The following is a 144,179-nucleotide window of genomic DNA, read 5'->3' on the forward strand; positions in this document are numbered from 1 at the left end:
ATGAGGAAAAAAGTCAATCTCCAAAGTTTACATACTCTATGATTCCATTTATATGACATTATTGAAATGACAACATTATAGAAATGGAAAAGAGATTTGTGGTTGCCAGAGGTTACCGACAGTGGGGTGGGCTGGGCTGGGGTGGAGGGGATGGGGAAAGTAGGCGGTATAGTTATAAAAGGGAAGGAAGAGGGATCCTTGTATAGACGAAACTTCTGGATGTTGTCGTAGTGGATACACACACCTACATAGGTGATAAAAATGTTTAGAACTAAATACACACACATACACACACACACAAATGAGTACAAGTAAAACAGGAGAGATCTGAGTAAGATTAACAGATTGTATCAATGTCAATATCTTGGCTGTGATATGATACAATATGCCACTATTGGAAGAAACTGGGCAAGGGATCTCTCTGTATTATTTCTTACACCTGCATGTGAATTTACAATAACTTCAATCAATTTTTTAATTTAAAAAAGGCAAAGGATTGACATAGACATTTTCTTAAAGATATGCAAGTAACTGCTAAGCACGTGAAAAGATGCTCAATATCATTAGTCACCAGGGACATGCATACTGACAAAATGACAAAACCACAGTGAGATATCGTTTTTTTTTACTCACTAGAATGGTTATACTTTTTTTTAAAAGGCAGGCAATAACAATTATTGGTGAAGATGTGGAGAAGTTGCAACCTCCTACACTGCTAGTGGAAATGTAAAATGGTGCAGCCACTTTGGAAAATAATATTTTCTCAAAAAGTAAAACACAGACCTAGCATATGATCCAACAATTCCACTTCTAGCTATCTACCCAAAAGAAATGAAACGTCCACACAAAGACTTGTCAACACTGTTTACAGCAACATTATTCATAGTAGCCGTAAAGTGGAAACAATCCAAATGTCCATGAACTGATGAATGGAAAACAAAATGCTGTTTATACATACAATGGAATACTAACTGGCAATAAAAAGGAACGAAGTACTAATACATGCTACAGAGTGGAAGAACATGATGTTCCGTGAGGCAAGCCAGACGCAAGAGACCACATGGCATATAATTCTATGTATATAAAATGTCAAGAAAAGGCAAATGTATAGAGACAGAGACTAGATCAGTGGCGGCCTAAGGCTGAGAGTAGAAATGGAGAATGAGTGCTAATGGGCAAGAGTTTTCCTTTTAGGGCCATGGAAATGTTCTAAAATTAGATTGTGATAATTGAGGGCCCAACTCTATCAATACACTAAAATTCTTTGAATTGTATATTTCAAAGAGGTGAATGTTGTGCTATGTAAATTCTATCTTAGTAAGACTGTAAAAATAGAAACGAAAAAATTAAGGTAATAAAAAGGTATGCTTGCAGAACATATTTTATCAGTTGGTTAGCGCGATTTAAAAGTGGAGACACGTGGCATGTGGATCTCCGTTTGTGTTGGGGACGGTCCGTCTGCCATTGTCACTAGTGGGTTCGCAGAGAGAGTGCTGCGCTCACATGAGGAACCGGGCTCTGAGAAGTGGGTGACTGGCTGGCTAGAGGGTCAGGCCCAGGAGAGTGGGGAAAATGCACAGAAGTTCAGGAAAGTTCTAATTGCGCTGCTGTAGGCCGCACTGTGCCACTGCAGGATGCTTGGGGCTGTCACTCACCCAGGGGTTCTGCTAGTCACTGCCCGGCTGAAAGCATAGACTCTAAGCTGAGAACATATTACAATTAATTTACTTCCACACCAGGCCAACCACTGTCTTGAATCCTCTCCTAACCCAGTGCCATGGTTTGGATGTGTCCCCTCTAAAGTTCAAGTATTGAAATTTAACAGGTAGTGTGATGGGCTAAGAGGTCACCACGGCCATGAGGGCTCCTCCCTCATGAATGGGATTGGGTGCCTGCATAAAAGGACATGACGGGAGAATTCCTTCCTTCCTCTTGCCCTTTCGTCCCTTCTGGCTGCCTTCAAGGCACCATCCAGGAAGAGACCAGACTGTCACTAGACAATGAACCTGCCAGCGCCTTGATCTCGGACTTCCCAGCTTCCGAAACTGTGAGAAATAAATTTCTGTTCTTTATAAATTACCTGGTCTGTAGTAGTTTGTTATAGCAGCACGAAATGGACTAAGTCCCCCAGATTCCCACTTGCCTCGTCAGTGACACTCACGGTCAATAGTGTCACTCCAGCCACTGCTGGGACTGATGCTTTCTGCTAGGATCAGATTTCCCTGCCCTGCTGTGCTAACTCCTAGAACTTGACTCGGAGTTTCATAAATCATGGACCTTTATGTCTATCCTAATCGATTCCTGGAGTAAAATTAAAGAACAATATGTTTAAAGTAAAAAACAAAGTTACTTGGTCACAATGTTGATATAATTTAGCATCTTATGGCCAAAAATCTTGAAATATAAGCAATTATATACGGTTTTCTAATATCCATACTAATGTTATAACATAGTGGAAGTTGGGGAATGGTTCCATGGTTCTGAATATAGTCAGAACAGTCCAAGCACTGTATTTCCAGAAAGGTAAATAAATGCCTCTATGTTTTCTCATGCATTAATTAAGAGCTAAGTGCTTTCATAAATCTCTGTTTGGTGGCCCAAGGAGCTAAGTGATTACCATCTGGATTTGATGAGTCAGACTCTAAATATTAAACATCCCTGCAGGCCATGTCTGAGGCTCAGATCTGCCCTTTGTGGCGTTCTGGCTACAGACTCTAACGGGCTGGGAGGCGCAGGTCCCCCTGCCAGCCCTCCTCTTTCAGGGACCATCCTACGCAGAGACAGGAGGCTGCCTCTGCCCTCAGAGGAAAGTCGGGAGATGTGCAGAAGCATGTGCTGTGGGGAGACTGTCCCAGAGGCTCGAGTCTCCAGGGCTGTGGGAAAGCCACCTGGCTGCATCGTCTCCATTTCCCCTCAGATTCCTTCTCCATCTTCCCCTGTCCCTCTGTCCGTCCGGAGGCAGACCCTTGCCCTCTGGCTGCACTTGGACCTAGCTGATCGGAGAAACTGGCAAGAAAGGGGAGGCGAGGAGGGGAGGGAATGCGGCATTTACTCCCCACCTCTTCCGGGTCGGGCCCCAGGGCAGGCAGTAGCGTGTTCCTCTACCCAGGCCACAGTTCCTGTACGGGGACCTTTCCTACAAAGGCTGGTCTTGCCCTGTGGGTAGCCACGCCCTTGTCTTGCTGCTTCTGGGCTGGGAGAGTGTCAGCTTCTCCTAAGCCTGCCTACTCCTTTGTGAATAGCCCCTCACACAGCTCCCTTCCACCAGCCCCTCTGTGCGGGCCCTCTGTTCCCCTCGAGAGCCCAGCAGTTGCCAGGAGCGACCACCGGAGAGTGCAATTGGAAGCTCTGGTAAAGGGTTTACCATTTCCCCTTCCCCTGCTCTGGATTGTTTTGATATTTGAAAATGAGTGGATGTTACTTTGGTGATTAAGGACAACACACACACACACACACACACACACACGCTCTATCTCTCAAAAAAAAAAGCAAACCTAAAGTAAATAAAGAATATTACACACCATGTAGGATATGTACCTATTTCTTGTCATTATGGGAAAAAGTTCAGACTAAGATACAGTAGATTAATTCCACGTGATGCAAAGATTTGATTGTGTTTGTGCTTGTGTTACATTAATTTAAAAAAAATCTGGTTTTTGGTCCTTAAATATGGAATTCCTCCTCAAGTATGGACTCATGAGTGAAAAGAAAACTTTAAAATACATGTGGGAAGCAAAGAATTCAAGATTGCATTAAAATGATACAACATTTTACTATTTACTGTAAAAAAATTATTCTAAAAAGATGCATTTGCTAGGGATTTGGTGAAGCATCAACATTCAGGTGTGGCTAAATGATATATTCTTCCAGAAACCATGTCTGTTTAAAATATATGCTTATTTTGAAAGTGATGTGGCAACATTTTCTCAAGTTAATGTTCTTTCTTCTCATAATTTTAAAACATAATGTTAAATCTGTGTCTTTACATGACTAAGCCTTTTTTAAAAAAATTATCTTAATGCATATCTGCAGTAAAAAAAAATATTTGACTTTATATATGAGAGTATTATTAAATACTCATTCTCTAACAAAAAATTAGAAGCAACCTAAATGTTCATTAGTAGTCAAATGGCCAAATAAAATATATCCCACAATGGAATGCTGTGTAGCAGTTAATGTCTCTCAAAACACATGTTGGCCGAGCGAGGTGGTTCATGCCTGTAATCCTAGCACTCTGAGAGGCTGAGGCGGGAGGATCGCTCAAGATCAGGAGTTCGAGACCAGCCTGAGCAAGAGTAAGACCCTGTCTCTACTAAAAATATAAGGAAATTAATTGGTCAACTAAAAATATAGAGAAAAAATTAGCCGGGCATGGTGGCGCATGCCTGTAGTCCCAGCTCCTCAGGAGGCTGAGGCAGAAGGATCGCTTGAGCCCAGGAGATTGAGGTTGCTGTGAGCGAGGCTGACGCCACGGCACTCACTCTAGCCTGGGCAACAGAGTGAGACTCTGTCTCAAAAAAAAAAAAAAAAAATACACATGTTGAATGAAAACAGCATATTCCATAATGGCATAATGTGAAAATTTATGCAAAACAAAATCTACAAATAATAAGTATTTTACTTTTGGTTTTTAAACAGACACTAAATAGTATTGATTAGGAGCCAGGCGCTACTCTAAGCACCTGACAGGTGTTCATTCATTGAATTTTCAGAGCAGCCTTGTCAGGAAGGCCGTAATGTTACAGATTTCCTGCGGGTGGGGACACTGAGGCTCAGAGAGGGGAAATTACTTGCCTAAGACCACACAGCTTATAGAATGAGGCACTTGCATGCAAACCAATGGGCAGACTCTGTAGTCTCTGCTTCTAATTGTGCATGGCCGCTGTGGTTCTGGGAAAGCTGGATGTTGATCCTAGGATTTAGGGGATGCCTAAGAAAAAGGCTGCCATGGTTAGCCCACCATGGTTAGCCATGGTTAGTAGTAGGACAGTGGGCAAAACTGCTACGTTCTGGAGGACATATTGCCATCCGTGCTAGATTTCCATTTGTGTAGTCAGGAACCATGGAAGGCTCTGGGAGCCTAGATTTCTGTTCTCTTCCTGAAGGCGTGCACCGTGCTGGAAAGAACACCAGACTTGCAGTCATAACATTGAGGCTGTGTCCTGGCTCCACCACTTAAAGGCTGGTGATGTTGGAAAAGTCACCCTGACTCGGGGACATAGTTGACCGAACATATCTTCCCCCAACCCACTAAACCTACAGTAGAGATGAGGAATAAATCCTTCCCTATCAGACAGGGGAGCATGTTTCTGTTGTTGTCGTTACGGTTGTTCTTCGTCCATTTTGAATAGAAGTCTTCCATTATCACTCACCACACGCGTGTTTAGTGAGTGTCCAGCTTAGCCGGAAAAAGGGAGTGACCGTGTATATGGGAGATACAAGACCCACATACCTGAAATAAAAACAAAAATTAAAGATGATGATATGGCCTTCCTTAATTGTGGGAAGAGAGTATCATCACTTTGAAATTTCAGAATGGAATAGAAGTGAGGACTAAAGTACCCAGAGAAAGTTTTAAGACAAATAGGAACATTTGCTGGGTGCTGTGGTCTGAATGTTTGTGTTCCCCCCAAATTCTCAGGTTGAAATCCTAGCCCCACCCAAGGTGATAGTATTGGGATGTAAGGCCTCTGGGGGGTGATTAGGTCACGAGGGCAGAGCTCTCATGGACGGGAGGGCCTTGTAAAAGAGGCCCAGAGGTGGCCGGGCGCAGTGGCTCACGCCTGTAATCCTAGCTCTTGGGAGGCCGAGGCGGGCGGATTGCTCAAGGTCAGGAGTTCAAAACCAGCCTGAGCAAGAGCGAGACCCCGTCTCTACTATAAATAGAAAGAAATTAATTGGCCAACTGATATATATATAAAAAAATTAGCCGGGCATGGTGGCGCATGCCTGTAGTCCCAGCTACTCGGGAGGCTGAGGCAGAAGGATCACTCGAGCCCAGGAGTTTGAGGTTGCTGTGAGCTAGGCTGACGCCACGGCACTCACTCTAGCCTGGACAACAAAGCGAGACTCTGTCTCAAAAAAAAAGAGGCCCAGAGGAGACCCCCACCCCGTCTGTCGTGTGACGATACACGAGGAGCCTTCCTGATCCACGAACCAGACACCGAACCTGCCAGCACCTCCATCTTGGGCTTCCCAGCCGCCGCAACTGTGAGGAAGCAATTTCTGTTGTTTCTAAGCCGCCCAGGCTATGGTGTTCTGTTACAGCGCCTGACCTAAGACGCTGGGCCCTAAACGCTGTGGGTAGCAGCGTGGAAAGGGCCGGGTACTTTGCAGGAAGGAAATGCAGGAGGCAGGAGGCAGCCTGCAGCGGCAGCCTCCACACGGGCACCTGGCAATTTACAGTCTTAGCTACTGTGTTCTGGAGCACAACTCAAGACCAGGAATTCCATTTGGTATATACTGCAGAAGGCCTTGGAAGCCAGGGAGGAGAATTTGGATGAATAAATAAGTGTCTTATCCACTGGGGACACAAGGTGCCCTGCGACTACAAAATGGTCTTTGCGGAAAGTCAGTCCACGAGACAGACAAGGACAGGAGAGTCTCTGGTACGTGTCACTGTAAAAGGAATGGGCTCCGAAGAGACCTTTGGATTACAAGTGGGAAGAGGAGAGAAACCCACTCGAGACAGTGGCCACAACAGCCAAAACAAACATTGTTGCGCACGTTCATTGTTGCACACGTTCGTCCATCACAAAACCCTCAAGCCAGCATCTCTCCTACTGGAATGAGCAGAAACAAGTTGCCGTCCATGCTCAGAGAATGGCCCCAACCTTCACCCAATATGAATCTTCCCGCGGAGGGCAGAACTGATTTGATTAATTCAAAAATTTCTAAATGCTCATTCATTACAGAAATATTCTACACTTTTGTAATCATTTTGTCTGGTCCCACTCAGTTGGATCTGAAGGCCCATTTATGACATGCATTTAATTCTGAGGACCTTAGACTCTGGTCTGCACTTGGTTGGAGGCGGGGCTGGCTGCTCCCTGGCGGCCCAGTGAACCTGAACTGACCCTTTCGTTCCTGCTAGTTCCCCAACAGGGAGAAACGCCTTTCACAAATTCCTTCATTTCATTAGTATTTTCCTACCTTCTCAATTTCCGTTTTTGCTCTGCATTTTGCTTTCTGGGTTCAGTTTTTCCTCAGCGAAAATACTTTCTTCTCACCCTTCAAGAGGGAATTCTTAAGTATGATTCCAAAATTAAACCAAAAAAGGCACAAATTGATCAAATCTAACATCAGGAATATAGATTGCGTTGTCCTGAATCAAGACAGTTCTTTGATTCGCTTCCTGTGAAGCAGATCCAATCCCTATTCTAGGAGCGTAGGGTCTATTTAGAGGAGCAAAATAAAATGTTCTAGACATTTGTAGCAGGTCTCTGTCTCAGTATGATTTTTCTTGCACACTGAGATGTGTAAGAAATGCAGCCTCATTTCCCTTTAACGCACTTATTTCATCTTTCAAGCCACTGCCGTTCCATCAGAGCGGTGGAAGTGAAATCTCATTCTGCCCTTTGTCTAAGGTTATGTCTAGGTTTTGGATGGCAGATGAGGGGTCATACCAAGGTGTCCAGGAGTCAAAGAAAGTCCACCAGGTCTCACTGTCATCTGTCCACACAGACATCAGCTTACACATGCCCTGTCCTGCCTGGCCCTTAGTCTTTGGTCTGCACCAGTCATCGCAGGGACGTTCCCTTTCAATCCACTTGCTCCTTCTAGTTTTCAGGCTCTTCCCCTACCACTCCTGGGTCCCGTGTGGGTGCCCAAGAATCCTTCTGCTGTTCCCATGATATGCTGAGGTGCAGGAAACTCTTTGCCACCAAGACCCACTCCACGGCCATTTCTTCTCTGGTGACCTTCCTGGGGTACCAGGAGGGTAGGGCGCACACATTCTCGCTGACACACAGACTTGGCTGTGGTTTTGCTGCTGCCCCAATCCCTGACCGGAGAAGCAGGTGCAGGGCTGTCCTTCCTGGAACCCACCCGCATCGGTGCTCTCACAGCTCTCTGTCACTTTCATCCTACTCTTATTAAGGAAAAACTGGTTCTTGTATTTTTTTAATTGCTATAGGGGAATATCAAATTGCAATGCTTCTCAGATTCCATTCATGCATTTAAAAGAGAAATACAATTGCTCTATTGTAATCAATAGATCAGTTTTGTAATACTCTAGAAATCAAATCCTATGGAACTATCTAAACTTATGATAAAAAAAGAAATTAGAGGTATCAAGTTAATCATCTTCAAGAGGCTAAACAGTTTTCCAAAATATTTTTAAAGGTTGTTTGACCAAAATGTTTGAAGACTGACTACTCTACAAACCAAAAGAAATGGTTCATTCTGAGTGGAAGTTAAAGAAGACTTGTTTTTGAGACGGGCCTTGAAAAGTGAGCTGGACATCGCAGTCTGGACATCGCTGGGCAGAGCAGGTCCAGAGAGCTGCCCTTCAGGGTTTCAGGACAATGACAAATACTGGCGCATTTAGGAGTCTCTGAGTAGCTAGTGTGACTGCAGTGTGCATGGGACGTGCATGGTCAGATTTTGTCACACTGATGAGCCTGGACTTGTTCCTCGAGCAAAAAGGAGAAATGAATATATCTGATCAAGATTAGTAAGCTTTGTCGCACACTAAGAGGACACGGGTTAAAACTTAAACCTCTGGAAACTTAAACCTCTTTCTCTGGATACTGGAAGGGACCTGCTCAGGCTACACCTAGAGTTTTCTAGCCGTGACTGCTTCCTGGGCAGTGCTGCAGCCCTGACCATGAGCTTCTCTTGCCCTTGGAGCTTTCCTCCACCTGCCCCGAGCTGCCCCATCCTGGCCGACTAAAGCACAGAGCTCAATAAACTCTTTGGAAAAAAATCCGTATCTTCTGTCCCCAAGATGGGGTCATTCTCTGCAAATACTCCCTTGGGCTACCTTCCAACCTGCTTAACCCACTGTCTTAACTGCAGTGAAGTCTGTTTCCTCTCTTCCTCCACACTTGCCAACCTCTCTCACTTGCCTCTCTCTCTGGGGAAAAAATAATTAATTAATTAATTAATTAAAACAAAAGCAAGAAACAGTTAATATCAAACCAAACCCTGCCACCCTTTATTCCATGTGCATTTAAACCTTCCCTACACCACATTAAAGCTCAAGTCTTTGTAAGTTTCTGTTTCTGATTTTTTTCACTTACCAAATATTATTCATTGCATGTGCACCAGTGGAGGGACTGAGCTTCGCGGTGAGGATGTAAGGGCTGTTAAGACACAAGTTCAGTCTCTGGGGAGTCTGTGGTCAAGTGAGGAAACCAACAAATAAACAGGAAATGACAGCCCACGGTGAGAAGTGTGGCCGCAGGGGTGAGCCCTGGGCGGGGTGGGGCTGGGGGGCACCCGGCCCACTTGGAAAGGCAGAGGGAGCCTGGGCACAGCAGATGGGAGCCCGGGGCACGGCCGGTTCCCCAGGTCCCAGCATGGCTGTGATGAGCAGGGGCCCTGGTCTCCCTGTGAAGGGCTGTGGCTTCAGTTCATTCTCCCAGCTTTCCCTGCTCCAAACTTCCAAAGAACCTTGGAGCTCAGCGTGAGAAAAGCAAATCCTCATGCTTTGAGCCTTAGCTCCTTGGAAACACTCTGCCTTCAGGTCGTTCCCTGTCCCACGTCCTCCCTCCTTCCCTGTTGTCTTGGACGTTGAAAGTAACACGTGTTACGTGAAAGCAGCTCCAACTCTCCAAGTGATAAAAATGTGATAAAAGTGTCGGGTATAAATCAGCACAATTAATGATATGTTGGACAGTGGAAAGAGCAGGGCCTGCGATCCCAGAAATCTTGGGTGTGGTTCCCCGTCTCCCACTCTGTGACCTGGAGTAAACCCTGAACCTCCCTGCAGCCGCCTTGTCGCTGTGTCCTGTGGAGCACTCTGGTCCTCAGGGAAACACTTGTCCTCGACTACACACACACCACACCACACACAAACACACACTCATCACACTACACACAAACACACACACACACCACACCACACACAAACACACACACACACCACACCACACACAAACACACACACACCACACCACACACAAACATACACATACCACACCACACACAAACACACACATACCACACTACACACAAACACACACACACCACACCACACACAAACACACACACCACACCACACACAAACACACACTCACCACACTACACACAAACACACACACACACCACACCACACACAAACACACACACACACCACGCTACACACAAACACACACATACCACACCACACACAAACATACACATACCACACCACACACAAACACACACATACCACACTACACACAAACACACACACACACCACACCACACACAAACACACACTCACCACACCACACACAAACACACACACACACCACACCACACACAAACACACACACACACCACGCTACACACAAACACACACATACCACACCACACACAAACATACACACACACCACACTACACACAAACACACACACACCACACACAAACACACACACACACAAACACAAACACACACACCACACCACACACAAACACACACTCACCACACTACACACAAACACACACACACCACACCACACACAAACACACACACACCACACTACACACAAACACACACATACCACACCACACACAAACATACACACACCACACTACACACAAACACACACACACCACACACAAACACACCACACACACACACACACCACACTACACACAAACACACACACCACACACAAACATACACACACACCACACTACACACAAACACACACACACCACACACAAACACACACCACACACACACCACACACACACCACACTACACACAAACACACACACCACACACAAACAACACCACACACAAACACACACCACACACACACACCACACACACACACCCCACACACACACACCACACACACACACACACCACACACACACACCACACACACACACACCACACACACACACCACACACACACACACACCACACACACACACACACCACACACACAGCCTGCTTCTTTGTGAAATGAGGCCATTGTGCCAGCAGGTGACTGGGACGGCCACAGCACACACAAACATACACACACCACACACACATATCACACCACACCACACACACACATACACACACCACACACACATATCACACCACACCACACACACACATAGATGAACCTGTAAGTAGATCTTGCAAATGTAGGAAAATGTCTTAAATTTTTGAATATAAATGGTCGGTGTCTGGGTGATGAGTACATGGTTTTAATTTTTGTGAATGTTTGGAAACTTTTATAATAAGAAAATAAGAAAACAGAGCCCCATCCTCTAGTCAGTCCTCAGTCTGAGACCCGAGACGCCCCTGCCTTGGGGCGGCCTCCCGTCCGCGTCCCGCAGTGCCGTTGTCCCCGCGGAGTGCGGTCACCGTCAGCGCCCGGCATCAGGCGGGCTCACGACCTCCTAGCTTTCTCAGAAGCCTTCGCAGCTCATCTCCTGATGTGACCTAACGGTTTTGTGTCCTCTTAGATGGATTTCAGGACGAGCAGACAGAGGACAGGAGGGACTGAGCAAAGCTGGTCACAGAGGCTGTGTCTGCTCCGTCTACACCCACGTTTGGACAGCGTGGTTTCTCTTTTTAAGCCACATGTCTCGAGTGGGTTCTGCGCTCACTTGCCGCTGCCTCTCTAGACCACAGCCCGCTGCTTTGTGAGATGAGGCCACTGTGCCAGCAGGTGACTGGGCCGGCTCCCCTGGGCCGCCTGGCAGGCATGCGGATTCCTGGCGCACCCGGTCAGCGGCGTGAGGACCCTGGCTGGGTGACCTCTAGGACCCCCTCGAGCTGTGAGTGCGTGACAGAACAGCGTGGGCTGTGCCACCAGGGCACAGCATCTCTCACGCCTTCTCTCCCCGCCCAGCCGCGCCCCTCCTCCCGTCCTGCACGCCACCCAGCTCTCGCAGGGCGGCTCCCCGGGCTCCCAGAGCTCCCCGGTTCAGAAAAAGGTGGAGACCAGGAAGATGTTATAAAACCAAAAGCATTTTTTTTGGTTCTCCATTAAAATAAGACAAAATTGCTATGCATCAATAAAAATAAATAAAGTCTTTTAAAAATTGCTCATCTTTCTCATTGCATTAAAATATACTTTACAAGATAAACTACCTTAACTATGGTTTCTGATATGCGGTCTGTTGCTCAGAACACTCCTTTTTAAAAACCTGTTTTCTGAGAAACGCTTTGTAAAGGCATACATATTTCAGTCTAAAAATATAAATACTTTCCTTTAGGAAGTCACCGCTCCCTTCCCCTCACATATTTGAGGAAATACTGCTGATCTAACTGTAATGATTTAAAAAAAAAAAAAAAAGGAAACCCAACCACAAAACAAATCCCCTCCCAATGTTTCCACGGGCGCCAATACCAGCTAATGCCAGAGTGATGTGGGGGGCCTCCTTCTCCCCAGTGTCGTGCCCCACCTTCCGCTTCCTGTGGGTTGGAAGCTAAATAAACCTGCACCAAGTCCACAAAGGGCCCTTTCACTGCGGGCGCATACAAACATGCAGGCTTCGGGCCTGAAGTTTTGAGACTCCTCTCCCTGCCGTCGGCTGAACGAACTACAGGAATTCTCGTAATAAGCCTTTGGAATGATCCTGCGTGCCGAATCCAAACCTGAGCGCGTGAGGCCACCTTTGCTGCTGACCCCTCCGTCTTGCCTGCCTGTTCCCTTGCCCGGACTCGTCTGGGTCCTGTGATTATCACGAGACCGGCACAGAGGTGGTTCCTCGAAGGAGCTCTGGCTGCTTTCTCTTTTCTGCAGCGCATTTCGAAGAATCGACAAAAGCATTTTATAAACAGATTTCTTTCGGACTCAATGCTGCTCAGCCCACAGGTACACACGCCTTGCGGGGGACACCCACCTTGCTCTGACTGTCGAAGGCACTAACTTGACACAATGAGCATTTACAAGGTGCCCGCTGAATGCACAGCACTATTAGCAGCTGAAGTGGACATGCAAAAAAAAAAAGTTTTCATATTATCTGTCAAAGAGTTTTATAATCACGCAGGTCATAATGGCTCACACCTGTAATCCTAGCACTCTGGGAGGCCAAGGTGGGAGGATCGCTTCAGGCCAGGAGTTCAAGACCAGCCTGAGCAAGAGGGAGTCACAGCCTCTACAAAAACAAAAGAAAAATTAACTGGGCGTGGTGGCACACAGCTGTAGTCCTCGCTCCTAGGGAGGCTGAGGCAGGAGGATCCCTTGAGCCCAGGAGTTTGAGGCTGCAGTGAGGCATGAGGAGGCCACCGCACTTCATCCTGGGTGATAGAGTGAGACTCGTCTCAAAAAAAAAAAAAAAAAAAGAATTTTATACCCAATTAGGGAAGTAATTATCAATAAGTACAACACAGTTAGAGGACGAAACAGTATGAATGCAATAAACTACTGTCACCTGAAAGAAAGATGCAGTTTGAGTTGAGCGTTTGGGGAGGGCTTTATGCAGAATAAACCAAACAGAGTAGCAGCAGATAATGCTGCGGACTTTGACGCAAACTGCCTTGGTCCAGAGCTGGGCTCCAGCACTTACTAGCTACAGGACCTAGGGCAAAATACTTAACCCATTTCTGCCTTAGTTTTCTCATCTGTAAAATGGGGACAATACGAATTCTTACCTCAGAAGGTTGTTGTAAGAAATACACACGCACGCATTTGTTTACTTACTGTCCATTTCATCGCTAGACTGTAAACCCACGACAACAGGTAGTGCTGTTTGCTGCTCTGGTGACTTTGTACTGTGTCAGTTAGCTAAGCTGGAACTGTCTTTCCGGCATTCTGTCTCTTCCCTGCATGTTTCTGGCTTAGGGTCGACCCCAAGAGAATTTTGCACGGTATTTGGAAGCCAAAAGCAAAGTGCCTGCCATGATTTTACGCTCCGAAGGCCAGCGCGGGCTCCGGGCAGCGTGTCAGCCCACACGCGTCACTGATGTGCTGGCGTGTCCTGTCTCCTGGGCCACCAGCCAGGCTCCTGCTTGCCCGGCGCCCTCCAGGTCTCTTCCTTGGGCTCCTCTGAGTCCCAGCCGGGCGTGAGTGCAGCCCCGTGAGGAAGGCCACGCAGCACCTCCCGGGTACCGTGTTGTCAGGGGCGGGGGCAGTGAGGCAGGCACATGGTCTGGATTGTTTTTGTGGGTCCCAGTTAGCCTTGTGGGTTCCAGTGTGTCCTGTGGGTCCCCATCTGCCCTTGCGGAGCCCATTTCGTATCTGGCATTCGCTCCTCACGTGGGCCGGGGTGTCCTATAGGGACTTGCGTGCCGGAGGGAAACAGCCTTGCACGGACTCCTCCAGCTGCTCCACAGCTGTGCGAGGACCAATCCCTAAAATAAACCCAGTTTCTCTGTGTCACTTATAGCGCCTCCGCTTCTCTGACTGACCCTGACTTACGTGGAAACCAGTGCCGGAAATGGTCCCAGAGGTTGTGTTGTTCCCTGAACCAGTTCTAGGCTATCTGAGATTGGTTCTCTGATCTGATTAGATTAATTAACAAGCATTAATGACCCTGTTTCCATTGGTAAAGAGAATAATGACAGTGCAAGCAGTGGCAAAAGTTGTTTTAATTATTACCTGCGGACACCTATAATCAAGTGTCTACACAGGAAGCAAGTCTTTGGGTGACTAAGTGTTAATGGTTTCTGCTGTAGAGCTCTTTATATATATAATAGGGTTGTTGGGTGGCTTTGAAGTGTTCTGGAGTACTTACAGAAAGAAAATGATGAGCTTAGGGCTTTAAATTTCCAACTCAAGGCCTGGCTAAAGAACTAGAAATCTTCTATGACTGACCCCACTCCCTCCCCCCAAAAAATTCCCCACCTTTTCTTGCAGCTACGGAGTCAAGATTTCTGGAAACCAAACCCAAAGTCCAACCGAATTGCATTCCTGACCTTACAGGACCACTTTTGCTAAAATTAAGGCCATGATCAGAAAGGAGTAGAACTCTAAAAATTAGGAGGAGGCATGCAGGCATATTAAACACGGGGTGGGGGGGCCCGGGGGGGGGGGAGACTTTGAGTGCCCAAATTCTGCCAATTCTACTTTGCCAGTGGAGGAAACCCTTTTTACCCTAGCAGGGAGGTTACTGTCCTTATGGCTGAAGATCTCGTGATGTCTTTTCTGCAGTGGTTGCCTTACAAGGGACTTGTGCTCCTCCTTAGGAGGGGGAGTGGGCCAGGGTCAGCCCCACTGCCACCCGTATTTCTCACTGATTCTAGAACAGACTCCAATCCCAGCAGGCCGCAACAGGTACAAAAGGTGACCCATAAGATTGCAATACCCACAGGAAGATTTCATCAATTTAGATCAACAGAAACCAGGAGGATGTATATGGGGACTCAGAAAAGGTCAGAATGGAAGGAATACAATGTCACACTGGATTAAAGTTATTTAAATAAATATTTAATAATGTATGTTACATAATGCAAATCGAAATAAAGATTCTTGATTCAATGTGTTAGCTCAAGGGGCTGGGCTATTTTTTCTTATTTGGTTGACTAAGCCTGGACCCCAGGTGGCTACACTAAAACTTTAAAGAAATAGCAAGGGGACATTGGAAGGAACAGAAGGTGGGAAAAGGTGACTGGTTATTTTCTTACCCACAACTAAGAGATTTAGAGCCCTTGTGAAATTAATCTCACTTTCTACGCTAAGTCCAGGTTTGAACATTGTGAATCATTTTTCTTTCCCCAGCCTTGTGCACCATTTGCCATTTTCGAATATTCTTACCTACTAAAATCTGTGAGATGCAGTTAATTTTAATGAGAGATTCTAATTAAATCACTTAGCCATTCAAGCACAATAACCTCCTTCTCTTCCCGGTTGTTTTCTCTCTTTTGGAACTGGTCCCTTGTGTTGAGTTCAATGAGCACATCATTCTCCCCAGTTCTAAAGGCTAGGGAGTCCACTGGCTTTGTGACTTTGCAGTTTATGACCCAAGATTTCCTAGCTTTGTGTATTCAGGAAGTTTGTGCTTCCTCATTTGCATTGTGGCCTTAATTAGCATGGCTGGGGCGAGAATCCAACGGGCCACATGAGTCAACACCAGGCAAGGAGGAACAGCCAAAGATGCCTGAGCTCGGTGCCAGCTCTGGCGGCTTCAGCATTCTCCCTGTTCCTGTTTCCAGAAACACTCCAGTCCTTGAGAGTTTTAGCAGAAAAAGCTCTCACTAATCTAAGGAATGGAGTCAGCTATGTGAAGTTTTAGTCTCCAAATATTCTTCAGCCTCTTCAATTCTGCTTCTTTTTTTTTTTTTTTTGAGACAGAGTCTCACTTTGTTGCCCAGGCTAGAGTGAGTGCCATGGCGTCAGCCTAGCTCACAGCAACCTCAAACTCCTGGGCTCAAGCAATCCTTTTGCCTCAGCCTCCCGAGTAGCTGGGACTACAGCATGCACCACCATGCCCGGCTAAGTTTTTTCTATATATATTAGTTGGCCAATTAATTTCTTTCTATTTATAGTAGAGACGGGGTCTCACTCTTGCTCAGGCTGGTATTGAACTCCTGACCTCGAGCAATCCACCTGCCTCAGCCTCCCAGAGTGCTAGGATTACAGACAAGAGTCACCGCACCCGGCTATCTGCTTCTTATTTTTTAAAAGAAATTGCAGATTTTCCTTTTTCACAACTATTTCTTATATAAAGATTTTAGTAGAGGTCTGGAAGGTCAGAAAGGAGGGGGACAGGTTGGTTAAAGGATACAGAGTTATAGCTGGGTAGGAAGAATGAGTTCTGGTGTTGTGTGGGGTAAATACGGTTAGCTGTGGTGTATGATATATTCTCAAAAAGCTAGAAGAGAGGATTTCGAATGTTCCCAACACAAAGAAATGATAATGTTTGAAGTCATGGATATGCTAATTACCCTGATTTGATTATTACACATTGTATACATGTATGGAAAAGCACTCTGTGTCCCATAAATATGTGCAATTATTATGTACCAACTAAAATTAAAAGAAAAAATATTTTAGCACTTAAAAGGAAATTTTCAAAAAGAGAACAATTATGCAATGTCCTCTTAAGACTCTAAATACCAATGTGTGACCTACAGGAATGATTTTTTTACAAATCTAGGTATAAGTAGGAAGAGGAAAGTGTTCTGAAAATCACTGCCTTGTGTTGATATCCCTTGCACTCCCTGTAAGTACTGAAATTATTCAAGGGGAAAGATTTGGTCTCTTTCTCAGAACCTATATGGAACATGCCAATTAAATTAAATTTAAATTTATTTTAATCTATAATTTTTATTTTTATTTAGAAAAATTAATCCATTAACATGCCAATATCATATTTAAAATATTTAAACAAAAATCTTAGATTTGGTTAAATGCTGCACTATGTGATCCCAACATATTCTAATTCCAATTGATCAAATTACTAAATTCAGAGCAATTATTGCAGTTTTACATTTTCCAATTTAGAAAATAAGAAAAAGAATATTGGCTTTTTTTACACCTGTACTAAGAGCATGAGCAGAGTTTTTGTAGATACAGCCTTCTAGTTAAATTTTTAATAATCTTGCATTGATTCATGCCATCATATTGTTTTTATGCTGGATTTTCTAGGATTAAAACAGAGGTGTGGTTGCTCTGTTACACACCTTATGCAAGCGCAAACTTAAAAAATTCTGCTTACCAGAATTGGCAAACGGAGACATCTCCTTAAAACAAATGTAAAACATCCAGGAAGTTGGAGGGAAAAAATAAAAATTAAAAAACTATATATAAATATATATATGTATATATGGCACCTTTACTTAAAGGTACTTTCATTTCTTTCCATAAAGTATGACAATCTATAGTTAATTCCATTGTGTGACTGTCATTACATAGTGAATATTTATAATAATTTCTCATATACTCAAACAAGCCAAAAATTTTTTAAAAGATCCACATTCTTGAAACCCATAATGTTTCTGATTTAATGGCAAGATTTATAGAATGAAAAGATTAGAAGGATCTTATTAAAATATCCAGTTCTTCTTGCTTCTAGACATTTTCAATAATTTTTGGAAATTTTTAATAATAGAATTTAAAAGATATTTTTTTCTTCCCGGATCTCTCTGCCTTGGTGGCTAAAAGTGGAACTTTATAAAAAACATGGTTAGCATTAAGTCAAGAAGTTCTCAGTCTCGGGAATTGTTAAGCATTTTGGTGCCCAAAGTACGTAGAGGTCTCCTTAAATCTCAGTTAAATGACATCGCAAAAACTATTTCTTTTTACTTTTGCTGTGGATTGATGCTTTCTGAGGCATATAGTCAAATCATAAATAGCGTTGCCAAATAAAATACTGAACATCTAGTTAAATTTTAATTTCAAATAAACAATCAAAACATTTTTATTATAACTGTATTCCATATTTTGCACTGGATATACTTATTCTAAACTTCTCATGATTTATCTGAAATGTAAAGAAATAGCTAAGAGAATACTTGCAGTGCAGAATGAACAGAAGATGGGAAAAGGTAATACTGGTTTCAAACATGTTCAGTCTTTAAGAATGAATGAAAAGGAATATTCTCACCCACAATTAAGAGATTTAGAGCTCTTGTGAAATTAATCTCACTTTTTACGCTAATTCCAGGTTTGAATATTGTGGATCATTTTACAGCCTTTGTCTCCTGTATTTTTAAAACAGCTTTATTAAGATATTCATGTATCATAAAATTTCAGCACTTTCAGTGTACAGTTCAGTAAGTTTTAGTATATGGAGTTTTACAACCTTTTTTTTTTTTTGAGACAGAGTCTCGCTTTGTTGCCCAGGCTAGAGTGAGTGCCGTGGTGCCAGCCTAGCTCACAGCAACCTCAAACTCCTGGGCTCAAGCGATCCTCCTGCCTCAGCCTCCCAAGTAGCTGGGACTACAGGCATGCGCCACCATGCCCGGCTAATTTTTTCTATATATACTAGTTGGGCAATTAATTTCTTTCTATTTATAGTAGAGACGGGTCTCGCTCTTGCTCAGGCTGGTTTCGAACTCCTGACCTGGAGCAATCCACCCACCTCGGCCTCCCAGAGTGCTAGGATTACAGGCGTGAGCCACCTCGCCCAGCCAACAACCATTTTCATATTAATATATTTTTATCACCCTGTAGCCTTTATCAGTCACCCTCCATCCCTGTCCCCTCACCCTGCAGCCCTGGATGAGCACGAATCAACTTTCTGTCTTCACAGATTTTCCCATTCTGGACGCTCCATATGCGTGGACTCCTACAATATGGGGTCTTTCATAACTGGCTTGTTTCACTTAGCATGTTTTTAAGTTTCATCCATGTGGTAGCATGTATCAGTGTTGTCATCGAACCGAGCTGGGTCTGTCTGCCCGTGTGCAATGGTAAGCCAAACATCAAAGCACCGGTTTTTGTAGAGGAAAGCTTACTGTAAGGCAGCCAAGCAAGGAGATAGGAATCTGGCTCAAATCTGTCTCCCCAAGCTGGAGGCTGGGGCAGGTTTTATACTAGAGGGTAATAAGGCGAGGTCTGATGGGATCTTGCAATGAGGTGATGTCGGGAGGCGTGGTCTGACTTGTCATGGGTGATGCCAGGGCTCCATCTGATTAGATCGTGGATTAGGCCATGTGGTGTCTGGTTCTTAATCCAGTCCCTGTTCTTTGGTGTGGGGTTCCCCTCCCCCCATAGTTGCAAGCTTGGTTCATCTGAGCATGCTCAGGTTATGTAGCTTGTAACCTGGGGGTGGGGGGGCGTGGCCACTGAAACACGCAAAGTTAAACCAGATTGTTCTGGTTCTGCAGTTAGTGTATCCTGCAGTTTTATTTGCTAGATCTGGCGCCCTTACCATAAGGCAGTGTGGAATAGAAGCCTTTTGCCCAGAGCAGGCCAAGCAGTACTCATTACTATCACACTCAGACCCAAACCCCATCCTGGGCTACCCTTTCCAATCTCTTGCAGCTCCTTTGTACTCTCAGAGTTTGTCATTCTGGATTTGGGGACCAGGGCTCAGAACCATCCCCAAGGACACGGGATTGGGGCAGTTAGTGGAGAAGTCACCAGGAGGCAGAGGGAAATTACTAATATTACTGAACCCGCAGGGGGGTTCTGCCTAGGTCCAATTGCTTGCTGCACAGAAGGCCAATTACTGAGACAACGAGGACTGCCAAGGGAGAAAGAGAGCTCCTTACAGATAGTAGCACCTGGGAGACAGCGGAACCGCCTCAAATCCGCCTCTCCACCAACCCAGGGCAGGGGTTGTTATAAGGGCTCGGGAAGGTGGCTACGTGTACTGGGGCAGGTTGTGTCTAATTCAGAAGTCAGAGGGTAGCCATGGATGGGGAACCTTGGTGTTATCTTGCCAAGAGTCTGACGTCTCTGGGAGACAACCCAAAAGGTAAAAGGGTTAGCTGAGCAAGAAGAGTATAATGTTCTGGTCATTGAACCCCACTGGCCTGGGAATCCAAAGCATAAGCAAGTTACAGGGCAAACATACATGGGGAGTATATCAGTTTGTGTTTGTTCATGGAGCCAGTAACAAAGTGATAGCCGGGCCGGGATTCAGGACGGAAGTAGATGTCTGCCTTCCACACCTCTCCAGGGCTTGGGGATGTCTCTGGCCTTCTCCTTCCTTTCAGATCTCCCCTCAGTGTTGGTTGTCACCAGACTGTCCCTCCAGGGACTGTCAGGGAGGAAGGATAAACAACACAACAGGATTCCCCACGTTCTGAGCTTGACTCTGCATCAGCCAACACTGCTCTGCCCCACCCCGCCCCCGCCTTCCCCACACCCCAGACTGGACTCCCGCCCCGCTCCCTCCCCGCCCATGCGAGCTGCTCCCAGGACGCGGGGTTTAGGGCCAGGGGCCTGCCTTTGACCCTGACAGCTCCTGCGGCTCCTGGCCTTGGGAACTACAGTCGCTGCTCTTCAAACCGCGTCTGCCCCGGGATGTTCCTGTGAGATGGAGGAGGAGGAAGCTTTAACATCTCAGCAAGCAGTTTCTCCAAATGATTTCTTTTTTATTTTATTTTTCCCTTTCTTTCTTTGTGTAACTTTACTTTTTGCCTACCTCAGAATCAGAGACGTTTACTTTCTTCGTTTGGACAGAAGCCATGAGACCCTGTTCCTGAGAAGGTGAGGGAGGGGACCTCGCCTGGGAGGGATCTGAGCGGTGACAGGACCCCCTGCCCGCCCCGCCTGTGAAATGCATATTCAGGGTAGCTTTCAGTTTAAACCTTCGTCAAGGCTGTGGCCAGCGTGGAACCCCCAGGGCGGCCTCACTCTAGCACTTCTGCCCCCCACAGAGAAAGTAACCTGCTCTCACCCCAAACACAGGCTCAGCTGGCAGAGTGAGTTTTTATCAAATTAAAAGAAAAAAAACCCCACAAACTCGTTCTCCACAAACTCTTGCAGCGAGGTCGGTTTTAATGCAATACTTAACAAATGCAGTTCAAGGGAGCCAAGGCTTGGCTAACTTGTCCCCAAACTTCAGTTTCTGAAGGTGCTTGGTTTTTAGTGCTCAATCCACTTCAAGTTCCAAGTATTTGCGGTTCCCTGAGAGAGGGCTGTAGCACTTGGCGGCACTGCAGCCCCGATGCAGCATTCTTGCCTGTCAGAATTCTAGAGGAAGGTGAAGGAATGGCAAATAGAGCCACCGTGGGTGGGTTGGACTAAAGGGAGTGCTGCCCTTCCGTGTGGGGGGTCGCGCGCCCGCTGCACGCCTGCAGCCCTTCCAGGTCTCTCCCCAGCCTCGGACCTCAGTTTCCTGACAGAGGAAATGAAGAAAACACCAGCGTTTCACCAATTAGGTTTCATCGTGTTCACTAATTAACAGCCGTAGATCATGTTGGGATTAGGTGCATATTGTGTTAAACTTAAGAATGAGAAATGCATCAGAAACAAGACACAAAAGACCCTGAATGATCCAGATTGCTGTCTATCTCTGGGCCCGCATATACCGGTAGATATGTATGTATATGTGTATCCCTGTAATTTCCAAACATAATTATCCCATATATATGCACGGAATTATCTTAGTATTAATAATTTCTGAACATATTTCCCTCAAGAGGTCTCTTGCAGGCACAAATAACAGTTATTTTACCAATCTGTCCATTAACCACTATATACTGAACACACCCACAGTATATGAGGTATTGTGAAACTATTACATGGATTAAAAGTACTGAATGCAGGGCACAGTGGCTCACACCTGTATTCCTGTATTTGGGAGGCCGAGTTGGGAGGATCACTTGAGGCCAGGAGTTCAAGGCCAGCTTAGGCAACATAGTGAGACACTGTCTCTACAAAAAAATTTAAAATGCATGCCTGTAGTCCCAGGGACTCTAAAGGCTGGGGCAGGAAGATCATCTGAGCCCAAGAGTTCAAGGCTGCAGTGAGCTATGATCGAGCCACTGTACTCCAGCCTGGGCAATAGAGTGAGACCCTGTCTCTAAAAAAAATTAGTGAATTCATTTCTTACAAGTTCTTGTGATTCTAAACTATCTCAAAAATAAAACTTGTAATTAAAAACATTGAATTCCAAGATTTAAAAGAGACTTGTGGCTTCATGAATAAACAGTGAACACTCGTAGCAAAAATTCCTGAGGATGATAATGGCTCACTAATCCCTCCAATTTGGTATGATGCTATGTCCTGGCTTCAGCTCACTGAACCAAGGAGAGAAGAAAATTTCATCTGTGTATCATTTACTGGGCAGGGCTTATGAGGGAGCAAATCTCATAAGAGGTTTGGAGAGATTGGGGGGACTGTCCCCAAAGTACCTCTGTTCTGTACTGTGCATATACTGTGTTCACATATATGGTCGCATATATGGTCATGTGTTGCTTAACAACGAGGATACATTCTGAGAAATGCATCCTTGGGCGACTCTGTTGTTGTAGGAACGTCGCAGAGTGCACTCACTGAGACCTAGAGGGGACAGCCCCACACACACTAGGCTGTGTGGGACAGCCCATTGTTCTTGGGCCACAAACTAGGACTGCATGTGACTGCACTGAACACTGTAGGCAACTGTAACACAACAGTAAGAATTTGTGTCTCTAAACGTAGAAAAGGTACAGTAAATATACAGTATTATAATCTTATGGGATCACCATCGTTTATGCAGTCTGTCATTAACCAAAATGTCATTATGCATATGAACGCATGTATATGCGTGTATGCATATGTACATATATACACCCATGTATGCATCTGTGTGTGTATATGTCCCTTATTCCACTCTTTACTAAAATTAATTCATCTAATTTATCTGTAGAATTCTTTCAGCTTGGAAATTCCAGGATTCAGTGTTGTGCTGATAGGTGTGCGGCTCAGAAAACACGGGACAGGCAAATGCCTTTAGAAGCGGGATGCTCTGGAGCATGAGGTGCTGCCAGAGGGAGAGAGCTCCAGTGGGGGTCCGGAGCGGAAAAGGGGTGCCCACCAGGAGGAGGAATCGAATAGGAGCGGCAAGAGCAGCAGAGTCAGACTTGCCCGTGGCGACCGTTTGACCAGAGCTAGGTCTGTACCTGCAAACCTTGATTTAAGGGCAAAGTGTCTGCAAATATGCTCAGTGACAACGGAGTCTGCTGACCCTCTCAGAAGAAGGACACAGTGGGGTCAGTATTTAAGCCTTCATTTTAATGCCAGAAGAATCTGTCTGCCTTTGCACAGTTGCTTCTGCTCTTGTTTGAGTCTTAAACTGTTGACTTCCCCCTTGTCGAATCCTGACAGAAAAGGGGCCAGAGGTTAATGGACTTGGCAGTCCGAGGCGCAGTTATGTAAGAACTGTGCATTCCTCCATCCCTGGCGCTTCTGCACGTTACCAGACTAAGTAAACAGAGACACACCTCGTTCATCTACAGAGCAGCTACAAAGCCAGTGCCCCAGTGGCAGTCAGGGAAGCAGAAAAACGGCCTCATGGTGAGTGAAAATGACAGGTATTAGAAACACAGTGCATGGGTTGGAGGGAGGGGGACAGACAGACAGACGGACAGAGCTGCAGTACCGTGCAGCCATTCCTGCTAACCCGCAAGGCAGGCAGTTCCCGTTCTGTAGAGTCTGTTAGAGAGAGGGGAGCAGCACCGTCTAAAGAGACGAATTAACGATGCTTGTGCACCTCAGCACTGCGTTTGAACAAGCGCGTAGAGCTGTGGTTAGCGAGAAGAGCCGTAAAGGGACAGGAAGGACTCAGGGCACAAAAGGAGGCAGGGCAAAGCGGAGGGGCACTCGGGACCACCAGGACGGGGCAGTGCCCTGAGCTGCCATGCTGAAATGCCATCAGCTCACCCAGCGTTACAAGGAATAGGACATCGATGTCCACGTATGCAATTGTCACTATCCCTATCTGTTATTAAATGAACTATAAATATGGTTTTACTGAGCTCAAGGCTTGGCAACAAATTGGTGAACTTTTATAATCCTAGCTTATTTCTGTGTGTGCTACATGCAGCATGTGCACTAGATATAATTTACTCCATTCAAGGGAAGCCGTTCGGTCTGTTATGAAGACTAAAACGCAATTCTACAGTTGTGGCCGACTTGGAGTTCTGGTTTCCGACTCACAGAAATTAGAAGTGAGAGAGGGTCTCCACTAACAAAAACGTCCACATCAGCAAGAAATGACAAGTAACAACATTCAGAGGAAAGAAAACAGGCAACTCTAATGTGCCTGCCCAAGAGCCAGAAAGCACAGCAGTACCTCAGACTTCGTGGCAAACTTCTGTGACAGAAAACCGATGGTGAGAGTCGACCAAAAAATTGCAATTTGGAATCAGTATATTTAATTTTTAAAAGTTGAAAGGGAACCGAGAAATTTGGGAATATTTTTGTTCAAAGGGGAAAAGCAAAAAAAAAAAAAAAAAATGTGCTTTTGAAAAAAATTGGCTACCCAGAACAAGTTGTCAAGGAATGTGGACAATTGAGGTCTGTACTGGGTTGAAGATCGTCTCCCACCAAGTTCACGTCCACTGGAACCTGTGACTGTGACCTGATTTGGAAATGGGTCATTGCAGATGGATTCAAGTGATGATGGAGCCACCTGGATTCAGGTGGGCCCTAATCTAGTGACTGGTGTCCCTGTAAGAAGAGGGAAATTTGGAAACAGTCAGAGGGCAGAGAGCCACGTGAAGATGCGGCTGAGGTTGTAGTTATGTTGCCAAAAGACAAGGAACTCCAAGAATGGCAAGGAAGGGCCGCCCGTTAGAGTCTTCGGAGAGAGTGTGGCCTACAGACACCTTGACTTCAGACTTCTGCCCTCAGGATCTGTGAGAGAATTCAGTTCTTTGTTTAAAGTCACCCGGTTTGTGGCACTTAGTTTTGGCAGCCCTAGGAGACTAAGACAACAAGGTCCCATGCCTGGTTCCTTCAATTAATTCAGACAGTTGCTTTTGAAAAAGGTCGGTTTTGTTTGTGTCTACCACTTGCCAGACACCATTCTAAGCACTTTTCATGGGTCAACTCACTTAATCCTTACAATAACCATCTGAGATGGATATTATTATCAGATGAGAAAACCTCCATGTACTTCGAAGCTCTGTTGTTACAAATGAGAACATGAAGCAGAAAGAAATTAAGGAATTTGCTCAAGTTCACTCAGCTAGTGAGTTTTGGAATTAAAAAGTTGGACTCAGGCAGGCCGGCTCCGGAATCCCGCTCCACTGCCAATATGACACGTTTTGGAGCCTAAGTCATCTAAACCAGTTGTCTTCAAAAAGCAAATGATCCAGATAATTCACTTAGCATCCTTGTGGATGATTCAGGTCAAAGGTTAGCACAACAAAGTACAGTGGGTTTTATGGCTCATTGGTGATTCTCTACCACTATCGTATGTTCTAGCAATATGGTTCCTTGCATTCATTCTCTGACCATGCCACGCTCTCTCACATATTGATGCCTCTGAAATAGTCATTCCTATTTCCTGGAATGCTCTTTCTGGCTTCGGCATTTTAAAAATGACATCTTATCTTTGCATTTGCACTTTAAAAATTGCATCTTATCTTTCAAGTCACAGCTCATATGCAATGGTGTATTTAAAAGCATATGCATGTGGCCAGGTGTGGTGGCTCACACCTGTAATCCCAGCACTCTGGGAGGCCGAGGTGAGAGGATCGCTCAAGGTGAGGAGTTCAAAACCAGCCTGAGCAAGAGTGAGACCCTGTCTCCATTAAAAATACAAATAAATTAATTGGCCAACTAAAAATATATAGAAAAAAATTAGCCGGGCATGGTGGTGCATGACTGTAGTCCCAGCTACTTGGGAGGCTGAGGCAGGAGGATTGCTTGAACCCAGGAGTTTGAGGTTGCTGTGAGCTAGGCTGATGCCACAGCACTCTAGCCCAGGCAAGAGAGTGAGACTCTGTCTCAAAAAAAAGCATATGCATGTAACAACAGAGCTTCAAAATACATGAAGCAAAAACTGACAGAATTTAAAGGAGACTTGAACAAATCCACAGTCGTAGTTGGAGACTTTAACTCACCTCTCTCGATTGTAGAACCAATAGACAGAAAATCAGCAAGAATGTAGAAGACTTGAACAGCACCATCAGTCAACTGAATCTAATTGACATTTACAAAACAATTCACTCCCCCCCAAAAAAATACACATTCTTTTTAACTGGATATGAAACATTCACCAAGATAGACTATATCCTGGGGTATTAAATAAATCTTTATAATTTAAAAGAATTCAAGTTATACAAAATATATTCTTGGACCATAATAGAACTAAACTAGAAGTCAAAACCAAAAAAATATCTAAAAAGTCCCCTAGATGGTTAGAAATTAAATAATTCACTTAATTCTTATAATAACCATTCGAGGGGGATATTATCATCATGCTCATGTTACAGATGAGAAGTGAGGCAGAGAGAAACTGAGGAACTTGCCCCAGCTCACTCAGCTAGTTAGCACTGGAGTCAGGAATTGGACTCGGGCAGGCTGGCTCAATTCACACTCTACTGCTCACCTGACACACTTCAGAGCCTAAATTATCCAAACCAGTGTTTCCATCAATCAAACAATCCAGATAATTCACTTAGCTTCACTTTGGGTAACTCAGGATACTTTTACTAGTTATAAAATTCTAGGTTTTACAGGGTTTTCCCTCCATAAGCACTTTCAACATGTTTTTCTATTGTCTTCTGCCTCCATTGTTTCTGATCATTGTTCTCCTACATGTAATGTGTCTTTTCCCCTTTGGCTTCTTTATCTCTGGTTCTTAGCAGTTTGCCAGTGATTTGCCTAATGAAAGTTTTCTTTGAATTTGTCCTGCTTGGGATTTGCTGAGCTTTAGGGTCTACAAGTTGAATGGCTTTATCTCAAATTTGGAAATTTGGCCAACATTTTCTTCAAATAAATGCCCCATTCTCTCTCTCCTATTCTTTTGGGATTCTAATTACATGCCAGATATTGTCTCACAATCTTTAATGATCTGTTTATTGTTTTAAAAAATCTTTTACTCTATTTGCTTCAGCTTGAATAATTTCTTTTCATCTGTCTTCAGATTCACTGGTCCTTTCTTCTGTAATTAAGCTTATCTGATGATTTTTTTTTATTATTTCAGATATGTGTTATTCAATTCCAGCATATCCATTAGGTTCTTTTAAAAAGTCTCCTGGCAGCTACTAGAATATAACCTCCATGAGGGCAGGACATTTCATCCACTTTGTTCACCGTGTTATCCCTCTTCCCTAGAACTGGCATGATACCTGTTCATGGACAGATGTATGACTCCATCTCCTTAGATGTGGCTGATGGGGTACGGAAAACACAGACCTAGTAATAGTCTGGGAACAAACAAGGGATGGTACAGTGCAGTTCTTTTTTCTGTTCTGATGATCTCGAAGTCTGCTGTTCCTTCTCCTGAAAATCTTCTATTCAAGATGTTGTTGATTATCTTAGTTTGGGTTTTAAAGAAGCAGACCTTTGAGAACCCTGAGACGAACATTCCAATGTAAGTAGTTTATTCTGGAAAGGATGCCAGGAAGTATCTATAAATAAGTTGGGAACTGGGATGGTAGAAGAACGGCAGCCAATAAAGGATGTATTATCGAGAATATCACCAGGTGGACAGCTGGAGCTTATTCCCAGAGCAGGATCCTGGGAGTCGGTGTAGGGTTGTCCCATCCACTGGATGAAGGATCTGAGGCTTTTATACACCATTCCCATCAGTCACTGTTGAGGGCTGCTGGCGTGGGGAGAGGGAGTTAATTCTCCCGTGCTTTGGTCTGCCATGCTGGCATTCTTGGGGAGAGCAGGCTCCAAAGCCAAAGAGAGACGTCAGACGGTCAGGAGTCCCGCCCAGTGCCCTGCAATGGTGACCGTAAGGGGATCCGGGCTGGGAAACTTCCTCAGGTGCTACCCTGATTGACTCTGCGAGTAAGTGTCCAGTAAGACACAACACAGTGCTGGACCCACATCAATATTAGCCTAGAGTAGCAGGTAAATCAGATTTTGGAATCAGCTCAACTTGGGTTCAGTTAGAATATCTTCTATCTACCTGCCTTGTGACCCTGAAAGAATTACTTAACTTCTCTGAGCTTCTGTTTCCTCACTTGTAAAGGCACAAAGCATAAGGTTGATGTAGAGTATAAGCAAGAGAGTGCCTGGCACAGAGTCATCCCCAGAAAAGAAGACACTTACACGGCTTCCCTTCCCCTGGCTTTGGAATTTCAGGCAGCAGTGCACCAGGAGGAATTTGTATGGAGGGCATGAGGAAAGGGAAGGCAGCTTTCTGGCATTTCTGAACTAGAATACAGAAGGAATACCTCTTTGCCCTTCTTCCTGGCTTCCAGCGTGAGTGCCGAGAAGAGTAGGTACAATTTACAGAAATGCAGATGCTGGCAAGGGTAGTTGTTTCCGGGCAATGGTGACTAAGCAATTCCATTAAATATTTGGATATTTAGTCCATAAGAGGCCAAAAATCTGAACATTACCCTAGATTTTGATAACGTATTAGTTAGAATAGAGCATTTTTCGCAAGTGTATTTATACTTTAATAGAGATCACTGGACTTGTGTTAGAAAACTTGAGTTTGAACTCCAGCTCTGCCACTTATTAGCTGGACAAATCATTTGACTTTTATAGTCTGCAGTTTCCTCGTCCACAAAACAAAATTACATCTACTCCATCTCATAAGGGGATGAAGTGAAAACTATGTAAACCATAAGGTGCTACTATAAAAAGCATGAAAACGTTGTTACTGTTTTATAAAGATGAAAACATTGTTGTTACCAATAACATGAGGAAATATTTCTGCAGGCTATCAGTCTGGGCAAGACCATTATAAATCTTTCCAAATACCCATTGTAATAGGATGGCAACATGAAAACAACTCTTAGACAATTATTTTTAATAAAATTAGGTGGTAACATTTCCCCAGGAACCCCAGAATAGTTGTGAGTAGGACCAAACCACAACCATCAACAAAACCTGCTTGTAACCCGGTGGGGCTCGCAGCTGGGTGAAGTGAACTTCAAGGGCAGAAGAAGGGGAATTCTCATGGTGCCAGGAGCCAGTGAGGTGCTGATGAATCAGCTCTCTGAAACAAGCAAACATAGCCAAACTTGACTTGCAGTGCTTGCTGATTTTTGTGGTGTGAATAATCCCAACATAGTTAATGTCACTAACTGCAGATTTGGGAAAAGCTACATAAATCAAGTCTTGCGAGCCGGTGTTAACTGAGAGTTCTAGAATCAGCCTTAGAGCCACTGCTTCATAACACAGAGCTTGCCAACAAAAACTCCCCCTCCCATGAAAGGGCCCCACTCTGAGAGGAAGCTGGGATGACCTAGGTCTTTGGGGACCTCAGAAACACTCAGCGAAAACTCCTCTGGGAGGAAAAGGACCTATCCTAAATTAAAAAAAAAAAAAATACTTCTGGTAGTAGTATCTAGATTGATCAGATCAGAGCATTGGGTGTAAAGAGAGAGCAGGTACAAAGGAAGAAATGCTAATAGCTGTGGGTATGGATAAGAGAATGGCCATTTTAAAGAAAATATTGACATAAAAAAAGAATAGGGAGGCTTCCAGCCAGAAAGCCACCCTGGTCTATCTCCCATGCTCTGCATGAAAATGTTATCCTAAAACTACAGGAAAACCCATCTCATATAAATATAAACTTGAAAAAGAGAAACGTAATGAAGCCCCATTCAAAGATATTTTAAAGAAAAAAGGAAAATGAACTGAATATTGTATCAGTATATCAGAAGGCACAGAAAAGGCTGGAAATATATGTCCACAAAGCAAATGAAAAATGGGTCCTAATATAAAATGAGCTCAAAATTTTAAAAACTATAGAAGCTACAGAAACATAGCATAAGTACATTTTTAAAATCTTAGAAATTAGATCACTAAACAATAGACATGTGTCAAATAAAATCTGAGAGCTCAGAAAAAGATAGAAAATAATATTTTGTAAATTCAGACTAGCTGGGTGCAGTGGCTCATGCCTATAATCCCCGCACTTTGAGAGGCTGAGGTGGGATGATCGCTTGAGGCTGGGAATCCAAGACCAGCCTGGGCAACACAGCGAGACCCTGTCTCTTGCAAGTCCGGCAGAAGGATTGCCTGAGCCCAGGACTTTCAGGCTACAGTGATCATGCCACTCCACGCCAGCCTAGACTACAGAGTAAGACCTTGTCTCTTAAAAAAAATTAAATAAAATAAAGATTAAGACTAAGCTAGAAGTTACACAAGAGCAAATAGACATCACAGAAAGCATAGCAAGGGAAATTGAGATTAGAAAGGAGAAAATAAAAAATCAGACAGACATAAAGAAGAAAAAGGATTTTTAAAAAAGATATAGAAGATAGGCAGAGAAAATTCAACAACATAACATCGAAGCTCCTAAAAAAGAAAATCCAGTGGGGGACAGTGGCTTGCTCCTGTAATCCTAGCACTTTGGGAGGCTGAAGCAGGAGGAACGCTTGAGGCCATGATTTCAAGACCAGCTTGAACAAGAGTGAGCCCTGGTCTCTACAAAAACTAGAAAAATCAGCCAGGGGTGGAGACATGTGCCTGTAGTCACAGTTACTTGGGAGGCTGAGGCAGGAGGATTGCTTGAGCCCAGGAGTTTGAGGTTGTAGTGAGCTATGATGAGGCCACTGCACTCTAGCCTGGGCAACAGAGCAAGACCCTTAACACAAACTTAAAACAAAAAACTATAAAACTTTTAGAAAAAAATAGGAGAAAATCTTTAGGCTCTAGGGCTAGGCGGAGTTTTTAGACTGGACACTAAAAATATAATACATAAAAGGAAAAATTTATCATTTGGATCTCATCAAAATTAAAATCGTTTGCTCTGTTCTCCTTTTTTTTTTTTTTTTTTTTTTGAGACAGAGTCTCACTTTGTTGTCCAGGCTAGAGTGAGTGCCGTGGCGTCAGCCTACCTCACAGCAACCTCAAACTCCTGGGCTTGAGTGATCCTTCTGCCTCAGCCCCCCGAGTAGCTGGGACTACAGGCATGCGCCACCATGCCCGGCTAATTTTTTATATATATATCAGTTGGCCAGTTAATTTCTTTCTATTTACAGTAGAGACGGGGTCTCGCTCTTGCTCAGGCTGGTTTTGAACTCCTGACCTCGAGCAATCCGCCCGCCTCGGCCTCCCAAGAGCTAGGATTACAGGCGTGAGCCACAGCGCCCGGCCTTGTTCTCCTTTTTAAGAGAATGAAGAGACAGGCTACAGCCTGGGAGAAAAACTGATAAACAACATGTCAGACAAAGGACTGGTATCTAGAATATACAAAGAACTCTCAAAACTCAACAGTTTAAAAATTCCAATTAGAAAATGGGCAAAAGACACGAACAGATACTTCGCTGAAAACTATATACATGGCGAATTAACACATAAAAAGGTACTCGACTCGACACCATCGGCTCTCAGGGAATGCGAATTAAAACCACAATGAGCTACAGGGATCATCATGCACCTATCAGAACGGCTAAAATAAAAAGTAGTGAGGATACCAAAGGACGGCAGGGGTGCAGAGAAACTGAATCACTCACACGTTTCTGGGGGGAACGTAAAACGGTGCAGCCACTCTGGAAAACAGTTTGATGGCTTGTTATAAAACTAAACATGTAACTACCATAAGACCCAGTAATCGTACTCTTGGGAATTTATTTCAGAGAAACAAAAACTATGTTAACATATAAAATCCTGTAAACAAATATTCATCGCAGCTCTGTTCATAAAATTCAAAAACTAGAAATGAAGTAGGTATCCTTCCGTGGGTGACGGGTTAGACAGTCGTGGTCCATCCGCCATGGGATAGTAATGGACAGTAAAAAGGAGCCGGTTGTTGATGCACGAATCTACCTGGATGAACCTCTGGGGAATTACACTGAGTGAAAAATGCTAATGCCCAAAAGTTACATATTGCATTATTCTATTTGTATAACATTTTCGAAATGACAAAACTATAGACATGGAGAACAGGTTCGGTGCTGCCAGAGGCACCGCGTGGGGTTGGGAGGTGGATCTGGTTATAGAAAGACACACGAAGAACCCTTGTAGAGACCAGTCGGTTCCGTATCTTGACTACAGTGATGGGTACATCGACCTACACAGGTGATAAAATTGCCTAGAACTAAATACGTACATATGCACACAAAATAAAGCTGGGAGAGTCTGAGTAGGACTGCTGGGGCGGATCAATGTCATATCCCGCCTTGATCTTGTGCTCTAGCTTTGTAAGATGTTGCCCCTGGGGAAAACTGGGGAAAAGGTACAAAAGATCTCTCTGTCATATTTCTTACAAATGCCTGTGAATCTCTAACTATCTCAAAATAAAAAGTTTAATTTAAAAAATGCAGTGCTCTGGGCTAACCATGTTCTTAAATCAATATTCCACATAGGGGACATTTCACCGACGATGACAATGACAATGGCGGTGGTGGTGGCAGTGTTGGTAATGATGCTAATTGTCGTTTACTGAGCTATCACTTCAGGCTGCAAGGGAGCTGAGACCTTGTCTGTGTTGTTCATTACTGTGCCCCAGACACCACTACCTACTGAACATGCATTTGCTGAGTAGTTGGTATTGAGCAAATACTTGTTGAATAAATAACGAACAATTCTGCAATATGCCTATGATAATGCTCACATTGCAGATGAGAGAGCTGGAACGAAAAGAGTTTCAGTAATACTCAAAGGTCAAACAACTTACAAGTGGAGAAGCTGGGACTGGCTAATCACAAAGTCTGTGCTATTAATAACTACTTCACAGTCTCCCAAAATGCTAGCATAGCTCCCAATACACCAACACGAATATTCTTTATTTTAGCAATAATCGCTTTCACTGCCTAGCATCTCTCATCCAAGCCTCGTGACAGTTCTTATTTTAGAGCTTATTTATAGTGCTGCGGCATCAGCTCCCTGCCCAGGCCTCATTGTTCCCGGAGCGTCATTGTGAGAGATTATTATTAGTGCCACTGTACACGCCGGGAAAAGGAGGAGCAGTGTGTTCAGAAAATCTGCCAATGACTAAAGCATTTTAAAGGCATGTTAGGCACCTTGGGAATTTCCATTAATTTCTGAAAACACTCTTAAGAATCTTACCCTATGGGTTTGTATTATTCCAATTTAAGTTGGCCACGTAAAAATCTGCAAGCAGGTCTACTGTCAAGCATGGGACATAGTTTGAAAATGATAGGTCTGGCTGTTTGGGGGAAAGATTACTTAGGAAGTAAAGAATAAGAACTGGAAAGAAATTCTCGAAAATGTTCAGAATGTTTATCACTCAGTAATGGGATTTTGAATTATTTTTGTTTTCTTCTTTATCTTTTTCTGCATTTTCCAAATTTTCTGCTATGAGTGTAAATTACTTTCATCAATAACATAGTAAAAATAAGAACATGTATGACCTAGGTCAAAAATTTCACAAACAAGTTTTTAGAATTCAAACCAGCCTGAGCAAGAGCGAGACCCCATCTCTACTAAAAATAGAAAGAAATTATCTGGACAACTAAAAATATGCAGAAAAAAATTAGCCGGGTATGGTGGCGCATGCTTGTAGTCCCAACTACTCTGGAGGCTGAGGTAGGAGGATCGCTTGAGCCCAAGAGTTTGAGGTTGCTGTGAGCTAGGCTGACGCCACGGAACTCACTCTAGCCTGTGAGACTCTCTCACAAAAAAAAAAGGAAATAAAGAGAGAGAGAAAGAGAGAGAGAAAGAGAGAAAGAAAGAGAGAAAGAAAGAAAGAAAGAAAGAACGAAAGAACGAAAGAACGAAAGAACGAAAGAACGAAAGAAAGAAAGAAAGAAAGAAAGAAAGAAAGAAAGAAAGAAAGAAAGAAAAGAAAAGAAAGAAAGAAAAAAAGAATTCAAGATACTCTGGAATAAAGCCATCTCAGCCCAGGTTCCCTAGATACTAGAGCTAAGGGCAGGCATCTGTGCTAACTCCGTACTGGGGAGAACCGCCCCAGGAAACAGCAGTGAGGGAGGGAGGGAGGGAGGGAGGGGAGAGAGGGAGAACAACCTGACAAACACAGGGCATTGCTGAGCCAGTCGCACACACCGCTGACTTTTCAGTCTCACGGGATGTCCTTGGAGAGGCTGAAGACACTCTGCACAGCAGCACGAGACAGTCCACGCGGGAGGAAAGGGAGAATCCCCCGCTGGCTGCCATCTGCCGTTGACTAGCGTTTGCCCCCCAGGACACCAGCTCCGCATCTCCTTATCCCTCGGGGTGTCTCTGGGCGGCCACCAGGAAACCAGCGGCCAGGACAGTAGCAGCAGCCTCCCCTGCCCTCGTGCGGCCTCCAGCTCCCAGGGCCCAGCAAGGTGGGACAGGGAGTAAGCGTGGGCGCCAAGAGGTCCCCAGCAGTCCCCTGCCTCTGCTGCCGCAGAGAAGAGTCCAGCAGCAGGTGAGAGGCAGGCAGCGGGTGCTATGGGATGGGGGCTGGCCCAGGGCACCACCGCAGCCAGGCGGCCGGGTAGCAGCGAGAGCTCCAGGTGACACTGCTGGCACCACATCGTGGGGACGAAGTTCAACGGGCCTCCCTCCAACAAAGAAGGAAAGGTCCTCTCTGGACTCGAGGGTGGTTTAGGAGTCGTGGGCAGACCAGCCGCGCTCGCAGTGCTCCTGTGGCCGGCCGGGGGCACGTGCTGCCATCAGTGGTCCCCCCTGAGGGCTTCCAAGGAGAGCTGGAGGCCCAGGACTCCATGTGTCTGTCACTGACTGATAGCTCGATCACATCCTGGGCCTTGTTTTCAATGAGAAATTAAAGTTCATCCTGTTGTTTGCTGCAGAGAAAATACAGCAAAATCGTGCAGGCAGCTGTTGCTGAGACGCTGACATTGATTACATGTGGCCGGCGAGGATGTGCAGGGGGCATCGCCCAGACCCCGCGGGGCTGGCCTCTGTCCACCCAGGGCCTCTGCAGAGTGACCAGCGCCACAGAGACTCGGCGTGGATGGAATTGTGGGACGTGGCACGTCTCTCGCACTTTCTCGTAGTGGCAGAGAAGACCAGGGCTCCAGATGCGGAAAGTACAATTTTCCCACAAACAGGAGTTCCGGAGACACAAGCAAAGGAACGACGGACGGCGAGGGAGAGTGAGCTGAATCTCTCAGGGCCGTTGTCCAGCGTCTACTACAACTGTCCTGGTCACAGGATTCGGGCAGGTCACTCAATTCCCGGTTTTGTGATCGATGAAAATGCCATAGGTTTCCAAAGTTTCCAAAAGGCAAAACATTACCTTTACGTGCGTTATACTTTACTCGAAGAGCCCTCCAAAGGCACGATTCTCTCGATTCTCGCGTCTCCAGGGGAGCGCGCAGCTGGAGTCCTCCCTGGCAGGCAGGACGCGGAAACCTGGCGAAAGACGCCAGGGCTGTCGCAAAGGGACACAGGCGTGGTCGGCCCACTGCGTCTGGTGGAGCTGTCCCTCCCCACCCGGGAGCCGTCGGCGTCCTCAGGGCACATCTGAGAGTTACAGTGAAGCTCAAGTTGGCGCGGCGCTGGCGATGGGAGCAAAGGCCACGCCTGGCTGGTTGCACACGTCCGTGCTTCCCTTCCTGCCTTCAAAAGCCTCGCGGCTTTGTTCTGATGGGACAGAGAAGCTTCCAGGTATTCTACATGGCTGTGGCCTGTGGCTTTACTGCCACTCAGGTGGGACAATTTTTTAATGACCGTGCTTTGACTGCGGGCAAATGACAAAAGGGCGTGGGGTGGGGTGAGGGAGGAGCTCTCAGTGTGGATGTAAAGGTGAAAAGAAGCAGCAGCAGAGGGAGAAAGGACAGAAGACAGGGAAGAAGAGGAAAGAGGAATCCGAAAAACTTGGAAACAAATCATTTCCAAAGAGCAGGTCTGAAGCTTACCTGCGTAAGCAGGAAACAGTCATGACGTCCCTTCTAGTGCATCCGACGGCTGCGGGAGCTGGAGACAGAGGGGGAATAAAACACATCGTTTCGGCACTTTGAGTCCCGTTGCTCTGCTGGAGGGCACATTTAGGGAGTCGTGGCCAGACTGGAGTACCCTCTCCTGTTTAGTTAAGTCGTTGAATCCCTTTAGGTTATTGATGGCATCCCCTAAGCCAGAAGCCTAAATCTAGACCCGCCTCTGCAATCTATTATAAAAGTTGGGACGCCTCTGCGTGTCTGCGGTGAGAATTCCTCTAGGCCGTGTAAGACTGGAAATTTGGAAAGAACTGACTCAGTGCACATGCCAAGCAACAGATCAGAGTCACCAACACCCTTGGGAGCCTTCTGCTAAGAGAGAAGCGTCAGGGTTCTAACTGCAGTGGCAGCTCGTCTGCTTCTTCCTGGAGTAACCACCGGATAGGAGCAGATCTTTATCTTACGCAGGGCAGAATCTTGCCAGGAGTCCACGTTTCAGCGGGCATTCTGGCATCACCAGTCGTACTTCTGACAGAGCAGGGGGGTGTGCACCAGAAGTTTTGCAACAGCTATCTAGAAATCACATCCAAGTGTCAACGTGAGTAGCAAAGAGTAGATGTCTGACATACTACCTTCCAGTCCCAAAACAGTTCCAAAAGAGCAACGCTGAGATTAGGTAGCTAGACATACACTAAGACGCACTGATACTTACAGGGCGACCAGAAATCACATGCAAATACCTGCATCTCAACCTGGCCATTGGATGCCCAAAGGATGAAGAGGAGGGGTAGAGAAATAAGCACAGAATTGTAATTTGGGAACGTTGGGTTCTCACTTGGCTCTGTCACTAACTAGCCGTGTGATCTTGGGCAAGTCAGTCTAATTCTCTCCAGAATCTGACCCCTCTCCCCAGTTCCGCTGCTGCTCCCCTCGCCGTGCCATGGGGATCCTCGCAACATCTGCTCTCCCTTTGCACCCCAGAATCCACACGGCAGCCAGGGTGGTCTTGCGAAAGCTGGGTAGAGCGGGTTGCCCCTTGGCTCAACCCTGCAATGGTTCCTGTTTCCTCCAGGAAAAGCCAGGTCCCTACGATGACCAGGAAGGGCCTACAAGGTCCACTCTCTCTGACCACTGCAGCCCTCGCTCTCTCTGCTCCCATACTGACCGCCTCGAGCCCGTCGGGGAGCCCTGCTTCCGGGCATTTGAGTGGGCTCTTCTCAGCACCTGGAGAGCTCTTCCTCCAGCTGCTCAGAGCCAGCCTCCTCTGCTTGTCTTTGCTTCCATGCTGCTTTCTCGGTGAGTCACACTCTGGCCTCCTGGTTACCATGGCGACCCCATTCCCAGCACCCCACTCGCCCTGCTCTATTTCTTTTTCCATAGCATTTATCACCTGCTCTAATACTGTATGATATTTATTTATCATATTTACGGTCTATTATTTGTCCTCAAGACACATGAAGGCAGGAATCTTGGTGTATTTTGTTCACAGATATAACTGGACTGGCCTAAAAGAGCACCTGACACATCCTTAGTATCTAATAATTATTTGTTAAATGTGTGCATGAATGAACAGTTAGGGCACACTAATAAAGCTCTCCATCCATACACACATAGGGCTCTGGGTTGAGATGAAGAGAAGTGTCCAGCAGGTTTCCCACTCTGCTGCCTTCCCAGGGGTGGTAGGGGACACGTGACCAGATAGAGGACCCCGTCGACATCCAGGGGAAGCTGCCTCTTATACGTAAGGACGTTTGTTTCTGGTGCTTCTCCTGCCGGCTTGCCCACCGAGTTCTAACTCTCTCCACGGCATTTGTGAGGAGTCAAAGACCAATGACTGAGGAGACGGGCTGCTGTCAGCACAAGGTGTCCGACCGGGAAGGGTCGCACATGTAGCTCAGAGGCACTCACTTGTGCCACACGCCTTTGATGGAACGGGATCCCGTGGAGGGCTGTGCAGAGGGCAGAGCGAACTGCTCATGGGCAGGAGGGTGTCGCTAGCGCTGGCTGCACTGAGCACGTGCCCTGCAGCATTCAATTCTGTTAAGGTCCAAGACCTCTGCCATATCTCATTTACAAATAGCAAAGGGCAACTCAGCAATTCTGCAAGGATTAGCTGCCTATTAATTCCATTTTTAGCATTCAGGAAGTATATATATATTTTTAAAAATTCTCCTTGATCAGTGAATAAATCTTTTTCTAACCTCACCAAGCAATGATATCATCAACGAACAGCTAGATCCACGTCCCACAGCTGTTCAGGACATAAGTCCCTGAAGGCAGCTGCTATAGTTCCGGGGACTCTGCTGGTGGTGGTGGTGAGGTTCTTCCTACTGACAATTCAACAAGACAGCTGACCTTTGTCCCCCCAATCCTTTTTGGATTCTTTCTTGTCTGTATCTAGTTCGGTCACTGAGTTACCAACCAAGTGGCAAACCGTGGTATTTCACGGAAATGATTTTAGTAATGTGCAGGGCAGCACAGGCTGCACGCTTGTGAGCATCTAAGTCGCCTCCTGGCTACTGACAACTGTGTCCAGCCCCTTCCTTGCTGGGCATGGGGGAGAAAAGAGACTCAGAACCAAGAGCTCCCATCCGGCTGAGAGAGCACGTCCCTGAAAGACGCAGGAGATGGGCACCCACACAGGACATGCTAGAGGAGCCTGGCGGACAAGAAGGACCCTGAAGGCCATGCAGGCAGCGGGAGCTTCAGCTGCACCTTGCAGGGCCCCTGTAGCAGAGACGATGCTGTGTCCGCCACTGCTCCCCTCCCTGGGCACCCAGGAGACTGCCTTTTCCGCCTTCTCTGCAGCCAATTCTGGCCACTGGAATGGGGGTGGACATTCCGCATTTGGCCTTTTAGAGGGAAAATGACAAACCCCCAAAAATGTATCTTTCTGTCTCCTCCTGGTCGGTCCCTCTCCCTCTACACACAGCCCACCAGAACCAGGCCTGCACCTCTGAGCTGGGTGCTTCTTGGGCTGGTTTGTGGCGACAGTTCGCGAGCAAACGTACTCGTGCTTCAGTGTGGATTAGAATGTACCTTGTCTCAGACACCTAGCCATGCGTTCACCCAAAGGGAATGTCAGGGTTACATTTTTAGACCTTTTCTGCAATCACCTTGCCAGGGAGCCACCTACTACTCCTGCAAGTGGAACCTGTCCAAATAGAAACAGAGTTCAGTGCCAGGAACATGCCCTTGTTAATTGCAATCCTCGTCCTAGAACATTTATGTGGCTTTCACTGTTACGGGTCACTCAGGAGCAGGTTTGTGCATAGGACCCATCTACTGGCTCTCTTCCCCCTGGTGATGTGATCTTATGTTGCTTTTAAAAATAAACATTTATGGCTGGAGTTCGAGACCAGCCTGAGCAAGAGCAAACCCCCATCTTTACAAAAATTAGCTGGGCGTGGTGGCACACACTTGTAGTCCCAGCCACTCATGAGGCTGAGGCAGTAGGATTCCTTCAGCCCATGAGTTCAAGGTTGCAGTGAGCTGGGATGAAGCCACTGCACCCCAGCCTGGGCAGCAGAGCGAGACTCTGTCTCAAAAACACACCCCAAAATCCCATTTATTATATTTTCTTATGGGGGGGAACCATGTTTACTGTAGAAAACATTTCAGAACAAAGAAATAACATAAAGAAAATCACCGTGTATAAAATCACCTTATATAATCCACCAATCTGTAAACAATAGTTCAATGTATGGATGTTTTCCTTTGGGTATGTATTTGTGTGGCGTGTGCTTGTTTTGTTTTGCCTGACAAAACAAGATGGTATCACACACAGTGTTTTGTGCTTGCTTTTTCCCTTCGACAATATATAGTGACCATTCTTTCATGTTATTCAACACTGTATTTCCCTATGACAGACCTCCATATCCCGAATAAAGCTGATTTCATTAGGGAAGAGAGCCGTTCTCATCCTGAAAACGTGTCCAGGAGGCTGGGGGCCGGCCCTCTGCAGAGATCTGCACCCGCTGAGCCAACAGCAGAGGACAGGGGCCAGCTCGGGCCCCCAGCCCCAGTGGGGGTGGGGGTGGCTCTTACCCTGGGCGGGGACATTCCAGGGACGCCTGACTTTGCCAGAGTCCCGGCAGCCGCTCCCTGCTCCCGGCCTGGCCTCCTCTTCAATGCCAGTCACTCTCTTCTGGAAAACCTTGTCGCCTACCTGTCCTCAGGTGGGCGTCTGAGTGGGGGGGGGCGCGGTGGGGGTCAGAGAGGAGAGTCTGGGCGACACGGCCTGTGTTTCCTTCTGGAAGGAAAAGGTCAGTTTACTGATAGCACCGCTTCGCCCCCTAGGACGGCTTTGCAAACCGCTTACCAGACAGTGGCTTCCCCCGTGCAGTGGGGGCCGCAGCGACGCCCGGTGGGGACGCGGGGACGGCTCTACCTGCGGGAGTGTCGTCTGCAGGTTTGTCTGCGACAAAGGCAAGAGAGCCTTTCCGTTGGTCACAGCTGGGTTCCCATTTTGAAACATAAAGGCTCATTGTCCTGAAGTCACCCGGCCTGTCCAACCACTTTGGAAATGTCTTTATGCCCCGCTGAACTTGGAAGCGGCCACCACCTCAGGGAGAGACAGCATTATGGGGCGGTTGGAGCTGGACAGGCCAGTTCAGTTTTCTGTGAGTGAGAAGCAAGCGCCACTCGGGAAAGGCTCTGAGTGTCCTGTGAGAACGGTGGACACTCAACTGGCTGATACAGGAGGATGAATAATTAGCCTGAAATATAAAACGCTGCAGGCGGCAGTTTGTGTGTCTGTTGGTGGTTGCGTGTGGTAGAAAATAAATCCATCATTCAGTGATCACCCGTTTTCAAAGAATGAACATAAAATACATTTACGAAACGTAATTTAATCTCTCCTCCATGTCAGGCTATTGCCCTTATTTCTCAAGGTCATCATTCGGGACATCCCATAAATTAATGCTGGTTTTAAGTGTGTGCTTGGTCAAGGTCCACGTTTGTAGACGTTGTCTTGTTGACAGCTGAAGCTTTCTAGTGAACTTTACTTTTCAGAGTGGAAGCCCCTGAAAAGGTGTGCATGGGTGTAAGTCCGAGGCAGGCGGGACGGAGTGTGCTTTCCTGCAGGAGGGGGTGCTAGCCACTGCCAAGCTGCCCAACACCCTGGCACCTGCCTGAGGTCCTGCCTGCCAGGCTTTTCATCTACATTATTATTGCTTAAGAATAGGGAGGGCAAGAATAGGGGAGGGCAAATAACACAGAAGTAAAGCTCTTGGATAGCATGAGAGATAGGGAGGACACCAACCCACTACTCTGAAAATTATAAAGAGAAAGAATTGCTTGTAAAAATTCTCTTTCCAGCCAGGTGCAATGTCTCCCTCCTGTAATCCTAGCACTTTGGTAAGCCAAAGCAGAGGATGGCTTGAGGCCAGGGTTGTTTGAGACCACCCTGAAAAACCTGGGCAACATAGCAAGATTCTCAGCAACATAGCAAGATTCTGTCTCTACAAAAAAAAATTTTGTTAAATAATTAGCCAGGTGTGATGCCGCCTGCCTGTGGTCCTAGCTACTCAGAAGGTTCAGATAGGAAGATCACTTGAGCCCAGGAATTCCATCCAGCCTGAGCAACAGAGCAAGACCCGGTCTAATCCACCTCTGCTGCCAAAAAAAAGAAAATCCCAAAATTTCTTTTTCCTATAGGAACTGTATTTTAGGATAAATACACCTAGTAGATATGGAAAAAAAGTTTCCATACAGAATTCCAAGCAATGAATGCAGAACATTTTTAAATTACACTTTGAAACTTATAATTAAATAACTTCTAATTTAAAAGCTTACATTTAATTAAGTTAAATACAAAACTCAACTAAACATCCATTAAGACAATTGCGTTGATGAGTGTTTAGCTGAACCGTATAATAAAGGGATTAAGCTGTCATCCTTTACACCCATTGATCAATCTTATCATCACTGACTGTGAGACAGGCAGACATTATGTGTGGCAATAGGAAGTGTAATATATCACCTATGAGACAGTCTTATCTGGAAAAAAAAAAAAGAGGCAGGGAGAGAGGGAAGGAAGGAAGGGGGGGACGGAGGAAAAGAACATGAACTCAGGCAAGCTTTCAAGTCTAATTCCCAGGCCACTGGAAATACAGGAGATAGAGAAACAAGTTACATAAACACCCTGGGGAAGCAATTAGCTAAATCCAGAATGTGGGATATTTTACAAGAAAACTGACCCCATTTCTTCAACAAGTCAAAGATAAGGGATAAAAAGGGAGAAGGGACTGTTCTACATTAAATGAAACTTTAAAAAGACTTAAGCTATGACTAAATATAATGATGGGCCTTGTTTGGCTTCTAACTCTAACTAACCAGCTAGGAAAAGACTGCTTGGTTAATCAGGAAAAATTGAATATATATTGTATGTCAGATAAATTTAAGAAATTATTTTTAATTTATTGGATGAAATAATGCATTGTCGTTGTCTGTTTTAAAAAGTCCTTTCATTCCCCTTGAGTAGAGCTAGATGACACAGGGCAAAGCATTCATTAATGGTGAAGCTGAGTAGAAACATGGAAGTTTGTCAGAGTCTCTACTTTGGTGTATGTTTGGAAATTGTAACAATGAAAAAAATAAAATAAAGGATGGCAATCAGAAGGGAAGAAATGTTGTAAATGTAGTCTGAGCAACTGGTGGTCACTAACGTCTCTAATTAAAAAAGAAAAAAAGATCACCAGCCTGACCAAGAGTAAGCCCCCATCTCTACAAAAAAATAGAAAAATTAGCTTGGCATGGTGGCGTGTGCCTATAGTCCCAGCTACTCAGGAGGCTGAGGCAGGAGGATAGCTTGAGCCCAGGAGTTTGAGGTTGCTGTGAGCCACTGTACTCTACCCAGGGCAACAGAGAGAGACTCTGTCTCCCTAAAAAAAGAAAAAAAAAAAAATCAGCGATTTGATTTTAAAAGCTGCATGGAGCTCCTACCATCCTATGCTTAAGTAATTCAATAGTTCATCTTGAACAGAGGATTTCTTATTGTTGCTGTTAAATTTGGCATTTGGAATTCAGTCCTTTGTTGAGATAATGCTTGCTGAATTGAATCATCCCCTGTCAACTGAAGAATGACGAGGCTCATGAATTTGGAAAGGAGAGCTTTATTTCTTCCCCTGCAGTGCTGCGGCCTGCAAGGTGGCCATGCCCATGGGATGGGAAGCAGAGCCGCCAGCCGGAAGCCTGAAACTCCCGCTTGGAAGGAAAGGTAATGGGGACAGGAGTTTATGCTGAGGGGGTGGCCACACACTTAACCACCTATAGAAGGAGTCAAGAATATTTATGAAAGGAGAAACACCGGCATGAGAAATTGAGCTTCATGCCACTTCCTGGGATCCATGTTCAGAAAATGGTGGGTCAGCATGAGCCGAGGGTGGAGTTTTCTGCTCTCTGACATCAGAAGGTGAAGCAGGAGACACGAAAACCCTCACTGTGGCCGGGTCAGAACCTCTCTGTGGCCAGCGGCTCTCACCAGGAAGGGCCCTCACCAGGAAGGGCCGCTGATGAGTGCTGTGCCCACACTGCGGAGGGGAGGGAGGCAGGCGCACCATTAGGCCCAGACGGGAGCCAGTAGGGCTGCTTCTGTGTCACCCTTGGGGAGGAAGCCCCGTCATGGCTGGGAACTCAGTTTTAGGGTCTCTGGGGTCCGTTCAGTCAGTTGGGGAACTTAGGATTTTATTTTTATTTCTCACCCCCTAGACCGAATGTTTTCCAAACCACAATTCCTCAATCTGATGAGCCTTCCCAGAAATAAGACAGTCTTTGTCCCCCAATCCTAGAATTGCTCCCCAGCAGCAGTGATGGTGACAGGGGCCAGCACGCTTTCAGTTTTATCCCCCTTGCCCCCAGTTCTCTCGTCACCGAATATGAACTGCTAGGGTGGAGATAAGAACACCAGTGCCACTCACAGCGGGCAGGTCTGAGTTCATGGCGCTGGCACGCAGCGCTGCAGGGCCAATGCCAGCAAACCCTTTCATCACCTGCAAAGCTCTTCCTTGATCTGTTTACTTTACAAACCTTTATATGTCCTCCAAAACCCAGTTCGCATGACATTATCTGTTCACAGATGATGGAAATGCATTCCGATACAACAAAAACAGAATCATTTTATCATGAACACGAAACAAAAACAACTCCAATGTCACTCCTTGAGGAGGCCCAACCTCCCCGCGGCTTCCCTCACGCTCAGTGAAGTTAATCACCTTCCCAGGGGTTCCTTTCTACCTCGTATCTTTTATTATTTTTTTTTAACTATGGAAAATTTCAGACTTATCCAAAAGGAGAGCAAATAATATACCGAGCTGCCAGTTGCATTTCACTCATATTTAACAATTATCAACATTTTTCAGATCTTGTGTCATCTAGGTATTTTTTGTGTGTTTTCTGGAGTATTTTAAAGTGAATCTCAGACATCCCATCAGTTCACCAGTCTTATACCCACTTCTATTGCATTTGTCACATCGTGTTGGAGTTTGTTTACAGGGCGGTTCCTCCTACCGGACCACTGGTCTTCAGGAATAGGGACTACTTTATGGCTGTAGCGACCAGCACAGAAAGTGGCCCACAGTAAGCCCAAGATAAACACTTGGAGTTCAATGTGTAGTTCGGGGCAACACAGTTTACAGTCACATGCTTAAGGCAAGGTCTTAATTCATAGAATGCCTAGTGCCTCATTAGCTGGAGACTAAGCCCTGCGGCAGGAGAGTGGTGGCTGGGTAGTGTCCTGGTTAAGCAGTCAGGCTCTGCAGGCAGTGCCTGGATTAGAATCCCAGCTCTTCTACCACTTGCTGCGTCATTGGGTGTGGGAGATTGTGTTTTCCAAAGATGGCTGCAAAACAGCTCCTGTCCCACACCTTCTAGGATGAGGCCACTTCCCCATCAAGAGGTGGAGTTTATAGTTTATGTTTGCTCACCTCAAATCTGGGTGGATTTGTGACCATAAAGGAAGTGATGTTATGTGACATCCCAGGCAAAGTTAAAAAAGGCACTGCAGCTTCCACCTTGCTCGTTCCATTCTCTCTGGAGCTCTGTGCTGCCAGGTAAGCAGCCTGATACCCTGAGATGGCCATGCTGTGAGGAAGCCCAGTGACCACATGGAAAGGTCCTAAGACTAAATGACAAGAGGTGCTGCTGCTACAACTGCTTAAGTGACACTAAGCCAGAACTGTTCAACCAAGCGGTTCCCAAATTCCTGCACTGCTGAAACCATAAAAGATAATGATTGTTGTTTTAAGCCGTTAAGCACTGGGATGATCGGCTTTGAAGCAGTTGATAACCTCAACACTGGGCAAGTTATTTAACCTCTCCGTGCCTCAGTTTACACATCTTTAAAATGGGACTAATAAGAGTACCTATGCCACATTGGGCTTTAATGAGTATTAAATGAGATAAAAATATTCTCATCTGGCACATGTTAATGCTCAATAAATGTTAGCAATTGTCATTTGGAAAAGATACATAGTTTTGAAATCCCCACCAACCTAACTAAGATAATATTTGTAAGTTTCCATTTGTCATACATGCTGATACATTTTGGACTAAGATGTGTTATATAAATGGAAAATCAACTTCAAAGTTGCTATGAGTTTTGCATTCTTCAATGGGGAGAAAATAGAATTTAAAAAATTGCCTGGGGTATAATTTGCATGAGGTATGTACCCTGAAATGCAGGAGTACTTGGCAGTTTTGACTTTGGTTCTACTTCCCCTCTGGTAAAACATGCTTCAGAAAGCAGAAACAATAAGGCCTCATGACCACCTTCTCTTGTTCTCAGGCATAAGTAAATTGAGTGGAAGGGAATGTTTCTCACAAATCTGATCTTTGAGGAGAATCTGAACATAATTAAACTATGAGTTCCTTTTCTTTTTCATGAAAATGGGATTTTATACTCATTTGGTGAATTTCATGGAGCTCTTTAGCAGACACGTCTGAGAAGGCATCATTTGCTAAAATAAAGGGTAATATGGTTTTGGAGCTCACCAAAGGATGGCATGAATATCAGAAATGTTTCAAAACAAACCACTAAGTGTAAAAAAGGGTATCTAAGAATACTGGGAAAATAAAGTATGAATTTGTTTTCTTAAATGCACAGGGCCAGTGTTTTTTTTTTTACTTGGCATTCATTCATAATGCTTTAGCTGGAGATCTGAATTCACATGGCATGAAAAAAGGGGACAAGATAAAGTACACATTTCTATTTGGTATCATATATCCATTCAACAATCTCTTGAAAACCAGTCACTACCATTTATTCACTCTGCCATTAAATAATACATCCCATCTCAAAGTAACTTTTAAACTAGGAGATGGGACACTCTAGGTTCCTTTTCTGGATTTTAAGGACAAGAGGGGGAGCTATACAAAGGCATGGACCCTCCCCATTAAAAGGCGGTATGTTTTTCCTTAAAAGCACTCCCTCTCTGATCACAATGCCAACGTGGAAATTAGAACTCAGAATTCTTAAGTTACCATTACAGACTACAGACTGGGAGACTATATTCTAAGTGAAGCCATGGAAGAAATGACTGAATTAAAACAGAAATAAAGAATCTTTCCTTCAAATAATGTGAAAGACATTCTTAAGTAATTCAATGTAAGAGTCATGCTCCATAAAACCCCACAATTCTCAGAAGAATTCAAGGATAAGGAACCTGAGACCTTACAAAGAAAACTGAGTTGAAGTGATCAAAGTTGCAAGTTGAACTCTTAAGAATCACAAAAACACAAAATTAAGTCAATTAAGAATATTTTTCCCCTACTGTCTTGGTCCATTTTGCACTGCTATAAAAGAAGGCTGGGTAATTCATAAAGAAAGGTTCATCTGGCTCATGGATTGGCTCTTGGTTCTGCAGACCGTACAGGAAGCATGGAGCCAGCATCTGCTTCTGCTGAGGGCCTCAGGAAGCTTTCATTAGTGGAGGAAGGTGAAGGGGGAGAGCTATGGTGTCACATGGTGAGAGAAGGAGTCAGAGACAGAAAGGGAGAGGGAGGGGAAAAGGAAGGGAGGAGGGGGGAGGGGGGAGAGAAGGAGAGGAGGGAGTGTCAGGCTCTCTTCAAAAGAATGGCACCAAGCCATTCATGAGGGATACACCCTTGCACCCCAAACACTTCCCACCAGGCCTCACTTGCAACATCGGAAATCAAATTTCAACGTGAGATTTGGAGGGGACAAATCTAAACTATATCACCTCCCACAGACATTATCATCCTCATCCCTCATCCTCCTCTTGGTAACACTTGAGTTATCCACTGGTGCTTACCTTCATGTAATAGAGTTAAACATTTATATGCACCTCCCCACAATTTATAATGCTATTTTAAAAATTCATATCCCCGAATAGACTGTAAACATGCAGACAGCAATGCTGAGAGCTGAACAGTAAGACAGTAAGTAGCAAGACAGAAGGCAGAGGTTCTCACGAGAGACAGATGGCCGTGGCTGGTGGCACAGAGGTGGGGGAGAAAGATTGTGAAGTCCTTCTTGATACTTACAACCTTAGCGAATCAACAGCTCCTATAACACTGTGAGTTTTGATTTCTGAACCCACGGTAGATTATGATTTCATGTATTTTTGAATTAAGTTTTTCAGTTTCAAAATAGGTAAACAGGATATATTCACAGTAGAGTTTACATATAGAAGAATCCCTGGTTGGAAAAGGATTATTCTGTTGCCAACTCTAAGAAAGACCGAGAGAAAACACAGACCTGTTTGTCTGGTTATCTTTACAGAAGCATGCACAATTACAAATCACACTGACATCAATGTTAATAACTTTAAACTGTATGTCAGTGACCCATTTGTTCAAACACATACTTCATGTTTGACAATGGCAGTGTTAACACATGAGATCTTTATCATGGAAGCCTGCATCAAACCACCTTAGAGTTCAAAGGAACATTAAAGGTCTTTGTCCAATATTTTTCAAACTGCAGGTTATATCTCATTAGTGGGTCATGAAATCAATTTAGCAGGTTTCAGCCAGGGATATTTTTTTAACAAAACAGAGTACGATACAAATATAAGAGTATACAAAATGTATGATTTCATGAAACTTTTGTTTAGGTTTATATATTTGCATGTATACATGCATGTATGTATGTACTCATTTAGGTAGTGCATTACATAAAGTGTATCAGCAAATTCTGTGAACATGGAGCTAACCAACAGGTAAGTGAGTACCTTCGTCAGCCTTCCCACAAAAAGTAGTAACACAGATGACACTGGCTGAGCACTAACTTTGGGTCAGGCACTGTTTCTAGCTCTTTTCATATATGAATCTGTTCCATCGTCATAACAAGCTGATGAGATAGGTGCTATTACCATTTACATCTTATATATGAGAAAACTGAGATACACAGCGGGGAAGTAACTTGAACAGAGTCGCCTCGCCAGAAGCCACAGACGTAGGACTGGATCCTAGACGGACTCCAGAGTCATGCTCCATGGCCTCCACCTGAAAAGCCGTGTTGTAACAGGGGACTCACGTCCTCCCAAGGCAGCCTATTCATTGTCCAAGTCTCACTGAAGTTTAGCAGAGCCAGCTCTAGAACAAAGGATATCCAAATTTCCGATCTTTTGCTCTCCACTACATGCAACAGTGTTCTTAGTAAAAGCTGTTTCATGAAGTGGAAATCAAACAAGTTCAAAATAAATAAAAGATATATACAAGCAAATTCGAAAGAGAACATGTTTATTTACATCACTGTTTTCTTTTTACAATGCCTCCACTTTTTAAATAATAAAATTTTCCAGGAAATCAGGTAGTTTTAAATTATTATGATATTTTAACAAAATTTTCACCCAATGATTTTTATTTACATGAATTTTCAAGAGTTTTAAATAGTCCTTTTAAAACTGCACAACATAACCAAAAGCTCTTTTTCAGACTTTGCATCTTTTCTGAAAACTTAGTTTAGGAAATTATGCTTATAATCAGAACCTGGCAGCTCAGATCCTTTCAGATGAAGATCTTATTAACACCTCTAAATACGAAGCTGCTTCATAAATGATCCACATTTTGGCTGTAAGCTGAACCTTTCTGACACTTCTGATGGTAAGCAAATATATTTTTGATACCTTAATTAAACTGCTTTGATTAAAACTGTCCCTAAGTTTTCTATTTCAGTAATACAACTACTCACGTTGTGTGTATACTCTGAGCACACACTGAATTTATGAGGATGGATTTATCTCCAGTTCAGCCAACTATGAAAGAGACTCAGGGAATTCAGAACTTTACTGACACAGATATTGGTGTATTTTCCTCTCTTTGTCCATTCATACTTGGGATGCTTAATTTTCCTGCCATTGTACACATAAATCACTTTTAATAGAATTTACTATTCATAAAATGACTTCCATCAATAACAATGGTCTGATACCTTTTATGTCACAATGACAGATTTCATATATTTATTAGAGAAACTATAAGAGAGCATAGCATAGATTTTCCTAATATTTTAAGTATGAGTTCCTCTGAATAGTTGGTATAACATCCATTAAAAAATAAAAAAGATTAACTTTTTACCATGATCAAAGCTACAGTTCGCCATGAAACACCTATATAGCTCTTCCCAACTTCTCTGCACGAACAGCCAAGGGCTCGTCCTCAACATCACGCAGCAGCAATAGAGGTATCATCCACGAGTCGGCCCTGTGGCTTTAAAGTGGGAAAAACAAAATTTTTTTTTGCAAAGCAATAATGACAACAGAAGTTCGATTGATTGAAAGGATTTTGGAATTCTTGAAACTATTCTACAAAACCAGAATAAACAAGTATAAACATCAAAGTAAAAATGGTTATCATCCTTCTGTTACCCCACATTCTTTCTTCACTTGCACCTGGGGACAGCCACAGCACAGCCTGGGCTGTGACACCTGACATCACCCCTCTGACACCATCAGCTGACTGTGTACCTCGACCTACTGAATCCACTTCAGTCTATACATCTCTTAACCTCATGTCCCAGCAGCCACTGCCAATCTGTCACTGATGGTACATCATTTACCATTGCTGAACTGATCAAATTTTATTATTTCTCTCTTGTGCAGGGCCCTCTTATGTCTCAAGCTTAAGTCTGCCAAAAACCTGAGCTGATAGATCAGTTCATTTTGGGGATTCAAGGTTTCCCATTTTCCTGTTTGAATAAAGGTGATTCACACTGAACTCCAGAGTATCTAATAATGCACACTAGAAGGATGGAAGCAGCAGATAAAAACAAAAATTGCCCTTTCTCGGCCGGGCGCGGTGGCTCACGCCTGTAATCCTAGCACTCTGGGAGGCCGAGGCGGGCGGATTGCTCAAGGTCAGGAGTTCAAAACCAGCCTGAGCGAGACCCCGTCTCTACCATAAAAATAGAAAGAAATTAATTGGCCAACTAATATATATATAAAAAATCAGCCGGGCATGGTGGCTTGTGCCTGTAGTCCCAGCTACTCGGGAGGCTGAGGCAGGAGGATCGCTTGAGCCCAGGAGTTTGAGGTTGCTGTGAGCTAGGCTGACGCCACGGCACTCACTCTAGCCTAGGCAAGAAAGCGAGACTCTGTCTCAAAAAAAAAAAAAAAAAAAAAAAAAAAAAAAAAAAAAAAAAAAAAAAAAAAAAAAAAAAAAATTGCCCTTTCTCTAAGGTCACTGATTAAAAAAATTTAAAACATCACATCAGAAAAGTCAAGGCTATGAATGAATAAAAGTATCTATAAAACTGTTTTTTAGTTGTAAAGTTTCTGACAGGTTAGTAACATCCCTTTATTTTATTACACAGACCTTTGTGGGGAAAGCAAGAGAAGGATGGTGATCAGAAAATGCAATCGAACAATGTTACAACTTCACAGGCAAAAGCCATTGCTAGGCTTTCAGCAGAGGGATCCCCGAGGGCTTCTGGGAGGCAGTGGAGGCACCGCTCCTGCTCAGCTTTGTTGCTGCCGTGGCTGTACTGCCTAGATGGATGGGTGTGTGTGTGTGTGTGTGTGTGTGTGTGTGTATACATACACATGCACATACAAGTACAGGTCTCTGACATTCAAGTTGGGACTGGAATGAGTGAAATAATAGGTTCCTAGTCTTTACTTTTATTCTTGACTTAATTTTTTAGTACTGATGGAGGCTGCTTAGTTTTAGAAACAAAATAATGGCTCAAGCTAGTAAAATCCTTGCCAAATGTAGCTTTACAAGCAAGGGCACGAAATGAGGACATGGTGCAATTAAAAAACTGAATTCTTTTATTCAAAGGAAGAAAAATATTGATCCAAACTTGCTCTAGGACAGCACTGTCCACTATGGTAGTCACTTGTCACATTTAGCTATTGAGCACCTGAAGTGTGGCTAGTGCACCCAAGTAATTTTCAAATTTAATTTTAACCTAAATTTCAATAGTCACATGTGACTAGTGGCTACTATACTGGACAGCAGAGATCTAAATTTGAATAAAGGTGCACTGGGACATAAAATTTTAGACAGACTGTTCAATAAGTGAGAAAGGATAATCTCTCAGTCATTGTTCTTAGTGTGATAGGTTAAAATAATTTTTAATTGACAAAAATTGTATAGTATACAAAATGATGTTTTGAAATATGTATAATATGCACACATTGTGGAATGGCAACATTTTTAATTTATAAGTTTCCCCAACTGATACAGGAGTTGGCTTGGAGGATTCCAGTCAACAGCTTTGGCAGTGCTCAGTTAATAGAAGGTGGTACTTGTATTTAGAAAAGAGATCACTGCAGTTAAAAAGGGTGTTAGTTATGGTAAAACTTACGAATGTTTATTTTCTGGAACTTTTCCTTATGAATTTAAATAGTACCCAGAAAAGGTTTGCTTTGATCAAAAATCAAAAGACTGAACTAGCAGTTGTTGGGATTAGGTTTGGGTTTACTGAGCCCCTCCAGAGAAAAGACTGAGAGAGATTAATTGATGGAAGCAAAATCTCTATTTCTCAATATAAGTAAATATAGCATCTCAAAAAACCTAATCAGTATAGCTGTGACCAGGTCTGTACGCTGGTAAATACTTCCTTCCATGATGATTAAAACAGTCTTCTGGCCGGGCGTGGTGGCTCACGCCTGTAATCCTAGCACTCTGGGAGGCCGAGGCGGGCGGATTGCTCGAGGTCAGGAGTTCAAAACCAGCCTGAGCAAGAGCGAGACCCCGTCTCTACTATAAATGGAAAGAAATTAATTGGCCAACTAAAAATATATACAAAAAATTAGCCGGGCATGGTGGCGCATGCCTGTAGTCCCAGCTACTCGGGAGGCTGAGGCAGGAGGATTGCTTGAGCCCAGGAGTTTGAGGTTGCTGTGAGCTAGGCTGACGCCATGGCACTCACTCTAGCCTGGGCAACAAAGCGAGACTCTGTCTCAAAAACAAAAAAAAAAAAAACCAGTCTTCTAAGTTTAGGAATAGCAAACTCCAAAAAGTCAAACAGCCAAGAGGACATTCCCCACTCCCCTTCCATCCCCCACCTAGTCATGAGACTGCTCCCCTGCAGGGGACTTGGTATAGTTTCTGACAGAAGAGACCCAAATCCAGAATGACACAGTTAGAATTAGGAAAGTTTAAGGATATCTAAAGTTAATCCATTTTGACTAAAAACTAGTTACAAACTGACTACAATTTGAAAACATACTTTACTAAGCCAAAGAAAAAACATGTTTAAGGATACTATAAGAATAAATCATTATTTACGTAAGGGAATAAAAATCTCTGAAATTAGACTCTATAAAATAATAGTAACTCTAGAGAACTGAATAGCAATATTGCCAAATTCATATAATAAAAGTCAAAATCATCACTTGTTAGTCTCAAAATATTGTTCAGTGAAGTTTACATGAAAAAAAATCCTCTCTTTGTTTGTTTTTAAGACACTGAATTTAAAAAGCAGAACATTTCTAAGCCTTACCTTTACAAAAATACTGGTGGGTATAAGACGCCTGAGCAGCTGATTTGTGAAGTTAGGAAATCTAAGCAAGTGGATGTTGAGAGATGGCAGTTGCTGGTATCCAGCCATTAGCGGATAGAAATTATATAACATTTCCTGTTCAGTGCCAGGTAGGATACGTAATCGAATCTAAATCATAAAAAGTGGTAGAGAAAGATAATCAAATACACATGTGTACAATATCTATATATTGTTACTCTCAATTATTTTATGAAAGACTGGATACTCAAATCCTTCTGGTGAAATATTCATTCTCTCTCCTATTCCATCTTTCAGACAGATGCCAAAATTGTGGGCTGAATTAGTATGAGGTTGAGACAAAGCAGATAGGAAATGTATAAAAAATATATGCATGATTTCTCTGTTTCTACCAAGATCTACAAAGGCAACTTATACCAACACTAGACAGGTTAATATTTTCTGCCTTAGCCCTGGTAGATTTTACATTCATAATGTGTTACATGATAATTTATAGGAGAGTGTTTGTTTGTAGACATATGTCAACATAAGATAAACTATTTATTTCCAGTGTTCCTTTTTTTTTGAGATACGGTCTCACTCTGTTGCCTGGGCTGAAGTCCAGTGGCATCATCACAGCTCACCGCAACCTCCAACTCCTGGGCTCAAGCGATCCTCCTGCCTCCCCAGTAGCTAGGACTACAGGCATGCACCACTGTCCCCAGCTATCTAGTGTTCTCTTTTAAGGATATTACCCTTGTGTTAAGGTGAGTTACACTTCAGGGAAGAAAAGATGTTTGAAAATCTTTAACAATACTTTAGAAAAGAATACAAAATGGTAAGATTTTGGCATATTTGTTTTTCCTAACTATTTATATGTCAACACCTGGAAAAGACCAAGACACTCAAGAAAAGCTTACTCATTTGTAAATGAGAAATGAGTACACATATGTACATGTGTCAAGAATAATATATGCATAGGTGTTCCAATATATTATAGCTGGTGTTATACTTAATATTGTATATCATAAATATAAAACAGTACATAGACATATAGCATATTTTATATGTAATTTGTTTTGCATTTACCAACAAATGCAGCACTAAGAATATGAAGAGCACAGTTAAATCATTCAGGATAGGTACTTCTAGGTGTTATGACATGCTTATTCCCTTAATTATAGGCTTCCTAATGAAAAAGCACGTACTGAGGTATCTCTGTTATCCCTCTGACAGTAGAGGACAGCATTCTCACTGAAGCACGGTTTTGCCGGAGTGTTATGTTTGCTCATTTAAAAACCTGACGAACTTTCCCACTTCTGATTTAACTTAATCAAAAAACATGGATAATTTATTTTTAAGTATAGATACAAAATTGTATCCAACCATACCAAAGGTAAGTAAGTTCTATGCCTGACAAATATTTCTATGAAATTTCACCAATAGTAGAGAACAAAAATAGGCTGTTAATACTGGCACAGTCCTGCCTCCAAGCTTCAAATTAAGAAATACATACATACATAAACACATGCACACACAGACATCAGTAATACAGGGAAGATTACTTTAGGAATTCTAACATATTATAATACAGTCCAAGATTTGCGAACTTTTGTTTTCTAAAGAGTAAGAATCTACACGTCTGATCTCCATGATGTTGTACTTAATTTTTAAAAGTGCTTAAAAATTCATTACTATTAAAATAATAGAGAGGACAATCAGCGATAATCAGTTGATTCACAAAATCGAAATGTTCAGCTCTCCATTTGCTAGTCACACTTTTGTGTCTACATAAGCAACACAACAAGACATAACCTGTACCTGTTTGAGACCTGAGAACATGAAGGCGTCACTGGGCTCCACAGAAATTTCCACATCTTGAACTAAGTTAGTCTTATTCTGTAGGTGATACTTGACAGGTAATGATTCTCTGACACGCCCAAATGATGGCAGATCTACAGAGAAAGATGACATAATTCTCTGGTTTAAAAAAAATAGCTCACCATTTATGAGTTGTTTTTGAAAATAAACCTCATTCTACACACTTAGTATTACTTAAATTAATGATATTACTGTATTCTTGACAGACAATAAAATTATCTGATTGGACAATAGCCACAGGACTGTAATAAAACAAGCTAAGAAAATAAGTGTCCTAAAAATGACTGGCCTACAAAAGGATCTTGGCTATCAGGAACTGAATTATATTTTAGGAATATTTCTTAAAAATCTGTAAAAAATTTTCCAAAACATCATTCATGGTTCCTAAATGAGAATAGGCAAGTTATGTTTTAGTGAAACTATAAGTAAAACTTTCATTCAAATACCCACTTGTTTGTTTTTATGTGTATTTTTTTTAGTTCTGCCATTTTATTTTTTCCTAGGCTACAAAAACATGGAATGCTTCATGAATTTGTGTGTCATTCTTAAGGGCAATGTTCATCCTCTCTGTATCATTCCAATTTTAACATATACGTTGCTGAAGTAAGCACTATATACTGTTTTTTCAAAATTTTATAGACATCACAGTAACCAAATAATTGATAAAGTGAGGGTTCTCTCAATAAAGTATTCCAGTAAAGAAAGAAGGATAGATATTACATGCATATACCATTAATTATGAAGTATTCTTGCCAAAAACTTGAACCCAAATCTGATCCAGTCTACAGATAGTGAGCCACTTTACAGCAAGTGAGAAACATTTAAAAATGACACCATGCAATCAGCAAAGCCAAGCTGTGGAAAACTCTATGGGACAAATGACTTCGTTTCTTCAGCAAGGAAGAGAGGAGGAGATAAGGAGAAGGCAGAAGTGGTGCAGAAAGCAGTACTGGAAGAGGTGACAGAGGGGTAATAGTGGAGGGGAAGAGGAGCTGTGGGGGGAGGAAAAGGGAGTCAGCCTACCTATAGATTATAGATGGATAGTATGAGACTAATCCATCAAATGCAGTGTACAGACCTTCAAATAAACTGAAAAACATTCATAGTCAAATTTCAACATTGAAATGTGATATTAAGAAATCACTGCTAATTTTTTAAGTCATAATAATGGTACTATGATTATGTTTAAAAACATAGCCATTATTTCTTAAAGAGGCTTGATGAAATATTTATGGCTGAAATCATTATCTGGGATTTGTTTCAAAATAAGTGAGAGGAGTGTATAGGAGTAGAGACAAAACAGGACTGGCTATGATCTACTCTCATAAAATTGTTAGAAATTTTTCATAATAGAAAGTTAAAAAACTAAAATCTTAGAAGCTAAAATAAGTATTATTATTACTGGATCCTTTTTATCAAGTCAAATTTGAATTTCCACTACCTGCATTCACATGAAGAGGGATGTTTTCCACAATCACATGTGGCAGAGTGATGACGGTGCTGATGACAGGGATGTTCTCCATGGCTGAAGCCCTACGGCAGAAAATGTGATCTTTTAAACTCACGTTTTATGTAAAAAGTTAATAAATCAAAAGCAGGGAACATGTGTATTCATCAACTAATTTCAAAGTTAATAGAAATTATTCATCCATTTATCAAAACTTTATTAATGGATGTAGTTTTGTGAAGTAAGAGCTTTTACAGTCCAACTTTTGTTTTAAATACTTCCTTTTATGAAATGTTATGCTATACCCCACGGCTACTATTTGTTGCCAGTGGGGGATGACATTAGGAGGTGTGCCAGATTGTTACTCATAAAGCACACCATGTAATACAGTTCTGATAGCAAGAGTTTCTCGCAGCAAGGCAAGTAGTGCAGTGATTTATATTATGACATAAATTCCTTAACTCACTGAGGATGGTTTACAGACGGGCCCCAGACCACTTCAAAGTTACAGCTCACTACAAGTACACAGCAGAAACTGAACAATTAAAAATGTCTTACTATCTCACACCTGTAATCCTAGCACTCTGGGAGGCTGACGTGGGCGGATTGCTCGAGGTCAGGAGTTCAAAACCAGCCTGAGCAAGAGTGAGACCCCATCTCTACTATAAATAGAAAGAAATTAATTGGCCAACTAATACATATAGAAAAAACTAGCCAGGCATGGTGGTGCATGCCTGTAGTCCCAGATACTCGGGAGGCTGAGGCAGGAGGATTGCTTGAGCCCAGGAGTTTGAAGTTGCTGTGAGCGAGGCTGACGCCATGGCACTCACTCTAGCCTGGGCAACAAAGCGAGACTATCTCAAAAAAAAAAAAAAAAAAAAAAAAGTCTTACTATCAACAAACATAGTGGTGTTCCAACATTTCTAAAGTAGCATTATGCTATTTAAATATTCTCCCTATGTTACAGTTATAGTGGGAACTTACAGGGGTGGATGGCAGTTAACTGTCAGGGAAATCCCTTATGAGGAGTCCACCTCTAGGGCTGAACCAGCTGCCATTATGTGTAAACTATTACCCAGCAAAAGCAATAAGCAGAAGCATCTAGGCCTCCTCAATAATAAATGAATACATCACTGTAGTATCATAGTATGATGCAATAGTTAAGTAGTGCCTTTAAAATGCTGTCTTAAGACCAACAAACATATAAATTAAACATCAATATAGTAAAGTCAGGAGTGAAGAAAGATAAGTTTTTTATTTATTTCTTAATAAAATTACATATTTCTCCATTCCAATTTTTAAAAGTTTCTGCTTTAATTTTTAACCTTTTGCACTCAGATATCGAGTGTGACTCAACACGGTTAGCATCGGTAGCAGCAAGAGAAAAAAGCAAGCAAGTGCAAAGGGTTAATATACTAAAATTCAAATAAAACTCTTTAGGGTTCTCACTGATGTTTCAAAGTGTAAAGGTGCCCTGAGACCAAAAAGTTGGAGAGTCGCTAGCCTATAGTTTTCTTTTTATTTTCTGTCTTTGTCAGGTTCAGGTATCAGCGCTCTTCATGAAAAGAACCAAGGAACTTCTTGCTATATGCTTTGCAAACAATAACATGAAAATAATAAACAATGATGCAATGTAATTACATATACTAAACAAATAGTGTTTAAAGGTTTGAAGGCAACTTTCTGAATTTCCTTCAGTTATTGATATTTTAGGTTAAAAAACTTCTCCTTCAGTCAATTTTGGTAATTTACAAATTACCAAACATTTTAGTGATAGCTGTAACATTCAGATCTTCCTATTCATTACTTTGAGTGGTACAACACACTCTAATTAAGACCTTCTGATTTCTTTCTTTTTTTTTTTGAGAAAGAGTCTCACTCTTGTCACACCAGCTCAAGTATAGTGGTGTCATCCTAGCTCACTGAAACCTCAAATTCCTGGGCTCAAGAGATGCTCCTGCCTCAGCCTCTGGAGCAGCTGGGATTATAGGCGCATGCCACTACACCTGGCTAATTTTTCTATTTTTTGTAGAGATGGGATCTCACTCTTCCTCAGGCTGGTCTTGAATGCCTGAGCTCAAGTAATCCTCCCACCTCAGCCTCCCAGAGCGCTAAGATTACAAGTTCATTTATAAATAATAAATGTTATCCCCTATTTCAAAACTTATGAAAATAACTAAGCCATTCTAAGAGAATAATAAATGAAATATCATGTATCTACTCTCCAGTGTAAGAAAAAAATGCAAAATCCAGCTGAATCTTCCAGCAAAGCCCTTCCTGCTTGCACCCCACCCTGCACTCCACGGGTTAACTACCACCCTGAATTTGACATCTGTCATTCCCATGTATTTCTGCACACCTTTCCAAATTACTTATGTGTGTAGTCCTAAGAAATATATAGTATGTTTTACATGTTTTTCAATATAACATAAATGCAATTTGTTCATATTCTCATCTTTAGCTTGCTTTGCCCACTATACATTAAAATGTTGACATATGTAGCTCTGGTTCATTCATTTTCACTGATATACAGTAGTCCTCTGTATGAATGTGCCACAATTTATCCACTTGCCTATTAATGGGCATTTAGTTTTTTCCAATTTTTTACTATTCTAATCAATCAGTGCTACTATGAATATTCTTATACATATACCCTTCATATTCAGATTTAATTTGGCTAAAATTTAATTACCATGTAAGTTATGAATTGTGACAAACACAAATTAAAGTTTATCTTTTTTCAGTCTTTGTGTTTTTAACAAATGGTTGGTCACATCCACTTGACTTCTCTTCTGCTCTTCAGAATGACAGAAGTTCTCAACTATTAAGTGACAATAACAAATAATAAAGGTATAAGAATAATGACAACGAAGAGAAGATAGAATTGATATAATTTTTACCTCTTCCAGGAGATAATATAATGCCCAGTTGCTACTCCACCTTCAACATTTCCAACAGATGGGCATCGAAGACAAAAGCATTCACTAGCACTCTCTCCAGTCTGTAAGACAACTACAAGGAAGAGTCTTTATAACCACTATGCAATGGTTTCCCCTATGAAAGGAGAGTTCTACATCCAAGTAACATAACAAAGAAGGAATAGCTTATCAAATATATATTATTTATAGAGACTTAGAAACTAAGGCTCAGAAATGTCAAATGACTTTTTCAAGGTCACAGAGTCCACTGTTTTTGCAAATCTATCAACATTCCATTACAATAAAAACCAGTGAGGCATCTGTACACCTGCCAACAAGTCCTATTGAAACTAGGATGCAAAAAGCTTGGGAAAAGAATATCCTATGGGTATTCTTTTTCTCAATTATTTCATGCTTCCAAAGGAAACATTCTGGGGTAGCTAAAAAGAAAAGAGAAAACTTAGGCCGGGCGCAGTGGCTCACGCCTGTAATCCTAGCACTCTGGGAGGCCGAGGTGGGCCGATTGCTCAAGGTCAGGAGTTCAAAACCAGCCTGAGCAAGAGCGAGACCCCCGTCTCTACTATAAATAGAAAGAAATTAATTGGCCAACTAATATATATAGAAAAAATTAGCTGGGCATGGTGCCGCATGCCTGTAGTCCTAGCTACTCGGGAGGCTAAGGCAGAAGGATTGCCTGAGCCCAGGAGTTTGAGGTTGCTGTGAGCTAGGCTGATGCCACGGCACTCACTCTAGCCTGGACAACAAAGTGAGACTCTGTCTCAAAAAAAAGAAAAAGAGGCCGGGCGCTGTGGCTCACGCCTGTAATCCTAGCTCTTGGGAGGCCGAGGCGGGCGGATTGCTCAAGGTCAGGAGTTCAAAACCAGCCTGAGCAAGAGCGAGACCCCGTCTCTACTATAAATAGAAAGAAATTAATTGGCCAACTGATATATATATATATAAAAAAATTAGCCGGGCATGGTGGCGCATGCCTGTAGTCCCAGCTACTTGGGAGGCTGAGGCAGAAGGATCACTCGAGCCCAGGAGTTTGAGGTTGCTGTGAGCTAGGCTGATGCCACGGCACTCACTCTAGCCTGGACAACAAAGTGAGACTCTGTCTCAAAAAAAAAAAAAAAAAAAAAAAGAAAAAGAAAAGAAAAGAGAAAACTTTAGTCACACCCTTAAAGTACTCAAAATGTCATTACAGAAAATTCTGGCTTTCTCTGAGTAAACACATATAGGTTGAGTGTCCCTAATTCAAAAATCTGAAATGCTCCAAAATCTGAATTCTTTGAGTGCAAGCATCATGCTCAAAGGTCATGCTTAACATCAGATTTCAGATTTTCGGATTAGGGAATGCTCAACCAGTAAGTATACTGCAAATATTCCAAAATCTGAATAACTGGATATCCAAAACACTTCTGGTACCAAGTGTTCTGGATAAGACATACTCAATCTGTATTACTGATACCACTCACATTGCCTCATCATTGCCTGCTGTGGCTACTCTACTCGCCTTTGTGCAAAGATGCTTTCTTCTTGCCAATTTTATAGGAAATTCCCTGATGACAAGGTAAGTGCTCATCTAAACCAAGTCTTCTCTACCTTTCAGCAGTTTAGAGCTTGCAATGTCTCTTCTTTAAATACAAGAAGGACACAGTGCTTACTGAATGCCAATTTTAGCAAATCTGTGAGTAAAGCTCTAAAATAATAAAAAAGTCCCTAAATATCAGGATATTATTTTTATGGTTTTTTTTTTTTAAGTTTTCTAATTCTTATTTTTCACTGACAAGTCTTGCTTCAAATTTATGGTTTTCTGATGAAGAAGGCTGTGGTAGATTGATAGAGGTCTGACTGTATATAAAGAACAGCAGTGAAAGGGAAAAAAGCTCAATCAACCTTTACTGTAATTAAGTACTTTAAAGTAATTTTAAGAGTAGGACATAATATTGTAGCCCAGTAAATAAAAACTACATCAATTCAAACCTCTTAAGATCGAGTTTTTAAAAACCTGGGCCATTCATTTTAAACTCTACCAAAGTTGTTCTTGATTCTAAGAAGTTAACCAAAAGTACCATGATGTTTATTGACAGTTAACATTAGGATCTATTTACGACACAGAAGTGCCACATTGCTGGTTTCAAAGGGAGAGGAAGGAGCCGTGATGGAGCTGAGGAATGCAACCATTTGTTTTTTGGATTCCTAACCTTTAATAAACATCTTTTCCCATTTCAAATTATAAACAGTAAACATTAATTAAAAATTAATAAGAAAAATAATCTTGAAAAAATTATTACTTTACTTTTAAGTACATTTTTCAAAATGTAACTTCCTTACGGTAGAAAAAAATATGATCTTTTACAATCAGGTATACGCAAGCAAATGGTAAATGATACTAATTCTAACTTAATTCTATACATATTTGCTTTTGTGAGTATAAGTCTCTAAGTTCCCTCACTTATTAAAAAGTTAACATTGCTAGCTTACACATACATGTACCACACATGCACACACACAGTTCTTTAGGTGGGAATGATCTGCGGCTCACCTTTGTCCACTTGGGACTCTAGCTGATCCACTGCGGTCATGGAAGGAGCAAGCTGCAGCTCACTGGACACAATAGTGAGGGCCCAAGGTGAGGCACTTAAAAGGTCTGTCATCAACAGAAAGGGGATGTCAGCATAAACCCTTTCCAGGTGCTCGAACTGTCACAAATAAAGATAGGAGGTCTGTCAGGAATTACATTCATCTACTTTTTTTCACTCAATTTCTGTAACATAAATGATTTCCAACATGTCTCACAGGAACTTACCTTTGTAGAAACAAATTTAATGGCAACATCAAATGGAAAGACTGTTTCTATTGTTACAGTTTCATCCTGTAAGAATTTTTAAAGGGCACAGTCAAATGGCTTTTCTAAATCTTTTTATATAAAGTTTTAAGAATAGAAGGCATACAAAACACAATCTATAACTGATCAATAAATAATTCCAAGTTATACATTAAGAAGTAAAGGTCTTTCTTTGGATAAGATTTGTGAAAATCTATGTAGAGAGATCTAATATTTCTAGTAACTTATCTTACAGGTTTTATAACAATCACACCGCAAAGTGCTTTCTTACACATTAATGATGTCAGATCTAGTGAAGCAGGCAGAGCAGCCATCATGCCATTTTATAGTGGACCTTCCACAAAGCTACTAGTGCCAGGCCTAGAATCTGGGTCTTCCTTTTCTCCAAGTGCTTTACCTCACCTTGTCTCAAAGTAACTAAAATAATAATAACCATAGTAATAATAATGTAGCATGACAAGACACTGTTATAATCCCTATATAAGCATTATGTAATGTTCCTATCACTCAAGGAAACAGGGGCTATTATGATTGCCACTTTAAGATGAGGTCACATAGCTAGAAAGTGAAAAAGGCACAGAAACTGAACTGAAACAGCCCTGGAGCCCTTACTCTCAACCAATATGCTCTAAAAGTCTGTTAGAAAAACAATGGGGCTATTGTATCTCTCCAAACAAATAACCCAGCCTTTCCGGTGAGAAACCTTTAAGAAAGGTCAAGTAGGTTAAAAGCTCAAGGGGTAGTGTCAGATAAATCTGGATTCTAATCCTGGTTGGATATATACTTACTAGCTTTGTAACCTTGGACATATAGCCATGTGACCTTGGGAAACTTTTACAGATTGAGTATCTTTTATCTAAAATGTCCAGGGCCAGAAGTGTTTCAGATTCTGGATATTTTTGGATTTTGGAATATTTGCATTATACTTAAGGTTGAGTATTCCAAATCCAAAATACTCCAATGAGTATTTCCTTTGAGTGTTACACTGGCACTCAAAGTTTCAGATTTAGAGACTTTCAGATTTCAAATTTTTGGATTTGGGATGCTGTACAGTCTCTTTAAACCTCACATATAAAGTGCTGACATTGGCACCCTTATCTCCTAATTCACCATGAAGGGCTCTATGCATCACACTGGACTGCATGAAATTTCTGACAGTATCTTATGTGCCTTTATCCTTCCCACTTGGGAAATACTGCTAACTTTTTGGGGATGGTTTTCTTTCCCAATGACTTGTAAACAGCTCATGGCTGAGACTCTGTGCAGTAAAGAAACTACAGATTCTCAGATTGCTAGGCCTTCTCTTCTGCTGGACTGAGGACCCAATTCCTAAGAAAAAGCTGAGACAACACTGCTTCTAGGACCAAGAAGCTATTAAATATCATAAAACTTTCCATTAATAAAAAGGACATAAACATTATATGCAATATGGTTAAATCTATTTAAAAACACAGTCCCTCAAAAATCTCCATAAAAAGATAAGAGACCAATAAAAAATAATCAAAGGGTTAGCAGCTGCCTTTGAGTTGTTGGACTATAACCATAATAATTTCTATTTTCACTTTTATGTACATTTACCAAAAACAATTTTCATAAGAATCTTTTTAAATAGAAAAAATATTTTTAAAAGTGAGACCTTCTTTCCTCCAAAAACTTCTGCATATAAACCAACTTACAGATTTTGTCTAATGTGTGGTTTGCTTGAGATCTCAAGCCTGGTGATTCTCTATATGAAAAGCCAATTTTCTGTCTAATGTTTGAGCAATGAATGCTAGCCTAAATATATCTCTATATAAAGAATAAAAAAACCCCAATAGATGTTTAATTAAAATTTATAACAGGCTATAATAAGCACACTAGCTGCTTATTTTACAGGTAAACTAACAAAAATAGGGGAATACTCCAAATATGATGCTTTGTGAAGTAGTTACAAAAAAATACCTTGTGACACTTGCAAACAATTTCTTTTTCTTCAACAGTTGTATTGATCAGGTAAGAAACATACACGAGAAACATTCTTGAACCCACTGTTCCACAGCGAACATATAACATTTTTTCCAGCTACAACAAAAAAATTGTGACAATTTCATCAATATCATGGCGATTTCCTCCTGATTACTAATACATATTTTAGGAAAATGTTCCCCACTTGCTAAAGTTTACTATTCTAACTAAATTCTTTATCACTTTCCTAGAACGTTGCAGTGTAGCTAATCAAAGCTTCCACTGTGGAAGAGTACCCTGATTATACTTCTGCCACAAAATAAGAGGAGGAATCACTGCTACCGGATCTTTTTTCATTATCGTTCTCAACTCCCCCCCCAATTTTTTGTTCTTGATTTGAAAACAGAAGTTAATTGAGGGATTACTGCACTAAGTTACAAACAACAGTTATTTTATTAGGCAAGTAATTCTCCCTATGGTCATTTGTTCTAAAATCCCTTATAGAAAAACTGCTTAAGACATTTTACACATTCAAATATGTAAAATATTCATTAGTCAAATCACTTTTTTAGTCCTAGGATATGCTATTAAAATGCTTAGAAACTATCTAACACTCACTGTATATTTAAAACTTCAAACTAACTCATTTCCTCTCCAATCCCAGTTGACCAAGTTCACCTGTTCCCCTGGTCGTAAGTCTCCAACAGGAATGTCAGTGAGTAAAGCCGGGTAGGACTCATCACACAGTTCTGTTCCATGAAGAGTCACATGAGTTTTCTGAGTTAAATTGGCATCCTGTCCTAAAAGTGTTAATATTGGTGTTTTAAATTAAAGAAGTCAAACATTATCCTAATAATCAATACTATGTGAAGAGCACTATCTCATAACTCCTTTTAAACAAAGGCCCTATAGTTAACACCATTGATGCTTGTTTTATGTTGGGTTAATGCTGATCAAACTTAAAAAGCAAATGCTTACCTGGTTTTAAACCAGCAGTGAGCTTCACATCTCTGATTTGGGTCTTTTCATGGGACTGAACAGTTACAACCAAACAATACATTTCATTAGTCAGGGCAGGAGGCTCATGTCGCAGATGTACAGAAATGTTTGGAACTCTGGAAATAATCCTTTGAAAAGAAATCTTAGCTAAGTTACTGATTTTCTAAAAAAAAAAATAAATCACTTTAACAAAGTATTTAAAAGAAAACAGAGGATGACCTTTAACATCATATGCCAGGCAAAGTACACTCAACTCACATTGTGTTTGCCTGAATGATGATGCTGTCCCAGTGAACCTCATTGTCCGGGAGCTTAGGTCGTCTTTTGAAGGATCGAGCTGCCTGTAAAGCTTCTTGGGAGGAAGCAGCATCTCCTCCTCCTCCCTGCCAAGTTAAAACCACACATCTTCCCGTCTCATTGCCCAAAGCAAGATCCACTGCAGTAATCTAAAAGAAGAAAGTCTGTCAGAAATGCCATCTTATACTTGCTTGTCACCATCCCCTCTTAACAAAATCATGCTGTACTGTGAAGTCCATCTGGAGACCCACAGAGTAACAGAAAGCAGAATACCTACTGTCAGAGTCTTACCCTGCCTGGCTCTGGGTTAACTGTGCTCTGGGTTTCAACTTCTTTCCCTTTAAAATAGAGATAACTTGACTTTCTAGCTAAGAGTCCAAGCATAGTACTATTATGATTTTAGCACTTGCTGCATAGTACCTGATGTAATAACAGGTGCCAAATGATCAGTTGCTGAATGAAATAAATATTTTGATGACCATGAATACATTTATAACCTAATCTATAATTACACAAATATCTTTCCTGAAAATATTTATAGTACTAGCAATGGAATGCTTCATTAATTGAATAAGTGTTCCTTCCAACTAAATTCATTAACAAAAGGACTCAAAATAGGATTATTAAATATGATTTCTGTCTGATAGGCTTCCTCATGAAAAAAACAAAAAATATACAATTAGGGATTCAGTCAAAATCACATAGGATTTTTTTTTTTTTTGAGACAGAGTCTCACTCTGTTGCCTAGGCTAGAGTGCCATGGCGTTAACCTAGCTCACAGCAACCTCAAACTCCTATGCTCAAGCAATCCTCCTGCCTCAGCCTCCTGAGTAGCTGAGACTACAGGGAGGTGCCACTGTGCCCAGCTAATTTTTTCTATATATTTTTAGTTGGCCAATTAATTTATTTCTATTTTTAATAGAGACAGGGTCTCACTCTTGCTCAGGCTGGTTTCAAACTCCTGACCTTGAGCGATCCGCCTGTTTCAGCTTCCCAGAGTGCTAGGATTACAGGCATGAGCCACTGTGTCTGGCCCGTATAGGATTTTTTTAAAAATGAATAAACAAAAAACTCTGGATACAGGTTAATAATAAAATCAACAGGTTCACAGAAATTATTATGGGAATATTGGTAGTATAACCTTATGTACCATCTGTCTTGCCAATGGTCCCAAGTCTCGATTAGCTAACCATTCCCATTCAAGTCATGGAAAATAAGCACTGAACAAGTGTTTACTCTGTGCTAATCACAATTCTAAGCAATTTACATCAACTGATGCTTATGAAATCCTAAGAAACAGGTACAATTATTATACTATCCCCATTTTATAGGCGAATACACTGAGGTACAAGCTCGTAAGCTGCAGAGTTGGAATTTAAACCCACATAACCAGGCTCTAGAGTTTATGTTCCATAAAAATATTACTTATATCATTTATTTCTAAGAGTCATTAAAATTATCTACATTAATCTTTTAAAATACATAGTTCACTTTTTCTTTAAAAATGTGCAATAAGCAATGTTCTAATATACACTATTAATGAAAAAAGCCATTTAACAGAGTATTATGTATAATGTACTCCCAAATTTTTTTAACTGAAAAAAATTTTAAACTACAAATATGTTCACAGAAAAGTGTATGGAAGGAAACCTACCAAACTATTATGAATGGTTTCTCTTGGGAAGTCCATATGGAAGACTTTCATTTTTTACTTAATAAACTTATGTATTATTTAACTTCTGATATATTATTTTTATAATTAAAAATATTTTTAATGTAAATTTCATAACTAACCTCAATTTTCTTTCCCACATCTTCAGTTTTTGCAACAAATTTAAAGGACAATTTTCTTGTTTTACCAGGAACTAAGCACATCTTTCCTTGAGTCAAATTTTCTAAAACTTCACTTGCTTTGGATGCTTCTTCTATTACACAGAATTGGTTGTATTCCTGAAAGAGAGGTTAGCAAAGGTCATCAAGCTCATTTTATCCAGTTTAACACAAGTTACAATAAGATATACATATGGTAAAAACACATCGAAAGGTATTATTACCTGATTATTAAAGCTCACACAGAGTTTGGAAAACCTAATGGGATGCGGACAATCAGCCTTCAGATATATATCAAACTGAACAGGAACATCAACATGAAAGCTTGGGGCATGAAACTTGGCTTTGCATTGTACTAGAAATGAAACAAGCGGGCTGAGTTACACACTACCAGATATATAAGACCCACACACATTATTCTTGAACCACATTATTCAAAAAAGACACACCTACATTGTCCATTATTACTGACTTTTACACTTAAGGCATTTCAACAGACATAAATGTAGCTTACTTTTTAAAAGAAAATTTAAATAAATTATAGACTTAAAACCATCTTTAATTTTAAAAACACAGACACTCCTGAAATGTAGGTGATAAGATTTTAAAGGAAAAAGAACCATTTTGTTATTAACTTACTTCAAAATACCTGCCTAAACAGTCAAGTGTGTTTCTAATACCTGAGCTACAAATCAACAAAGTATATTTTAAGACATAAATCAAGTATTTATGTTGATTATCTTTATAAGTCACTGAGGAGAAACAAAATCATAGTTTATCTATAAAATGATTATACTTTGAAAGTTTCTTAATTTTTATATTTATTATTTTGCACCTATAAGAATGATTTCTCTGAAATACTGTAGATGTTGGCTACCTACCAAATGGCACAAAATCCTGTACTCCTATTGTGAAAATATTGCTGCCAGCCAGAGAAACTCGGTCCGCCCACAGCTTCTGAGCAGTTTTCACAGCTAAGATATCACAGTCAGGTTCTGGATCAGGACTTTCATTCTGCACCAAGAGTTAAATCAGTTAGAGAAAATAAATTCATTCAACCAGTTAGAGAAAATAAAAACTATATATACATACACACACATATGTATAGATGTATATATAGGTATACATATCTGTACAACACATTTTATATAAACAACTCTAACTTACCATTAAGACATTTATGAGGTTCTTTTCTATCCGAGATTTCTGGTCATCTTTCAGAGTTGAAGCTAATATGAAGAAAGAAGGAAAAAAAACAGGACTGTAAGACAGGCAAGTAAGTCCACTATCCTTATTTAATAAATTAACCAATCTCTCTCTCTCTCTCTCTCTCTCTATATATATATATATATTTTTTTTTTTTTTAAAGAAGGGTTTGCTCTGTCACCCAGGCTGGAGTTCAGTAACATCATCACAGCTCACTGCAACCTCAAGCTCCCAGCTCAAGCAATCCTCCTGCCTAAGCCTCCCAAGTAGCTGGAACTACAGGTGCATACCGTACCCCACTAATTTCTCTATATCCTGAAGAGATGGGGTCTTGCTCTTGCTCAGGCTGGTCTAGAACTCCTGGCCTCAAGTGATCCTCCCGCCTCCGCCTCCCAGAATGCTAGGATTACACACCCAGCCTTTAAAGATATTTTATAACAAATATCTCATTTAAAATGACTAAGCACAGTGATTTACATGTAGTAAAATATGCTAAATGGTAATATAATACCTTACATGCTAAATATGTACAACTAAATTATTCTTCAATTGTTTTAAAAAGATTAAAGATGCTAAATAATTTTATGGATTGAGAATTTTGCTAAAAGACACTAAGTCACCTCTTCCAAGGAGTTCTAGGGAATAAGTAATGTAATCTTTTAACTGGGCCATGAGGTAAGAACACTTCAGAGCTGTGGTCAATATAGACGTGAGTAGAGTCCACCATCCTTCACTTCGATAATCACACATCACATAATCCAGCAACCTAAAAGATGACAAAATATAAGACATAATGAAATAGCTCCACCAAGAAAGGGTTTGATGAGTTCTAGAAGTAAAAAAGGGCATTCCTAAAACTTTGAAAAAGACTGTGCCAGCAGATGGTACTTGAAAAAATATTACAGAAATGGAGTGTAATAGAAATATAAATAAATATGAAAATAATAATCCTTCAATATAAATTTCTATTCCAATTTCAATGTAAGATAATCAGACTACTTGTAAAAATAAATAGTGAACAGGGCTTACTTCAAAGCTTTAGTATAATCCTTTGCATAATAATATTCTTCTCCCATTTGAACCACTATAAAGGAAAAAAGATTTATGTACATAATTTAAAATCACTCAAAGTTGTATAAAATTGTGGCATGTTATGGATACATACTTAGATGGCTTTTCATTCTTGGACACTTATACTTCTTGAATTGTGCAACAGCATTGCTCAGAAGAGTTATTATTATTTCCTGATAGAAAAGATAAAGTAGGAAACATTTCAACAAAAATAATTTCATATTTTTCTTGAATACTGTAAATAACAGTTTATATTGGAAAAAAACTTACAGAGTGAACAACATTTCTCTCCTTCAGCTGAATGGCAAGAATTCCTACCTTCTCTTTTTCAGGATCAGAAAGATCAAAACCTGAATAAAATAAGACGCAACCCATCTTAGATAGCTCACTTAACATAAATCTTCACGTGAATATTGCATGTGTACACTCCTTGAATCCTTTACTTTAATATAACATATTTAAGACTCTTAAACATTCTAGAATCTTAAAGGTTCTAAGAGACAGCTTTGTTAACATGGAAATTCTCTGTGATCTTTGTTCAGAGGGGAACATTACTGAGCTCAACGTTCTTCTGCTTAGTGGAATCAACCATATGAATTATAACATCAATATCATCCTCTATAAAGAATATACTTTGGAGATTAAAGTAAATAATTTCTTAACACCTAAGGTTCAATTGCCCTAGATACTGTTTGAATTAAATTATGCATAAAACATATAAAAGATGCAGAGAAATTGTTTTTAAGGTGATACAACTCAATACTTGTTAAATGTCAAATAAATTATTAAAGTAAACTGGAATTATTAATATAATATTTAATAGATGACAGTGGTTTATTATGTTTAAGACAACAGATGTCCAAATGTTTTAATCACATCAACATCGTTAATTATAAAGTAACTCTAAGATGTAGTGATACAAAGCATTCTAAAAACTAAGAAACTGTCAATCTTAAAAAAAATGTTTGCACACATTTTTACTTCAACATAATTTCTTATGCCTAACAGAGCCAATGGAAAAATTATGATAGCTATCTTTGCCTTCTGAGGTTAAGAAAAGGGTGGAGGGAAAAATTATTTACTTAGTATTCCTTGTCGCCATGATCTTTGTCCATAAAAGTCAAGAACGCCTGTTTGTGTTTCTAAGGGATCAGGATTGGGATACATTACAGAAGCCTGTAAATTAAAACACAAACCTAAATAATAGTTTATGTAATCCATCACAAATCAACTCTTGCCCCATCTTTGACTGAACAAAAACGTTTTCAGAAATATAAACACCAAGCACACATTCAAACATCAAAGTTGTGAATGTTTTAACATAAATTAAATTTTAACAAATTTAACTAAAAGTGTTTCATTTAATATTTAGATAGTCACATAAAAATTAAATTTAATAAATCAATCTGATTCTGATAGATGATTTCATAGTAGCATGTTCACATTTTCTTTTTTATCTTTGTTATAATAAACCAGTAAAAATGTGCTACAAATTATGCTTTATATATAAGTGCTCTTTGTGTAAAAAGAAAACATTATACGGCATTTTAAAGAGAAGACACTATTTTCCTTCTTTATCACTTCTGTATTAAGTCCTGGTATTGGGGCAGGGAAGGATATTTTTGGCACCATAATTGACAGACTTATACTGCTTCATTTTTCTTTGTTATAACTTTTTCCCTCTGAAACCAAAATGTAATTAATACAAGTATATTGTTGAAAAATGTAGAAAATACCCAAAAGGAAAAAGATATAAATTTTAATTATATATAAACCTACCACCACTATGAAGAATGTAAACATTATTCTTCCAGATTCCATGTGCAAAAATTTGTTAGCGATTAGAATTTTTAATCTGATTTTTTCATTTAAATATATTTCATATATTTCACTCTATCATTAAATAGTCTTCTAAAACATTTTCATGGCTACCTGCTGTTCTATATTACATTACAATGAATAAATCGGTGAGAACAACTTTATAAATAAATCTGGATATTTATCTCTTAGGACCTATTTTCTGCCTTAATATTACTGAAAATGAAATTTTGGTTCAAAAGATATACATAGTTTCAAGACTTCTGACATTACTATTTGACAGAAATATTATTTTACATTTTAACCAATGATGTGTGTTAATATCCAGTTCTTTATATCCTTACAAAACCTAGTTTAAATCACTTTTTAAAAATACTATGTTCATATTATAATGCCAAACTTAAAAAAAATAATACATGGAATAAAGTTATTAATCATATCAAATAACATGGTAAAAACAACTACATCATCATTTAAGAGGGAAAAATCCTAGCATTTCATGTGCTAATATTCCAGAAACAAATTATTTGTTTCTGGAATAGTTTTTTAAATAGTATTATTAATAATATTCACCTATCTTCAGAGAAGAAAACTGCAGGTCTTAAGTGAAAATAAACTGATATAACTACATGCATATAAATGTATTTTTATATACACACATATACACATACATTATGTTCTTACTTTAAAGGTACGAGGAAACTACCATCTAAATGCAGTCATCCAAGAGAAAGGCAAAATGAAATGTCAAGTTTAAGAAACTATGAGATTAACACTATGCCTCAAACAGATTCTTAAGAGTTTTCCAGGCCAGGCTCAGTGGCTCACGCCTATAATCCTAGCACTCTGGGAGGCTAAGGCAGGCAGATCATTTCAGCTCAGGAGTTCAAGAGACCAGCCTAAGCAAAAGTGAGACTCCGTCTCTACCAAAAATAGAAAAAATTAGCCACGCATGCCTGTAGTCCCAGCTACTCAGGAGGCTGAGGCAGAAGGCTCGCTTGAGCCCAGGAGTTTGAGGTTGCTGTGAGCTAGGCTGATGCCATGGCACTCTAGCCAGGGCAACAGAGTGAGACTCTGTCACAAAAAAAATAACAACAAAAAAAGAGTTTTCCATAGAGGAAAACCCCAGGAAGAGAAAGAAATCAAAAGTTATTCTCTCCAGTGGGTAAAAATAGAGTACATTCCCCTAATCTCATCTAAACTTCTACAGCAGTAATCATAGAAACAATGAATTTGTAACTGTGACAAGGACTAAAACATGGCTTTTATTTTAAAGTAATTTTCCCTTGTCTAAATCATTAACTTCTTGCCAAACATAAATTAGTTCTTCAAAGAAAAATTTCTGTTCAACTCACAGGCAAAAATACTCAGGCTAAAACCAAAAATAATCATAATTCCTGAAACTATAAAAGATAAAAGCTGATTATATTCAAAGACCTGGAGAAAATTATCAATATCAATCAGTACTATTAATAGCTTCTTTCAAGAAAATATTAATAAATTTCCCAAAAGCTACATGAGTGCTGGTAACTTACTTCATGGTTACAGAGGGTTTTTGCGAGCTGTTTCCGCTCCTGGGCATAGTACGCAGCCTGCTGGTAATAGAAACCAGGATTCTGAGTTTGAATAGCTGTTAACCCTAACTTGATAGCTTCATCAAATAAATCTCCAAAGGCCTGGAATCTTAAAAAAAAATCAAGACATAAAAAAGAATGAATAGAAAAAGTAAAGAAAAAGAAGCTTACTTCTAATATTTATTCATCCAGGGAACCATAACTTCAGCAGACTGTACTAAATGCTACTGATCTAGTGAAGAAATAATTACTGGAAACAGTAAAAAAAAGAAAAGAAAAAGAAATGCTACTGATTAACAGTTAATATTTGTTGTAATTTCTTTGTAAATATTAACGTACACTAATTCTATATTTAAGTCATCTCTTCTATGCTAACAAGTCTTTATAAATATACCATCAAACTAGATCTCATCATAACCCCCACCACTCCAATACAACCAGGTTTTCTGGGAACAATTTTATTTTAGCAATTTTTAAACATCAGTCTCAAACAGTAAGCTCCAAGACGGCAGGAATTTTGTTTTGCTTACTGCTATATTCTCAGGACCTAGACACATGGTGGAAACTCAATAAATATATGTTGAATGAAAAAGATGAATTAACTGATTCATCAAAAAACATGAATTAACTGATTTCCATTAAGGAAATGTACGAACCAATACATACAATTACCAGAAACATACTTAAGCTACATCATTAAAAATCTACTTACTGACAAAAAACTTGGTTCGGTTTTAGAACCAAAGCTCATGCTGATTTCATTTCTGCAAATCCAATGTATCATTTTTAAAAAATATCCTAAAAGTACAATTTAAAACATACTGTTTAGACATCCATGCAGCATGCTCAAAAGACAACTCCGCACTTCCAATTTTTTTCTTACACAAGTCAATGTGTTTTCGGAACTGAGCAATCGCATCCAATGGGGTGTTGTGTTGAAAACACAGCCTACAGATCTGCAAAATGTAAAATCAATTCCAAATAAAGAAAAAAATCAAAGTCAAAAAGCATATTCATTTAAAAATAAGTCTGAGAGTAACTTTTTAAAAAGACTATGGAATTCTCCTCACTGAAGTTCTTTGTAATAGACTTTCTTCATCAAAATGGTTAAGCTAAAACCAGAGGCTATATCCCTTTTAGAAATGAAATAAAATAACTCAGTATTTGGACTGAATTTATTTTATACTTTAGAAAACCTTTTCAAATACATAGAATTTTTTTCTTTTTTGAGACAGGGTCTCAATCTGTTGCCCAGGCTGCAGTATAGTGGCACGATCATACCTCCCTGTAGTCTTGAACTCCTGGGCTCAAGTGACTCTCTTGCCTCAGCTTCCCTAGTAACTGGGACTGGTGTACATGACCACATCCAGCTAATTTTTAAAATTTTTTGTAGAGATATGTTGCCTAGGTTGGTCTTAACTCCTAGCCTCAAGTAATCCTCCTGCCTCGTCTGCCCAAACTGCTGGGATTATAGGTGTGAGCCACTGTGCCTGGCCTGAATTTTAAAAACTATTTCCAATGAAGAACATAAAGATAGGCTAAAATAAAATGTCTCCAATAAGAAAGTGAGAGCGGATAAATTAACTTTCAGTTTTAGATCTGTGAGAAAACTAAAGATTTTCTGTAGCACAATTAAAGCAATTACACCTTCATATGAAACAAGGATTACAGAAATTCTCAAATTTCTTGTCTGGGATGCTATTTCAAAAGAGTAATAACCTATATGTATTTGGTAGTATTCCATGTATATATAGAAAACATGTATTTGGGATAAAAGGAAAAAGGAAGAAACAAAGCTTAAATTTACTTCCATATGCTTGTTACAATTTTTTATCTTATTTTTTAAGTACAAAGGAATACATGACAAGTAAGTTTCTCATCCATCCCTGTACCTCAGCCATCCAATTTCTCTTTCCAGAAGCAACCAGTTTCTAGCATATGCTTCCAGATATATTCTACATATAAATGTGTACATTTATATATAAACTATTGTTTTTATACAAATAGCATCACACTAAATATGCTAATTTGTGCCTAATTTTTTTGACCTAACAATGTATCTTGAATATGATTCCATATCAATATATAGAGCTGCCTCATTCTTAATTGCTGTATAATATTTAATTGTTTAGACTTATGTAACCAATTACTTTATGTAACCAATCACTTAATGCTGGGTTGTTTCCAGTCTTTTCCTATTAAAAGATATAATAAATATCCATATATATGTGACTTTCAAGTGTTAGTATATATGTCAAATTTCCTAAAATGGAATTGCTAGGACAAAAATGTATACAGTCACTGCAAAAATATTTTCTATTAAAGTTGCACCAATTTACACCCACACCAGCAGTGAATGAAAGTATCCATTTGCCCACATATCATCAATGCAGTGCCAGACATCTTTAAGATGAATGTGGAAAAATTAAAAGCAAAACAGCCCTCACTTGACATCTGAGGGCATCTATTTCTACTACATACAATCTTAAAATAAAATGCTCCAACAATGGATAAAAAAATTCCCTCTAAGATGAAGAGATACACCTTTTCTTCATGTATCGATATTGAACCAAGAAAGTTCTAATGTGCTGCATCTTTCAAAATTCAATAATCCAGGCTCTCACTTATAAACAAATAAACAAAAACCAAAAAACCAATAAACAAAAACCAAAAAAACCCGCCCAACTAAAAAAACCCACCCATCAACTAAACCTACCCATCAACTAAAAAAAACAACCATTACAATCAGGCTGCTAAGAACCAAGTCCTTTTTTGAGAAAATATAAAAGAGGAGAGCATAATTAATCCAATATCAACTTTTCAGGGTAAGAAACTAATTTTGATTTTCAAATTTTAAAAGGATAATTTAATATTTAAAGACAAATTCCCTTTATTTGGAAGTAGAACTATTACCTTGTAGTTTATAAATCCTGCCATAGTCTTAATTTCCAGAATATTAGTTTCATGGGCTCTCAATTCATGTACAAGATTATACGCAGTCCTATAATTCCTAATATAAACATGGGGAGGGTGGTTAATTATAATATAATTTGAGAAAAGATTTCTAAGAACAAAATCATGAGAAATAACAGACAATATTTATTTAATATTCCTTAGCATTCAACAGCTTAATAATAGCATATACATATCAATCTCTGATTTCCTGAAAAACAATCTATTAACTAATAATATATGTGGGAGGAATCAATGACTTTAAATGAAGAACAGAACCATCATGTTCAATTACCAACATTGTTCTTCCTGTCACTAACAGGACATTACCAACTGCCTGTCACTAACATCCATCGATAACTAATAGAAAACAAGTTGAAAAATAAAAGTAAATTGGATAATTGTCCAGAATTACAGTGAAAAATTAGCATTCTGTTTAAAAATTAAGTATTTTTTTTTTGAAAGACAGGGTCTTGTGTTCTGTCATGAAAAATGCTACTGTAAGTTTCTCAAATAAATAGAAACTGTATTAGCAAAGGTGGTATCAAGACAGAGCATGGGTTAACTACTTTTTATCCCCAAGCACCTCTACAGGTTAAGAACCTCACTGATCTCAGGTACAAGCTGGAGAGGAGGAAAAATGTGCTTAGGGCAGCGAGGGCTGAAGGAGGATGGTGGTGAGAAAGGAGGGTTTGGGAAGAACTGAGGAACTGGGCCTACCCTAGATATGGAAGGGAACAAGAAAATCTCAAAATGGGCTTCTCCATAGAAAAAAGTTTGCTCTTAACTTCTCCAGGTAAACTTATTTCTTTCCAGAATTATTTTTGAACAGAAATGAAATTGAAGGTTTTTAACTATTAATAATACCATCATTTTAAATGAACTACATTAAAGCCAGTTATAATTATACGAAGTCACTGAGATTCAGAGAACACAATTTGGTGCTTAGCACTTCAATAATAATAAAATTAAGATGTTTCTGCAATATTCCTATAGATAACAGAATTATTTTCATTTACTTCTATTTTTCTCCCCTTCTCAATTTTAGGCTAACTAGCTGTTTTTTATCCCCCTGTCAAACTGCCACTGTCAATCTTCAAAAATTGAGTAAAATATGAACAGGTCATGTTAAATTATGCTTGGTAAAAACAAAGGAATAAAATGTTTACTGCCAACACATCTGCAACTCATCTTTAAGGCTCTATGTATAACAGATCCTTCAAATGGAAAATGATGTTATTAACAGGCACTATAAACTAAAAAGAAAAATATTAAAAAGAAAATCATAGTTGAATTGAATAAATGTACTACTGTATAAACTTTAAAAAATCAATAGTCTGACTTAGATAATATTTAATGTATATTATACTTTGGAAATCAGTCTTTTAGCACAAGGGTTTTACTGAGTATACAAATAAGAAATAGTCAAGACGATGGGGAAGATTGTAATATTATGTATCTTTAGATCATAATATTTAATTAAATTAGTCAGACCAGAAAGCTTTATGAGACTATGAAATTTACTTCCAATAAAATGAAACAAACTTTTAAACCCCAATATAATCCATTCATCTCTGAACTAAAGAAAATATTAAATACCTGAATCTGACTAACATAAGCATTTAAAAATTAATTACAATTTGGTTGAGATTCAGAAATTGCTGTTTATGTTATTGTTAACATAAAGAAAAATTTAGTTCGAAAATTGTTAAAAACTTACTTTAGAGCATTTTGTGTATCTTGTTTCAACTCACTGAAGAAAGCTATCTTGAATTGATGTCTAACAAATAAAAGCTGAAAAATGGATAGAAAAAAATTACTATTATAGTCTATTTAAAATACGAAAATTATAATAATGTTTATTACAAGGAGAATATAAAAGAAAGAAAAACATTCAAAATTAAAATGCAAGAATTATTCCAACAAGCAAGAGTATAGTTAAGAAAGCTATAAAAATCTACCTTTAATAACTTTAAGGGCAAATAGTTTATAAATAAACCTTAAGGGCAAGGAGTTTTATTTAAAAATAAATTAGTTTTTAAAAGCTTTAAAAAAAACTTTAAAGAACTGAAGCCATTTGAAACCATCAAGGCATTAAAGACATGTAATAACTGCTTCAAAAATAATCAGTAAGTAACCTGCTCTTGAGTGCTTCTATTATTGCAAAAAACATGTACCTGGTGTGTTGTTTTATTCAAAAATTCTTTATGAGATTTCACTCTTCTGATCTCAGTGTAGTAATAAGTCTGTGCATGTTCATAAAAGGCATTTTCTAATCTATTAAAAAACAAAACAAAACCAACATTCAAATATTAAAGTGATTTTAAACCAAAGATTTTCAAGAATCATATTTGTGAGACCTGAAAGTAAAATCCTGACAAAGTCTATTTTACCTTATGATTAAGATGAAAAGTGAAGAAGCAAAATATAACCTAAATTTCTAGATAAAAAGTCTAAAAATAAGGCCCCCCCAAAGCCATTTAAAATTATTTACAAGATATAACACATAAAAAACCTTTTTCTAATACGTAAAAATTGGTAATCTCTGATTATTTTCACTTCTGCTATTTTATACTTTTTATTTATAAAGAGTCTGAAGAAGAATAAATATTCAATACTCCATTATATTTCACTATTTTTGGTGTTTAATATTTAGGGCTTAAAAGTATAAGAAAACTAATGAGGAAAGAACCAAAAACAAAAACTGGCAAATGAGGTAAAAACATTTGTATAATTTAAATCCTACTTCATTCTATAACTGTGAGATTACACAGAAACAAAGAAAATCTGACCAGAGATGGCTAAATAACTCAAGCTTTCTTTGGTGAAAATTAGTACACATCAGGACTATTTGCCTAGGGCATAAACGAAGGCTGAATTCACAGCCAGGTAAAAGAAACAAAAAAACTTTTTTTTTCCTCCTCAGAATAAAACAGAATTTTGGATCTACATTCAAAGGGTTTATATACACTTTACATACATTTAAAAGAAAATACATAAAGAAAAAAAAAAGAAAATAGGATGTATAACTAAAAAGTTTTTAAATCAGATATATATATATTTTTTTGAGACAGAGTCTCGCTTTGTTGCCCAAGCTAGAGTGAGTGCCATGGCGTCAGCCTAGCTCACAGCAACCTCAAACTTCCTGGGCTCAAGCAATCCTACTGCCTCAGCCTCCCGAGTAGCTGGGGTTACAGGCATGTGCCACCATGCCCGGCTAATTTTTTCTATATATATTAGTTGGCCAATTAATTTCTTTCTATTTATAGTAGAGACAGGGTCTCGCTCTTGCTCAGGCTGGTTTCAAACTCCTGACCTCGAGCAATCCGCCCGCCTCGGCCTCCCAAAGTGCTAGGATTACAGGCGTGAGCCACCGAGCCCGGCCTTAAATCAGATATATTTTAAATTGGATTTTCTAGGTGAAATTTTTTCTATTTTCAAAACTATAATTTAAAAAAAGTGTTAAAATAGGAAAATAATTAAAATTAAATTCTAACCTTGAACGAACATATTAACCTAACCTGTTCTTGAAAGTTTTATAAATGGGTAACAATAAGGCACTAGAATGTCTAATGTTATAGTAGCCTGAAATACATCTGTATGTTAATCTGAATTATTAAAAAAATAACAAAAGCAAAAAATCCTTCTCAACAGAGAAATCAGTATTATTGATCTAGATTATCCTGGGAAGCATCAATGATAAGCTTGGTTTTAGTTTTTAAGCTGGCTGTGTACTAAGAGATAAAACTAAGCAGTTATTACAGAAAATTGAGAGCAAGTAGGCCTGATAAGTCCTATTAATTCCTCTAAACTTAAGTGATATAGAATCAAATCTTTCACTCTTAAAATGTAACAAATTAGTTATAGAGACATCCCTGGATATAGGATAAGTATCATAAGACTCACCTTTTAATTCACACACTTATATATTATTTGATGTTTTTTTACTTTTTGAAGAAAAAAATGTACCAAGTTTCAAAAACATTAATAAATGACAGATCTAGTCAAGATGGGAGGCAATTAGTCAAAAGACCAATTCTTTTAGCAGACATTCAAAAATCAAACTTTTAGGCCGGGCGCGGTGGCTCACGCCTGTAATCCTAGCACTCTGGGAGGCCGAGGCGGGCGGATTGCTCAAGGTCAGGAGTTCAAAACCAGCCTGAGCGAGACCCCGTCTCTATCATAAAAATAGAAAGAAATTAATTGGCCAACTAATATATATATATATAAATCAGCCGGGCATGGTGGCTTGTGCCTGTAGTCCCAGCTACTAGGGAGGCTGAGGCAGGAGGATCACTTGAGCCCAGGAGTTTGAGGTTGCTGTGAGCTAGGCTGACGCCACGGCACTCACTCTAGCCTAGGCAAGAAAGCGAGACTCTGTCTCAAAAAAAAAAAAAAAAAAAAAAAAAAAATCAAACTTTTAAGGTAACATCAAATAATTAAGAAAGCTCTTTTGCGGAAACAGACCTTGAATTTTCTTTGTTCCTACAACAGAAAATCCAACTGATTCAGTCTTCCTATTTAGTGATTTAACCTAGCTGAATTTTAAATGTACATGCTTTTTTATGATGTTCCTCTGCCCCCAAATGACCACAACTTCCTTCCCACTAATCTAAACCTCCAAGCACAGACGCAAGGCCTTCCTCTTCCTTAAAGCCTTCCCAGGCCACAACTATCCATTTGTTCTCTGAAGACTTATTCCTATAAGACTCACAAACCCTATTACAGAATTCACACTTGCAGTGGTCTGTGGTATTTAACATGGATGTTTTCAGTCTCAACAATTAAATTAGTTCCTTTATGAAGGTAGGAACTTAATTTGTTTTGAACCAGACAAAATACACACATAGTTACATATATTTTATTACTTGACCTGTCTCAAAATAGAACTTATACAGATAATTTGGACTGAAAATTTTATTGCAAGCAACTCCCTATTCCAGCTAATTACCAGAAGATACATGATGTTCACTCTCAGCAAAATTCATACAAAGATCACCTGGAGTCTATTTTCTGCTACTGCTACACTAGCACATCAAGTAAGCACACTTTTTAGGATATACAAACATATCTTAGCCACTGCAACTGAATTCTGAGAAGCTAGCATTCACTCGAGGCAACAGAGCTACCAGTTTTTCAATGAAGAACATTCAAGCTTCCAAGCTGTAGATGCGGATTAAAGTCTAAAAGGAAAGAGGCTTTCCCTGACTTTGGAAACTGTGTAATATACTAAAACATTCACACAACTTCGAGGGACAAAGGAACTACTGTATACCTGAAAGGAAGTTATAACTGAAGGTAGACCCTGCCCTAAAGGTTGAAAATAAAGGAGTAAAAAGAGCCAAAGCAGGAGCAGCAGGCATGCGGGAGTCCTTGCATCCTTTTTCCTTTTCACCAAAGGCAGACAGGAGGGAGAGTTAGAGACTGCTTCAATATCGACCCATCAACCAAAATGTTGACAGCAGTTTTGATTTTTAATTTACAGAAAGGCAAAGATCAGAGATCCAAAACCTAACTGCCTGGATTAGATATATTTGTATATACTGTTTTGTATTTTTAAGGCATTCAGACCCATTGAAACTGTTTATTTAAAATAGTTTTAAACTAATTAAAAAATTCCTTCCTTATTTTTGGGAGTCCTTTTCAAGCATGTTCTCTCTATAGCAAAACTTTTCTCAGAGAAGCATGTTTTCTTAACTCATTAAAATGTCACCTTTGTTTTGAAAGGCTAAGTATGTGTGTGGTTTTTTAACATTTGCAAGTTAACATGACACTGATAGCCTACTGTCCTAAGAGGAAAGGTTTGAAAATTCAAAACGCTTATCTTTTTCAAAAAGAAAAATGCTTAATACACTACTAATTGAAATGAACACTGAACCTCTGTAATATAAGATTTTCACAATCATTTCCAATGGATTCAGAAATTTTATAAACACTAACATTTTGACACTTTAATTTAATCAAAGCACTGTAGCATGTATACATAATACATCAAAATGCTCTGAATGCACATGAATAAGGATGCCACCAACTCTGCTACTTCCAGATCAATGAAGATGAAGATTTTCTGATATTCAACTTTCCTTTCTCTTAAGAAAAAAATATAACTATGAGGAAAGGGTCTGTCTTCTCTCATTCCCAAAAGACTGTCTTATGTACCCCCTTCCTGATATCCACATTCTGGAGGCCATGGACTCAGAGCTCTTGCTTTTTACATCAGTCATTCTGACACTGTACTCCTTATTTAAATGTTTCATTACCCCAATAAAACCATAAGTGATAGGCAGAAGTTACATCTGTTTCTCTTGAATCCATGAAAGCACTAAATTTGAAAGCTAAGCAAAGGAGACAGGATCAGTAATGGTTAAGGTAGTATTCTCAATCTCAGCACTACTGACATTTTGAAACAGGTAATCCTTTGTTGCATAGGGCTGTCCTGTGCATTGTATGATGTGTAGCAATATCTCTGGGCTCTACATTCTAGATGCCAATATAGCAACCCCCTTAGTCATGGCGTAAGTGACAGAAAAGTCTCTGGGCATTACCAAATATTCCCTGGAGGGTAATACTGCTCCAGTTAAGAGTCACTGGGTAAGGTATAGAACAGAGGACAATAGCTTTTCTAAAGAAGGGTTCGTGTGAACTAAGCTTTAACAGTTGAGTAAGGGGAGCTGGCAAATGGGTGCTAGTATGAAAGTATACTGACAAGAAACAGTACTGTGAACAGGGAGGTACCGAAGTGCAAGGACAAAGTGTTCAAACCTGGAAAGGGAGTCAGAGGCCAGCCATGAGACTAGATGAGCCTCAGTGGAAAGAAAAGCAGTCTGTGTGTGCCACCAGTTAACTATACCTGGTCCCTCTCTTCTCTGTGTTCCCTACTGGTCATATGTTTGCATTTAAAAAACAAAACTCATCATTCTTTTCCTCTGTATTCCCAGCCATTATGCCAATGTTATCCTTAGCATGTATGAGATTTGACTTTCTCTGCTTCTAGCGTGGAGATTTATTTTGCTAATTGCATTTAAGTTTTCTTGCAATTCATCTTCTCATTTGATCCTGTTTCTGTGCATGTTCTCTCCTTCAAAATTTATGCTTCTCTTTGTTAGGAGCTAAGTTATTTATATACCAATAAGAATGCCAGTTAACCTCCTGTAGTAGATCATTTTCTCATTTTCCTTCTGAGAAAGAGAGAGAAACAAATGCAAGAAAAGCAATGATAAAAGATAAACTATATTGTTCTTGAGATTAAGAAGAACACTTATGCACAATGAAAAGGAAAATCATTTTATAATCAAAATCAATGAAAATATTCATATCTAAATACATCCTAGCTAAAAATGCGATACTATAAAATTTCTTTGCAACACTAAATGCCAGAAAACAATGGACAATGGCCACATAATTTTTGAGATAATTTTGTATCCTCAGGTAATCTGCTCTTTATCTATGAAGGCTTTCTAAAGAAATTTAAGATATGATGGGGCTCAGGACCTTCTTAAAAGATGATTTAAATAGATTACATCAACATATCAAGAAGAAAGCAAAAAATAAGCCAGAAATGGAGACATTCTCATATAAAATGACAAAAACATCATATAAGGACATGTGGTAATTACTGGAAAGTACAATGGAAAAATATATGTTTTTTAAAAAATGAGGTTGATACAACTCATGATGATGGCTTAAAAGAAAAAGAAAAATAATAAAATAAAAAAAAAGAAAAGAAAAAAAAATGAGGTTGACATAAAAATGAGGTTGATATGCAAAGGTGTCCATGAGTAAGTAGAAGTTTACTGTGTATTATATGATTACATTTATTTCTTGCATGTTTACGTGTGTGTATGGACTATAAAGATATACATATATTTGTTCTTATACAAAAAGACTTTTTGGAAAGAAATTTAAGAAACTGCTGATAGTAGTTACCTCAAGGATTAGAGAGGGTTAAAAAGTTGACAAAAAGTCAAAGTTCAGCCTATATCCTCTGTATCATTTGAATTTTTTTTTTTTTTTTTTTTTTTTTTGAGACAGAGTCTCGCTTTGTTGCCCAGGCTAGAGTGAGTGCCGTGGCGTCAGCCTAGCTCACAGCAACCTCAAACTCCTGGCTCAAGCAATCCTCCTGCCTCAGCCTCCCAAGTAGCTGGGACTACAGGCATGCGCCACCATGCCCGGCTAATTTTTTTGTATATATTAGTTGGCCAATTAATTTCTTTCTATTTATAGTAGAGACGGGGTCTCGCTCTTGCTCAGGCTGGTTTCGAACTCCTGACCTCGAGCAATCCGCCCGCCTCGGCCTCCCAGAGAGCTAGGATTACAGGCGTGAGCCACCGCGCCCGGCCATCATTTGAATTTTTTTCATGAGCATTTTTTTTTTAAATAGATGGGTCTAAGCTACCAATTTCACAATTCCTAATGAATACTCTAAAAAAGTACTTTAAAAGACCTTGATTTACCTTATAATATAACCCACCAGGTGGTCAGTGTGTGGAAGTACAAACAAAGACTTTCCTGAGAGCTCACATGCATTGCATAAAGCTGCAGCCCTTTCTGAAGCAATGACATCTTCTCCTGTTGATAACCGCCACAAGGATAAAGAAAGAAAGAAATTAATGTATTTTTCTAAATAAATATTTCCCAAGTCTGAAAAATATAATTAGGAATAAAAACCCAAAACCACTTTTCACCAGGCCAATAAGGACTCCCAAGTTCCTTGGGAGCTCTGAGGCGTTCTTAGAAGTTACGAAGTATAGATCTTTTTGGAAAACACTGTGGAATTTGATACTGAGCCAGAGAAATGCCAACAGATATACCACATAAGTATCTGAAAACACATAACTAAAAATGGAAGCAATAATTCATGAAAGAGGTCCCCACAACCATTTAGGATGCTACAAGTTTCAACACAGAAACAAAAACATACAGCATATGAAACTCTGGGAAGGCAGAAAGAATAAGTATTTGAAACTAAGACATTTTCCTACAGGAAATTACAAATCCTATAGCATTTTTCTTTGCCCTATAGCAAATTAATAAAAAATATTACATAAGAAATACAATTTCAAATAGAGCTCACATAAGTAAATTACATTCTTTTTTTTAAAAAGCAAGCAAATTAACCACTTGCCAATTAAACATTTCCTCTCATGTCCCCTACATAAGGAGGTAAGTGAAACTTAGGGAGTAGGACTCAAGAATCTGCATTCTTTACTATTTTTAATTATTTATAATAAGTATTCCTCATGCATTATTGGTACTTTTTAAAGTTAACACACTATCAGCCCCATAACTGAGTGCATAAAAGATTTAAACATTAAAAAAAGTCTACCTCCTTATAATTAGAATTAGAGATATAAAACAATTAATTTTAAAAAACCAAGTAAGTAATTAATTAGCCTTTTGATACCTGGGGGCAAAGGTGTTTTCTTCTGAATTAGAACCACTGCAACTTTTGTGTTTCTTCCTTGTAAACTTTGCCTGTGATGGGGAAACAATAATAAAATTAAATTATTTTAACTTTAAAAAAAGTATTCATAACTTTACACTAAAATACAAGCTTGAAAACTCAACTGAAAATAAATTTCAACTTAAAAAACTAAGATCAGAAGAAATCTTTTCCTACACACAAATAGCATATATGTCACAATGATTTAAATTCTAAAAGTATAATCTCACATCTTCTAATCCTCAAAAATCTGCTTTAAAAGCAAAAGTTTAACATATGCTTTTGTGCAGAAGTTATAATACAACTTACTTCTTGATAGTGATATATTATAAAAAGAATTCACTGTGTTGAAACTGAAATAGTGACAAAGCAAGTGTTTTATAGGACTACATAGTAAATTATGTCTCCAAAAAATATCATAAATGTAAAAAAAAAATATTTGCAAATCCGGACCAATTTGTCTTCTAGATTTTTTCACATACCTGACATTATATACAATCAATATCTATGCTCTCTGTTAGGAACTTAGCAAGATTCATTAAAGGTTAGTGATCCCCAAAGTGACCACTATAGTCTAAACAGTTCTCAGTTGCCTTCAAGAAATGTTAGTAAATAACAGACATGTGCAAACTAACATGGCCAACCTGAAAAACAGAGAAGATCATACCTGACTATTTCCACTCTGGTGGCACACTCAGACTGCTTTTCTTTCCATTGGGGTTCATCCCAGTCCAGTTCATAGAACACAACCACTAGGGCTGGCACCAGATTCAGATGCTTATTCATCCAACCAGTCTTTAAGATCCCTTTAGGAATGTACCATTCATACGAAGTTCTCTGCAAACATTGGCAAATGTTGAAAAGTTATTTGGTAACAACAGCAGCAGAAACCACCTGTTATTGAGTGCCAGGCACTTCATATGTATTTGTCTCATTCAATCTATACACTACCCATTTTTATGACTAGGAAATTGAAGCTTACAAATATTAAACAAGAGCTAGCAAGTGTTGGAGGCAGAATCTCAATCCTAGACTAGCCATACTTCTACTTCACTTCCCATTTAAAGAATGACCAAAGCCAAAGAGTCTCTAATGATGTCAAGGCTCTCAGATACCTTCTTAAAAAAAAAAGTATCTATCTAGCCTGTTTTCAGGTAAATTCTACTTATATTCTTCACCATTCTAGTTTCTGTTCTTGTAAAACTGCTCAAATAAAATATTATCTAAAATCCAAAATGGCTTTGTTTTGAAGATATATTGCCATAATGGCATTTCAGCTCACTTGTGAATGAAGTAAAAAATAAAGGACAATTCTTAAATACAGAAGAGCAGTAACCTTGGTGTCAGCACTAAGCGCCATGTAGCAGAAAAAGGATGCAGTAGATCTGACTGCTACCCCAAAACCTCAAATCACTTCCAAATCACCTGCACTGACTCAGACTATGCCAGTTCATGTTGGTCCAATGTCTACTTCAAGTAAGGAGAAAGACAAAGACAATAAGGAAGCCTGATACAAAATAAAGTGGAGATTCAGGAAAGAACCAGGAATAGGAAATTGAAAAGCATCCTGAATTGGAGAATTAAAGGAGAAAAGGGAGCTAGTTGTGCTAGGCCACTTGCCTTTTTTAACACAAACATCACATTAAAGAAAAAGAAATGTGTAAGGGCCAGGGGGAAATCACTTGCATGATTTCAGACAGCTTCAGTTTCTAGCACTGAGCACATGAAATGGCATCTCCAGCGTATGGGTCTTAAATACATAAGCAAAATAATCAGCTGGTGACCAAATCCTCAGGTCCTACTCTTCCAGAGACTAACTGAGGAGGCCTGGCATCTACATGTCTAATAAACACCCAGGTGATGATGACATAACTGGTCCAGAGCCCACTGTGTCAGAAACACTACTCTAGAGAAAAAAAAGGGGGGGAGAGTTGGGGCGGGTTTGTTTTGATCATGTCTTGTTATCTAACTTTCAAACCAACCTCATAAGATAATACATATCAATCAATTGCTTAAAACAGTAAATTTCATATGGTAAGAACCACGAACTATGTAAGCTGCTATTATTAATACTATCATCCTTATAACACTTAGTTTTCTAAGATAAATTAATCTCTAATATGTTGTTCACCGTAAAAGCCAGTTTGGAACTTAATACCTTTCCTCATTCCACATTGAATAAACTGTTTTGATTTATGTATAACTCCCCAAGGACAGAGAACCATCTTACTTAATTCAGTATCACCAGCTTATTACATGGTTCCAGGTACCTAAAACAAAGCCAAGTGCTGAAAAAATATGTGTGAAAATGAGCCACACTGAAAAAAAAGAGCCAAATTGCAAAGACCATGGATTCTATGATATTGGTAATAATGATGGGGAATATGAGACCTTCCTTGTAGATGGGACTATGTTAAAATTATGAAGATTTTTTTTTTCCTACCAATGGAAAAAAACCTAGACTCATAGGATAGAAAGCTTTTTAAAGTAACTATTCCTCTGGGGTTCAAAACAATAACTATTATTAAACATATATGTAGTATATTACATGATAATACCTAAGGCTTTCTTTGGGCACCACTGTAACCACTGTCTTGATAAACTCAGAGGCTTTCTAACACAGACAATAGGTAACAAAAAAAGAGATAAACACACACACACACACACACGCACATAGAGAGAGAGGCAAAGAATACATGCAATCATAATGTCATTACCTTGGGTCTACATTTGGGATACTCATGGTCGCCTGGGAGCACTTTGAAAGAAATTGGTACCCGGTCAGCTCTCCGATTGGCACAGAAAGCGTCCCAGACAGCTCGATGGACAGCATTATAAACTACATCCAGGCCCGTAAGAGTAACAAAAGCCATAGGCCGACAACATAATTCCACAGGGAAGTCCCACTGTGTGGGGCTCATATTTAAGGGGGTCACAAAAAATCTGAAATACAAATGTTAATGCATTTATAATTAGTTAAAAAAAATATATCCATTTCTAATATATGAACCTCCTAAAAATCATTACGAAAAGGCAAAAGGCTTTTGAATGTCTGGAAACTGTTGAGCAGACAGAAGAGAGCAAAAGGGAAAACCTTAACTCCTCAATTGGACTTATTAAAATATAACATCTATATTAAACTTTTAAAAATTCTGTACATTAAAATGTTATAGTCAACTTTAAGACAAATCAGTATTTTCTGTAATGTCTCAAAATGCACACAGAACTTTGAAATGAGCAGACCAAGAAAGCAGGAAGATCATCAAATTAAAATAGGTCCACATGACCTATTTCAACTATAAATAATAAAAGTAAAATAATTATTGACTTGCATATATAATAAAGTACAACTTTATTTTATATTGAGAACATGTTTCTTTGAGCAGTCCATTTATTATGGACTAAGAATCCAGTATGCTTTGACTTTAGAAAAGCAATTACATAGGCCAGGCGCGATGGCTCACGCCTATAATTCTAGCACTCTGAGAGGCCAAGGCAGGCGGATCGCTGATGGTCAAGAGTTCGAAACCAGCCTGAGCAAGAGCGAGACCCCCATCTCTACTAAAAATACAAAGAAATTAATTAGCCAACTAAAAATATATAGAAAGAATTAGCCGGGCATGGTGGCACATGCCTGTAGTCCTAGCTACTCAGGAGGCTGAGGCAGTAGGATCACTTGAGCCCAGGAGTTGAGGTTGCTGTGAACTAGGTTGATGCCATGGCACTCTAGCCCAGGCAAAAGAGTAAGAACTCTGACTCAAAAAGAAAAAAAATAAAAAGAAAAGCAATTACATAAAAATGTTTATTCAGTTTTTATTTTCTTTTACTTATTTTATATTTTAAAAATGATTTCAGGGCCATCCATGGTGGTTCAGGTCTGTAATCCTAGCACTTTGGGAGGCCCAGGCAGGAGGATGACTTGAGCTCAGGAGTACAAGGCTGCAGTGAGCTACCAATCAGGCCACCACACTCGGCCCCGGGTAGCACAGTGTGACCTTATCTCAAAAAACAAAACCTAATATTTCTTTTCTGAGACAGAGTCTGGCTTTGTCGCCTCAGGTAGAGTGCAGTGGTGCTCACTGCAACCTCCAACTCCCGGGCTCAAGTGATCTTCCTGCCTCAGGCTCCTGAGCAGCTGGGTCTACAGGCGCACGCCATTGTGCCCAGCTAATTTTTCCAATTTTTAGTAGAGATAGAGTCTCACCCTTGCTCAGGCTGGTCTCAAACTACACACCTCAAGTGATCCTCCCACCTTAGCCTCCCAAAATGCTAAGATTATAGGCATGAGCCACTGTGTCCAGCCTAAACCTGATAATTTCTTTTAAAAGGCAATCTCCACCAGTATATTATACAGAATTGAAATATAATCTTTGTGAAAACTGACGTGCACTTAGGCTAACACTAGATCCCCAAAACATAGAATATTTTTAACCGAAAGGTTAATTTAGTAAAGACTATTAATATTAAGCTTTTGGTGTACTGAGGGAATAATGGTTATTGAATAAATAATTTGGAAAACTTGCCAGAAATGATAAATGTTTACAACAGATAGAAGTTTTAGAATTATTTAAACATTTTTAGTACAGCATTAAGTTATGAGGGAAAAGAATTGTATGTTCAGAAAAATATCCTAGTTCTAGGGAATTTGGGTTGAAAATAAAAAAAAGAGATGGTCAAAATACAATATGGGTAACTTTGCTTAATACCAGACAAGAGCCAATTTCCCTTGATAACCCCAGAGGCTCAAAAGAAACAGCTGTGGTCTTTGAATATGGGGTGAAAATAAGAGGATATTATAATGCTTTAAGTTGGTGCCATCCAACAGAAATACAGCATGAGCCATATGAATAATTTAAAATTTTCTAGCAGTCACATTAAAAAGTAAAAAGAAATAGGTGGAATTCATTTTAATAATATTCCTTTTAATCCAACACAATATGTCCAAATTATATTGACATTAATATAAAAGTTGACATACTTTTATATGTCATATACATAAAACTGTTCTTTACAGTTTTATGTACTAAATCTTCCAAATCTGGTGTGTATTTTACACTCACAGCACATTTCAATTAAGACTAGCCTATTTCAAACGCTCAATAGCCACATGTGGCTACTGGCTAGCGTACTGGACAGCACAGCTCCAAATTATGGTAAATCTGTCCCAAAATTACTTCATGAAAATTGTATCAGAAATTCTCATCACAGTCTCTCTTAAAAGCTTTAGCATTTGAAATGGTCGTGCTTATTCTGCGGCCAAGGGATGGGAATGGGCAGAACAGCGGTAAAGCAATGGTACAGAGATTGAATGGATCTCGATGACTCCCTGGGAAGGTGAAATTTCCAGGTCTCCTGGAAGAAGCCAATGGAGGAACCAACGAAACTATGACACAGATATAGAAGGTGCAGAGATCAGGGTAGATGACACAAGGCTACTAAGAACCGGATTCAGAGATGTCCAACTACAAAACGATGAAAAGAGGAAGGACAGTTCGGGGCCGAAATGGTGAGGGACGGGAGCTTGTGTTGAGGATGTGAAGCAACCACCTAACGTAGGAAAAGATACCGTCCCCATGCTCGCAGCATTCTGCCGTGGTAGCTCCAATGAGGAAAAGCAGAGAAATAACCTTGCAGCCCTAAAGACAGACGAAATCTTCCTCCTCTCTTCCCCCAGCCTTAAACCTCGAAGCCCTAGAAATAGGTGCGGCTTTTCTTTGGGGCTGAAAGAAAAGTGCCAGGATTGCACCCATCGACGAGGCAGGAAAACGCAGGCCCCCAAACCAGCATTGTTAAGAGCTAGCTCTCTCACTCGGCGGTCTCGCCTAGCCACATTAGGCCTCCCGGACTCACCCAGGCCCCACGCCCCAGGCCCGCTGCAGCTGTGGCCGGTCGCCGCCAGTCCGACAGGACAAAGGGAGGCACACTGAGATGGCCCGAGACGCCGGAGCCCGTCACTGAAAACACAACCCCACAGCCGGCTCCAGCAGGATTGACTTCCCTGTTCCCACCTCCACTGACACAGGAAGTACTTTCTGGGCCTGAGTGACATAGCTCTACACCAATCGCTGTCCCGGAACGTTACGCCTCTCCTCGACCCGTAAGGAAGGAGCTCCATTTCCTAGAGGAGAAAGAGTTGGGGGCGGGGAAACAAGAAGCCAATAGGAGAAGCTTGATGGAGGAGGGGGTGGAGCTTCTGCCATTACCACCCTGCAGGCTCTCCCGAAACCCCCGGGCGCCCCACCTGCCGCGGCCTCTGGTTCTGGGCCCGCAGCCCACCACCGGCGGCTGGGCGCTGCGAGGGCCGGGGCGCCCGGGACTTGCGTCTGTGGGTGTTGCCCCCGCAGCCGAGGCGCGGAAGGGGGACGCCCCGGCCTCGGGGCCACTGCCCTCGCTCTGTCTGCATTGTCGCGAACGCCGTCCGCCTGGGAGGCGCCCTGCGACCGGCGCGATGAGTGCCAACGAGGACCAGGAGGTGAGACCCCGGGCTGAGCGCCCCCTTCCCGGCGCGGGCCCCAGCCCTGAGGGAGGGCGGCTGAGTAGCCGACCCCGGGATAAGACCTTGTGTCGGGACTAGCGGCCCGGCACGTGCCCTTCGCCCCTGAGCCCTCGGAGCCTGGAGGGGTGCCCCAAGGTGACCAGCGCCTCGCGGGGAGGCGCCAAACATGCGAGAACGGGTAGGGGGTCTGCCTCTGTCTCCCCACCCCCGGAATTTTCCATTTTTACAAACTCGGGAGTCTCCCTATGTTTCCTTAATAACGAGGTGAGCGTCCTTGGTAGACGTCCCGGGTGCGTGAGGCTCTCCTATATCCCGCGTGTTTGTTTAGCGCTGTGTGCTGAGTTATGCTGATTTGGAATCCGAGCACCTTTAAATTTTAAAGTCTGTTGACTAGTGGAGAGAGTATTAATTGACAGTTAAATTTCTTGTGGAAGAAAATGACGCTGGTGTCTCTGGTTTCAGTCCATATTGTTTGGTGAAATCATTTATCCATCTGTTAGTTGTCCAGTGGACACGAAATCCTTTTTGAGCATACGTGTACCACCTGAATTGTGTGGTTTATGCTCAGATATTTACTTGGGAAATGCCATTTTGCCATTGAATCACGGAGTTGGAGAGATGCTACAGGTCATCTCTAGGGGAACCTTCTAACTTTGTTATGAGTATAGATGAGGAAAAGGGTCTACAGAGGTAAAGTGATTGCCCCAGGGGTGCACAGTGATATGTGATAGAATCAGGACTGGACCCCAAGTCTCTTTGGGTAGTAGGTAAGTAGTTCACCGTTCATTTAGAATATATTACTTGAATGCCCTTTTATATGATAAATATAACAGAACCTCTGGATTGGAAGTTACCTTTAAAGGACTCAAAGTTCAACAAGCTAATTGATAGCTGAATCCTTTCTAAAATATTCTTGCCAGGTGAGTTTCTAAGCTAAGACATTAATAGTCTGTCTCTCTACAAAGAACATACAGTGTAATGTTTGTCTAAGTTTGACCCATGGAAACATCACCTTAGAACCATTGGGTAGTTGTTAGAAAAACAGATGCCTGCATGCCACCCCAGACCTACTGAATCAAATTTCTGTGGTGGGGCCCAGGAATTGCCATTTTAACAAGAAAATTCCATTCTTCTCTACCACATGATATTCAGATCTTTGAAGACAGTTTCCTGCCCAGTTGTTCAGAACTCTTACAGATGAAATGGTTCCTTTTAGCTTTTCCTCATATATCCATTCATTTTAGTTCCTTCACTATCCTGAAATTATGTGTCTGGACAAAGTTCTGGCATTATATTGTTTTGTACAGATTTACTGTCAAGTGAAACTCTTTAAGTATTTTATCCAAAGTCTTTAATCCTCTGCTTGTATATTTAGGTATTTAAGTACAAGTTCTATTTGCCATGGTAAATCTTACCATTAGCTTGTTTTTTGAGGACTTTTTGGATTCTTATTCTGCCACCAGCATTATTCACTATCCCATTAGGTTATCCACAAATTTAATAAACCTGCCCTCTATTTTTGTTCCTGTCCATGTCATTAATTAAATTATGAGAAAGAGGCCAGGCGCAGTGGCTCATGCCTGTAATCCTAGCACTTTGGGAGGCTGAGGCGGAGGACTTGCTTGAGGGCAGGAGTTTGAGACCAGCCTGAGCAAGAGCAAGACCCCCATCTCTACAAAAAAAATAGAAAAAGTTAGCCAGGTGTGGTATCTCATGCTCATGGTCCCAGCTACTCTGGAGCCTGAGGCAAGAGGAACCCTTGAGTGCAGGAGTTTGAAGCTGCGGTGAGCTATGATGACACCACTGTGCTCCAGTCTGGGTGACAGAGCAAGACCCTGTCTCAAAAAAAAAAAAAAAAAAAGAAAGGATTAAGGACAGAAGGAGTTGCATATATTTTGAGTAAAGGTGTTTGTTCCAGCTTAATCTTCTTAGTTATTCTTGAATCCAGTTTGAATTCCTACTTTTTTTTCCTGTAAAGATAGCAAGAGGAACCTGCAGAGCCTTGCTAGAATCTAGGTAGTCTATGTTTTGTACCTTTCCCTAATGTACCAATCAAGTTACCCTCTCTAAGAAGTGTTATTTAAATATATTTTGGTTTTCATATGTTTGCTAGGTCTTAGGGACTGCTTCTTACTCACCCAGGTCCTTATACACTGTTTCTTTAATAATCTATTCTAAAATATTGCCCATGTAGATTAAGCTCACCATCTTTAGTTTGTATAATTCATGACATGCATCTTTTTGAAAACTAAAACATGTGCCCAAGCGCAGTCTTTCTGTTTTTCCTTTCTCAGGTATTTGTCCATGATCACAAAGATTTAACTTCTTGTTTGTAACACCACAATGTTCTAAGAAATATTTGCAGGCAAGGATTACTGGTTACATTTTTCCGTGCAGACCTTTCTCAGGTCTTAAGTAGGTCCTTGTCATCCTTTTTCTCTGGAGTTGCTTTAAACTGAATCTCATTTTCCACCCCGGTAGGTAGGAGAAAATATGGTCTTCTTGACAGGATTGATTTGATAATTAAATAAGATAATAAAATGTAAAATACTTAGCAGTGTCTGGCATATAGTTTTAAAATAAGTATTATTAAATAGTAGTACTATTGTGATATGTTGGTACATGCACATGTATTCTTAATATAAGTATCTAAGGCCATATAAGTTAGTCAGGTTTTGCATAGTTGAGTGGGCTTGAAGGGAAAGTAAAAACTCTCTATTTGTAATTCATTTATACCACTAAATGAAACTCATTTGGTTGTTTTCTTTCAGATGGAACTAGAAGCATTACGTTCTATTTATGAAGGAGACGAAAGTTTCCGGGAATTAAGTCCAGTTTCATTTCAATATAGGGTAAGACGGCATGAATAGGAGCACTCGCTACCATTCTAGAAAGGACTACAGGTTGCTAAAAATGCTTACTTTCTTTTTTAAACTTCGTTGTTTAAATTTATTATGTCTTTGTATTTTCTGAAGCATTTAAATGGAAACATCCCCCTGCCATCAATCATTTTTAACATGTGAAAACTTAATTCAGAAACTTTTTAAAAACAAAGATAAGCTTGTTCTTATTGTAACAGAATTGTAAAATATTAGAAATGGAAGAAATCTTAAAATTTGTATAATTTTATCTTTAAAGGTAACTTAACTTCTCGGTCATCGTTTCCTAAGCTTCCATAGTTGATATTGATAAATATTAGGATTAAAATCTAGATATCTATTCCAAACCTAGTATTCTTCTTACTTTCCCTATGATACGGTCAAGAAAAGTTGGTCTTTTCTTAATTCTGTATTCTAAATATGTGTGGACATTTTTTAGGTATGTGAAACGTAGATTTTTCTTTAAAATGGGAGTTACTCATAACTTGGTCTTTAAGATAAAACAGTACTAGTATTTTGTTCTGTAAATAAATAATATAAACCATCTATTCAAATAATTATAAATATTAGTGGAATTAGAAAGTTCCTTTTGTGAAAGATTTGCAGTTATTAATATTGTCACCATTTAAATAAATTGTTCGCAGTCTCACTCTGCACCCAGCGGCAGCCCCAGGCGGTGCTTTTTCCGTCTGTCAGAGAAATAGTCCGAGTTCTGTGGCTGCCTCACCTGTCAAGGGCGATGCCGCTGCCTGGGGACTTGGGGAAAAGATAATAAGATAAGATAATAAAAAATATAAAATAAATATAAAAAGTAAAATAAAAATCCCAACATGTGGTTTATTATAGACTGTCACAAGAAATAAATTCTTTATAATCACTTCCTTTGGATACTCTCCTCCCTGCTCAGCTTTTCTCAGTTCTGTTTCAAGTGTAACAATCCTGACACTATCACCTTGTATATAATAGCCAGGGGATTTTTTAGGGCCAAAAGTATGATGGAGTTAAGTTCTAGACCCTTCTATTTGAATCCAACTGCCACCCCAGACTTGCCCTGCCCTGCCACACTCTTCATTAGCAATAGGGAGATTGAGAATTCAGTATACTTTCCTAATTGTCTGTGTTACCAACAGCAGTTATTTATTGAGCGCAGTATGCAGAATACTCTGGACGTGTATGTGTGCTGTACCGTGAACACTCCGATGTGACCCATAGGATGGATTTAAGAGGAATGAGACATGAGAGTAGGAGACAGTGTGTTCGCAGTCACAGGACTTGGGGTAGAGTTCTGCCTGTGTTCCAAGTCAGACCCCTCAGTTCTCATATAAAATAGTTTACTAACCTCCCAAAGGACTTTCCTGGTTTACTTCTTTCTTTAGCTTCCTCCTTACACTCCACCATTAGTCCTCCAGCAGAACTGTTATTAATAATAGTAGGCTCTCTGAAACACTTAAGTAGTCATCCCATTCTCTTGTTTAAGAAGGTTTCTCCACAGGTTCCTCTTGCCCATGGACTGAATTCCTCAGCTTAACACTCAGAGCCCTTCTGTTTGCTTCTAACTGTCCTCCAAACTGTCCCACTCACCAGCATCCCTTACACATAATGCATTGTTAAATTACCCCTGCATTTTATTTTTAGTACTATGCCTTTGGACACATTGTTCTTTCTCTCACCTCTCATATATTATCTGTCCTGCTGCTGCTTTAAGGCCTAACTCAAGCCTCCTCTGTACATGTATGGGCCATGTCTCCTATCTCTGCTCTGACTTTGAAGCAGAATTAATCATTCCTCATTTCTTCATGCTTTGTTCTCATGTGAACTGTTTTTCATGCTGCAATTAATGAATCATCTAAACATCTGTCTCCCTTGAAGATAGGAATGCAATGTCTCTGTCTTTGTATCTTCAGTACCTAGCACAGTGTGAGGCATATGACAATTTGTTCCTAAATGCACCATGAGTAGAGACCTAGTGATTGCATAAGGCAAGTAACTTTTATCACTTTTTAATTACCTCTATATTTAAAACACAAGCATAAGCCAGTTAGATCCATTATGCAGGTAATCAACTTACCTAAGTATATAAACAGATCCCTAAGTTTATTCGATATGATTTCTGAGCCTTGCCTCATATTGGTAAGAGTGTGATTGAGGGTGAAAGGATGGGGACGAAAAGTCAGTGGTCAGAAAATAAAGGTGAATCAAGTAATAATTTTGGGGAAAATTTTTTAATCTTACTGCTGTTTAAAAACGTATTTTTAAAGTAGTATGTATACTAAAAATAGTACTGTAGAGATTAGCCTAAGCCAGAGCAAGGATGAGATGCTAATTTATAAAGCATTCCATAGTTTTATTATAAAATCATCATTTTGCAACCACCACTATAATAATTGGTTCAGTCAAGGACTATTAATGAATGCTAAAATTTTTAGATGAAGGGTTGTTGAGAAACAAAGTATTCACATAATTTTGTAGTGTTACTTCTTAATTATAAAATGAAAAGGTTGACATTGAAGAGATCTGGGGCATATCACCTTAACCAAGTGATCAAGCTTAGTGCCACCAGTGATGATTCTAGAAGATCTTGTCTGCCTCCTTATATGATGCCATGAGAATGGCCCACATCACCTGTGCAGTTTCCTAACCAAAAATGTTTAATTTGAATCTGAACATAGGAAACAATCTGTCTACATCTGAGGACTTTATTAGGTAAACTGGGCTGGATTTATTTTGTCACAAAAGATATTTAAAAAGCAGGGGAGAAGACTGGGGACTGTTCTTTTATAAATTAAAGCAGAAAAAGAGTCATGACAACTAAATGCAATCCATAATCCTTGAATGGATCATGGATTTGCGGGGTTGGCGGTGATGTCTGTTAAAGGACACTTCAGGTACAATTGATGAATTTTTAGTATGGTTTATGTATCAGGTAATATTTTTGTATCAATGTTGAATTTCTTGAGGGTGATAATGGTCTTGTGGTTATAAAGGAGAATGTCCTTTTCTTAGGATGCTTTATCCATAAATATATTAGGATACATGAAATAATTTCATTACTTTCAAATGGTTCAACAAAAAACAAAGGAAAAAAATTACATCAAGGGAGTGTGGGTGGATTCTCTGGTGAAGAGGGGGAAAGATAAGTAAATGGGGCAAAAGGTATTTGGTGACTCAGGTAAGTGTCAATGTGTGTTCATTTTACTATGTCAGTTTTTCTTTAAGATTAAAATTTTTTTAAGTAAAAAATTGGGGTAACAAAAGAAACACAAGATATCTTTAACTTATTCAGGAATTGCTGTTCAGCTGAAGGCATTCCTTTTCCTTATCAGTTGTCTTTCCCTTTTTTCTGTCAGTTTTACATTTCATTTTCTGGTCTCTTGGGATTGTGCCTCTTGTAATTTAGCAGTTGGATAACTTAGAATAAAGATGTGGTATTTCAAGTTTGTGGATTATTTTTGTCTATTTGCTTCCTGTTTCCCACAGTTAATGTCTTATGTTCATTCTAAGAACACTGGGGAAAACACACAAAAAAATATAAGACATAGACTTGGTACTAGAAAAGCTCGTGGGCTGGTTGGAGAGACAGGCGGTGGGCTTAAACTAAATCTGTTAAAACAGACTAGGATTAAATTAAAACTCAGACTCTTTTTATACTCCCCTCATCCCCTCTCAGTGTTAGCCTGTACCCCTGGACTTTTCAAAATATTATGTTTCTGATCTGAACATGAATATTGCAAAGAATTCATTCTTTTGAAGATCATATTTACTTCTCTGTCTTTTTATCACCTTTCACAAGCCTAAGATTTCCCCTTTTCTTCAGATAGGTGAAAATGGTGATCCCAAAGCCTTCTTAATAGAGATTTCCTGGACAGAAACATATCCCCAAACACCTCCAATTATATCTATGAACGCATTTTTTAACAACACCATGTGAGTAGTGTTTTGTTTTCATTGTTTTTTTACTATACTCTCTATTTTACTTTTCTCTTAGCAATATATTTGTTGTGCATTGTAGATCATCAGCTGTAAAGCAGAGTATATTAGCCAAGCTGCAGGAGGCAGTAGAAGTTAATCTTGGAACCGCTATGACCTATACATTGTTTGAATATGCCAAGGACAATAAAGAGCAGTTCATGGAGAATCACCATCCCATTAATTCTGCAGTGAGTATGTGATTATTTTTTGTTAGATTCTTTTATTGTTTTGGTTTTGCTCTGCTAGTAATTAATCTTTACTAGTTAATATTTTTTTCAAAATTAGAAGGAGACTTTGTGTTAGATTTAAAATCAAAGTTACATCTGAATTAAATAAGAACAATGAATTTTAGATTTCTTCTGTTTAACCTAGAAGATGAAATTATATTCTCTAGATTTTTACCCTTTATCAAAGACTAGGATACATCTTATGCCCACAAAAACTGAGATTTTATAGAACCTAATATTCTTAAAATTGACTTAATCTCTTCATGAAGCTTAGATAGCTAAAGAATTACTTAATGTAGTGCTAAAAATGTATGAAATTGCTTTCTCTGGGAGGCTTATTTTGTTGTAGTCTTGCCACCATTTAATTTGAAGGTGTTACAGCATAAGGAGTCTTTATTGATTAGAAAAAATTGTTTTATTTATAGAATAATTTTAGGGAATATTCATCTTTTGTGACCTCAGGCATTATGTATAAGATCCCTTTGCACCACATTATGCACTAAAAGACTTTCAGTGGTCAGTATTAGTTTAGTTTTGTCTTGTGACCAAAGAATAAGCTTTTTGGCAGCAAAGGCCTTGTCTTCTATTTGAGTGCTTCTGGCTTTCACATTCCCAAGAGGACACAGAAGAACCCAGAGAGGCAACTGGAGGTGGTAGCTAAGATCTTGGATTGTGGGCCAGACTGCCTGGGTTCAAATCCTCACTGCACCACTTACTATGTTACTTTGGGCAAATTTCTTAATCTCTCTGTGCTCAGTTCCTCATCTGTAAAATCTACCTCATAAGATTTTGGTAAGGATAAAGTGAGTGATACATGTAAAACATTTGCAGCAGTGCTTAGACATAGTATTAAGCATTTAAAATTTTAATTATCATAAACCCTGTCTACACAAACCCAAATGTTTTAAAAATAGTCTCAGGGAACCAGAATGTTCTAGGTAGGTCTATGTGATTTTTCTAAAGACATGTTTAAATTTCCAAATAATAGCAAGTTAACTGAATTGTAAAACTACCTTGGAACCTCAGATCTTCAACATAATGCTAGTAATGAGATCTCCCTCCCCAGGGTTTTGGTTGTAACAGTTGCACTAATATTATATCCTTCGATGTGAACTTTTACAAGAGTGGAACCAATATTGTATTATGGGCACCTGATTTCATAAATGAGTGATAATAATATAGGATTCTTTTATAAGTCTAAACATTATCCATTTCAGGACATAGCTATTACATATTTAGTGTTATTTAGTAAGTTTTAAGGCATGAGTCTAAGAATTATTTTTTTTATATATAGACATCAATGAGCAATATGATCTCAGTTGAAACTCCTAATACAGCCTCATCAAGTAAGAAAAAAGACAAAAAAGAACAACTTTCAAAAGCCCAGAAACGTAAGCTGGCAGATAAAACAGGTTTGTATTATTTTTTTTTTCTTTTACAACCCAGATAAATGGAGGATTTTTAAATAGTATTTATTTATGAAACTGTTCTTTAAATTTAAGTATTCCACTAAAAGACTGAAAGCACTTTGCAAACTATGAATTCTTATATAAATTCGTATGAGCTTGTTTTCTAGCTCTCCCAACAGATGAAAACCCTTTTTAAGGAATGTTAGATTAAATAATGAATATTTCATCAGGGTACAGCAATTAATACATAAGTTAGCAAGGTCTCCTCTTAGTCTTGAAATCAAGCCAAACTCCTCTTTATAAGGCTTAGCTTCCTGATGTGAAACACTAACTCATGAAACAGTGAACTAACACAGCTTCTTACTTGAATAAGCAGTGACCTTATATAAAATAGTAGAATTGTGCAAATGCCTGAAACTAATAAATTGATTAGCTCCTATTCCTGGCATTAGCAACCCACCTCCATATTTTTTTCTTGATATCAGGTTTTGTCTTGAATGGAAATACCGTAAATGTAAAAAGGGAATATACCTAAAATACATTGCAAGTGTCCCCAGGTTAGAGTGGTGCTTTCAGTTCACAATGGTGATAGATAAACTATTTTTCCAACTTAATGATATGTGATTTAAATTTTTAATTTATTTGTTATATATAATAGTATATAAAATCTTATTAGAGACATAATTAATTTTAAATTAATTTTAAACTAGCTGATTGGTCTTAGAAATAAAGTTGCTAATTTTTATCCTGTAGACCACAAAGGGGAACTTCCTCGAGGTTGGAACTGGGTTGATGTTGTAAAGGTATGTAATATTTATATTTTAGTCTTTAAAATTATTATAATTATTACCATCAAATAATGAAATGTGTATTTTCTGCTTTCCCCCTCACAACCTGTGGAATTTCCTGGGATTTCCCTTACCTTTGTTACATTCAGCATGTAAGTATTTTTGAAATATCCTTCACATTCTTCTCTCTTAGGTTTCTTTTTTTTTTATTATTATTTTTTTTTATTTTGGCATATTATGGGGGTACAGATTTTAAGGTTTCAATAAATGCCCATTTCCCCCCCTCCCCCCAAAAGTCTGAGTCTCCATCATGACCATCCCCCAGATGGTGCACATCTCACTCGTTATGTTTGTATATACCCGCCCCCCTTCCCCCCTCCCACCTCCCCAATACCCTATTACTGTAGCACCTATGTGTCCACTTAGGTGCTACTCAGTTAATACCAGTTTGCTGGAGAATATATCTGGTGCTTATTTTTCCATTCTTGGGATACTTCACTTAGTAGTATGGGTTCCAGCTCTAACCAGGAAAATATAAGATGTGCTATATCACCATTGTTTCTTAGAGCTGAATAGTACTCCATGGTATACATATACCACATTTTATTAATCCATTCTTGGATTGATGGGCACTTGGGCTGTTTCCACAGCCTTGCAATTATGAATTGTGCTGCTATAAACATTCGAGTGCAGGTGTCTTTTCTTAGGTTTCTTTATTTAAAAATAAAAGAAAATCTGCAGAAGTTATAACTACCATATAGTATGACTCTTTATGTAAGTACATCTTAAGAATGCACATGCTTAAATATGGCTCTAAATTATCAATAATATGGAAACTGAAAAAACCAGACATAGAAAGGAATGCTTAATTTCTTAAAAGTTTTTGTGGTTTTGTTTTGTTTTGTTTTGTTTAGGACAGATCTTAAATGTAGTTGTCCATTCTTGCCAAAAAAGATTTTCCATTTTGGTTTAAAATTGTTTACTTTCCATTTGGGATTTTTTTTCCTACTTCTCTCAGTTTTTTTCTTGCATTAGCTGTAGTTTCAAAACTGATGAATAACACAGTAAAGTCTCTTTGTAGGACTTCACGAAATAAGTTTTGTGTGCCAGTTAGTGCCACAACTGCTATGAGAAGTGTTTATTAATAATATGATCCAAGGGTAGTTAAAGATTAGGATCTTAATGGAGACCCACAAATATGAGCAATTTACAGAGTATTCTGAAAGTTTATTTTAAAGTCAGCTGTCGGATCCATGGAATGCATTTTCTATAGAAACTCTTTAAAATAATCTTTGTGCCTCTAGAACCTAGTACAAAAATATTTCCTGAGCATAGGAAGCCATGAAGTGCAGTTGGAGTAAAGAAATGCAGTATTTCTTCCTTCCTGGGTAGGAGGCTGAGCCTGTACAAGATGTCTGTATGGGTGGAACTTCTCTGGCATTCTCACTTTGACCTGGCCCTCTCTGCTGATGCTTGGCGGAAACTTCATGTGTCCTTGGTGTGCTTGCATGCAGCCTCCCAGCTAAATCCCTTCCCTCCCACTAATGCTCTGTGCTCCAGGATGAGCCGTTCTCTCTGCCAGAGTGTGACTTCTCTGGCACAGCAGCTCTCAGCTGAGAGTGAGAAGAAAATAATCTGACTCATGTAAAGGTGGTGACAGTTGCTCCTCCTTCCCTAGTTCTAGAAGTTTTTGTTTGCTCTTAAGAGAGTCCCTGGGGTTTTTTTTGTTTTTTTGATCTGTCTCACTACGTCACCTGGGCTGGGCCTCAGCCCAGCTCACAGCAACCTCAAACTCCTGGGCTCAAGGGATCCTCCTGCCTCAGCCTCCAGAGTAGCTGGGACTACAGGTGTGAGCCACAACGCCTGGCCCAAGTCCCTGTTAATATAAATAGAATTCCAAGTTGCCAAAAAAATTCAAGTTCAAATAATACAGTATTCTTGGGAGATGTGAGAAAGTATTAAAGGAGGTTTTCACCTAGACATAGTTTGGTCTCAGAATTCATTACCTTAAGCCAGTGGTTTCCAAGTGAGGTCTTTGGACCCTTGGGAGGTCCCCAAGCATCATAATATAATACTAAGAAATTGTTTGCCTTTGTTATTCATTTGCTCATGAATTTTTTCTGGCATTTTCCAGAGATTGCATGGTGTGTGATGATGCCATAATTCATACTCTGTTAAAGCACAAAGAGAATGTGTGTTTGTACATTCTTGTGTTTTCCAGAATTTTCTAAGTTAGCAGGTTTAGGATCTAAGTATGTGCATTATTAACCCAGATTGTACTTCTGCTGTGCTCGTTAGCTATCTTCCATTATACCTGCTTTACTGTAGAAGTAGATTTGTGAAAACCCAGCTGTCTTCTACTGAGCTAGATAATAGAGAGATTTGCAAAAATGTAAAACCAGGCCGGGAGTGGTGGCTCAAGCCTGTAATCCTAGCACTATGGGAGACCAAGGCAGGTGGATCCTTTGAGCTCAGGAGTTTGAGACCAGCCTGAGCAAGAGCAAGACCCCGTCTCTACCAAAAATAGATAAAGGAAAAAATTAGCTGGGCATGGTGGCACATACCTGTGGTCCCAGCTACTCGGGAGGCTGAGGCAGGAGGATCACTTGAGCCCAGGAGTTTGAGGTTACAGTGAGGTAGGCACGTGAGCCATGGCATTGTAGCCAGGGCAACAGAGTGAGACTCTGACTCAAAAAAAAATGTAAAACCACACCACTCTTCTCATTGTTTTGTTTTAGGAAATAATTATTTTTCCTTAGAAAACACTATTGGGTTATATAAGGGGTGTGTTGCTATTTTTACATAAGTAAATTTCTCAGTTTTAATTTCTAATGTAGTAGTTAAAACCCACATAAAAAAATTAAAATGTTCTTAGGGTTCTCATTTTAAGAGTATAAAGAGGTCCTTGGACGAAAGTGCATGAAAACCACTACCCTTAGTAGTGTCTGCTTTTCACAGCTTTGCATATTCTCTGGAATTCTTAAGAGTTATTGGGTGCAGTGGGGGTTTCTCAGTGGCTGGGCACTATTCTGATCAGAATTGCCTTTGCATTGTTTGAGACCTTTATCCACAACCCCGCCACCATTTGCCAACTCTTGCCAAAGATTTTAAGTAGAAAAAATTATAATATTTTTATCATATTTTTAAAATTATAAGAACTTGATATCTAGTTAAGATGGTAAATCTTATGTAAAGTATTTTTTACCACAATTTAAAATTTTTTTTTAATTTATTGTCTGTGATAGAAAACAAAAAATAGAAGAATGTCATTCATTTTATAAGTGGCATCTTTAATTTGTATATTCTTGGTTCTAGTTTATTTCTTTGAAAATTTCAAGGATTTTTTCCCCCTTGTTCTTTTGAGGTTATATTTTTGTTGAGTTCATATTTTTTTTTTCCTTTTTTTTTTATTTCAGCATATTATGGGGGCACAAATGTTAAGGTTACATATATTGCCCATGCCCCCCTCTCCCTTCGAGTCAGAGCTTCAAGCGTGACCATTGAGTTCATATTTTTAAACCTGTTTGAGGTAGCTGAGCCTGAATTTGAAAAGTTGCTACATGTGATAAAAGCTATAGCTAGATGGTTTAAGTTATTTGATCTGTGTTGCCCATTGTTTACTTTTGATACTGAGTGGAACTAATGAATCAAATAATATCACTTAAACTTGTTGAGTATTTCTTTTCTCTTTTTTTATAGTTAAGCAAAACTGGCTCTAAAGATGATGAATAGTGCTTCGAATTTGAGACAAGGAAAGAAGATTCTTTTAAAAGAAAACTGGGTTCACAGTCTTTCATTAATATTTTATGGTATTGAGGTGGCTTTTTATAAAACAATTTTTTGTATGTTTCTTACATTAAAAGTGTGAGCAGAAAGTTCATGAAGAGATCTGGTTGTATTAAATTATTTTCACAAACTTGCCTTAAAAGGTGAAGATGTTACTGTTTAGTATACTTTATGAAGCCTGTTGAGCTTTAAAAGTGGACAGATATGGGGGAAAATAATCAGTGTTAATTGATATGATCTTATTCTAGTGGATGTGATATTTTCTAAATGAGTATGAAGCCCTTTTCAAACTGTCATCCCAATGGAGTAGAATATTGACTGAACAGTTATTCCATAGCACGATCCATTTTAACAGGCCTCTCATCTTAAGTAAAGTCTTCATCTCTTCTTTTGCTTAATTACTGAACCATAAATTGCTTCAGAGAAATTTAAATACCAGTATTTGAACATTATACATGATACTCTTTGTAGTTCCTTTTTATTTTTCAAGAGTGAACTGCTTCCCGTTAATAAATTGATATCTATTTATACTTTTCTCTTGATTTGGGTCAAGATGTTTGATCATGAGAGCTTTCAATGGTATGTGGAATAGGAGAATATAAAATCTGCCAAGTACTTTAGAAAGCATTTGATTAAGGAGTGCTGGCTCTTATTTACATTTCTCTTTGATGCATACACCAGGATGGGAGTAAAAGATGCCTTAATATTTAATTTTTATATTGTTGGAAACAGTGATTTTAATAAATTCCTATTTATGTGCTACTGTGTGTTTTTAAGTTGTTGGATAACTGAGGTCTTCTAAATGATTCAACAGAAAACCACATCTCAAGTCTTATTTCTTTTTGGAGTGTCTTTTCAAGTGTGAAAATATTTCTCAATCTGAGCTTCTTTTTAATAATGTACATGGAAGTCTTCCAAATGCTGGACTATTAAAATGCTTGATTTTGTAATCATTAATAGGAGAAACTGTTGGTGTAGTTTTACCAAGAAAAGTTACTGATGTTTATAGTTTACAGTGATTTTGTATATGCTCCCCAGCTTTAAGAACACTTAGAACTACTGCTGTATCTGGAAGGGTAGATTGTTAGTTCCTCAAGGTATACCTGTGCAGCTTGGGTCTGAGTTTTTAAAGAATAATTAACTTTTAAAGAAGTTATCTTAGCATAAGAGCAGTTTGAGTTGTATCCATGGTTTTTACTGGTTAACTTTAGCTTTGGATAAATTGTTTGAATTATAAAGTAAGTATAATTACAGTGAAGGAGTTTAGTCTCATTTTCAAAAGTTGAATCATTTTATTTTTTGAATTAATTTAGAGCAAAATATGTTAAAATTCAGGACCATTGAAATATACCAACTTCATTACGGGATTGTGTATGTGTAGTTTTTATTGTGTTGATTTGTCTGCTTATTTTTTAAAGAAATATCTGCTAGTGTAAGAAAGTGTTTTGCTCTGAAGATTCTGAAATTGTTCAGGCTTATCTTGGCTCATGGATTGCAAAGAATAATGCTAGTTATATGCCAATGAACTATTTTTACTCTTTTTATATGAAATGTACAAATTTCTAGGGGTGATGGTGGGAGTGGTGCCTCTAATTACCTTATATAAAACACTTGAATGGTCTCATCGATATTGCCATCACTATTTAATACTCTCAGTATATTTTCTCAACGTCTGTTTACTTAAAATTGTGTAGAGTGACAATTAATGAGCAATAAAATCTGAATTACACACAGTGATTTTTCTGCACATTTTATTTCAAATCACTTCAGAGGCAGTTGTTGATTTTATAAATCTGTGTAGCCTTACTATGGTGTGAGATTTACTCTTCTACTAGAAACTATTGAAAATGTTGGATTAAAAACTGTTTTTCAAGTGAGCTCACAAGAAGGTAAGGAATACCCAGAGTCTGAAAAATCAGATGACAGTTGGAACTTGCAAGTTATGGGCAGCTTTAGTTTCACAACTTCAAAGGCCCAGAGATGAGAGGTGAAGTCCAAGATCAGCCCAGAGTAGAGAGTCTTTCTCTCTCTCACACACCCCCACCCACACACCCTGAGCATATGTGAGGCTGAGACCCATGTCCGAGTGGGGGCCCTGAGGAAAAGTTCCTGTCTTGAACTTTGGTTTTGGATGGAGGAGCAAGATATAAGTATGCGTATATGTGTGTGTACACACACTCTCCTGACAATTTGTACCCACAAATTACCTCACACTTGGATTGCAGCCCAAATTCCTCCCCTTATGGGTAATTAAGAAAACAGAAAACACTAAGCCAATATTTTAGTTTAAGTTATTTGGTACCCATAGTACCAACCGGGTAGGGTCTGTAAATGACTGTTAGGAACAAACACAAATCTGCTCCGGAAGAACCCATCTTTAAGTCACACCTACAAAGAAGTCCCACATGCAGAGTTCGTGGAATGTGCACCCACAGTCAAAAATCCTACAATACACAGAAGCAAGGTGTGAGCACCTGCTGGGAAAAACCTTAGGGGAATAAGAGTGTTTCTATTTTCTCTCTTTGCAGCATTAGAATCTCAGTCATTCAACATCATTTCTTCACAGGCCAAAACATTTTAGATTAGTTGTTCAATGCCTAACCCTAGACTTTGTTTTGTTTTACAGATGGGGTCTTGGTATGTTGCCCAGGCTGGAATGCAGTGGTATAATCATAGCTCACTGCAGCCTCCAATTTCTGGGCTCAAGCGATCTTCCTGCCTTTCCTCTCTGGTAACTGGGACTACAGGCACACACCAGCATGTCTGGCTAGGACCCTGTTTCATAAGAGAACAGTTAGGAGGATTTGGCCAGTGTTTCCAGAGGGCTGTCTGTGGTAGCTGTAAAAATATTAAATGTAAAAATCATGCTATGTAATAACAGTAGAGACTTTTTATTTTTTTACCAGTGAACATTTCAGAGTAAAAACAGAACAAGAGGAATTATCTGACAATTTATGATCCAGAATTTCAGTGTTTTCAATTATGTGACAAAATGATAAGTAAAGTGTGATCTAGAGTGTTTTAAATTTGTGATCCATTAGTGAGGAAATGAATTTTGAGGGTCTTTACTAGCTTTCTTAATGGAATTGGAGAGAATAGAAATGAACAGAAGACACCAGTGTGCACTACCTATTGTTTGAGTATTTTTTTTTTCTTGCGAAAACTTGTTTTTTGGGTGTTTAGGTATGGGTACTGAGTCACTATAAAATGTATGAAAATGAGCAGTGGTGAAAAAAGTTTGAAAGCCACTGATCAGAGCATACAAAAGATGGAATATTTTATACGAAGACTTCATTTTTAAAAACATGAATGTGCCTTTCAAAGTCCTAAGGACGTTTGTTATTGATGTTGCATTATTCCTAAAGACCAGTTAAGTCAAGCTACATTGCACAGCATAAGGAGAGGAATAATAGTTTGATATAGAGTGGGATCTTTAATGACTTTGTAAATTTGTAATAATGAAAACTCTTGTATAATAAATTTTTCTTATATGAAGAGCTGATAACATTTTAAGAGGCAATGCCCTGAATAAATAAATAATTTTTTTTTTTTTTTTGAGACAGAGTCTCGCTTTGTTGTCCAGGCTAGAGTGAGTGCCGTGGCGTCAGCCTAGCTCACAGCAACCTCAAACTCCTGGGCTCAAGTGATCCTTCTGCCTCAGCCTCCCGAGTAGCTGGGACTACAGGCATGCGCCACCATGCCCGGCTAATTTTTTATATATATATCAGTTGGCCAATTAATTTCTTTCTATTTATAGTAGAGACGGGGTCTCGCTCTTGCTCAGGCTGGTTTTGAACTCCTGACCTTGAGCAATCCGCCCGCCTCGGCCTCCCAAGAGCTAGGATTACAGGCGTGAGCCACAGCGCCCGGCCAATAAATAATTTTAATAGCTATAATTTCTCAACATTTCTAGAGGAATAATCACTTGCTTGCTAAGTTTCCTGTATAAATTTAGTTTGCAAACTGTAATAACAGGTCAGTGGTGGTGATAAAGTAGACAGGAAACATTCCCACCTCTGCCCCTTTCCCGTTTGTTACTGCTGGCATCTGGGAAGTTTTAAGTGACCTTACATGTTTTGTTGCAGCCTTCTGGAGCTATATATGTCCTTTTCTGTGCTGTCTTCAAATATTTGACCTTTTGGGAAACTATTTTTGATATTTTAAGTTACAAACTCATCTCTCTACTCAGTTCTTTCTCCTTTTACTAATGAAAGAGAATGCAGGGCTGGGCATAATGGCTCATGCCTGTAATCCTAGCACTTTGGGAGACCAGAGGCAGGAGGATCACTTGAGGCCAGGCATTTGAGACCAGCCTGAGCAAGAGCAAGACTCCCCACCTCCCCCTCCCACCTCTACAAAAGATAGAAATTAGCCAGGTAGGGTGGTGAGCAGGAGGATTGCTTGAGCCTAGGAGTTTGAGATTGCATTGAGCTAAGATGATTCCACTGCGCTCTAGCCTGGGCGACAGAGCAAGACCCTGTCTCAAAAAAAAAAAAAAATGAAAGAATGCAATTTAGAAAAGGAGAAAACTATCCAGAGAAGGGAGTGCAGATTAAAAGCATTTTGCTTCATAATTAGGCGATTAGAAATTAACCTCGAAAGTTTAATATTATGACAGTGTTTAGAGTACAGAAAGAGATAAGGAGAAGGGTTTTCATTTAATGTGGAGGGGGCGGCCACTTAGGGAATTACAACAGGCTAAGGCTCACTGTGTGTAGACTGAAGATTTTCCTCCTGAGTGCTCTGCCACTTCATTTTTCTATTCTTGCTACAAGGTGAAGCTGAAGGACAGGGATTTGTTTTTACAGAGGGCAGTAGGAATTCTGAGTCACTTGCAATTTATCCCATATGTGAAGGAACATACCAAGGTTTGGACCCCTGTGACCTGGGGGAGATTTCCATCTCTGGGCTACTTCAGTGGAACCAAACACTTCTATTTCTACATTTTTTCACTGTCTTTTGTATTCCTAAAATCATACTTTTTCAAATACCTACCCAATAGTATGATATTTTTTAAAACATGGAAGTGAAAGAAAAACTGTTGAAACTTTTTCTTCCTTTTTCTGTTCTTCTGTTTTCTGAAGATCACTAAATCTACAATTTGTCACTCTGCCATCTCGCTTGATAAATGCTGGATACATTAAGCATTCTTTACCTTCTAGGGGCAGCTCACAGACTAAATTTGAAATTGATGGATGTTATTTTGTTTAAAATCCTCATGATAACTGAGAAATCATGCAGTTTTGGTTATAAGAATGTCCATCCATCTGCTAAAAGAGAGTTTAACTCCCACTGCATGCTGACAAATACCATCTGTTAAGTTTTTCCGTTAGTTTCTATATTTCTCTTTTCATATGTCGGTGTTTTAAGATTTCTTACTAAGTTTTTATTTTTATCAAAGTCATACACGTAGATAGTTTTAGAAATCACATAGTTGCACAAGGCTTTTAATGTAAAAAGATCATTTTCCCTGCTGTACCTGTGCCAGCCGTGGTCCCACCCCACTTAGGTAACTACTCCAGCTTTTCAGCTTGAGCTGGGCTGTCTGGCCCTGGTCTTCATCTCCTGCATGTCTGTTTCTCCTCCCCTGTTAGTCTCCACCATCTCCTGCCTTCTGGCTTTTTTTCTGCTGTTTCCTCTGTCTGGGGCACTCCCCAGATGATCATGGGCCCTTTGCTTACTCTGAGTGAGGGTTTTGAGCAGAGGAATGTGGCGATCTGACTTCTGTATTGAGAATAGACAAGCAAGAGGGAAGGCAGAGAGACCAGTTGGGAAGCTGTGGACGAAGTGGGAAAGGAATGACCACAGCGTGGCGGGGCTGGGAGGCGGGTGTGGGCCATAGTGCTCAGTGTCTGGGTGTATAGTGTGCTGACAGCGTTTGCTAATGGAGCAGATGAAGGATGGGGGGAGCTAGAGGCATCAAAGGTGACTCCAAAGTTTTTGACTTGAGCATTTGAAAAAGTCAACTGAAAAAGATATTAATTCTCCTTAAATTATCCTATCAAGGTAAGGTTATCCCAGTGAAATTGCAACTGGATTTTTAGAAGAAAGAGAAGCTGATTCAAAAGTTCTTAAGGACAACTATAAGCATACCAGGACAGCCAGGAAAATGTTGAAAAAGTTGTGAAGATTAGTTCTACCAGTTGGTAAAACATATTTCAAGCAACAAGAATTAAAGTGATGTGGTGTTGGCACCTGTCAGATTAATGAAATAGAATAGAGCCCAGAAATAGACCGAAATATACACACAAGAATTTAATAGATATCTCTGTAGAAAATATAATTTTTTCAATATATAGCATAGGACAACTGGATAGCCATTTGGGGGAAACGGTGAAAGGAATTGTTTCACCCTTGATGTCATAGTAACTTCAAAGATATAAAAAAGTCTCAGAAGAAAATGGAGATTTTTAGAATGTATACTTTTAGGATGAGACAACCTTCCTTAAGTATGCACAAAACTCTGAAGCCACAAAAAAAATGCTAAGTTTGGTGACATAAAAGTGAAAAAATTGTGCATGGAAAAGATTTGCATAAATAAAATAACAGAAAAAAGTACTTTTAATATACATAAGAAAACTTAAAAATTAAGAAAAAGGACAACTTAATAAAAAATGAGCAAATACAGGCCGGGCGCTGTGGCTCACGCCTGTAATCCTAGCTCTTGGGAGGCCGAGGCGGGCGGATTGCTCAAGGTCAGGAGTTCAAAACCAGCCTGAGCAAGAGCGAGACCCCGTCTCTACTATAAATAGAAAGAAATTAATTGGCCAACTGATATATATATAAAAAATTAGCCGGGCATGGTGGCGCATGCCTGTAGTCCCAGCTACCTGGGAGGCTGAGGCAGGAGGATTGCTTGAGCCCAGGAGTTTGAGGTTGCTGTGAGCTAGGCTGACGCCACGGCACTCACTCTAGCCTGGGCAACAAAGCAAGACTCTGTCTCAAAAAAAAAAAAAAAAAAAAAAAAATGAGCAAATATGTGACAGTTTCAGAAAAGGAAATGTAAATGGCTGAAAACAGAAAGATGCACACCCTCATAATAGAAATTAAAACTACAGTGAGAGTCCATTTTTCTCCTGAACAGTTTGATGACGCTGTTTTTGGAGGTGTGAGGAAACAGGTTCCCTCTCACTCTGTCACCCAGGCTAGAGTGCAGTGGCTTGATCATAGTTCACAGCAACCTCAAACTCCTCGGCTCAAGTGATCCTCCTACTTCAGCCTCCTGAGTAGCTGGGACTACAGATACGTGCCACCACTCCTGGCTAATTTTTTTTTTTTTTTTTTTGAGATGGGGTCTCAAACTCCTGGCCTCAAGTGATCCACCTGCCTCAGCCTCCCAAAGTGCTAGTATTACAGGCATGAGCCACCTCGCCCAGTTTGGGTGTAACCATGAACCTTTATGAAGGGCAATTCAGGAATGTCTATCAAAATTACAAAGGCCTTTGTTCCAGAAATTCAACTTCTAGGAATTATTCCCACATCTGTGCTTTCCTATGTGGGAAGAGACCCACATACGAGGATAATTAATGGTTTGTATCATTACTTGCCCATAATTATCGGTTAATATCTTTAGGTATTCCCTGGGTGAAAGACACCGGATTAGATAAGGGATCAAAAAGGACATTTGAATCAGAGTAAGGTAGATGCCACATTATTTGTGTGAATTTGAGAAAATGACATCTCTCAGCCTCAGGTACCTCGACTATAAAATGGAGACTCGTTGGGAGAAGCAGTCCACCCTGGGCCCTGAGGACCCTGCATGTCCATACTGAGTATCCAAACTACAAGGCCCACAGTCCTCGACCTATAGGGGTTCATGGAACTAGTCACAAAGGCAACCACTGCTCACCCCACAGTGGGGACACTGGCTTGTCACCACTTGCTATCAAAGGTTCTGAGCCCGTGGCCCACATACAGAGCTGCCACCTGGCCCATCCCATGGGACTTGGGGTCAGGGAAACTGGCTGTATCATGCTGAGCTGCTGTCATTTGCTGCGCTGAGAGCAACGGGGTGTCTCACGCCTGAGAGCAACGGGGTGTCTCACGCTGGGCCACCGAGTCTCCTCTACTGCCAGCCCCTGTGGTGCTAGCGCCAGTCAGTCTGCTTGCTTGCCTCATCCTCTCCTTTGGAGTCTTGTTACTTCTTGCCATCCTCCGGGTGGTTGGGGTTGTCCCCTTGATGGGAATAACAGTGCCCTAAATTACAAGGTTGTTGCAAAGATTAGAGAAAATGTTTATGAAGAGCCGGATACTGTGATGGCCAAGAGAGTAGGCAATAAGTGGTAGATATTATTTTTTTAAATGAATATCTTTGCCATGTTTGTTCTAATCAGATGTCCTTGAATATCAATATCAAATGGTGTCCAGTTTATAAAATCTTGGCTATCATTCTACTACATAAATAATTAAAATAGAGAAAAATACATTTCCTAAACCTGTGTTTTTCAAGCTGGTTCACAACCCATTAGTGGATAGAAATTTAATAGGTTTTTAGCAACATCTTTTTTAATGAACAGAGTAGAATAGAATATATTGATCAGAATACAATACATGTTCCCAGAGTACATACAAAACATTTTTGGCTTGTTTTAGAGTGACTATGTTTATTTAAGTGGTGGGTTGTGATATAAAATCTACTGCGAGTTCTATTTTAAAAACCTGAGAGCCTCTTTGCTAAATCCCAAGTTGTTGCCTGACTTTAACGTTCGTGAGGATTTCAATGGAATCAGATCAAATGATCTTGTATTCAACCAGCACAGAGCCTAGAATGGACCAAGGGTGGCAGAACCACGGTAGGGTGAATGCTAACAAATCAGCTAGTCGGAGTGTCCAGAGCCCTTTGTTCCGGCACCAACAGTTAACAGGGTAAGAGTCCTGGAGAACTTCAGTCTGAGGCTGAAAACAACAACATTAATAACAAAAAACTACCAGCTTACATTATCAGCAAGTGAACTTTAAAATCCTATTTTGTTCAGCATAGAGCAAAATCATGCCTTTTACTGAAGCCTCCTGCTGGTTACTAAGCGGCAGCATCTGTCGCACGCTCCTTCCCGCTTGAGCTCTGCCTCTGAGTCATTCTACCCGCGACACTCTTTAGAGCAGGACACCTACTTTACTACTCCCTGAGCCAGTGATTAAAATCAAAAATACACTCCATTTCTGCACCCAGTTGGTGATCCTTTAAGCAAAAGGACAAACAGACGTCATTCCGAAGCAGTCGAGAATGAGTTTAAAATTTCCTCATCTTTTCAATTTTCACCTTTCAATCATTTTCCTTTTCCACATTCAGTGATTTTACTTACTATTGAAAGAAATGCTGAGTGACGGTAGGGAGAGCCTGTGGCATCTCCGCCTAGACAATGGGCCCGGGGCTGGCTGCCAAGCAGACACTTGACCCCACGTCTAAGTCTGGCTCCAGGAACTTGCCCCTCTCCCTGAGGCCACGGGGCTGGGCAGCTTCTTTAGCAATTTTCTTTTTATTTATTTATTTTTTTATTTTTATTTTAGCGTATTATGGGGGGTACAAGTGTTAAGGTTACATATATTGCCCATGCCCCCGTCCCCCCTCGAGTAAGAGCTTCAAGTGTGTCCATCCCCCAAACGTTGCACATCTTACTCGTTTAGTTGTATATACCCATCCCCTCCTCCCCCCTCCCACCCGATAAATGTTACTCCTATATGTCCACTTAGGTGTTGATCCGTTAACACCAATTTGCTGGTGAGTACATGTAGCAATTTTCTTAACTCCTCTCCCTGGTGAGAAACATCCTTTTTTGATCTGCATTGACTGACTCAACAGAATTTGGTTTCATCAAGGATTTACAATTTAGATCAGGAATAGGCAATCTGTGGGCGGCACTTAAGTAAAAGATTTGGGTGAGCAGTCATCAACTCAAACCTTGCAGCACTACCCCAGACAGCGGTCTGCAAACTAAAAAGCGTGGGAATTCCATTTCCCACCTCTCGTATGGTCAACCTCCTCCAGTTCCAGACACTCAGAGTCCACCTGCTACTGTGAGACCCCAAAGTCCCCCCTTCATGTGCCTATCCCCTCATCTGCCTCTCTCACCCGTATCTTAAGTTCCACGTCCCCTTTCCCCACGACAGTGCGTGTTAATGCCCGTGGTTAATGCCACTGTATGATCGGAGGAAAACTACTTTCTTTAAGTAGCTCATCTTCCCACCAGCACGGCCAGCATCCCGGCCGCGGTGCACAGCATAAAATGCCTCCACTCTTACCGAGGCCCATCTCTTCACCTGGGTTCTACATCCCATTGCCTCTAAGGGTCTCAAAGGCTTCTGCAGTGACCCCTTTCTCTCTTGCATCATCAGTTTTTATCTGCTGGGTCATTCCCTTCTGCAAACAAGCATGCTCTAGGATCTCCCCTCGATAACAAAACTGGAAACCTGAAAGCCTTTCTTAATCTCCCACCGGCCCCAGCTCCCTGCCCGTCCTTCTGCTTACCTGCACGGCAAAGCTCCGCCTTCATTCCTGCCCGGCCTCTCTGATCTCCACGTGGGGCAGACACCAGTGCTGTTCCCGTTTCACAGCCATTCGTTCTAGATCGCCTCCGCCTGGCCCGGGCTGACGCGCCCTTGCATGACACACCTTGACAAACTGCCGGCATGTTCGCGCCTCCGAACACCTGCTGTTTCAGTTCGCTGGGTGCTCCCCGCGCCAGGCTGACAAGGAGGCGCCTTCCCTGAGCCAAAAAGGACACAGTGGCTTACACAGTGGGACCTGGACCCAACAGAAGACTGCACTGTCCAGGGAAGGCTGGAATACTGTCCTCCCCGCTTCCGGACGTCGCCTGAAGGTCAAGGGCTGCGAAAGCCTCTGAGGGTCCGATCTGGCTTCTTTGAAGTAAGTTCATTTTTTGTTTTGTGTTTGCTCGGGAGATCCCTGCAACTTGGCATCGGCAGTCAGAACAGATGGCCTTCATCTCAGCACATGCTCCTGGCGGAGGCGTTGCGGGAGACGGGCAGCACAAATAGCATCCGCCTGGGTGGGAAGCGGGAGAGAGGCGCAGCCGGGGGTCTCCAGGAGTGGCACAGCAGCTTGTTCTGCTTCCTCGCCTGTGCACAGTTGGCGCTGCCCCGGCGCCCCTCAGCCTGCTCCTCTGTTCCTTCGCCTCCCTCAACATGCGGCTCGAGACCAACGTCCTCCTGGAAGCCTTACTCTCCCTGAACTCTGAACACAAACACGGTAAATGCAGTATCCTTCCTGCAAGCCGCCATAACCCTAAGCACGCGGAAAATGTGAGATTACAAACAAATGGAAGTGCAGAAATGCAACATTCATGTGCTGTTGTAACGTTTGGTCTAGCCCTACTAAGAGCTAGTAGTGTGCACTGAGATTCTGCAGGACTCTGAGAAAGATGCTCTTGCCTTTTGGCTTAAAAGCCAAGAGGCTGAGGCTGGGCGTGGTGGCTCACGCCTGAAATCTAGCACTCTGGGAGGCAGAGGCAACAGTATCACTTGAGGTCGGGAGTTTGAGACCTGCTTGAGCAAGAGTGAGACCCTGTCTCTACTAAAACCAGAAAAAATTAGCCGGGCATGGTGGTGCATGCCTATAGTCCCAGCTACTTGGGAGGCTGAGGCAGGAGGATTGCTTGAGGCCAGGAGTTTGAGGTTGCCATGGGCTAGGCTGACCCCACGGCACTCACTCTAGCCAGGGCAACAGAGTGAGACTCTGTCCCAAAAAACAACAAAAAAAATCACCAAACTTTTGAAGACCCCAAACACATCTAATATCAAACAGTGCAATAAATGTGAGCTATATATCTAGGAAAGATTAACCAAAACAAGTAGAATAAGTATTTGCCTGCTGATCCCAGTCCAGGGTCAGGGTGGCGGAGCCCGTCCCCGCAGCTCAGGGCCCAGGCACCTGACCGCATGGCTTTGGGACGTGGGAGGAACCCAGAGCGCCCAATGAGGAGAATGTGCTGAGTCCACACAGTCCTGGCCAGGAAGTTTTCCTCCTCATCAAAGTTTCAACGAAACAACATGGAACAAAATAAGGTAGAGAATGAAAAATACAGAGAACAGAGTTAGCATCTAGAGACGTTGAATAGAAAGATGTTGTTATGCACACCCTCTTCGATCCACAGAGGATTTGTGGCAGGTGAAACATAAACAAAGAAAAAGGTGACGGGAATAGGGAAATACAGGAAACATAGAACCAATGGGGTGCACAGAACACAGAAGCTTTTACAGGGTCCTGTATAGTTACTAGAGCTCACTAGAAATTTAGCTCTGTGCTTTCTGGAGATAGTTAAAAGAGAAATGGTTGCACATTTTCAGTAGGCAAAAAGAGAAGTTATACAGTCTTTGGAAAAAATCAAATAACTAAAAGCTAGCTTTTCACTGCAAGAATCTGCCCATATGAAGTCTCACAACAGGAATGGAACGAGATTAACAAGTACAGTGATGGATTTCATAAGGTTATTGCTTTTATTAATTTTCATTTTTGAAATAATTTCAGACCTACAAAAAATTGCAAAAATAGTACAAAGAAGTCCCTTATGCTCTTCATCTGGATTTACCAAATGTTACAGTTGGCATATTTTATCTTATATTTACTTTATCATCCTGCCTCTATTACTCTCTGTCTCTCTCACAATCTCTCTCTTTCTTTTTTTTCTTTGAGACAGAGTCTCACTCTGTTGCCCTGGCTAGAGTGCTGTGGCATCAGCCTAGCTCACAGCAACCTCAAACTCCTAGGCTCAAGCGATCCTACTGCCTCAACCTCCTGAGTAGCTGGGACCACAGGCATGCACCACCATGCCCGGCTAATTTTTCCTATATATTTTAAGTTGGCCAATTAATTTCTTTCTATTTGTAGTAGAGATGGGGTCTCGCTCTTGCTCAGGCTGGTTTCGAACTCCTGACCTTGAGCAATCCGCCTACCTCTTCCTCCCAGAGTGCTAGGATTACAGGCGTGAGCCACCGCACCTGGCCGCAATCTTTCTATTTCTCTGTCTTTCCTAGTACACACAAAAACACATATATATGTACAGTAGTCCTCCCTAGGGACGATTTTATCTCTGTGGTTTCAGTTACTCAAGTCAACCGCGGTCTGAAAATAGGTAAATACAGGGCGATATTTTGAGACAGAAAGAGCGTGAACATGTGTGAACACGCACAGTTCATAATTTTTATTATAATACATTGTTATAACTATTCTACTTCATTATTGTTGTTAATCTCTTACTGTCCCCAATTTCTAAATTTAGCTTTATCATAGGCGTGTATACATAGGAAAAAACAGCGCCTATACGGGCTCTGGTACTATTTGTGGTTTCAGGCATCCATGGGGATCTTGGAAGGTTTTCCCCGGGGACAAAGGAGGAGTACAGACTGTATCCATGTTCCTGAACCATTTGAGAGATAGTTGGAGATATTACGCCCCTTTGTTCTTTCCGATTTTAGTATATGTGCTCCCGAAGCAAGCACAGGCCCCTTTATTCTTGAACACTTCAGTGGAAATTTCCTAAAAACAAGGATGTTCCCTTATATAACCACAATAAGATGATCAAAATCAGGAAATTAACATGGATACAGTAGTATTTTCTAATACACAGCCCTTTTCAGATTTTACCATTTTTCTCAAATACCTTTATGTCAAAAGAAAAAAATGGGTTTTTTGCTCGAGGATCTTATCTAGGATCAAACTTGCACTGTTATCTTTGGTCCTTAACCCAAACACTTCCTTAGTTTCTTTGTTTCGCAAGACCGTGACCTTTGGAACAGTACAGGCCAGATATTTTGTAGAATGTTCTGCAGTTTTGCTTTGCCCATTGTTTTATGATTAGATTCAGGTTTTGTATTTTTGGCAGGAGTATGTCGGAAGCAGTATTGTATCCTGCAGGCCATCAGAAGGCACACGGTGTCTACTCTTCCCACTACTGTAGACCTTAACTTTGAACGTGTGGTTAAGGTAGTGTCGGCTAGATTTCTCACCTGCAAAGATACTATTTTTTACCTTTATAATTAATAAATATTTTATAAGGAGATACTTTGATATTGTGTAAATATTTTGTTTCATATCCAGAAAACCAGTTTCTTCTTTTCTTTTTTTTTTTTTTATTTTAGATAGAGTGTTGCTATGTCCCCCAAGGCTAGACTGTAGTAGTAGCATCATCATAGCTCACAGCAACCTCCAAGTCCTGGGCTCAAGGGATCCTCCTGCCTCAGCCTCCCAAGTAGCTGGAACTTTAGGTGAGCGCCACCACATCTGGCTAATTTTTTCTATTTTTAGTAGTGACAGGGTCTCACTCTTGCTCAAACTGGTCTCAAACTCCTGACCTCCAGCGATCCTCCCACCTTGGCCTCCCAGAGTGCTAAGATTACAGGCATGAGCCACCATGTCCAGCCAAAGATTGCTTCTTTTTAAAAACTAAATCTAGGCCGGGCGCAGTGGCTCACGCCTGTAATCCTAGCACTCTGGGAGGCCGAGGCGGGCAGATTGCTCAATGTCAGGAGTTCAAAACCAGCCTGAGCAAGAGTGAGACCCCGTCTCTACTACAAATAGAAAGAAATTAATTGGCAAACTAATATATATATAGAAAAAATTAGTCGGGCATGGTATGGTGGCACATGCCTGTAGTCCCAGCTACTTGGGAGGCTGAGGCAGGAGGATCGCTTGAGCCCAGGAGTTTGAGGTTGCTGTGAGCTAGGCTGACGCCACGGCACTCACTCTAGCCTGGGCAACAAAGCGAGACTCTGTCTCAAAAAAAAAAAAAATTAAATCTAACTGATATTGCTTACCAGGTCCAAATCAGTTTCGCTCTCCTTAAGAGTTCTTCAGTTTTTTTGTTTCCTTTTGTTTGTATTTTTTTTGTTGTAGTTTTTATTTTTGTATTTTTTTACTTTTTTGTCATTGTTTTTTAAGTGACCTATGTTGCTGAAACAGCAGAGGGAGCTAAAATTAATAAACTGACGGTTGCTGCCATCATCTTCAATGCTTCCAAAGCACAAATATTTGAAAAGCAGACACATGAGTTTTCCACTCCACTAACAACATGGTTTGAACAGAGAGTAGGAGTGCAGTCCTCACCCGGGAGATAAGAGAGTCATAGCACTTAAAATCAGGTGATACAACTGAAATACTGCTTTTACATGTTGAGAAAGCCTGACTCATCCAAGATCACATTCCAGAGAAGCCTTGAGGGAGCAGCAATTCTTACTGCTAGGCTTGCAAATCCACATGCTAAATTCCAATTCTCTGGGAAAGAAGTTAAGCCCAGGGTCCTCTGTAGAGTGAAACATCACCTCCAATAGATGCAGGCTTCCTTGGAAGTGGTCAGGTTGGGAAGAGAGTTCACAGCAGCATGCCATGTAATGTAATTATTGATATATATGGGATTAAATCTACCTTTCTATCCGTCTCATCTGCTTTATATATTTTTGTGTCCATTAATTTTACGTGTTAACTTGACTGGGCCACAGGGTGCCCAGATATTTGCCCAAACATTATTCTGGGTATTTCTGCAAGGGTGTTTTTTGGATGATAATAACATATTAATTAGTAGAATAAAGCTGATTGCCCTACATAATGTAGGTGGGTCTCATCCAATCAGTTGAGGGTCTGAATAGCATAAGAAGACTGACCATTCCCCAAGTAAGGGAGAATTCTCCAGTTAACTGCCGTCAGATTTCATCTGCACCATTGACTCTCCTGGGTCTCCAGGCTGCTGGCCCTCAGACTAGACCTGCACCATCAGCTCTCCTGGGTCTTGAGACTATTGGCCCACACTGCAGATATGGACTTCCCCAATTCTCTAGTCATATGAGCCAATTCCTTACAATACATGTACATCCTATAGGTTCTATTTCTCTGCAGAACCCTGACTACAGTATTCCTCTTTATCTGTAGGGAATACAATTCAAGATCTCCACTGGATGCCTGAAACCAGAGATAATACCAAATCCTATATAGATACACTATATTTTTTCCAATGCATTCATACATGTGATAAATTTTAATGTATAAATTAGGCATAATAAAAGATTAATAGTAATAATAAAATCAAATAATTATAACAATATATTGTAATAAAAGTTATCTGAGCTGGGCATGGTGGCTCACACATGTAATCCCAGCACTTTGGGAGACCAAGGTGGGAGGATCACTTGAGGCCAAGAGTTTGAGACTAGCCTGGGCAACATGGTGAGACCTCATCTCTACAAAAAATTTTTTTTAAATTAGTCAGGCATGGTGGTGAGCACCTATAGTCCCAGCCACTCAGGAGGCCGTGGGGGGAGGATCACTTGAGCCCAGGAATTTGAAGTGACAGTGAGCTATGATTGTGCCACTGAACTCAGCTTGAGTGACAGAACAGGGCTCTGTCTTAAAAAAAAAAAAAAAAAACGTATGTGAATATGGTCTTTCTCTCTCAAAATATCTGACTATACTGTACTTACTCTTCTTCTTGTGATAATGAGAGATACATGATGGGATAAAGTGAAGTGAATGACATAGACATTATGACTTTTCCTTAGGCTACTATTGACCTTAAACAAAAGTGCTACAATACTGAGACAGTGGATCTGAGACTGAGACAGCTAAGGGATTAACAGGCAGCTAGCATATATGGTGTGGGTACACCGGACAAAGGGATGATTCACATCCTAGGCAGGATGGTGTGAGATTTCATCACACTACTCAGAATGGTGTACAAAGTAAAATTTATGAATTGTTTATTTGAAATTTTCCATTTGATTTTTTTGGACATGGTTGACCACCAGTAACTAAAATTATGGACACAAAACAGTGGATAAGGCTAGGGGCGCTATTTTAATATAATTTTCCCTCTCCCTTCACAGTTTTATCATTTCTACCCGTCTCTCTCTCTCTCTCTCTCTTTTTTTCTCTCTCTCTCTCTCTCAACAGTTTGTTTCTATTATTTTAGTGATTACCCAAGAAATTAAAAGATGAGTGCTTAAATGATTGAAGACTAAAGTTTGTCAAATGTCTACCCTCTCCCAGATGATACATTTTAATGCTTTAAATTTTATCTGTCCCCTGTCTGCTTATATTATTGTTGTTGTTGTGTGTGTTTTTTAATTCTATGCTGTTATTTTCTTTTTTTAATTTCTCAGGTTGCTATTACTGTTCCAAGGAGTCCATGTTCATTTAGATTTCCCTGCAGTGGTAGGAATGCTAATGTCCCTCCTTTCGGACATGCAGTAAAATGGCTCTTTCCCTCCCTCTTGGAGTTAGACGTGACTGTATGACTTGCTCTGACATATGAAGTGGGAGTGTTAGTAACCTGTGTCATTCTGAGCAGAAGTCCTTAAGGACCACTCTGTATTTTGCTGTTTCCTTTCCTCTCCTGGCAACCAGCACCATTCCAGAAGGTGGAGGGAACGTTCCAGAGGGAGGAGGCTCCGTATAGGAAGCAAAGCCTCCACAAGCACACAGTGGACATGGGCATGAGTGTGTCCTTTGTTGTGCCACATTGCCATTCGGCCTATCCTGACTGAGGAACCCACTTTTTAAAACCACTTTCTTTGCTCCTCATTCCATCTTACATTTCAGCCCTTCCATCTGCCTTTACTTTGCTTCCTCTTAAAATTAACCTTTCAAATCTCCTATAGTGTGGATCTGCTGATGGTAAACTCTCTCAGTTTTGGTTTGAGGATAATCTTATTTGGTCTTCATATTTAGAAATATTTTTCACCAGGTATAGAATTCAACGTCGGCAGTTATTTTCTTTTGGCAAAATGAAGGCATCATTCCATCATCGTCTGCTGTCTATTGTTGCTGTTGAGAAGTCAGCTGTCATTAAACCACTTCTTTAAAGGCAATCTGTCTTTTTTATTCCCCTCTGAACTCTTCCAATGCATCTTTGGTGTTCTTCATTTTCACTATAATATATCTGGGGGTGGACTTCTTTTTTGTTATCTTATTTGAGGTGTTTTGGGCTTCATAAGATCGTGGCTTAGGGTCTTTAATCAGGTCTCAAAATTCCCAGTGCTGTCCTGTGAACTCAGGCCTGGCTGCAGGGCCTGTACTCTTGGCCTCTGTGCTGTCTCACATGGTAAAATAATCTGCTCAGCTTTCCTCTTGATAGGCTTGGTATATAAAGATGAGTTTGAAATCATGTTCCATGTCTTTCACTTTAAGAAAGAAGTTAACTATATGAAAAGTTTTAGAGGGATCCCTTCCAAATCAATAAAAATTAACATTTCAGAGCTTAAAATACACTTCAGATATTTGGAGAATTGTGTTCACTACTTCATTCCCTGATTATGATACTGAATAACTAAGATGCTGCCATCTGCATATTAGTCTTACTAATCTACTTACTAGTTCATGCTTCTATCTCATTCCAAAAGGAACTTATCCAAAGTCACACAGTGAGTCTCTAATGGAGTAGGTGCTAGATCCTTGGTGTTTTGGTTTTACATTTACTGATCCAGACACTAAACCAATCCAAAAGCATACATGAGCCTTTTTCCCTGCTATATCTGAGAGCATTCTCAATCAGCATTCTTTATCCGTGCCACAGCTGCTAATACAGAAGGTGGCAGTGCATTCATTCTTATTAATATGCTGGAAATATTTGCTTCCCAACAGCTGTCATTTTGCATAACTGTGAACACAAACCATAGACACCATCTGGGATGTCAGGGCAAAGGGGAGTGTGGCTGTTTGAAATTCCCTTCCAATTTAATTTCATAGTTTTTAAAAGCCTTGTTTTTCTTTCATGATAATCATAGGGAAAATAATTAACAATTATCCTCTGAATGATAAAATTACTACAAATTAAGAAACAGTTATGAATATAATTGACAAATAATTATGTGACAGGAACATGAAAAGTGCAGAACGAATGAAACAAAATTAATTCAAGCAACTGAGAGATAATTTTGTTTTGTATTTATTTGTTTGGGTCCTGTAAGGAGAGACTGTCCCAAGATGGCTTACAACACCTAGAATTATAATTCAGAAGGATACCTGAAGAGCATGCTCACAAACATGAGTGGTGTATTGAGTGGCACTGCCAGCAGCATGTGGCTCTAGGTCTCATTAGGACATGCAGAAAACCAGCATTATCCCAACACAAAGTGTTCAAGACAATTGACATGAATATGAAGCATGGGGTGAATATGATAAGCCTAGACCAGTATTTCCTTATTGGGAGTTGATGTCAGCAAAAATGGCAAAGGAAGGACCTCTAAAAAGTCTTTCTTCCATAAAAAGCAAAGAGAAAATGTCAAAAATTGGTCAGAATCAACTTTTTTCAGAACTCTGAAAATTAACTAAAAGCTTGTAACAACCCAGAGAATGTTTATTCAAGAAAAATGGCTGAATCTTGGTAACAACAACGGGCTTCATGGCATTTTAACTTGTGTCTTCCCACTCCCTTCTCTCTGGCTCTGTGTTAGCTTGAAAACCAACAGCCTCCGCATCACAGCAGCCCGGCAGCCACCAGATAAGGACAAAATGGGTTGGAGTTCTTCGAGGCCTCCTTCCTAGAGAATTGCCGTTATTTTACCTGTCAGGTGGTTCCCCTGAGAGACCTTACTTGCAAAATTGTCTTTATTCGATCTGACTCTGAGCTCACCTGGTGGCAAAGCCCATGTCTGGGGACATTTGTCAAAAATATTTAAAAGCAAGTTTTTAGCTTTGCAGCTGCCTGAGGTGGTAGATAACAGTTGGGGCAAATAATAGATTAACCAAAATATTTAAAAGGTAAAGAGAGGTAGAAAATGAGATGCCCACAGGACTTTGAAAACTCCTACATATTCCTGCAAATCTAGAAAGCCACACACACAAAGGGCTGTGTGCATGCCCAGTGTTGTACACACGCTCAAGAGAGACCTGAGAAGTCCCCAAGCTCTTGTGTCTGGTGACCCCGAAGGGCTGTACAATGAGGAAGTGAAGGCTAAGACAGAGTTGTCAGCTGCCTGTCTGACATTTGTATTTTTTCCACTATTTTAAATTATGTAACCCTGAATTATTTCCTCTGGATAGATTCTAGAACTGCAGATACTGAATCAAACAGCATACATTTTTAAAGTGTTCTTCATAATACTGCCAAATTGTTTTTCAGGAAATGTCTTTCAATTCATATTCCCATTGGCTATATATAAAACCCCTGGTTGAAAATATATAATTCCCACACTTTAGTATCTTTTCTTTCTTTCTTTTTCTCCATTTTCCCTCCCCGTATTTCTCCCTCTCTCCCTCCCTTTCTTCCTTGCTTTCCTTTAAAATAAAGCCCCCTTTTAATTAGGCTTTATTTTTTTTTTTTAGCGCAGTTTCAGATTCACGGTATGTACATAGCTTTTTTTTCAGGTTGGCTCCTTTCACTTAGCCAGGTGCAGTTACGCCTCCGCCATGTCTCTTCGTGGCTTGATGGCTCATTTCTTCTTAGCACTGAATAATATTCCATTGTCTGTCATAATTTTATATAATGTAATAAATAATAATACTTTAAATATAATAACTTGATTTAACATAATATTTTTCTGGCTTGCCTTTATTTATTATTTATTCTTTATTTATTTTCTTTTATTTATTAGGTAGTTCCTCAAAATTTCCACTATTAGCAATTTCATTTTCAATTGATATAATTAAAAGCAACATCAGTCACTCTTAGCAAATACAAGATCACAAATACATTTTGGTAATTTTTAACTGTAAGAAGGACAAAACTGTTTCTAGAGCTATGAGTATTTGTAAACTGTGACAGCGCTGGGAAAATTTTCTGATAAATTATTCTGAAACATAAATTTTAGCAAATCTAGAGATTATTCTCACAGAATGAGTTTTCTAAAAAAGACTTAACTCTTCATATAAATCAGTTTTGTATAAATCTGAATTTTATTTTAAATGTAAATTTACACACTGGCATTTTAAGGTTTTTTTCTGGCATTTCCGCTAACTTGTAGAGGTTGTTTGGAATTGCCTTCATGATTTTTATGTAATTTAAAACATATGCTTATGCATTTTATAATTGCATCTTCAATTACAAGGAAAATTTAATTTTAAGATTGTCCTCCTCATTAATAATTGGTTCATTTGAAGCATCTTATAAAAATGGTGTTCTTTTCTATTGAATGCAATGACCTTTAAATTTAATTTCCAAGCCTGTGGATATTTGCTTTGCCATGTACCAGTAGCTTAAAAAACCAGAGATTCCACACTCTGAACATTCTGTAATAATAGCTTCCTGCAATGCCCGTGTGTATGCTTTCCTTTTGTAATAATTTACTGACAAAGTTTACTGCTCAGTCACCCGTGGCCCCTGTCCCGCACTCAGGCCAGAGAGCTAACATTTGTGCAGACGTTGCAGGGATGGGCTCTGGAGACAGAGCCAAACTGCCTCTCACCAGGGGACCGATGCTGCCCCCTTGCTTCGAAGCTTCTCCTTTTTATTGTGACTGCAGCCACTGACACTCCCACCACCAATCAAGGACCAGGTCCTGACCAGCCACCTGGCCTTTGCTCAGCACCGGGGCCACTGGCATGTCTCCACCACTCACAGGTATGTCCCATTGTCCCATCAGATGTTACTTACAAAACACAAATTCAGGGATAAAATTAGGAATTTCGAGATGATACAACAGAGCATTAAACCAAACATGATGCTAAGTGAAAGAAGCCGGTCACAAAAGACCACACATGATTCCATTCACATGAAACCGAGTCCCACCCCCCACGAAGCCAGCGCCGGCTTCCACTCGCTCATTTCCCAGCTTGGTGCTGCCTCCCACCAATAGCACCCAGGGCTGTTGGGAGATGGCAGATGTCTTTTACCCTGTGTGCCCCAACCACTGTCACCCACGCAGTCACCCCACATCCTCCATACGCTCCTCTTTGTGTTAGGAAGTCCTCCAGGGGTGGCCATGGCTATCTCCTCTATAGGCTTTTGAGATTATTGCTCCACAAAGCCAATGGGCCCTTCCAATCCAATGGACCCTTCAGATTAATATGCTCTCTTGCTCCCCGTCAGTATGCTGCCTGTTTTGCCAGATAAAAGGCTGGCATCCTTGCATGAATGGTACCACCCTTCTCTCTCCACCCATACTGTCTCCCTTGTTCTCCCTGCTGGTGGCAGCATCTGGAAGGCTGAGGTGCAGACAACATCAAAGAGATCCCATTCTAGCAATGCAAGGGTTACAGTCTCAAGACTGCAAAAGATGACATGTTTGGATTGCGTGTTGTTCTGTTTTTAAGCTGTAACATTCCAAACAGAAAAGTAAGCCTGGCCAGAAAACAAATCACTGTTCAAATTTTCCTGCATATTCAGGGTAGAATTTGCATCTGTGGTCATCTTCAGTGAAGCCCAGTAACAGCCTTGGAGAGAGTCATCGTGTTCATGGGCATGCCAGTAAGTGATGCAGCCACACCACCACCACCACCACCCCGGCCCCACACTCCCACCCCGAGAGGAAAGATGCAATCAGTGTTAAATAAATGGTGTCAGGGAACTGCAGAGACAAGATCTGTAATCTTTCAATACACACACATTCCGAAGAGCCATAGCCTTTGAATATTAACAATACTGCTACCTTTCTCTAATGATGGGAGATGTGAAAGTAGTCAGGAAGAAAGCATTTGACAGGCTGAGCTCGATGGCTCACACCTATAATCCTAACACTCTGAGAGGCCAAGGCAGGTGGATTGCTTGAGCTCAGGAGGAGTTCGAGACCAGCCAGGGCAAAAGTGAGACCCCCATCTCTACTAAAAATAGAAAAATTAGCCAAATGTTGTGTTGTGCACCTGTAGTCCCAGCTACTCGGGAGGCTGAGGCAGGAGGATCGCTTGAGCCCAGGAGTTGGAAGTTGCAGTGAGCTACGATGACGCCATGACACTCTACCCGGGGCAACAGAGCTAGACTGTCTCAAAAAAAAATGGCATTTGACAAGAAAGAACACAACAGATGATGCCTAAACAAAAGGAGATGGTGCTTGGATACTAAGAAGAATTTTTACATACACTGATTGGACAAGAGACACATACTTTAATCTCTCTAGCCATTTTTCTAAATTTTCATCAATAATTCACCATATAGATCAGGTTGTCTATATAGACAAGGGACTTGCAAAAAATATTTTTGCAGAACTCTCAGGTAGGAGGGGTAACTCTAACCTCCCTCATGAGCTTGTAAACTTCTTGATGTGCCTGTTTTATATACTATGTATCCCCAGCACCTTGTTGAATTGAACTGTTCTATACATATGAAAACTGGTGAAATCCATGGGTCTTTCTAAATGATTGCCTTGTACAAAAATTGTTTGAAAATAATTGGAACTTGGCGATTACTTTATAAAATAGAGATTTCTATATTGGTTTTTGACATAAGCCACATTGGAATCATTTAGCTTTTTTGAGATTCGGTTAATAGTTTACGACTGCCATGCTTAAGGCACTTTTACATACATTATTTCAAGTCACCATTCTGACAATCATTACAGCAACTGCATTTACAGCAGAGTGTCACATTAGCAGAGCAAGCATGAAAACATGGTACTTGAGTTTCTAGAGCATTCGTGGCCTGCGTCTGAGAGCTGCAGTGTTCCCTCCACCCCTACTCTCCGCTTGCCTCTACATTTTAAGCTACAATGTCTTATTATAAATCCTTCCCATTAGTCCGACCGGCTGACTGGTTGTAACTGCTTTGAAATTGCCATTCCTTTCACACAACAATTGACACCGTTCACCTGCGGATTATAATGGTGGCTATTCAGCTGCTCCTATGCTGCCATAGCTATTAATAGTAGTGTACGTACAGATCTTCAGGCAGTGAAACAACATATGTGACAATGGTTACTGGCAGGTAAGCTACACGTCTCTGCAAAAATTGGTTGAGATTATGCTTGCAAATGAGTGCCAGCTGTCCTTTATAGACAGCGATTCATCACTCCTGGAAGACTCTCCATCTCTCTGCAGCCTTAGGCTCCATGCAAATAGCTCCTCACCATAGTCAGAGCTCGGCAGCCATTTGAAAGGCTTAAATGAAGAGAGTGGATTTAGTTTGGGGTGGTCTGGAAGTTCCTGGCTATTTAGGACATCCGTCGTTCAAACATCATCGCGTTGTTGACTTTGCCGAAGCCTCACTCTTCAGAACACCCTCATGCCACTGCCTGGGCAGGATGCGAAGACTGTGGGATGGGCGGTGTGTGCAAATGTCAGAGGAAAGTCTCTACTAATCCAGAAAAGCCTGAACAAAACACGCCCATTTTATAATTCATGTCCTGTGTTAGAATTCATACCCGGACTTCTAGGTAAATTATATTTCAACTAGGATTTAGAAATTATTGCAGAGCATAAGTAGCAGACAGCCAAAGTAAATTCCATGATTATATATGAGCCACTATTTTTTGTTTATTCCAGTATTATTTGTCAAAAAAAGAAACTAAGTACTGATGCATGCTGCAACACAGGTGGACCTCAAAAACATTATGCTAAGTGAAATAAGACAATCACAAAAGACTATATATCATATGATCCAACTCTATGAAAAGTCCAGAATAGGCAAATCTATAGGGACAGAAAGTGGTTGCTGGTTGCACAACCTGGTGAATGTATGAAAAAAACATTGAAGTGTGCACTTCAAATGGGTAGATTGTATGATATGTGAATTATGTCTCAATGAAGCTATAAAAAATTTTTGTATTGGGGTTTAAAAAGTATTCATGCTGTACTGCAAATCATAATTTGACTCTAAAAATCGGAAAAGTCTCAGTTCGTAACTGGGTCATTGAGATCAATAACTTTAGGTTAAAGGTCTGTACACAGCACCGAACATGATCATTAGAAAGGGCAGAGCTATAAATAGTCTGGTTCTCATGCTCCGGCTACTCCGTAACCCGACTACGGCTCTTCTCGGACATCTTGTCAAATTCCGAAGGGAGGATCTAAAGAAAGCTGTTACGGCACCGGGGGAGGTGACACTGCAGCGTGGCGTGCCCCAGAAACGGGAGCTCACAAATCAAGCTGAAACTTGGTGAATCTGCAAGACTCACGGCTCACATAAAAACATGCTAACACGACTGTAAATTGATACGCCACCAACTTGAGCTCTGTCTTCTTTCACAACACTGCTGACACTGTCAGGCCCAGACTCTGGGGAGAATGATCGCAGGGCGTTAGATTCAAACAGAGCCTCCCGTGGCTTGACACAGCTTTTTCGGCGGCAGCACGAGACAATCTCCAGCCAGCTTGCAGAAGAATAGATGGGGCGCAGGTCCTCCGACACGTCTTAGGTCAAAACAGCGTACAGAATTTGAAAGAGTTAATTCACAGAGTCCATAATAAAGCTGTGGGGATTTGGGGCCCTAAATTTAACTTCATTTAGCCCTTTAGAACAAGAGCAAAGTATCTATTTACCTTTACTTACGAAAGCACAACCTGGCTTTAAAATCTTGGGAGCACGGTCTTAAAAGGTCACAGATTGAGAATATTGCTTCACAAATGTCTTTCTCTATCACTCTTTTCTATTTTGTTCCTTGTGTGTCTCTACTGGAAATCACAGCAGTCGAAATTGCCTCTTGAAATACCTGGGGGTCCAACCATCTTCCAGGAATCTCCATTTTCTGGGCAAATTTCGCCTCCTAATCATAGGTCAATAAGGCATGCGCTCTGTGAGTGGTTCAGAGCCATCATCCTCTGCTTTTTTTTTTTTTTTTTTTTCTGTTTTGCATTTCTAGCTCCCTTTGGGGGTCTCCTCTCTCTAGAGTGCCCTTGTTTCTCATCATGCTACCAGCCTTCCCGGAAGGCAATCGGCAGCCATGCACACATCAGCTCTGCCTAAACCAGAAAGGGCCTCTCTGGAACTTTCTGCCTATTTCTAGTATTCTCAGCAATGACCTAAGGTTTATCTTTGTTCATGCAATCCCTCTGCATGTTGAATTCATGACATACTATTTGGTATTCTGCATTTCAAATTCTCACTTTCCGTAGTTTAAAATGTTATGATTTTACACTGTCAATCACTAGATCGAGTTATTTAGTAGGACAGTCTGCTTTCTTTATATATATTATCTCCGACTAGGATTGAAGTGAGCTGTTTTTCACAGGTTCATGTGATGATTAGAGTCTCATGCTAACGTGTGAGGTGTGCCTCCCTCAAACTTTGTTACTACATCGGCCCTTTACCCTTCTGATGTGAAAAAAAAGAAGTCTTTACTAATTATCACTTAGACTGCACACTGAAGTATTTATAAGACACGTGTTGTCTGAGATTCACTCAAAATGCTCAGAAAGAGTTATACTGGGGAAATAGACGACATAAGATTGGGAAAATCTTGACGGTTATTGGAACTGCATGATAGGCATAGGGGAACTCATTATTCTTCTTACTGTTATATGCGTGTTTGAAGGATTTTGTAATAAAAAGTTAATTTGAAAAAATAAACTTTCCTCTAAGGATAGCCTCAATGTATGGCCTAGAGAGAGTTTCCTGGCCATGGCATGGGGGAGATGGGGAGGTAGGACTCAAACAGAGCCTGGCAGTCTTCCTGAGTTGAAGAAACACTTGAGAACTCAAAACGATTAGGATGGCTAGAATTTGGAGGTCAGAGTATCAGAGAGGAGAGAACTATATGGAGAGGAAAGAGTCACACAGAGCTAGAGAAAGTGTTCTCTTATGATCTGCAAAGGGTTCTCCTCAAGCCTTCAGCTGAATAATGAACAGTACATGGGTATAAGAGAATTATCTATAGCTGAGGAAAGAACCACTGAAAAGCAAGAAGCAGAACAATCTCCGAAGTTCACACGTGGCAGGGAGTATTTTGTGTTCCCCAGCCAGAGTGGAGAAACCTTGTAATATGCAGAGAACTGGGAAGAGTACTCAGCACACTCATCAGGTATTGCCTCAGTGACTGGGCCAAATTAGCCTCACCTTAGGCTGATTTATTTCCACCTAAAAAGTGTAAGCTTTTTATCAAACTGTTTCTAAGTAACTTAACTGCATCCCAGAACAAAGCTCAAGAATATTTCAAGAAATACAAATATGTCTAGCATGTAACAGGGTGAAACTTATAGTTTATAGTTTATCTAACATCCAATAAAAAATTACTAGGTATGAAAAACAAATAAAAACATGACCCATAATGAGCAGAAAAATTAATATGAGTAGGCTCAGAAATGAGACAGATGATAGAATTAGTGAACAAGGACATTAAGAGAGTAATTGTAATTATATTGTATATGTTCAAGAAAGTAGAGAAAAGCATGATCATGTCAAAAAGAGACATGGGAAATATAAGAAAGACCCAATTTAAGCTTTTAGAAATGAAAAATTAATAGCCAAAATAAAAAATGCACTTGATGAGATTAACAGCAGATGAGATTAACAGTGTACTTACTCACATCTAGACCTTACCACCGACTACACACCTAGGCTAGATGGTACGGCCTATTGCTCCAAGGCTACAGACCTGTACAGCATGTGACTGTGCTGAATACTATAGGCAACTGTAACACCATGCTAAGTATTTGTGTATCTAAGCATATCTAAAGATAGAAAAGGTACAGCAAAAATACAGTACAAAAGATAAAAATGATACACCTGTATAGATCACTTACCTTGAATGGAGCTTGCAGGACTGGAAGTTGCTCTGGGTGAGTCAGTGAGTAGTGACTGTGAAGGTCTAGGACACTACTGTAAACTACTATAGACTTTATAAACACTGCACATAAAGGCTACACTAAATTTATACATAAAATATTCTTTCTTCAATGATAAATTAACCTTAGCTTACTGTAACTTTTTTACTTTATAAACTTTTTACATTTTTAAAAACATTTTGACTCTTTTGTAATAACACAGCTTAAAACACAAACACGTTGTACAGCTGTACAAAAATATTTTATTTCTTTATATCCTTCTTCTATGAGACTTTTTCTATTTAAAATTTTATTTTTACTTTTAAAACTTTGTTGTAAAAAACCAAGACATAACTACACACATTATCTTGGCCTCCACGAGGTCAGAATCATCAATATCACTGTCTTCCACCTCCACATCTTGTCCCACTGGGAGGTCTTCAGGGGCAATAACAGGCAGGGAGCTGTCATCTCCTGTGATAACAATGCCTTCTTCTGGAATCCCTCTTGCAGGACCTGCCTAAGGCTGTTTTACAGTGAACTTTCCATTTTAAATAAGTAGGAGTGCACTCTAAAATAAGGATGAAAAATATAATATAATATATATACATAAATCTGTAACATAGCTGATTATTATCAAGTATTATGTACTATACGTAATTGTATGTGCTATACCTGTATACAACTGACAGTGCAGCAGGTTTGTTTACAATAGCATCACCACAAACATGTGAGCAAGGCATTGCACTGCCACATTACGATGGCTACAACATCACTAAGCCATAAGAATTTTTCGGTTCCATTATAATCTTATGGGACCACTGTCATATACGTGGTTTGTCATTGGCAAAAAAGTCTATGGGGCACATGCCTGTGCATTATTTTTTGCATTGCTTTGAGGAGGTAATTTGACCCTAATTCACTGATTTAACTGTGACAGGAACTCATGACTCTACAAGTCACCAAAAATTAAAGTAAAACAAAATCCCTTCCAACTAAATAGAAGTCAAAGTATGGAAAAACTCCCCAAGATCAAGCCACAAAAGAGACATGTCGTGGCCAAGAGCCCAGGAAATACCAGCTACATAGCCAAATGGGGACAAGAGAAATGTAGTTTAATCCCTGGGATCTTAAAATTAAAATGTTTTTAGTGTCACATGCTACAGAGAAGCCTTTCATGAAAGGAAGAGTCAATCAACGTGGCAAACTTCATTGTTGTTTTATTTTAAGAAATTGTCACAGACACCCCAGCCTTTAGCAACCACCACCGTGATCAGTCAGCAGCCAGCAACATCGAGGCAAGACCCTCCACCAGCAAAAAGAGTCCGACTAGCTGAAGGCTCAGATGATTGCAGTTTTTAGCAATAAAAGTATTTTAAAATAAAAAAAAAATGTTTTCAGTTTTTTTTTTTTTTTTCACTGTTGATCCTCTAGTCTTGTTGATTTTGACCATGACATTTTCTGTTCAAGGCTAGAGCTATAATTTTAGTTGAGTAGAATGAATGGCCTTTTGCCTCCTGCATGCACAGGCCCTGGAATTAATCCCGTTCCCCTGGTGAGAAGCTACATGACTTGCAGCATGTCCAGTAACCTCTTTTGCAACCGACTTCCCATGCCAGGGGAGGCTGTAATCAGAAGCCAGCCATTGATTCTAATGCTACTAACACACAGTTGCTCACTTGGACAATGTTTGAGGGAGATGGTTAAGCTACACAGAAGAACTCACACTGCTGTGGGTGAGATCAAGTGTTCTAATTGAAATACCTGAGCAAGAAATTGGTGCTAAGAGACCCTACGCCAGCTTCCAGGTCCGTGCTGTCTAATAGGAATGTGTGAACCACAAATACATTTAAATTTTTTTTTCATAGCCATGTTTGGAAAAGTAAAAAGAAACAGATTAAAATTAATTCAGTGATATAGTCTACTTAATCCAATGTATCCAAAATGTTACCTCTGCATGTAATCAATATAAAAATTATTAATGTTTTATTTTTATAGTAAGTCTTCAAAAGCTGGTATATATTTTATACTTTTAGCACATCTCGGTTTGTTTATTTATTTATTTATTTATTTTTGAGACAGAGTCTCACTTTGTTGCCCAGGCTAGAGTGAGTGCCATGGCATCAGCCTAGCTCACAGCAACCTCAAACTCCTGGGCTCAAGCAATCCTCCTGCCTCAGCCTCCCGAGTAGCTGGGACTACAAGCACGCGCCACCATGCCAGGCTAATTTTTTCTATATATATATATTAGTTGGCCAATTAATTTCTTTCTATTTTTAGTAGAGACGGAGTTCTCGCTCTTGCTCAGACTGGTTTCAAACTCCTGACCTCGAGCAATCTGCCCGCCTCGGCCTCCCAGAGTGCTAGGATTACAGGTGTGAGCCACCGCGCCCGGCCCACATCTCGGTTTAGATGAGCCACATTACAAGTGCTCAACCATCACATGGGGCTGCTGGCCACCATACACGACAGTGTAGTTCCAAATGATTGATGGTGGAACTGTATAAATATATATAAGTAAACCTTTGACAATATCCAAGTGTAAATTGAATATTTTATTTATTTATTTATTTTTATATTAGGGGGTACAAGCGTTTTTGTTACATGGATAGCTTATATAATGCTTTAGTCAGGGCTATAAGTGTACCCATCACCAAAACAGTATTCATTATACCCATTAGGTGGGTCTTTACCCCTCCCACTAGTCCCCTCCTTCCTTCTTCATTTCTAGCAATTTTATTTCTTCCTGTGCCCATCATTAGTTCCAAATTATTAGAGAGTACATGTGGGTTTTTTTTCCCATTCTTGAGATACTTCACTTAGGATAAGGGCCTCCAGTTCCATCCATATTGCTGCAAAAGACATTATTTCTTCCTTTTTATGGCTGAGTAGAACTCCATGGTATACACATACTATATATTATTAATCCATTCATGAATCGATGGGCACTTGGGTTGATTCCACATCTTTGCAATTGTGAATTGTGCTGCAATAATGAATTAAATATTTTTATTAGCAGGGAAAATATGTTAATATCTTTTATAAATTTTTTTTTAAATTTATAAAATTTTATAATCTATATTCCTTTTTTCGTTTTTTTCTTTTATTTTCTTCCCATCTAGTCAACAGGTATCACTGGAAAAAAATATGTTAATATCTTGAGTGTCAGTTCTGTCTGTGGATGGTGAGATGGAATGGGAAACTCTAGTCAGCATTAGCTCCTGACGTGAGTGAGCTAAAACTTCTTGCAGGTCTGAGGATGGTGCTTTGGATATAAATAACCATAGGAATGTGGAAACTTGTTCATACAGGCTTAGAAATGTGGGTCCTAGTGAATATATAATCTGTAAGTCTTAAGAGGAGAAAGAATTACTAATAGCTAGGAAATTATTAACAGCAAACCAGACCAAAGCTATTCCCCAAGTTTTGTGGTTTAATAACATTTATAGAGCCCAAACTCCAGGTGAGAGCCAAGCTCTGGGAACTTACATACCCAGATTTACCGTCACAAGGGCCAGTTCACTCTTGCTCTCTCAGTTATATTAAATTCATTACCGTCCCTTCCTCTCATTGTGTCCTCACCCCCATATATTGGCACCACCTGTGTGTATACCGTAGTCCCCAGGAAGGATGTTCTATGGGCTGTGCTCACATAACTAGAAATCTGTTCACTGGGGTTTAGGAAAAGACATGTACCCCTCTTGCAAGAACAGGGGATACCATGTTAGACCTTGCCTGACAGTGTGAAAAGACCACACAGTTCCAAGATCAGTTCACAAAAGTATGTGTGCCAATTAAATTAAACCTAATCAAATTGCTTCTCTGGATGGAGCGATCAAATTGCTCCTCATATGGGTGCTCCTCTGAGTTTCACACTATGAAAACTCTAAGCAATAGCACTACTTTATTTTTGGCTAAAGAAAATGAGCATACATCAGAATACAACGTTTAGGTAAATTCATAAGAACTAGGAGTATTGCCATTGCCCTGATGGGCTGTGGCAAATTGGGAGCTAATTTATTTGAAGATCATTTTTATCAAGATCCAACTGAATTGGAACAATCCTATTGGGAATTATTTAAAGACTTCAAACAAATATCCACTTCACATTCATGAAGCCCTGAGAGGGCTTTTCCCTGGGTCTTATGGCATAGGCTACCTTCACTTTTCTCCATGGAATGGGACCAGAGGGGTGCAATACTCTTAAGATATGGCAAATCCTTGTACTGGGGTTTACCCAAAGAAAATGAAAGAAGGGGCTTCTATCTTTTTGTCTTAGCAATATCTGAGAGGGTAAGAAGCCTCCCTTGGTCTTTGGCCGAATATTACTGGCCTCCAAGTGGAAGTTTTCCAAGTTGTTGGTGATCATCAGGAATAGAATTTCAGGACACACCATGTAAGCCAAGCAAGTGACAGCTTTTTATTGAAAGCGAAAGTACACTCTCAGGAAAGAGAGCAGCTGCACTGGAAGTGGTTTTAGCTCTTTTGTAGTCTTACTAACTGAGGGGAGGAATATTCAAGGCCATGGGGTTGGCTTCTACCAAGAATTGGGGTAGTTATTCCTAGAATTGGGTTCTCTCCCATTTTTCATACTTTATATGGTTGTCTCAGAACAGTCATGGTGATTTCAAAGGCAGAGAAAATTTTAAACCACAATGTAAATGATAGTGTAATTAGCCAAAGGTCATGTAAGGTGACAGAGATAGCTGTCATTTGAGGCCAGTTCTTGCCTGTGGTTATCAGCCCCTCTGGTTAGCTTCTGTTTGAGGGTTATTTACTTTAACAATTGCACCTGATCTTCAAGTCTCTATATCAAGTCTCAGCCCTGTCTCCTAGTCTCCTACTCTAACACAAGGATTCCTCTAAAATAACTGGGAATCTATGAAAACTTACTTACAAAAAGAAGTAGCCCTTGACAACTACAATCTAAACCAAGATTCTATCTATTGAAATATCCAACACCCAAGGCAATTTTAACAAGCTTTACATTTTAGTTCATATTAGGAAAATAATTTTGCTTCATTTTCCACATATAAAAATATATCATAAGAATGAGGCCGGGCCCATTGGCTCACACTTGTAATCCTAGCACTCTGGGAAGCCACGGTGGGTGATTGCTCAAGGTCAGGAGTTTGAGACCAGCCTGAGCAAGAGCAAGACCCCGTCTCTACTAAAAATAGAAAGAAATTAAAGAAATTAAGTGGCCAACTAAAAACATATAGAAAAAATTAGCTGGGCATGGTCGCACATGTCTGTAGTCCTAGCTAATTGGCAGGCTGAGGCAGAAGGATTGTTCGAGCCCAGGAGTCTGAGGTTGCTGTGAGCTAGGCTGATGCCACGGCACTCACTCTAGCCTGGGCAACCAAATAAGACTCTGTCTCAAAAAAAAAAAAAAAAGAATGAATGCTTTTTAGAATTATTTACACTTGTATTAACTATGTACTTATGTATAATATATTACCCCAAAACTCAGTGGCTTAAAACAACACACATGTATTATCTCACAGTTTCTGGGGTCAGGAATTTGGGAGTGGTTTGGTGAGAACGCAGTCAGGCTTTCTCATGAGGTTGCTGTCAAGACGTCAGCCAGGGCTGCTGTCATCGGAAGGCTTGACTGGGCCTGGAAAGTGCTCTCCCAAGAGGGCTCGCTCATGTGGCTCTTGGCGGAGGCTTCCGTTCTTCACTATGTGGGCCTCTGCACAGCGCTGACCGATTCTCCTCCCCACATGGCAGCTGTCTTCCCTCATGGTAGATGATCCAAAAGAGGGAGCAAAGAGAGAACCACAGCACCTTTTGAAACCTAGTCTTGCAAGCCAAACACCCTCACCACGCTATTCATTAGAAGTGAGTTATTGGCCGGGCGCGGTGGCTCACGCCTGTAATCCTAGCACTTTGGGAGGCCGAGGCGGGCGGATAGCTCGAGGTCAGGAGTTCGAAACCAGCCTGAGCAAGAGCAAGACCCTGTCTCTACTATAAATAGAAAGAAATTAATTGGCTAACTAATATATATAGAAAAAATTAGCCGGGCATGGTGGCGCATGCCTGTAGTCCCAGCTACTCGGGAGGCTGAGGCAGGAGGATGGCTTGAGTCCAGGAGTTTGAGGTTGCTGTGAGCTAGGCTGACGCCATGGCACTCACTCTAGCGGAAAATTAGGCTCTACCCTTTGAAGGGAGGAGTGTCAAAGAATTTTAGGACATAGTTTCAAACTGCCACTGTGCTTGTGGCAGTGGTTCCTCCTGACACCTCACACTCAGCCTCTATTGGTAAGTTCTGCAGCATCACTCGAAAAGGTCCCTGGCCCTTAAGATATTTTCCCTCTACCCATATCAGTGGCCCCTGACACAGGCCTTAAGAGAACAGCCTAGGCCAGTGCTTGTTAAACTGCAGGTTTTCACTCATTAGTGAATCTTTTTTTTTTTAAGTAGATGAAGATAAGAAAAGATATGCATGTATTGCACATAGTAAGGATACATTTCATAGAAACAATTATTTCAATTCATTCATTCATTTGCTCAACAAATATTTATGGGGGGCTTACAATGTGCCAGGAGCTGTGTAGGGCACTTAAGACTCACATGTGAACAAAATGAAGATCCCTGATCCCCAGGAGCTTATAGTCTAGTGGAAGGACTGAGACTGTAAAAATAAACATAATAGGCCGGGCGTGGTGGCTCACACCTGTAATCCTAGCACTCTGGGAGGCCCAGGCGGGCAGATTGCTCGAGGTCGGGAGTTCAAAACCAGCCTGAGCGAGTCCCCATCTCCACCAAAAATAGAAAGAAATTAATTGACCAACTAAAAATATATATACAAAAAATTAGCCGGGCATGGTGGCACATGCCTGTAGTCCCAGCTATTTGGGAGGCTGAGGCAGTAGGATCAGGAGAGCGCAGGAGTTTGAGGTTGCTGTGAGCTAGGCTGACGTCACGGCACTCACTCTAGCCTGGGCAACAAAGTGAGACTCTGTCTCAAAAAAAAAGTAAAAAAAAGAGTGTGTCAGGGGGTTAGTTGCCATTATAAATAAGGTAAATTGGTAGGCCTCCTTGAGAAAGTAGTAAACAGATGATATATGTGCATAAATGTATGCAAATGTGTGTAGATATGTCAGCGTGTGTGCGTGCACTATGTATGTATGCATATATGTGTTTGCTGCATCTGCTATAAAATTAATTTCTTGCTATGAGGCATACCTGGAGGTCTGAAAAACACCACCACTGGACTGCAATCTGGGCCAGGTACCATGTGAAGGAAACAGACAGAGAGAAGAGGGAGAGGGACGCTGTTTCTTCCCCTCAGTTCCCAGGACCTCAGCTAGTACCTCTCTAGCTGGGAGAGAGACGGGGGCTACTTTCACACAAGCTCTGGGCTGCTGTGGGACATCCTCTCAAAGCAGGAAATTCTTCACCTTTTCAACCTTGCTAAACCTAGGCCATTTAGCTGGAAACCCATCCCAACCCTTAGCACGCTCACTCATAAATTCATAACTGCAATAGGCTGTGATGTACGTCACATGGAGGAGGAGCACAGTGCGTTCTTAATCTGAATGAGGGGGGAGGTGGAGGAAGAGATCCCAGGCCATTTCCTAAAAATAAGAGCTAGTGGGGAAGACTGTGTGGGGAGACAGGATTTCTACAGAGAGGAAAACATCATGCAAAGTCCTGGGGGTTGGGGAGAAAATGTGAGACACAGAAAGAATACAAGTACTGTAGTTCTAAATTGCGAGGCGGTGACGTGGTGAGATCAGAGCCTGCTGACTTTAAAACCCATGTTAAGGAGTTTGAACTTTATCTTGAAAACAATGTGGTATCATTGAAGGGTTTGAAGCAGGGAGAGGTTTGCATTTGAGAAGCGTTTTAGAACGTTGAGACTGGCCAAACTGAATAGCAGTGACCCTCCAAGTATAATATAAGCAACCCATGAACATGAAGTATGCAAAAGAGTATTTAAAGAGTGGGGAGAAAATAGTAGATCTACTTTTCCTAAAAAAGAAAGAAAAGTATTAAGCTTTACTAGAATGCAGTATGTCGTTTTCAGCATATAATTATTTGTATAATGTATAAACAAATATATGTTGGGGGTAAGTACTCAAAAATTTTGTACCAATAGGGATGTGCAGTCAACCACATTGACAAAGCATGGATATAGAAGATGAACTGGGAGAATCCCAGGACGCTGCTCTTCCTCAGTTCCTGGTTGGTAGGCTTGATCCCAACTCCGGGAAGAAGGCTCCATCCAAGGCCTTGTTCACAACTGAGGCTACACCGGGAGCCAGGCTCTGCAGGCCTAAAGATGTAGAGACCATGTGTAAGACTGTCTTGGCCACCCCATTCCAACCCTGCCCCAACAGAGTACTTTCCAGGAAATGGAGGAGGCCAGGTGATCCGAGGTAGAAAGAGCAGAAACACGAAGTCCCGGCAGGAGCCAGGGGAGGGAAGCCAGCAGGGCCTTTGGCTGACAGCCTCAAGGTTGAGGGAGCCTCAAATTTTGGCTGCCGTTCAATGACAAGTTTGTGCAGAGGAACAGGATGAGGCCTTCTTACAAATGCAGAGTTTGACCTTGAGCTATATCATTTTCTAAGAGACTGTCGCCATGGTTACTCATGAGTGGCCTTGGGTGCTAGTGAACAGCCCAGGCTGTACTGCTGGAAGAGAGAGTTTTTTCATGCTAAAACTACTCCTACACATTCGGTGGCCTCTCTCCAAGGCAGCACTTTGAGATACGGAAGGACCGTAGGTGCTGCAGGTATATGGCGATTGCAGTGCTTAATGAGGAACCTTTGCAAACACGTTTCCTCATTTGACCCTGCTTTGTGTAACGTTTCGTTTGAAATATTTTTATTTAGTATTTACTTTTCTCTTAGCTTTACATCAGGTTTTTATAAAATGGGATTTTGCAATCAATTTTTGTTTATTGGTGCATATTCTTTTAAAAAATCTACTCTGTGTACTATTTTCAGGCTATTTTAATCTTTCATAATCCTCATCACTTGCCATTAAATAATTAATTGTCATCAATTGCACACTGGACTTTTTTTTAAATGTCAATCAGCCCTACTCAGGATACAATTTAAGTAAAAAGTAACCAATGTGTACTCTAAGAATTTAGATATTGTGGTTTTATAAATCTAGAAATTGCAAGAAGAGTATAGAACGAGAGCAGATCCTTAGGACAAAGCATTAAGGAAGCTTGATATTTAATGGCCAAAGGATGAAAGTTTTAAGGAGAAAAATAAGTTGACATTGCGCTAAATGCTGTTTAGACATCAGAGTGAGCGTGGAGTGATGCTGAGAGCACTGGAGATCCTGATACAATCCACACAGGTGTGATGGGGGGGGGACGGAGCAATGAGAAGCGAGGAAACAGAAATCAGAAGTGTACACATCTCTTTCAACAAATTCGATTATAAAGGAGAAGAGAGAAAGGTGGGGGGTGCTGGATGGAGTGAAAATCAGGGCACAGATTTTGTTCGGTTTGGTTTGGTTTGGTTTGAGGACGGCAGACAGGAGCATGCCGTGGGAAGAATCCAGTTGACCAGGAGAGGTTGACAGCACAGAAGATCAAAGAGACAACTGCAAGAGTGGTGGGAGTGGAGACATGCAGGGCAGGAAGAGAAAGTACCTCCGACAGTCCACAGAAAGTAGCAGAGGCTAGGGACAGATGCCAGGTAATTAACGTACAGGAAGTTGAGAGAGTTCTTGGCGGATGGCTCCAATTTACTCTAAGAAGCTAAGGATGAGAAGGGCGGTAAAAGCATTAGAGTTTGAAGAAAGTGGGAAAGTTCAGAACAGTCATTCAATAGAGAGAGGAGGCCGGCCATGGTGGCTCACCCCTGTAATCCTAGCTCTCTGGGAGGCCGAAGTGGGTGGATTGCTTGAGGTCAGGAGTTTAAAACCAGCCTGAGCAAGAGCAAGACCCCCATCTCTACTATAAATAGAAAGAAATTAATAGGCCAACTAATATATATAGAACAAATTAGCCAGGCATGGTGGCGCATGCCTGTAGTCCCAGCTACTCGGGAGGCTGAGGCAGGAGGATCACTTGAGCCCAGGAGTTTGAGGTTGCTGTGAGCTAGGCTGACACCACAGCACTCACTCTAGCCTAGGCAACAGAGCGAGACTCTGTCTCAAAAAAAAAAAAATAGAGAGAGGAAGAGAGTGAACCAGAGAAACATATTAGGACTTCCAGGCAGTGCTGAGAGTCCATTGGTGATTATTCATTTATTAATGTCCCTCTTCACAGCCCTAATGGAAAGACTGCCAAAAGCTTATTAAATAATGTGTCTTTATTGATACTTACTGTTAATATGGATATCACAGCAATTTTTCTACATACATCTATATTTTATCATCTATATTTTTCTTTCATTACTCTTAAGCATTAAATTCAAATCAATGAGAAAAAGAGTCATGGTAACTAAATCTAATTCTTTTGTTTCTTTACAACTTAAAAACAATGTACCAGAACGGCCAAAAAGCTAATTAATCCTTGAAACCTCTAAAAATACTAATGTCAGTATTAGCATTTGGAATAGTGCTAAGGGTACATGGATAAAACCACAGCATAAACATACTGGCCTTTGCAAGGCGGGCTTGGAGAAGGGTTAGATAAAAGTGTGCAGAATTCAATAATTCATGAGGAATAAAGGAGTCATTAGAAATAGGAGAGTATTCAAAACCAAACTCAGAGATTTAAATAAACTCAAGAATTTGAGTGTCCAAAAGCAATGTAGCCAAGTCACTCTGAGAAGGACTGTATGAGACCAACTGAAGGCTGTGTGATGGTAAATTCTGTGTCAGCTTGACTGGGCTAAGGGATGCCCAGGCAGCTGATAAAACATTATTTCTCAGTATGTCTGTTGGGTGTTTCTGGAAGAGATTAGCATCTGATCAGGTCAGTTGACTGAATAAAGAAGATCGCCCTCCCCAATGTGGGCAGGCACCGTCTCATCCCTTCAGGGCCTGGATACACCAAAAAGGCAGAGGGAGGGTGAATTCACTCTCTGATCTGGAGCTGCGACACCCATCTTCTCCTGCCTTTGCACATTGGAGCTCCTAATTCTGGGGCCTTGAGACTTCAGGACATACACCTTAGGCTCCCCTGCATCTCGAGTCTTGGAACTCAGACTGAATTGCACCCTTTTCCTTGTCCTCCAGCTTGTAGACAGCAGACCACGGGACTTCCCAACCTCCAAAATCATGATTAGTCTCCTCTTATATGTCTGTATATATCCTATTGGTTCTGTTTCTCTGGAAAACCCTGACGCAGGCTGAAATGGTAGGAAAAGCATTGAAATAAAGAAAGAAGGAAGGTGGTGAATGTTGAAGACGAACATTAAGGGAGGAAAATGAATATAAAGAGGGACAAAGGCAGAAACTAAAGAGAATATTTTAAATGCGCCAACATTTATCATTTATCTCTATCAGGAGGTTTCTGTCTCCTGGAGTCCTGGGGAGAGAAGCAGGTGACATTTTTCCCAGGTGATTCCATTCTGTACCCTAGAGCCACTTGTC

At 40.4% G+C, this 144,179-nt stretch overlaps 2 protein-coding genes, 2 non-coding genes and 1 pseudogene across 4 annotated transcripts; 3 read left to right on the forward strand and 2 right to left on the reverse strand.

Annotated features, from left to right (window-relative positions):
- Positions 1–49,098: 49,098 nt before the first annotated feature.
- TRAPPC11 (trafficking protein particle complex subunit 11) lies at positions 49,099–91,535 on the reverse strand. Its single transcript, XM_012784984.3, has 30 exons — positions 91,397–91,535; positions 88,264–88,489; positions 86,214–86,383; positions 85,508–85,578; positions 84,558–84,672; positions 78,282–78,381; positions 77,825–77,898; positions 76,066–76,162; positions 73,975–74,108; positions 73,114–73,261; positions 70,843–70,936; positions 70,031–70,110; positions 69,855–69,933; positions 69,719–69,773; positions 69,310–69,455; positions 68,651–68,712; positions 68,365–68,497; positions 67,708–67,838; positions 67,448–67,603; positions 65,615–65,802; positions 65,336–65,484; positions 65,036–65,157; positions 64,355–64,474; positions 62,375–62,440; positions 62,111–62,267; positions 59,548–59,659; positions 56,642–56,733; positions 55,141–55,274; positions 53,323–53,490; positions 49,099–50,084 (listed from the first exon to the last, which is right to left on the reverse strand). Exons 2-30 carry the CDS (start codon positions 88,465–88,467, stop codon positions 50,040–50,042), a joined length of 3,402 nt encoding a protein of 1,133 aa, XP_012640438.1. The 5' UTR covers positions 88,468–88,489; positions 91,397–91,535; the 3' UTR covers positions 49,099–50,039.
- LOC142876779 (uncharacterized) lies at positions 55,709–55,809 on the reverse strand (annotated as a pseudogene).
- Positions 91,536–91,688: 153 nt separating the features above from the next.
- On the forward strand, positions 91,689–106,837 carry RWDD4 (RWD domain containing 4). Its single transcript, XM_076010696.1, has 7 exons — positions 91,689–92,018; positions 94,814–94,894; positions 98,736–98,845; positions 98,931–99,078; positions 100,412–100,529; positions 101,280–101,329; positions 105,014–106,837. Exons 1-7 carry the CDS (start codon positions 91,719–91,721, stop codon positions 105,044–105,046), a joined length of 840 nt encoding a protein of 279 aa, XP_075866811.1. The 5' UTR covers positions 91,689–91,718; the 3' UTR covers positions 105,047–106,837.
- On the forward strand, positions 95,562–95,684 carry LOC142876817 (small nucleolar RNA SNORA77). Its single transcript, XR_012923634.1, has one exon. It is a non-coding gene; the product is annotated as a small nucleolar RNA SNORA77 (small nucleolar RNA).
- A 24,289-nt stretch (positions 106,838–131,126) lies between the features above and the next one.
- Positions 131,127–131,226, forward strand: LOC142876828 (small nucleolar RNA U13). The gene has a single exon (XR_012923642.1). It is a non-coding gene; the product is annotated as a small nucleolar RNA U13 (small nucleolar RNA).
- Positions 131,227–144,179: the final 12,953 nt, after the last annotated feature.

The sequence above is a fragment of the Microcebus murinus genome, chromosome 15 (genome assembly GCF_040939455.1).
Source record: "Microcebus murinus isolate Inina chromosome 15, M.murinus_Inina_mat1.0, whole genome shotgun sequence".
Lineage (NCBI taxonomy): Eukaryota > Metazoa > Chordata > Mammalia > Primates > Cheirogaleidae > Microcebus > Microcebus murinus.

Bases quoted from the DNA above. Each gene is read 5' to 3' on its own strand.
- TRAPPC11 (XM_012784984.3), bottom strand. From the start codon at position 88,467: ATGAGCCCCACACAGTGGGACTTCCCTGTGGAATTATGTTGTCGGCCT. The intron at 84,673-85,507 runs GTATCAAAAGGC...GGTTATCAACAG, and splicing joins GAAAACACCTTTGCCCCCAG to GAGAAGATGTCATTGCTTCA. The intron at 69,456-69,718 runs GTAAGCCCTGTT...GTCATCTTTTAG, and splicing joins GATTATACTAAAGCTTTGAA to GTTGCTGGATTATGTGATGT.
- RWDD4 (XM_076010696.1), top strand. From the start codon at position 91,719: ATGGAGGAGGGGGTGGAGCTTCTGCCATTACCACCCTGCAGGCTCTCC. The intron at 94,895-98,735 runs GTAAGACGGCAT...CCTTTTCTTCAG, and splicing joins CAGTTTCATTTCAATATAGG to ATAGGTGAAAATGGTGATCC. The intron at 100,530-101,279 runs GTTTGTATTATT...TTTATCCTGTAG, and splicing joins TAAGCTGGCAGATAAAACAG to ACCACAAAGGGGAACTTCCT.